Raw genomic sequence first — 144,179 nt, forward strand, 5'->3', positions numbered from 1 at the left:
GGCGATGAGTGGAAGACCGCGTTTAACACCAGGACCGGTCATTATGAATCCTTGGTTATGCCCTTTGGGTTGTGCAATCTTCCAGGAATTCATCAACGATGTTTTCCGTGACCTGTTGCAGCAGTGTGTGGTGGTCTATTTGGATGACATCTTGGTATATTCTGAATCCATGGAGGCCCACATTATGGATGTCAGACGAGTGTTGCAACGGTTACGAGAGAACAGGCTGTTCGGTAAGCTTGAGAAATGCGAATTTCACCGATTCCAGGTAACCTTCTTAGGTTACATCATTTCCGCTGAGGGGTTCTCCATGGATCCTGAGAAGGTTTCGGCTGTCTTACAGTGGCCCCAGCCCAGTGGTCTCCGTGCCCTGCAGCGCTTTTTGGGCTTCGCCAATTATTATCGGAAGTTCATCAGGGACTTTTCTATGCTAGCCAAGCCTCTCACGGATCTGACCAGGAAGGGCAGTTGTAGCGGAGTGCAATATTAGAATCCACGATCTCCGCTGGTATAACAGGTAAATCCACAGTCAGCGCTGAACAGTACGGCAATATTCCCAATCCTCCCAATAACCGGACGAAACACAGTCTGGGAGTCAACTACTCGCTTTATTCACAAGCTTGTATATTTATACAGTTCCCCATGCCATTGTACACAAACTCCCCTCCCCTCTGTCTGTAACACAATACACAAAACCAAATGAGCCTTGTCTGAGACGTAATTACCCAACACAATAAGCATTGTCTGAGACGTAATCCACAAAATACAATTACCAAACGTAATGGACTAACTTGACCCCCAGCATACATAGATACAATGTAACTGAATACATAATAACATACATAGTCTGTAGGACAGCCTGAATGCAATCTGCTACCCAGTCTAAAAGGGGCAGTAGTAGCAATATACAATACCACATTCCCAAATATTGCATTCAAACGTACGGACAACCTTCTTACATTATAGTCCAGAAGTGGCTAGGTTTGCCACAATGCTCCCCCAGAACCAAGCCGGCATACACAGTCTGATCCCAACGGATCGGCTTGGGGATGTCCGGGAGAGTACTCACAGATCACTTTTCCAGTTCCGTTTGTCTGGATAACCCGTCGGCGTTACCGTTTTGTTTCCCTGGGCGGTAGTGGATGGTAAAGTCATACGGCTGCAGCGCCAGACTCCAGCGCAGCAGCCGGGCATTGTCTCCAGCCACACGGTTTAGCCACACCAACGGGTTGTGATCTGTGAGTAAGGAAAAAGGTTGTCCATATAAGTACGGCTGTAACTTTTTGAGGGCCCACACCACGGCCAGGCACTCCTTCTCAATGGCGGCGTAGCTTACTTCTCGTGGCAATAACTTTCGGCTCAAGTAAGCTACGGGGTGTTCTCCGCCATCGGCTCCAACTTGGCTCAGCACTGCTCCCAATCCAAACATTGAAGCGTCTGTGTGAACAAGAAATCTTTTAGTTGGATCAGGAGCAGCAAGTACGGGAGCATTAGTTAGAGCAGTCTTCAGTTGTTGGAATGCCTGCTCACACTCTGGGGCCCAGACAACCTGTCGAGGAAGATTCTTACGCGTCAAGTCAGTCAGGGGTTTGGCCAGGGCGCTATAATTGGGCACAAATTTTCTATAGTACCCTGCGGTACCCAGAAACGCTAGCACTTGGGTTTTTGTCCTAGGAGTGGGCCATTTAGCTACAGCTTCCACTTTAGCTGGTTCCGGTTTCTGTTGCCCGCTCCCCACCCGGTGGCCCAAGTACTGCACTTCGGCCATCCCTATATGACACTTGCTGGGTTTCAGCGTTAATCCTGCCTCTCCAATACGATCTAGGATGGCCCCTATGTGTTGTAGGTGCTCTGCCCAGGTCTGGCTGAATATAGCGATGTCATCTAAGTAGGCACAGGCGTATTCCTGGAATCCGTCCAGTAACCGATCGACCATCCGCTGAAAAGTTGCCGGAGCGTTTTTCATCCCGAATGGCATGACCCGAAATTGATACAGGCCAAACGGGGTGACAAACGCCGACTTGGGGATGGCATCCTCGGCTAGTGGAATCTGCCAGTATCCCTTACATAGATCTATGGTAGTGAGATACTGGCCCCGTGCCATCTTATCCAGCAGCTCGTCTATCCGAGGCATCGGATAGGCATCAGACACCGTTTTGTCATTTAGCCTCCGGTAGTCGACACAGAAACGTGTCGTGCCGTCCTTCTTGGGTACCAGCACTACCGGCGATGCCCAGGGGCTATCGGAAGGTTCGATAACCCCCAGCTGCAACATCTCGTCAATTTCAGTTTTCATATGGGTTCTGACTGCTTCAGGGACGCGATATGGAGTCTGCCGCATAGGTAGCTGTCCCGGGGTTTCGACTCGGTGGGTGGCCAGCGGAGTGTACCCAGGCAAATTGGAGAAGGTAGCCCCTTTAGCTACAATCAGCTCTTGTACCTGGGCACGCTCCTGAGGGCTTAGCCGCTCCCCCAGCCGAACCCCCTTGGAGGGCTCTGTCTGTTCTTCCTGTTCTAATAGGTCAGGTAAGGGCAGATTCTCCTGATCCTCAGAGGCTGAGGCGCATATCGCCGCCACGTCCTCTATCCTCTCATGGTAGGGTTTGAGCATGTTTATATGGAGCATGCGTCTCTTCCCTACCCCTGAGCAGGGGCCAATCACATAGGTGGTGTCACATCTCTGTTCCACCACCTGGTACGGGCCTTGCCAGATGGCCTGCAGCTTGTCTGTGCGGACGGGTTTTAAAATCAAAACCTTCTGCCCCACTTGAAAGCTGCGGTCTCTGGCTCCCCTATCGTACCATCGGCGCTGGCGCTGCTGGGCCGCCCGGAGGTTGGTGCGCACAGTCTGAGTCAGCGCCTCCAGACGGTCCCGGAACTCCAGTACGTAAGATACGATAGGGGTTCCATCTGGGCTACTCTCACCCTCCCAATGCTCCCTAATTAGGTCTAACGGCCCTCGTACCCTCCTTCCAAACAGTAATTCAAAAGGAGAAAACCCTGTCGATTCTTGGGGTACCTCCCTGTATGCGAAGAGCAGGTGGGGTAAAAACCGTTCCCAGTCTTTGTGCGCTTCTCCAAATGTACGGAGCATTTGTTTCAGCGTACCATTAAATCTTTCGCATAGCCCATTGGACTGGGGGTGGTAGGCAGAATTTATTATTGGCTTAATGCCACATATCTTCCACAGTTGTTGGGTGACCTCGGCAGTGAATTGGGTGCCCCTATCGGATATTATTTCTTGGGGAAACCCTACCCGGGAAAATATCTTCATTAAAGCCTCGGCCACCGTTTCAGCATGGATATTAGTGAGGGCTACGGCCTCAGGGTATCGTGTGGCATAGTCCACTACTGTTAAGATAAACCTTTTCCCAGAGGGGCTGGGTTTGGGTAGGGGCCCTACTATGTCGACGGCCACCCTACTGAAAGGTTCTGCAATAATAGGGAGGGGACATAATTTAGCTTTGGGGCGGTCACCTCGCTTGCCTACTCGCTGGCATATATCACAGGATGTGCAGTACTGCCTCACATCTTTAGAAATCCCTGGCCAGAAAAATGCATGGGTTAACCTATATCGGGTACGGGTCATCCCTAGATGCCCAGACAAGGGAATATCGTGCGCAATCCTAAGTAGCTCTTGCCGATATTTCTGGGGAACCACTAACTGTTTGGTGGTCACTGTGACTGACCCCCCCACTCCTCTTTCAGCAATACGGTACAGTAGCCCCTTCTCCCACGTGTACCGCTCCCCCTCTAACCCAGCCTGGTCGGTGAGTACTCTGTCCCTATATATCTGTAGTGTGGGGTCTGACTTTACCTCTGCCTCAAATGTAGTTGGGGTATCCCAGGACATACGTATCGTGTGGGGGTCATGGTCTTTTACCTGAGCCTCAGAGTGTGCTAGTGGAGCCGTGATGCGAGCCTGCTGCCGTGTGGTCACTGGATGAGCTTCCTGGTGTGGAGCCTGGGGTACAAAAGCAGAGGTCATCTGGCCCAAGTCATTCCCCAGTACAACATCTGCTGGTAGATTTTGCATGATGCCCACTTCCACAACCCCCTCTCCCGCACCCCAATCCAAATGTACTTTAGCAGTGGGTAGTCGGTACACTGCTCCCCCTGCCACCCTTACGGCCACTGATCCGCCAGTGTGAGCGGAACCTGGAACCAGGTGAGGTGCGATCAAGGTTAGCGTGGCTCCGGAATCTCGGAGCCCTTGTACTTCCTTCCCTTCCAGGGTCACCAGCTGGCGATGGTGCTGCCTGTTGTCGGTGGCTCGAATGGACATCACCTCGTGTAATACCCCTAGAGGTTCCTCGGCTTGCACACTCCACATCTCTTGGGCAGCTGGCTCCCGCTGATAATGGTGGGCAGCAGCCCTTGGTGCCGGATTCGGTCGAGCTTGGTTCCAGGCGGGTCTGCCTCGATTTTGGGTGCACTCACCGGCCATATGCCCCCACTGTTTGCAGGTGTGGCACTGGATATTGACACGTCCATTATACCTGGAGGGTGGTGGTAGGTTCCCTGGGGACGGGCGAAGAGGAGATGCAGTGGGAGCGTGGGGGGGTGGAATGCTGGGTGACCCCGCGGGTCGCGGGTAACTCTTGGGGAGGGTTACCTGATGCCTTCTCGCATCAAAATGCTGATCGGCTAAGCGTGCCGCTTCTGTTAGGGTGAGAGGCTTCCTGTCCCGCACCCATTCTTGTGTCTCTGGAGACAAACCGTTGAAGAATTGCTCCAACAGCATTAACTGTCGCAATTCTTCCATAGTAGTGGCTTGGCTGGCTTGTATCCACCCTTGTGATGCTTGGTCCAGCTTGTGTGCCCACTCAGCATGAGAATCTTTCTCTGGTTTTCGCAGGTTTCTAAATTTTCGCCGGTATGCTTCTGGGGTAATGGCATACCTCTCTAATATCGCTCGCTTCACTTTTTCATAATCTCTGCTGTCCTCGCTGGGTACAGCGCGATATGCTTCTGCTGCCCGCCCTGCTAGCTTGCCTGCCAGCAAGGGGACCCATACTGCCCGTTCCAAGTCATGTAAATCACACAGCCTTTCAAAATCCTGTAAAAACCCATCAATCTCATCCTTCTCCTCGCAAAATACTTTAAAGGCATGATAGGGAATTTTGGGTTTTACCTGGCTGTAGAGTGACCCAGTCGTGGACTCCGCTCGGGACGGTGCATGCTGTGGGCTGTGTGCCATCACGTACTCCTGCACATTTGCCATTACCATTTGCATCATGGCCTCTGATATAGGCTGTGGCAGAAATTCCAGCCTGGTTCTCATTTCCCTCTGGTAGAGTGTCTCCTCCATGGCTGCTGGGGGTGTAGCGCTGCGGGCTCTGTCTCCCTCCATCAGCTCGGCAATTAGTACAGCCTTGGGTTTGTTGCTGGCTACTTTACCCCTGGCTTCCAATAGCTCTTTCAATGTCTGCCGTTTCAAAGCAGCATAATCAATCTCCATTCACCTCGTTGTTCGTTCCTTTGTTCCATACGAATTGTCCTTCACTTTCCTTGTTCGGTAGTTTCAATTTACACGAACACCGCTTTTCGGCTGTAAGGTTGGATCCCGTCGCTTGCCACCAATTGTAGCGGAGTGCAATATTAGAATCCACGATCTCCGCTGGTATAACAGGTAAATCCACAGTCAGCGCTGAACAGTACGGCAATATTCCCAATCCTCCCAATAACCGGACGAAACACAGTCTGGGAGTCAACTACTCGCTTTATTCACAAGCTTGTATATTTATACAGTTCCCCATGCCATTGTACACAAACTCCCCTCCCCTCTGTCTGTAACACAATACACAAAACCAAATGAGCCTTGTCTGAGACGTAATTACCCAACACAATAAGCATTGTCTGAGACGTAATCCACAAAATACAATTACCAAACGTAATGGACTAACTTGACCCCCAGCATACACAGATACAATGTAACTGAACACATAATAACATACATAGTCTGTAGGACAGCCTGAATGCAATCTGCTACCCAGTCTAAAAGGGGCAGTAGTAGCAATATACAATACCACATTCCCAAATATTGCATTCAAACGTACGGACAACCTTCTTACATTATAGTCCAGAAGTGGCTAGGTTTGCCACAGCAGTAATTTCCAGGTCTGGCCGCTCAAGGCCATCCGAGCTTTTGAGGCTCTAAAGTCCGCCTTTGTGTCGGCTCCGATTCTGTCGCATCCCAACCCTGGGTTGCCCTTTGTCCTCGAGGTGGACGCGTCTGAGACGGGAGTAGGCGCCCTTCTGTCTCAGCGTAGAACACCAGAGGGTCCTCTGCTTCCTTGTGGGTTTTACTCCCGGAAACTGTCTTCCGCGGAGTGCAACTATCAGATTGGTGACAGGGAGTTATTGGCCATCGTGCAGGCCCTTAAAGAATGGAGGCACTTGCTCGAGGGTTCGGTGGTTCCGGTTCTCATCCTGACGGACCACAAGAATCTGACCTACCTTTCTGAGGCCAAGAGATTGACACCACGTCAGGCCAGATGGGCTCTGTTCTTGTCACGTTTTAATTACGTGGTCTCCTACCTACCCGGTTCCAAGAACATCAGAGCGGATGCCTTATCACGGCAGTACTCCGAGCTGTCCGGGGAGGAGTCGATTCCGACTTCGGTCATACCTCCGAATAAGATCCTGGCCGCCATTCGCACCAGCCTGACCTCTCCCCTGGGTGAGCAGATTTTGGCGGCTCAATCTGGTGCTCCCTCTGGGAGACCCAACGGCAGATGTTTTGTGCCTGAGGAGTTGCGCACTCGGTTGTTGCGAACCTACCATAACTCCAAGGCCGCGGGGCATCCTGGATAGAATCAGCTGTCCTGGGCTGTTTCACGTCTGTTCTGGTGGCCTTCTCTACGTTCCGACATCGCCACATATGTAGCGGCATGCTCCGTTTGTGCCCAGAGTAAGTCCCCTCGGGACAGTCCGTTGGGCCTTTTGCAACCCATAGCCACCGGGGAGCGTCCATGGTCACACCTGGGGATGGATTTCATTGTGGACCTCCCTGCATCCCAAGGCCATACGGTCATTCTCATGATTGTGGATCGGTTTTCCAAAATGTGCCACTGTGTTCCTCTCAAGAAGTTACCCTCTGCACAAGAGTTGGCCACGATTTTTGCCAGGGAGGTCTTCCGGTTGCACGGTTTGCCCAAGGAGATTGTGTCGGATCGGGGGAGTCAGTTTGTGTCCAGGTTCTGGCGCTCTTTTTGCTCCCAGTTGGGGATTCATCTCTCTTTCTCCTCGGCCTACCACCCTCAGTCCAATGGGGCCGCAGAACGATCCAATCAGGCCTTGGAGCAATTCCTTCGTTGCTATGTCTCCGATCACCAAGACAATTGGGTTGACCTCCTGCCTTGGGCTGAGTTTGCCAGGAACACGGCGGTGAACTCTTCCTCTGGGACGTCTCCCTTCATGGCCAATTATGGGTTCCAACCTGCCGTGTTACCGGAGGTATTCTCTCCCCAGGATATTCCGGCTGTGGAGGATCACCTTTCCGTCCTACGTGCTTCTTGGGAACAGATCCAGAGGTCCCTTGAGGTCTCTGCGCAGCGCCAGAGACTCCAGGCTGATCGCAGACGAGCGCCCGCTCCTTCCTACCAGGTCGGAGACCGCGTATGGTTGTCCACCCGCAACCTCAACCTTCGAGTGCCCACTCCCAAGCTGGCGCCTCGCTTTGTTGGTCCCTTCCGAGTGCTTCGCAGGGTAAACCCGGTAGCCTATGCCCTTGCGCTTCCTCCTGGCATGCGGATCTCCAACGTGTTTCATGTCTCCCTGTTGAAGCCACTGGTGTGTAATCGTTTCACTTCCTCGGTTCCTCGGCCTCGTCCGGTCCAAGTGGGCAATCGTGAGGAGTATGAGGTGAGCAATATCCTGGACTCACGCCTGGTCCGCGGTCGGGTGCAGTTTTTGGTCCATTGGCGTGGTTATGGTCCAGAGGAGCATTCCTGGGTTCCCTCCGCAGATGTCCATGCTCCTGCCTTGCTCCGAGCCTTCCACGCACGCTTCCCTCAGAAACCGTTCTTCACTCCGCGGAGGAGGGGCCCTTGAGGGGGAGGTACTGTCATGGTCTTACCTTCTTGCCGTCCTCCTTCGTTTGACATGTGCTGGCGGCCATCTTGGTTTCTGGGTTTCTTGTAGCCTCCCACCCTGCGGCTTCTCCTTCCCACTGGGAGGAGCTGGATGCCTAGCTCATATATATAGGAGGTCTGTGGCTTCAGTTCCTTGCTTGGTCCTCCTGTGTTCACATGCTTCTAAGACTGCTGCTGCTTCTGGTTCCTGATCCTGGCCTCGTCTGACTACCCCGCTGGTTCCTGATCCTGGCTTCGTCTGACTACCCTGCTGGTTCCTGATCCAGGCTTCGTCTGACTACCCTTCTGGTTCCTGACCTCTGGCTACGCAAGACCCTGCTTCGGTTTAGCCATCCGTTTGGACTTTTGCTTACAGCTTGATTTCAATAAAGCCTTCTTATTTCCACTTATCTCTTGTTGTACGTCTGGTTCATGGTTCCATGACAATGTGTTGTGTCTGTATCCTGGATTGCTACGTATCTGTCCTGTGTCACAGTCTCCCTTCTGGTCCCCTAGGGGCGTGGCCACCAGATGGGGACCTGCATAAATACAGGCGAGTAGCCCTCAATAAAGAGTTCCTGTTTTATCCTTCATCATGTTGAGGCTGGTGTTTGGGTAACTGATCGACACTGGGGGATTGCTATACGCTGAAGATTTGCTATACTCCCCTGGCATAACTACTAGCTCTTGTAAGAGCTTACTGCAGTAGCGTCCTGGTTGCCATGGTTACCGATCGGAGCCCCAGCGATTAAACTGGGACTCTGATCGGAACTCTCCGCTGCCACCAATGATGGGGGGGGAGAGGGGAGGCTGCACACTGGCCACCAATGATAATACAATAGAGGGAGGGAGGGGGGCCGGGGGGGCCGCACACTGGCCACCAGTGATATTCAAACTGGGGAGGGAGGGGGGTCTGCCCCCTGCTGCCTGGCAGCCCCTGATCTCTTACAGGGGGCTATGATACGCACAATTAACCCCTCAGGTGCGGCACCAGAGGGGTTAATTTTGCGGATCACAGCCCCCTGTATGAGATCGGGTGCTGCCAGGCAGCAGGGGGCAGTCATGTACACAGTTCGTAGTATATTCTAACTTGAAGCGTCCCCATCACCATGGGAATGCCTCTGTGTTAGAATATACTGTCGGATATGAGTTTTCACGATGTAACTCAAATCCAATGGTATATTCTAACATAGAGGCGTTCCCATGGTGATGGGGACGCTTCAAGTTAAAATATACCATCGGATTGGAGTAAACTCAGATCCGATGATATAATAGGGACTCCTGACTTTACACTGAAAGTCAATGTGGGACGGATCCGTTTGCAATTGCACCATATTGTGTCAACGTCAAACGGATCCGTCCCCATTGACTTGCATTGTAAGTCAGGACGGATCCGTTTGGCTCCGCACGGCCAGGCGGACACCAAAAGACTTTTTACTTCATGTCCGTGGATCCTCCAAAAATCAAGGAAAACCCACGGAAGGAAAAACGGACACGGATCACGAAACTACGGAACCCGTTTTTGCGGACCCCCAAAAAAAAAAAGGTCGTGTGCATGAGGCCTAAGACGGATAACGATACCTCATCAAATAGCTATTAATTAACATTCACCATATGTCTACTTTATGTTGGCATCATCTTGTACGTGGCATTTTATTTTTTAGGAGATTGGACAATGCATTGACATTTTTAGGACATTTTAGGACAATACATTGAAACTGTGCATATCCGGAACGGTGTTAACTCTGAACAAGAATGCTCGTCCTAATGCGGGAAGGACTCGCTGTTTAGGACGAGTATTCTCGTCGTTTGCAAGAGGTTAAAGAGAACATATGGTAAAATCTGTGACAGTATATGTACTGATATAAGAAAACATGGGACAGTATTATTATTTTTTACTGACATATATATGTGTAATGTGTGTGAGTACGCCTACAAGATGTAGCTTAGTGGGAGTTCACACCCTTTAGGTTTCCATTCTTCAGAAGAGCAGGAAAAAAAAACGGATCCGTTATTTTGAGTTATCATCAGCTTGCATCACTTTGTGCCAGTTCCGTCAGAGCTCAGTTATTTTTGACGGGATAAAGAGATCCCTGACGGATCAGAAGAACGGAAAGCTAACCGGCGATGTCAACTCAGCCTCAGCACAGATCATGTAGATGGAGATCAGTAGAGGCCCTGCAATAAGGAGACTTGTCGCAGAGTCTTCACATGGCGCTCATTATTACATAGCAGCTGTATCCGCCTTCTGCTGAACGTGTACAAGGGGTCTGAGGTATTATCCATAATGGCCAGCAGCTTATTAAATGCCTGTTTTTTTTTTTTTTTTGCAAAAGCCTCCATAGTGTCCAGTGTGTGATTTGTGGTATAATGTATGCATCTAATGTTACATTTTCTGGGGGCAATCTTAGTTAGGCCTAGTTCACACGAACGTTTTTTTTGCGGGTGTACGGCCCGTTTTTTTGTGTTCCGTATACGGTCCGTATACGGAACCATTCATTTCAATGGTTCCGCAAAAAAAACGGAATGTGTTCCGTATGCATTCCGTTTCCGTATTTCCGTTTTTCCGTTCCGTTGAAAGATAGAGCTTGTCCTATATTTGGCCGTAAATCACGGGTCGTGGCTCCATTCAAGTCAATGGGTCCGCAAAAAAAACTGAACACATACGGAAATGCATCCGTATGTCTTCCGTTTCCGTTCCGTTTTTTCTGAATCATCTATTGAAAATGTTATGCTAAGCCCAATTTTTTCGATGTAATTACTGTATACTGTATATGCCATACGGAAAAACGGAACGGAAAAACGGAAAGGAAACGGAAACACAACGGAACTTAAAAACGGAACAACGGATCCGTGAAAAACGGACCGCAAAAAACAATAAAAGCCATACGGTCGTGTGAACTAGGCCTTAAAGAGGACCTGTCCCCTCTCCTGACATGTCTGGTTTAATAACCACTTGTATTCCACATGTGATAACAATTCTGGAGCATCTATTCTTATGACTCTATGATGTGCCATTCCTTTATTATTCTGCAATCGTCGGGCGCACTACTTGGGGTTTCTTAAACTACATATTTGTTGTGACGCCAGTTGCAGTGAAGCAACAAGGGCACAGGGCCCCTTTTAGTGATACTGTGGTAGATGGTGGTACCCAGGTGAAGGAATGCCAGAGTGGAGTAGGGTGGCCTAAATGTCCCTTAATGGTGTTGAATGTGTCACAGTGCTCCTACCTGGATACACTGGAACCCCAGGTGTTGCCCTCCGAAAGCAGGAAAAAGGGGGGAGTAGTAGTAGTAGGGGATGTTGAAATAAATTGAGTCCAGACCTTGTGATGAGGTTGATAACAGCTTTACTTGAATAAACTTTTCTACAAACGATTTACAGGCTTTGTCTTGGTTTCCAGCAGGTTTTGGCATGAATTGTGGCAGGCAAACCTAACAGGATAGCTGTATAACTTAGCTTTTTCTTTATGCTGCTCTTGACTTTGTAATCTGGGTTGTCTCTAGATTTGTCCAGGGAACACTTTCTTCTCCTGGCTTCTAAAGCTCTTTGCTTTGGCCCCCAGATCTAGCTGAGCTGAAGGTGCTCAAGCTGGTCCAGACAGGTTTCGTCCAACAGGGACAGGCTCCTGCTTCCTTCCCCTAGCAGGGGGTACTCCAGACTCACACTAAACTAAGCTCCTCCCTCCCTGCAGCAAGTGGGAAAACACCCATTACACTACAGGAAGGGGGGGGGGTTAGTATGGAAAGGAAGGTTCCACTCTATGTCCCTGCAGCTCTGTCATGTTTGCCACCATGTGCTGGTGAACCAGGCACATTACATGAAAACACAAACTGTTGCATGGAAATTTTAATGCACATTTTGCAAGACCTATAAATTAATACATATGATGACATTAGGTTAACCATAGGAGATAGTACCAAGGTGCAAAGGTGGTAACGGCACTCTGAGGCGTTACAATTCCTGTTAGAAGTTATGAATGAGGTGCCAGCAGTGTGCAATGAAGGTCGTTGTGGGTGAGTCCCTGCACAGCCTGACACTATCCAATCAGTGTCAGACTGTGCAGGGACACACCCCAACTGGTAGCTCTCAGCCGGACCTTCATTGCAAACTGCTAATAATTCATTTGTAAATTCTAGCAGGAATAATAAAGGTGCAGCAAAACGTAGAGGCATAAGAATAGATGCTCCGGAATAGTTAATACATGGGGGATGCAAGTAGTTACTTAAAGGGAACCTGTCATGTGGATATTTGATTATAGTCTAACTAATTCTATACAATCATTAACTACTAAAAAGTACCTTAGATGTATTCACTTACTGGTGTGACAGATGGTTACCTCATAATATACACACAAAGATACCGCATGCTAATGAGCTGATTCGAGTCCGGCATGATGTCATTGAGTCCAGCGTTTATTTAATTCAGAGCTATAGCCACTCCCCTGCCCACCTGCTGCTGATTGCTATGGAAACAAACTGTCACTCAGCAGCAGGTGGGCGGGGAGAGTTAGGAGCTCATGAATATTCATGACTCATCATTATCAGCTGGAGCTTTTCAATACAAGATGTTGGCAGATTGACTGGGTAAATTAAAGAAAGTGACCCAGCATTTTGCTAAGAGAATCAGTCACTTATTTATGTTGCCCTTAGTTAGGACACCAAAAAAATGGTGCCAGGTTCCCTTTAAATAGACATGTCAGGGGAGGGGACAGCTCCTCTTCAGTTCTTGGAAAGCGTTAGGTAAAAATGCCTTGTCCTGCATTAATTTAAAGGGGTTGTCTCACCTCAGACATTGAGGGCATATCGCTATGATATGCCCCCAATGTCTGATAGGTGTTGGTCCCAGAGGTGTCTTTACAATGGTGCCCGCAAAGTGAAAGAGGGCGCACCATGCATGTGTAGCCACCCTCCATTTATTCCTATGGGAGAGCTCCCATTCCCATATTTTTGTCACTCTTATAGGAATGAATGAAGGGCGGGTGCACCCTTCTTCATTTTGCGGGTTCCAGTCTAAAGATAGGTGTGGGTCTCAGAGGGGATACCCACACCTATCAGATGTTTGGGGCATATCCTAGTGATATGCCTCCGATGTCTGAGGCGAGACAACCCCTTTAACTCATTGTACACAGAAACTCTTGTGTCAAGGAAAGGGAGCTGAGATTTCTATTACAATTAAGCATTCATTTAATCAGCAAGCATAGTCACTAGTGTTGATCGAGCACCGTGGTGCTCAGGCCGAAACACATCGTTATATTCAGGTGCTCGACCGAGCACCCGAGTATACTGGCAGTCAATGGGAGAACCGAGCATTAAACCAGGTACCCCCTGCTCTGAAGAGGGGAGGGTGTCTGGTTCATAAGAAAATGTCAGAAATTGTTGGTAACACCACCGAAATGGTTTTGTAACAGTATGGGGAGGATGTATGGTTGCATCTTGGAATCGCTGGTCGCTGTTCGGAACTATGTTGTCCGAATAGTACTCCACTTTTACATAATGACAATAATACGCACAAAACCAAGGAAAAAAATAAATTTTAGAGAAAAAAATTGATAGAAAACATTCTTTCCTGAATATTTACTTGTATATAAAGTGCAAGTGCTGGCAGAAATTACAAGGAAGAGGCACTCTGATAGACCCTTAGTTACATATTAAGGAGGGCTTCATACACAGTGTCACGGCCATGGTTTTGGCCGTGACTCCTTGGGAGCCGCATACTGTTGCCCGCGGTTTGGGCTGTTGTTTCAACCGCAGCTTGAGGCATTATGTTTCTTGTCTCAGGTGCGGTTGCCGCGGACAACAGGCGTGTGTGCGGTCCCTTTGAAGTCTGTGTGCGTGTATGGATGCACCGATGTTTGTCTGTGTGCACTCTGTGTATTGTGTGGTGTGCACTGACAGCTTTCCTGCACTGTGGTTGCCCGTGGCAACGTTTGGTGATGTGTACATGTGGTGGCAGTGTCCCGGCCTTTGGGCTGACTCCCAGGACACGGTTGCCACCCATGTCATTGCCAGCGGTAACAAAAAAAAAAAAAAAACTTAAAGGAACCGTGTCCAAACACAACAAACACACTGTGGTTGTTACCGCTGGCAATAACATGGGTGGCAACCGTGTCCTGGGAGTCAGCCCAAAGGCCGGGACACTGCCACCACATGTACACATCACCAAACGTTGCCACGGGCAACCACAGTGCAGGAAAGCTGTCAGTGCACACCACACAATACACAGAGTGCACACAGACAAACATCGGTGCATCCATACACGCACACAGACTCCAAAGGGACCGCACACACACCTGTTGTCCGCGGCAACCGCACCTGAGACAAGAAACATAATGCCTCAAGCTGCGGTTGAAACAACAACCCAAACCGCGGGCAATAGTATGCGGCTCCCAAGGAGTCACGGCCAAAACCGTGGCCGTGACACACACCCTTTAACAATAATGATTGATGGCCTGCTGGTGACCCTCAAAAACATTAGGCGTAAGGGCCTGCTTATCTAACCATCTAAAACATTATGGGCGAGGGCCTGCTGCCGCTTTGGTGACTCAAGTTAACCTGGGGGCGATAGCACGTCCCTGTGACAGCGACGATCCATTCGGATGTCTGGCCTATCAACTTTCGATGTAATTGTCAGCTCAAAACTATTGTAAACTATGGGTAACGGGGAATCAGTGTTTGATTCCGGAGAGGGAGCCTGAGAAACGGCTACCACATCCAAGGAAGGCAAGCGGGTGGCGCGCAAATCACACACTCCCGACTTGTGGAGATAGTGATGATAAATAACAATACAGGACTCTTAAGATGCCCTGTTATTGGAATGAATAATAAAAAATTACAGGGAATGTCACTGCGGTATTTTGGATGAGGTTATACAGGAGTGGCCCTGCTGTCGCTTTGTTGACTCTAAATAACTTCTGCCTGACCGCACGTCCCCGTGACGTCCACGATCCATTTGGATATCTTCCCTATCAACTTTCGATGTTCTTTTATGCGCCTAACATGGTGACCACCGGTAACAGGGCATCATTGTTCAATTTCGGAGAGGCAGCCTGATAAACGGCTACGGCTACTACTTCAAAGCAAGGCAGCATGAGTTGTGGGCCTACAGGTGAGATGACCCTGTAAAAGATTTGAGTTGCGGGCCTGCAGGTGAGCTAACCCTGTTAAAGATTTAAGTTATGGGCCTGCTGGTAAGCTGAGGTGGAACCGACAAACCCAACTTGATTTTGATGGCTACATTAATCTGCAGGTGACCGTCATACAGCTCCACAGATTTCTTTCCATCTGCATTTTTCTAAACAATCTGTGGCCTTAGTCTTTTATCCAGACTCAGTCATTGTGCCACAATGTGGCCCCCTCATGCTGCCATCTCCACAGTATGTCACCTTGCCACTCATTTTTATCATCATGCTGCTCCTGATGCTGCTTAAAAGGCCTTAAACTGATCACCAGGTCCACAATCTAATTAAGGTTTTTTGCACGAAACCAAAGTAAAAATCGATTTTATAGGAAAAATTGATTGAAAACATTCTTTCCTGTATATTTTCTTGTGGTCATGGCTACGGCCAAGAGGTATCCGAAGAACCCTAGGGAGAAAACAACGGGAACAACCTAACCCAGCTAGGCGTATCTTAGCTGACCTGACTAAATGGCTTGTTGTGTGCCCTAAGCCATGATCGTGGGTAGGCCTATAAGTGGGCATACCCTGTGGAAATGAGAAGATAAGGGAGGGAGGGTGGGGCACCTGAAAACACACACCTGTGAGTGAGGGTGTGGCTCGTATATGAAGAGCCTCCGCCCCTCCCACAAATGCAGGCTGACTAATCAGCCTTACCAACTTGTGGTCATGGCTACGGCCAAGAGGTATCCGAAGAACCCTAGGGAGAAAACAACGGGAACAACCTAACCCAGCTAGGCGTGTCTTAGCTGACCTGACTAAATGGCTTGTTGTGTGCCCTAAGCCATGATCGTGGGTAGGCCTATAAGTGGGCAAAAACCAAGCCAAGTAGGGTAGAAAAGGAATTTGAATGGCAACTGATCCCCAAGCCAACTGCAAGGCATCCAGGATCTAGAGCGAAAGTTCGGGGTGTGTGAGGCAAGACCAGTAGGAAACCTACAACCCATCTTGTGGATGACAAGGCCAGAGACATGATGCTCAATATTGCGGATACTGCACCAAATCGGAATGGAGGACCGAGAATACGTTGTGAAATGGATCATAAAAACCAACTGAAACTTGTAAAGTTTGGTTCTAGTGCGAGTACTGGCAATGCCCTAGCGTCAGGAGATCGTGGGACCAAAGCCTAACTGCCTAGACTATGCAGGAATGAGGGCCAAAAAGAACCATGTAGATAGGAAGAGAATCCTTGAATAGTTACCCAGACAACAGCTATCCGCGCGTTGTTCTACTGTGCGCCCCTGAGAATTGTTTTTACGCTTGAGATGTGAAGACCGACCTACTATCTGAATCTTCTACCGTGAGAAAATGGTGGACCTTGTCCAAAATCCGATTCAACGTGGTTGTAGGGAGTCGGAGGTTAGTGGGGCAAGAAGCTATGAAGCCATTATATACAAGATTCTGTCTATGCCCTCCCATGAGTGAGGGAATGCAATGCAATGAAGCTACTGGCGAAAATGAATTCCTGGTCGTGGTAAAAAGGCAAAGACTTTGCGCGGGGACCTGGTTGACAAGATATGATCGACTACGATCAGAGACTGAAATGCTAGAGCGAATTGCCCTACTTGTTCTTCCTCTGGCAGGACCTGAACGAAAGCATGAACAATTAAAGAAAGACGAAATATCTGCGTAAGACATGACAATAATGCTGTAGGGCGAACCGGACCAGTTTGCGGTCAAAACATAAAATGAGCGATCAACATGGATTATTAGGAAATTAGGGAAGCAGGTATGTATGCGATACATAGGGGCCAAATCAGCTTAGATGCACAGATGGACAACCAACCAGGCAATCAGCCCAGCAGGTTTGAAAACAGTCGTCGGGCCCCCGAAGCCATGGGGCCGAAGCAGGTCGTCGGGCCCCCAAAGCCATGGGGCCGAAGCAGGTCGTCGGGCCCCCAAAGCCATGGGGCCGAAGCAGGTCGTCGGGCCCCCGAAGCCATGGGGCCGAAGCAGGTCGTCGGGCCCCCGAAGCCATGGGGCCGAAGCAGTCGTCGGGCCCCCGAAGCCATGGGGCCAAAGCAGTCGTCGGTCCTCCGAAGCCATGGATCAACATGGAGCGATCAACATGGATTATTAGGAAATTAGGGAAGCAGGTATGTGTGTGATACATAGGGGCCAAATCAGCTTAGATGCACAGATGGACAACCAACCAGGCAATCAGCCCAGCAGGTTTGAAAACAGTCGTCGGGCCCCCGAAGCCATGGGGCCGAAGCAGGTCGTCGGGCCCCCGAAGCCATGGGGCCGAAGCAGGTCGTCGGGCCCCCGAAGCCATGGGGCCGAAGCAGGTCGTCGGGCCCCCGAAGCCATGGGGCCGAAGCAGTCATCGGGCCCCCGAAGCCATGGGGCCGAAGCAGTCGTCGGGCCCCCGAAGTCATGGGGCCGAAGCAGTTGTCGGGCCCCCGAAGCCATGCATCAACATGGAGCGATCAACATGGATTATTAGGAAATTAGGGAAGCAGGTATGTGTGCGATACATAGGGGCCAAATCAGCCTAGATGCCCAGATGGACAACCAACCAGGCAATCAGCCCAGCAGGTTTGAAAACAGTCGTCGGGCCCCCGAAGCCATGGGGCCGAAGCAGTCGTCGGGCCCCCGAAGCCATGGGGATTTTTTTTAAATTTTTTTTAAAGAATTATAACTATGAAAAGTGACATGAATAAGGTGCACGTGAATTAAACCATGAGCCTGACCGATGTGGCAGGCGATACCCAAGATAAACTACGTGGCCTGAATAACATGCAAGGCGAAATATCGTTAGGAACGAGACCTGATCGACGTGGAAGGTGACCCCAATAGTTCAACTGCATGACCTGAAAAGACGAAGGGAAACGTGACAGAAAATGGAGATAATAACGGACATTAACTAAAATTAATAGCATAAGCTGGCAAGCAGGTAAAGATATGAGTCATTCAAAAGCATAGCTGCACAGGTGGACAGGCAACCATTGGTCAGACCCCTGAAGCCATGGGGCTGAAGCAACCACCAGGGGCCCATGGGGCCGGGCAGCCGCCGGGATTCGAACCTTAGAATTAAGGACGGCTGGGGAAAAGATTGGGCCTTAACCCAACGGGTTTAGTAAGCAACTGGGACTCGATAACCTAGAAAGACAAAGACATGGACTCGCATAACCACCAACAGAAACCTGGGACACTAACCAGCCTACAACCATGTCGTACCCTTAACAAACAAAACATGAAAAGCGGTCAAGGGGCCCCCGAAGCCAGAGGGATGACGTTGCGGTGACGATAAGTAATTAAAACGTAAGCCGGACCTGATGGCATATGAAGCGACTTGAATGATTGGATTGGCTAGAAGGTAGCCTAAGGAACATGACTGCCAACAGGCGTTAAAAATATAGACATTAGTAATCCGAAGCACGTGCATACATAAAACACTAACCACCGCGAACCATAAACGTAAACATGAAATGCCTGGGGCATTGCAAGTTCGCTAAGAGAAGTCTCTTATCGTGACAAACAAATGAACAGCTTGTGAAAACATAGCAGGAAACGTACTCCTATCGGCCCACTGACCTCCGCTGAGGAGCTGTTTGGTGAACTGGGGCAGGAGACCAATCTGAGTGAATACGAACCAGAAGTAAAAGGAGACCAGTCTGAGTGAATACGAACCAGAAGTAACAGGAGACCAGTCTGAGTGATCATGAACCAGGATTAAACAGAAAGTAGGCCTATGGAATGTAACAGACCACCGAGGAAGGGAACGTAAGCCTGGAAAGAACGCAGTTATGTTTGTCAGGAGAGAGGTACCAGAGCGGTGGGTGCAGACTGCCCCGGTGAGATTGAGCAAAACCATGATGTAGCAATAAACAGGAGAATGCAGCTTTGAGTGGGAGCAGAGTACAATACATGATATAACAACAAATGGGTGAATGCAGCTTTGGATGTGAGTGGTACCTAAAAACATGGTATAGGCGCAGTTGTGAGTATGGGTAGCGCATGAAAAGCATGGTATAAAGCAGATGTATAAATGCAACCTGAAAGTGAGCAGAGTATTGACGTGATGCGAAAGCAGACATGTGGACGCAGCTCTAGTAGTGAAAGGAGTATAGGACAAGATGTGAAAAGCAGACATGCGGACACAGCTTTGGATGTGAACGGAATATTAACTTGATGTGACCACAGACATGGAAAGCGGCTTTGGTGAGTGGGGTATACAACCTGGTGTAGCAGTAGAAGTGTGAACACAACTTTGGGTATAAGCAGAGCATGAAAATTGGTATAAACGCAGCTCTGGTTGTGAGTGGAGCAAGGTGGGAATACCTGGGTGGTGCTTCCAGAGCATGAAAACGGAGTAACAGTAGCAGCTATGACTGTAAGCCGAGTATACAACATGTAATAACAGGCATGTAATACGGATCCGGCTGTCAGCTGGGGACGGAATGAGATGTAACAGCCAATAGGTGAGCGCAGCTTGAATGTGAGACCAATCTGAGTGAATACGAACCAAGAGTAGAAAAGTGCAGTACAGTGAAGACGTGCGGATGCAGCATAAGACATGAAATAAAATCCGAAAGTGTAAATGCCGCTCAGGATAACAGCGGAGCATGAAAGTATGAGATTGTGGATAAGCTCTGCCTGTATATTTATGTTTAAATTGTACTGGAGCTGTCATTTGGCATTCCGGCCACTAGAGGCCGCTGTTTTGCAGCACAGTTAGCATGCTTCTGGGTGAACCAGGAAGTAATGATCTGACATGGTGGAAGGATTGTGCTGTGAGGGGCTGAATCCGATTCCATCCTGGCTTGCAGATGTCCGGCAGTGAATGGATACTCAAAGGAACGAGAGTATCTGCTGTCCCCTGTCTGGATCCAGCACTTTGAAAGAGAGGTTGTCCCAGGAAGACCAGTTCCAGTGTATGGACAGAAAACCTTAGCATCAAGCAAGGCCGCACGGTTGCTGAGAGCTTGGTGGCCATCCCGGGTAAGCGGCATCCTAGGGCCCAGAACGGACGCAGGTCAGTACACCTGATTACCAATTGTACTTCACTGGTTGGCGCCTAAAGTAACAGAGACTAGCCTAGGCCTTGTAATAGCTAGTTAGATAGGGTTATAGCTTTGTTAGGCCTTACTGTACTGGACTGCAGCGCAGTAATTGACTTGCAGGCTCTGCTGCGTCTGCCACCCGTTAGGTGTGTCCTCTATAGCGGCACAGTACGACTTGTAGGCTCTGCTGTGTACGCCAGAAAGCTAGGCCTGTCCCTCGGACAGGGACAGTGACTGTGGGCCTGGGGTATTACTTATACTGTTTGTACTTGTGTTAATACTGTTTCCAAAGTAAAGTTTATATTCTTGCATATAAAGCTGGTGTCAGTGTTGCTTCCATGTCTGTGACTTTGCTGTATCCTGGGGAGCCCACCCCGGTACACGGCTTACGAAAGTGAAATACATGAAGTTTAAAGATGGTGGTAGCGGGGGGAGGGGGGGGAGACACATGGCAAGGAACAGCTACAGCAAAAGGCCTAAACAATAAACACTGTGTCCGATCTCCAAACATGACGTCATGTGCAGCCCGGGTAACTCTTACTTCAGCCGGATTGCTGTAAAGAAACTTTTCATACGAGATGAACGAAGCAAAGTGAAACTTGTAAGATTTATAGGAACCAACTCTTATTACCAACAAACAAAAATGAAAAGCAAATGGAAGTATTTAGGCCCAAACGAGCAAACCTGAGGTAGCAGATTCTGAGGCGAAGCCTCCCGTTCGCTAGCAAAGTCGGATCCGACCGGCCTGGAGAGACGGCCCCGGCCCAACCTACTTACGTAGTATGGCGCGTGCATGCTATGGTAGCAGAGAGCAAAATAACAAGCTCCATGCTGCAAAGAAAGAATCCTACCACCAGAGAAGCTAGTGTGCTAATGGCACCTGAAAACACACACCTGTGAGTGAGGGTGTGGCTCGTATATGAAGAGCCTCCGCCCCTCCCACAAATGCAGCCTTACCAACTTGTATATAAAGTGCAAGTGCTGCCAAAAATTACAAGGAAGAGGCACTCTGATACAACCTGTATATCACATAAAGGAGGGCCTGCAGGTGTGCTGACCCTGTAAATGATTTGAGTTGCGGGCCTCCAGGTGAGCTGACCCTGTAAAAGATTTTAGATTTGGGCCTGCAGGTGAGCTGACCCTGTAAAAGATTTGAGTTGCGGGCCTGCTTGTGATCTGACCCTGTAAAAAATTATATGTGAGGATCTGCTGGTGAGCGGACCCTGTAAAAAATTATATGTGAGGGCCTGCTGGTGAGCGGACCCTCTAAAAACTTATATTCGAAGGCCATATATGTGAGGGCATTATATGTGACGAATAAGCAAAGCAAATTGATATGACGGAATCGGAGGAGGAGGATGAGAAAAGGAAGATTCAACCATATACCCTTGTTTGTGGTGGAAGGGGTGCATGGGAATACAGTCGATTAATTACATTAAAAACAACACATATAAAGTGCCTTTATGTTCATCAGCATTACTCTGGTGGAGTCGAGAAGTCATGGTCAATCCAGGCCTTGTTCATTCTATTTGAGTCAACCTGTCAGCATTTTCAGTTGACAGGTGGATACGCTTATTTGTTATAATGCCACCAGCAGCACTAAATACACGCTCAGACAAAACGCTGGAGGCAGGGCAGGCTAGCACCTCCAAGGCGTAGAGCGCCAGTTCGTTCTACGTGTGCAGCTTGGACACCCAGTAGTTGTAAGGCACTGAAGGATCATTGAGGACGCTGACACAGTCTGCTATGTACTCCTTTACCATCTTCCAAAAATGTTCTCTCCTTGTGGCAGTAGGCCGCACATCAGGGTGAGGGTGCTGGCGGGGTATCATAAAACTGTCCCAGGCTTTGGAGAGTGTTGCCCTGCCTCTGTTGGAACTGCTGTGTGCTCCCCTTGTCTCCCCTTCTCAGTTGGCCAAGGAAGTACGGACTCTGCCGCCAGCGTTGTCAGATGGAAATTTTTGGAGCAATTCTTGGATCTTCTGGTATTGCATCATTTTGCTCATCCTCTCCACCAGAGGAATGAGAGATGAGAAGTTCCTTTTGTAGCGGGGGTCGAGAAGGGTGAACATCCAGTAATCTGTGTTGTTTAAAAAGCGTATAACGCGCGGGTCGTGGGAAAGGCAGCCTAACATGAAGTCAGCCATGTGTGCCAGAGTACCAACAGGCGAGACTTCGCTGTCGTCATCAGGAGGATCACTCCCAATCTCCTCATCCTCTTCCTCTTTCTCTGCCCACCCACGCAGAACAGATGGAATTAAACTTCCATGGGTACTACCGTCTGTAGCTGAGGCAACAGTCTCCTGCTCCTCCTTCTCCTCCTCTTCAGCCTCTAATTCGCGCTGAGAAGACGAACTGAGGGTGGTCTGGCTATCATCATTATCAGACATAACCATGCCTGGTTCTAGGTTGAGTAGCGAGAGCCACAGCTCAGTCTGGTGTCTTATCTCCTGCCACAGCTCTGCGGCGGTGTGCTGTTTGTCACCTAAGCAGATCAGCTTTAGCACGGCCTGTTGCCGCTTCCCCACTGCAGTCCTACATTGCTTCCAGCTACCGACTGATGACTGACTGGTGCTGCACGTGGATACTTCGGAGGTGGAAGTGGAGGAGGAGGCGGCGGAGGAGAAGTGGGGGGTTGGAGCCACTAACGTAGGTGGTAGCAGAAAACCATGATGGAATTGGGGCCCGCAATCCTTGGAGTCGGTACCACCTGTGCCATCCCAGGGTAGGAGTCGCTCTCAGCCTCCACAACATTCACCCAGTGTGCTGTCAGGGAAATGTAGCGTCCCTGACCGAAAGCTCTTGTCCATGTGTCTGTGGTTAAGTGGACCTTCCCAGTAAATGAGTTAATCAGGGCACGTGTGATGTTAAGGGACACATGATGGTGTAAGGTTGGCACGGCACACCTTGAAAAATAGTGGCGGCTGGGGACTGCGTAATGAGGGACGGCCACCGACATCAAGCTGCGGAAGGCCTCAGTGTCCACAAGCCTAAATGGCAACATTTCAAGGGCCAGTAATTTTCAAAGTTGCGCATTTAGTGCTATGGCCTGTGGGTAGGTGGGTGGGTATTTGCGCTTGCGTTCAAATGATTGTGTTCTGGACATTTGGACGCTGCGCTGGGACAGGGAAGTGGATGTGGTTGCTGATGGTGCTTGTGAAGGTACAGATGCAGGGCCTGCGTCTTGGACAGGGGATTGGCCAGCACATAACACAGGGGAAGAGGAGGCAGTGGTGTGACCCGCAAACACAAATTGTGGACTCAGGCGTTCGTCCCACCTATTAGGGTGCTTTGATGACATGTAGCAGATCATGCTAGTGGTGGTGAGGTTGCTAGTGTTCACGCCCCGGCTCATTTTGGTGTGGCACAGGTTACAAACGACTATGTCATCCGCACTTTCCTCAAAAAGCGCCATACTGCCGAACACCTACCCCTTGGCAAGGGAGATTAACACAAGGGGGTGCTCCATGGAACGGTTGCGGGCCTGTTTGGTGGTGCCCGCCTTTTACCTTTTGTCACCCCACTGCCTCTTCCAGCCTGTTGCAGTGCTGCAGATCCCTCCCCCTCTCTACTGCTCTCCTCACTCGGCTTGTTGCCACCTTCCCAGGTTGGGTCAGTGACCTCGTCGTCCATCACCTCCTCTTCCACTTCCTCACTCTGATCATCCTCCTGATTTGTTGACCTAACCACCACCTAAGTGATTGACAACTGTGTGTTATCCTTTTCCTCAACCTCTTGAGACAGTAATTGCTGTTGAGTCGGTGGCAACTGTGTCTCATCATCATGCACCTCATTAAACACTAATTGCCGTTCCCAGCGTCATGTTCTTGTGACTCTTGATGCCCAAGAGGTTGGGAATCCTTGCACAAGATCTCAGGTCCTTCTTCAAGGGTGCTTGGCGAGAGGGCCAAGTCAATTAATAGCGATGCAAAAAGGTCCTCGGAATATCCGAGTGTGGGATCACTTGTTTGGCCAGACTGTAAATGGTTAGAGGAAGGAGGATCAGGGTGAGGATTGTGTAGACCAGACTCCTGGCTACTGAGACTGGACTTGGTGGAAGACAGAGTGGTGCTTAACCGACTGGAAGCACTATCTGCTGTAATCCAACCGACCACCTGCTCGCACTGGGCTGACTTCTAGTGTGGTCTCCTGCGCCACCCTGCAAACTGGGACATAAAGCTAGGTATCTCGGATGATTGTGTTTCTTGTGCTCTGGCAGCAGGCACAGTTTCAAAGCACCCAAGGGCCACGGCCTCTGCGTGCACCATCAGCATCACGGCCACTTCCCCGTCCCTTAATGCTCGCCTTCTTCATATTAAATGTTATATGTTATAATGGACCATTTATAGGAAAAATGTGGATAAATTATGGAAAAAATATAATTGTTTTCGCTAATATTTTTCCCAATATCTGGGCCTGACACACACACGCGCTATTACAGCACAGATGTGACAATTCACTGCAGGGACCGTTTATAGGCAAATTATGGATAAATTATGGAAAAAATATATTTGATGTCGCTAATATTTTTCCCAATATCTGGCCCTGACACACAGAAGGTATTGCTGAACAGATGTCACAAGTCACTGCAGAAAAAGAATCGCAAAGTATGAGGAAAAAAAATCGGACTACTTTGCAAAATAAAATTGCTGCCACCACACATAATAGTCCTTAAAAGGACTTTTGGGTCTTTGAAACGTTTTAAAATTGAATAAATTGCGATCACAACCTCCCTACACTATCTGTCCCTTCCTAACCGCAGCTCTCCCTGACTCGCAATGAGCCGAACCCACGTCACCGGGTGTTATATAGCACCCAATGATGCGTTCAGGCCAGCAAATTGCTATAATGCAAGTAGCAAACATGGCTACTGGCATTACAGTGATGGCAGTACTTTCCTGCACGTTAATTAGCTGCTTAGCAGCCGCAAAACATGTGTGGAGAAGACTTGAGCATGGCACTCGAGCATATGCAGTACTCGGCCAAGTACCGCCATGTGCCGAGCATAGCGATGCTTGAGCCGAACAGGTATTCGGCCGAGCATGCTCGCTCAACACTAATAGTCACACTACACAGTGGCCAATTATTACTTTTGGGCCCTTACATATATGAATTTGGCTTTGGCTTTTTTTTTAGCTTGTAATACAACGCCGGAAACTGAGAAAACATTTTTTGGGGGGGAGGGGGGGGGGGGGGGAGAAGATTTATAACATTTGTTAATTTTTAATTTTTTTCAAGAACGTAATATGAATTGAAAGCTGCCCAGTTGTGGTTTACCTCTAGCGCTTTCTTTAGGCCTCCTGCACACGAACTTGTGCGCCCCATGGCAAAATGCGGGCCGCAATGCACGAACACCGTCCGTGGGGCAGCCGCAGCGGATTGCGGACCCATTCACTTTAATTGGTTCGCGATCTGGGCGTTACGCAAAATGATCGGACATGTTCTATCTTTTTGCGAAACGGAAGTACAGGACAAAACCCCACATAGGGTTCCGTTCCGTGCTTCCGTTCTGCACCGTTCCGCATCTTCGGAATTGCGGACCCATTGAAGTGAATAGGCCCCACATCCGTGATGCGGAAGGCACATGGAACAGTGCCCGCGCATTGCAGATCCGCAAATGCGGTCCGCAATACGGCAATGGGACACCTACGGTCGTGTGCAGGAGGCCTTATGCTGTTTTCCCCTACAGAGAAGTATGATGTAATGTCAAAATGCCTCAAAAAAGCACCAAGAAAGACAAAAAGAAATGCCAGAGAACAAACAAAAACACCAGTAGCAAAGAAAACCCTTGTGTATCCTGCATTTCCTATTCCCCATAGACATTTAGTTAACATTTGGCGTTTTTGCAGCAGAAAAACAAGAGTCAATAGTCAATTAGATTTTGGGCTCATTCAGACGAACGTAAGATCTCTGTGCCCATATTGCTGACCCTAAATGGTGGGAACACAATATATGGGCACCGCCTTTGTCCACAATCCGAAAGATATGTCAAAAGATAGAACATATCCTACTTTTCGCGGAGGTACGGATTGGATCCCCAATATTATTTTGGCACCGAATTCACTTGGATGAGAAGGGGGTTAGCAACCAGCAGTTGCAGGGCAGACTCATTTTTGGGGCTCCAAACAATGAATCCATTTATGCATGGGATTTCATAGCTCCCATCTTTGGGCTCATGCACACAAATACGTCCGTGTGGCCTGCGCTGGCGGATGCAGACTCATTCAATTTAATCTATTTGCACCACAAAAAAATTACAGCATGTTCTATTTTTTCGCTACGTGGAAGCACCAACCAAAATGCCACGGAACCACTCCCTAGTGCTTCTGTGGCCTTCCACTCCTCACCTCCACTCTATATCTTCTGGATTGCGGACCCATTCAAGTGAATAGGTCCGCATCCTTGATACGGTGCGCACAAGGCCGGTTCCCTACATTATGAACCTGTTGTTTGCGACACGCAATAGCTGCATGGTTGGCATGAACTTTTTGAAAAAAATGTGAGGAGGGGCAACCACAGCAGTGCTCGGGGCAACAGCTTACAATAAGCCACGCCTCTAACTTCCACCCAATCCCTTTCCAGTACACACCCAATCCTGTCCAGTCTTCTTAGTGCCTCCACACAGTAGGGATACGCCCTATGTGCTCCCCTCACAGTAGTGATGCCCCCTTAGCACAGCAACACAGTAAGAATGTCCCCTTAGTTTCACCCCACAATACTGATGCCCTGGACAGTGCCCCCCATGCAGTATGATTCCCCTGTAGTAACCCTGACACAGTATGATGCTCCTTTAGTGCTCCTGACATAGTATGATGCACCCTTAGTGGCTCCTATAACAGTACGGTGCCCTATAAGTGGCCCTTCACACTACAATGTTCTTAGAAGTACCATCAAAATGCAGACTAAGCCCATGATGTCCCCCACACGTTATAATACCCCCTCATTGTCTCTCCACATATTGTGATGCTGTCTTATTTGACCCTCATACAGTATGTTGTCCCTTGAGTGCCCGCTGCACAGAATAAGGCCCCCTTAGTCCCCCCCACAGTTGAATGCTCCCATAATTACCCCCATAATTGCTGAATGAGCCCTTGGTGCCCTCCACATAGTATGATGCCTTCTTATTTTACTTCTACACAGTGTGATGGCCTCTTACTAACACAGTATGATGTTCCTTAAGTGCCCACCACACAGTGGTAATTCCAAACTGAAATCTCCCCTACCCCGCATTCCCACAATGAACAGGGCAGGTCTGCTCCGGTCTTCGGTCTGTGCTATCTATGGCTGGGCTATGACTGCATCGTGCCTACCTGCAGTGAACCACTGGTGGCAGGAGAATGGTGGCACAGGGAGCTGACGGATGCCTGCTACACCATTGTATTCAACTGTATCAAGATTTTTGCAAAGAAAATATAAAAAGAAAACCTCCTTCCTATATAGTAACATAGTAACACGCAGTAAAAGCCTAAAATTAATAATCAAATCAGACTTTTCAATGATTTTATTTATTGGAATTATTAAAAGCATGAAAAGAATTATTTTTATGGTGAAAGGAAACCGAATTAAAGAGAAATTTGATATTTATAAAGCCAAATTATGAGTTTTGGGAAATCTTAATTTTTCATCCAACAAGATGTACTCCTTTTTCTTGTCTTCCATCATCCTCTTCTTTCTCCTCCATCCTATTTTTTCTCCTCCTACATCTTCCTCTTTCTCTGTCCTCCACTTCTTCTTACTCCTTTCTATCTTTTCTCCGCTCCGCCATCCTCCTCATCTTCACTTTCCTTCCTGATCTTCTCCATGTTTTCATCAGCCTCCTCTGTAAATGAGAAGATTTCTATTAGTAATAAATACATGTCAGGTAATAGATATTGTGTATCTCCCATACCCTGTGTATCATCAGATCCTCCACTGCTATGGGGTGAGATTTTCTTACATCTCCTCTATACCGGCTCTGTGGTCACTATGTACTATGTGTATTGTGTAACTGTTACCTGGCTGATGGATCAGAACTTCATTTAGTTCGTCGTCATCCTTGTTGTATTTTTCCTTTTTCATTCTAAAATAAGAAAATAATAAGAGATCAGTAATAATCCAGTATAGAAGACAATGTGGACCCTCAGCTGCTTCTACCCTCGTGGACAAGGTAGACAATCTGGTGTCTTCTAAGGGAACACAATTCCATCTTCTACCTATGACGGTAAGAGAGACTGAGAAGCGATTTCTGGTACAAAATTGTCTCCTGTGTGGAGGACATCATTCACTTACCTCAGGAAACAACAGACGACTCCAAGGCAGACACCAAAGAAAATAATTGTGATAAATGTCAGCACCACAGCAGGCACCAAACCTACAGAAGATAAATGAGAAGTATTCCATATATAACTATATTTTACAAGAAAATCATCTCCCTCCGCCATCTCTAGGTAAGTTATAGATCTTTACATAGGTCGGGAGACATTGGTTGGCAATGTGGAGGCAGCTGACCTCCTGCCAGGAGGGGATAGATTTATTATGGTAATGGAAAATGATGCAGGATGGGAACTAACTATAAAGAATCAAAAATCTTTTCATTCTATAATTTTAAGGCCAGAAATTAGACTGTCCTTGTACCACATTTCTTCTGGATGTGGAATCATGAGTTACATGTATGATGCACCCAATGAGTGTCTGTACCAAAGAAGGAAAGACAAATCCATGGTGTGGACCAGTGAGGAGACACCGCAACCCACAATCTCTGAAGAACAGACACAGAGAGACAAAGCTGTGAATTCCAGGACTTACCAGCATCCATGTTGCTTCTTCTCCTTTACTCTCTATCAAAGAATCTATTGACGGAACATCCGGTATACAGCCGGCACAGCATTGTGACATCATCACTCCGGCTACAGAATTGTGACATCATCATTAACCATTCAGTAATCCTGTCCCTAATGTGATACACTGAGGAGGAATACTAAGTATAATGCACCAAAACAATATGACATGCTCCAAATTTATTATGTGTATTAGTCAATTTCCCAAAAAGAGGCCAGAAAATCGGAATTGTAAAATGCACTAAAGTCATGAGTCAATATGCAAAACTATGTACGATAGTAATCGGAAGGTAATAAATGAAAAAGCAAATACAGAAATAACAACAAGCGTCTCATAACTAAATCTGGTGGGAATTGAACATTACGGTCAATTTTGGTTTTGCACAATGTATTTAGCTTTCTTCACATTTGTTTCGTGTTTTCTGTATGGAGCTTTAGAGGCAGATGGAATCACTGCGGCACAGGTTGAATTTTTTTCTAAAACTCAGTTTATTAAGAATTAAAAAAAGAAATGGTTCAGCACATACAGTCAGGTCCATAAATATTGGGACATCGACACAATTCTAACATTTTTGGCTCTATACACCACCACAATGGATTTGAAATAAAATGAACAGTATTTACATCCAAATCAGGTGAACGGTGTAGGAATTACAACAGTTTGCATATGTGCCTCTCACTTGTTAAGGGACCAAAAGTAATGGGACAATTGGCTTCTCAGCTGTTCCATGGCCGGGTGTGTTTTATTCCCTCATTATCCTAATTACAATGAGCAGATAAAAGGTCCAGAGTTCATTTCAAGTGTGCTGTTTGCATTTGGAATCTGTTGCTGTCTAATCTCAAGATGAGATCCAAAGAGCTGTCACTATCAGTGAAGCAAGCCATCATTAGGCTGAAAAAAATTAACAAACCCATCAGAGAGATAGCAAAAACATTAGGTCTGGCCAAATCAACAGTTTGGAACATTCTTAAAAAGAAGGAACGCACCGGTGAGCTCAGCAACACCAAAAGTCCCGGAAGACCACGGAAAACAATTATGGTGGATGATTTATTTCCCTGCTGAAGAAAACACCCTTCACAACAGTTAGCCAGATCAAGAACACTCTCCAGGAGGTAGGTGTATGCGTTTCAAAGTCAACAATCAAGAGAAGACTTCATCAGAGTGAATACAGAGGGTTCACCACAAGATGTAAACCATTGGTGGGCCTCAAAAGCAGGAAGGCCAGATTAGAGTTTGCCAAACGAGATCTAAAAAAGCCTTCACAGTTCTGGAACAACATCCTATGGACAGATGAGACCAAGCTCAACTTGTACCAGAGTGATGGGAAGAGAAGAGTATGGAGAAGGAAAGGAACCGCTCATGATGATCCTAAGCATACCACCTCATCAGTGAAGCATGGTGGTGGTAGTGCCATGGCGTGGGCATGTATGGCTGCCAATGGAACTGGTTCTCTTGTATTTATTGATGATGTGACTGCTGACAAAAGCAGCAGGATGAATTCTGAAGTGTTTCGGGCAATATTATCTTCTCATATTCAGCCACATGCTTCAGAACTCATTGGACGGCACTTCACAGTGCAGATAGACAATGACCCAAAGCATACTGCAAAAGCAACCAAAGAGAGAAGTGCAATGGCCAGGTCAATCCCCTGACCTGAATCCAATTGAGCATGCATTTCACTTGCTGAAGACAAAACTGGAGGGAAAATGCCCCAAGAACAAGCAGGAACTGAAGACAGCTGCAGTAGAGGCCTGGCAGAGCATCACCGGGGATGGAACCCAGCGTCTGGTGATGTCTATGCGTTCCAGACTTTAGGCTGTAATTGACTGCAAAGGATTTGCAACCAAGTATTAAAAAGTGAAAAAATGTTTAAAAGTTGTGTTTTTCACTATTTTTGGAGCTTCGGCTGAGGGAGCGGGGGAGGGATGGTTCTAGTTAGGGGGTCTGTCACAGGTAGTTATGGAGCAAAAGGGAATGGGGTTTGGGGAGGGGGGAGGAATATTGGGGTACGCTGCCTGCCCGGGGTGGGGTTCTTTTTTTTTTTTTTTTTTTTCTTGTTGAGTAATGGTTAAGATTTTATCTTTGAATGTCAGGGGCCTTGGAGAGAGAGTTAAAAGACAGGCAGTGACGGACGCAATCCGGAGCTATCTCCCCGCAATAGTCTGCTTGGTTGAAACTCATTTTTCAGGGATGGTGACCTTTCATTTGGGAGGAAGGGGTTGGGCAGCACAGATCTATCATTCAAAATTTAACAGTTACTCTAGAGGGGTATTAGTCCTGATACACCAAGCAGTGGATTTTGTCCTGACCGACTCCTGGATAGATGATCAGGGAAGATTTGTTTTTCTCTATGGTAGACTTGGGGGTCAGCCATATATCCTTGCATTTTTTTTCTATACCTCCTCCATTCTCCTTGCACCCCCTCAATTGCCTGTTGTCCTTTGTGGAACGGTGGCCAGACTGTCGGGTGGTCCTGACAGTTGACTTCAATAATGTGATGGATCCCAGTAGAGACAGGCTGACTGCGAATCCCAGCACCACAATCAGTGGGACTGAGACGCTTCTGTCACGTTTCTGCCGGTTAGACGAACTTTGTGGATGTGTGGGAGTATATGGGGAGGGGAAAGAGTGCCTTCTCATGTGTCAGTAAAGGAGGAAGGTCAATGTCCAGGATTGACCTGGCACTGACCAACAGAAACAATATTAGAAATATTAAATCAGTTAAATACGGGACGAGAACTCTTTCAGATCACTCTCCCCACTCAATAGAAACTCTGGTAGGGTCAGGTCAGGTCAAACCAGACTCGCTATTTAGGTTGAACCCATATTGGTTGGCTATAATGGATGACCCTCAGTCTATCAAAAAACAGATAACCTCTTTTTGGCAGATTAACTACCCCTCAGCTGGCTTTGGCTGTGTATGGGATACAAACCGGATTCCTAAAAAGTTGGGACACTATACAAATCGTGAATAAATACTGAATGCAATGATGTGGAGGTGCCAACTTCTAATATTTTATTCAGAATAGAACATAAATCACGGAACAAAAGTTTAAACTGAGAAAATGTACCATTTTAAGGGAAAAAATATGTTGAATCAGAATTTCATGGTGTCAACAAATCCCCAAAAAGTTGGGACAAGGCCATTTTCACCACTGTGTGGCATTCTCCCCTTCTTCTTACAACACTCAACAGACGTCTGGGGACCGAGGAGATCAGTTTCTCAAGTTTAGAAATAGGAATGCTCTCCCATTCTTGTCTAATACAGGCCTCTAACTGTTCAATCGTCTTGGGCCTTCTTTGTTGCACCTTCCTCTTTATGATGCGCCAAATGTTCTCTATAGGTGAAAGATCTGGACTGCAGACTGGCCATTTCAGTACCCGGATCCTTCTCCTACGCAGCCATGATGTTGTGGTTGATGCAGAATGTGGTCTGGCATTATCTTGTTGAAAAATGCAGGGTCTTCCCTGAAAGAGATGACGTCTGGATGGGAGCATATGTTGTTCTAGAACCTGAATATATTTTTCTGCATCGATGTTGCCTTTCCAGACATGCAAGCTGCCCATGCCACACGCACTCATGCAACCCCATACCATCAGAGATGCAGGCTTCTGAACTGAGCGTTGATAACAACTTGGGTTGTCCTTGTCCTCTTTGGTCCGGATGAAATGGCGTCCCAGATTTCCAAAAAGAACTTTGAATAGTGACTCGTCTGACCACAGAACAGTCTTCCATTTTGCCACACTCCATTTTAAATGATCCCTGGCCCAGTGAAAACGCCTGAGCTTGTGGATCTTGCTTAGAAATGGCTTCTTCTTTGCACTGTAGAGTTTCAGCTGGCAACGGCGGATGGCACGGTGGATTGTGTTCACTGACAATGGTTTCTGGAAGTATTCCTGAGCCCATTCTGTGATTTCCTTTACAGTAGCATTCCTGTTTGTGGTGCAGTGTCGTTTAAGGGCCCGGAGATCACGGGCATCCAGTATGGTTTTACGGCCTTGATGCTTACACACAGAGATTGTTCCAGATTCTCTGAATCTTCAAATGATGTTATGCACAGTTGATGATGATAGATGCAAAGTCTTTGCAACTTTTCGCTGGGTAACACCTTTCTGATATTGCTCCACTATCTTTCTGAGCAACATTGTGGGAATTGGTAATCTTCTACCCATCTTGGCTTCTACACTGCTTCCAGCTACCGACTGATCACTGACTGGTGCTGCACGTGGATACTTCGGAGGTGGAAGTGGAGGAGGAGGCGGAGGAGGAGAAGTGGGGGGGTTGGAGCCACTAACGTAGGTGGTAGCAGAAAACCGTGATGGAATTGGGGCCCGCAATCCTTGGCATCGGTACCACCTGTGCCATCCCAGGGTAGGAGTCGCTCTCAGCCTCCACAACATTCACCCAGTGTGCTGTCAAGGAAACGTAGTGTACCTGACCGAAAGCACTTGTCAATGTGTCCGTGGTTAAGTGGACCTTCCCAGTAACTGCGTTGGTCAGGGCACGTGTGATGTTAAGGGACACATGATGGTGTAAGGTTGGCACGGCACACCTTGAAAAATAGTGGCGGCTGGGGACTGCGTAATGAGGGACGGCCACCGACATCAAGCTGCGGAAGGCCTCAGTGTTCACAAGCCTAAATGGCAACATTTCAAGGGCCAGTAATTTTGAAAGTTGCGCATTTAGTGCTATGGCCTGTGGGTAGGTGGGTGGGTATTTGCGCTTGCGTTCAAATGATTGTGTTCTGGACATTTGGACGCTGCGCTGGGACAGGGAAGTGGATGTGGTCGCTGATGGTGCTTGTGAAGGTACAGGTGCAGGGCCTGCGTCTTGGACAGGGGATTGGCCAGCACATAACACAGGGGAAGAGGAGGCAGTGGTGTGACCCACAAACACAAATTGTGGACTCAGGTGTTCGTCCCACCTATTAGGGTGCTTTGATGACATGTAGCCGATCATGCTGGTGGTGGTGAGGTTGCTAGTGTTAACACCCCGGCTCATTTTGGTGTGGCACAGGTTGCAAACTACTATGTCGTCCGCACTTTCCTCAAAAAAGCGCCATTCTGCCGAACACCTACCCCTTGGCAAGGGAGATTTACGCAAGGGGGTGCTCCATGGAACAGTTGCGGGCCTGTTCGGTGGTGCCCGCCTTTTACCTTTTGCCACCCCACTGCCTCTTCCAGCCTGTTGCAGTGCTGCAGATCCCTCCCCCTCTGTACTGCTCTCCTCACTCGGCTTGTTGCCACCTTCCCAGGTTGGGTCAGTGACCTCGTCGTCTATCACCTCCGCTTCCACTTCCTCACTCTGATCATCCTCCTGATTTGTTGACCTAACCACAACCTAAGTGATTGACAACTGTGTGTCATCCTCTTCCTCAACCTCTTGAGACAGTAATTGCTGTTGAGTCATTGGCAACTGTGTCTCATCATCATCCACCTCATTAAACACTAATTGCCGTTCCCAGCGTCATGTTCTTGTGACTCTGGATGCTCAAGAGGTTGGGAATCGGGGCACAAGATCTCAGGTCCTTCTTCAAGCGTGCTTGGCGAGAGGGCCAAATCAATTAATAGCGCTGCAAAGAGGTCCTCGGAATATCCGAGTGTGGGATCACTTGTTTGGTCAGACTGTAAATGGTTAGAGGAAGGAGGATCAGGGTGAGGATTGTGTAGACCAGACTCCTGGCTACTGAGAATGGACTTGGTAGAATACAGAGTGGTGCTTAACCGACTGGATACACTATCTGCTGCAATCCAACCGACCACCTGCTCGCACTGGGATGACTTCTAGTGTGGTCTCCTGTGCCACCCTGCAAACTGGGACATGAAGCTAGGTATCTTGGATGATTGTTTTTCTTGTGCTCTGGCAGCAGGCACAGTTTCAAAGCGCCCAGGGCCACGGCCTCTGCGTGCACCATCAGCATCACGGCCACTTCCTCGTCCCTTAACCACCTCCGGACCGCCTAACGCAGATGTGCGGTCCGGAGGTGGCAGCGCTGCGCAGAGTCACGCATATACGCGTCATCTCGCAAGACGCGAGATGGCGCGAATATGCGCGCGCGCATGCGCAGTTCGGGCCGGCATTTCGCACAGGAGTATTTCGTCAGCAACCTGCCAGCCGTGATCATTGGCTGGCAGGTTGCTGATTTTTAAAAAATCCAATCAGAAGCCAGATAACAGATCATATTTGTAAATATGATCTGTTATATGGCTGCCTGCTCCTCTGCTGGTTCTTTTCGTCGGTTGGATCCAGCAGAGGAGCAGGCTACACAGTGAGTACACCAAACAGCACACTTTAGCCCCAGATCACCCCCCTGAACCCCAATTAACCCTTTGATCACCCCTTTGATCGCCCCTGTCAATCACAAGTGAAAAGAAAAAAGTGATCAGTGCAAACTGTCACTTTTTTTTTTCACTGGTATTGACCGTTAGGTTTCAGTATAGTTTAGGCCCCTTGGTTAGGTAGTTTAGGGATCGGTTAGCGCCCAGCCCACCGCACCGCAGTCCGTTATTCGCTGATTAGCGTATCGCTAATCAGCATTTGTACTTTTATAGTATCTGGAAGTGATCAAAACTGATCACGATCAGATCTATAATTGTACTAGTGTCACTTTAGTTCTCCCTCCACCCAAAACGCAGTGTTTGCCCAATCAGGCCTGATCGCTCGCCCACACGTGCGTTCGCCCACACCCGCCCCACCGCAGTGACAAAAAAATTTTTTTTTGGGGATCGCTGCACATTCACTTAAAGGGAACCTGTCACCGGGATTTTGTGAATAGAGCTGAGGACATGGGCTGCTAGATGGCCGCTAGCACATCCGCAATACCCAGCTCTGTGTGCTTTTATGGTGTAAAAAAAACTATTTAATACATATGCAAATTAACCTGAGATGAGTCCTGTATGTGAGATAAGTCAGGGTCAGGACTCATCTCAGGTTAATTTGCATATGTATTAAATCGTTTTTTTTTCACAATAAAAGCACACAGAGCTATGGGGACTGGGTATTGCGGATGTGCTAGCGGCCATCTAGCAACCCATGTCCTCAGCTCTATACACAAAATCCCGGTGACAGGTTCCCTTTAACACGCACTGCGGCGATAAAAAAATCAGTTTTGATATTTTTTATCAACCGCAGCGGCCTCCGGTACTTCGCTAGCCTCCCCTTTGTAAGACAGGCTTGCTTTTTTTTTCTTGGGTAGTCTCAGGGAATACCCCTAAATTTAGTTGCCCACATGTCTAACAGGGGGTATTCTTCTGAAAAGGCCTACAGGCTTCTGACCCAGTCGGATGAGGAGTGGGAGCCCTCATCTGATGAATCCAGCGGGTCAGAATACGAACCTGTAGAAAGCAGTGGCTCTCTGACCCAAAGTTCGGACGAGGAGGCTGAGGTCCCTGATAGCACCAGGCGTACCCGGCCCCGTGTCGCTAGACCGCAGGTTGCGCAGTATCCGCTTCAAGAGCAGCAGAGTGGGGCTGGCGCTGTCGGATTACGTGGTGAGGCATACACCAGCAGCCCAGCCCTTCCTGGACCTAGTACCAGCACTGCCGTACAACCTGGTGAAGTAGCGAGCACCAGAAGGGCAGTTGAAGCTGGTACGGTGGCACGTGCAGTAGTGACCCCGTCGCAGCCACCGCAAAGACGTGCCCGTAGAGCCCCTAGAATCCCAGAGGTGCTGGCAAACCCTGATTGGCAGTCCCCAACTTCAGCCGCACCTGTAGTTTTCCCTTTCACCGCCCAGTCTGGAGTTCGGGTTGAGACAGCTCAGATCGGTTCGGCCCTGGGATTTTTTGAGCTGTTCTTGACTGCGGAGCTCTTAGACTTAGTTGTGGCAGAAACAAATCGGTATGCCACACAATTTATAACCGCTAACCCGGGAAGCTATTATGCCCAGCCTTTCCGGTGGAAACCAGTCCAAGTTTCCGAAATTAAAACTTTTCTGGGCCTCCTCCTCAACATGGGCCTGACAAAAAAGCATGAATTGCGGTCATATTGGTCCACGAACCCGATTCATCACATGCCCATGTTGTCTGCTGCTATGTCCAGGACACGATTTGAGGTCATCCTGCGTTTCCTGCACTTTAGTGACAACACCGCCTCCCGTCCCAGGGGCCACCCTGCTTTTGACCGGCTCCACAAAATTCGGCCCCTCATAGACCATTTCAACCTGAAATTTGCAGATATTTATACCCCAGAGCAAAACATCTGCATAGACGAGTCCCTAATACATTTTACCGGGCGCCTTGGCTTCAAACAATACATCCCAAGCAAGCGCGCCCGGTATGGGGTCAAATTGTATAAGCTCTGTGAAAGGGCCACAGGCTATACCCACAAATTTCATGTCTATGAGGGAAAAGATCAGACCCTGGAGCCGGTCGGTTGCCCTGACTACCTGGGGAGCAGTGGGAAGACAGTTTGGGACTTGGTGTCACCCTTATTCGGCAAGGGGTACCATCTTTATGTGGACAATTTTTACACAAGAACGGATTGGCGCCTGTGGTACCGCGCAAACTAGTCGCGCGGGCTTCCCCCAACGGCTCGTTACCACCCGTCTTGCAAGGGGGCAGAGGGCCGCACTGTGTAACGAAGAACTGCTCGCGGTGAAATGGAGAGACAAGCGTGACGTTTACATGCTCTCCTCCATTCACGCAGACGCGACAATACAAATTGAGCTAGGAACCCGTGTCATTGAAAAGCCCCTCTCAGTCCACGACTATAACCTCCACATGGGAGGGGTCGACTTCAATGACCAGATGTTGTCTCCGTATTTAGTTTCCCGCAGAACCAGATGCTGGTATAAGAAGGTGTCTGTATATTTAATTCAATTGGCTCTGTACAATAGTTTTGTTCTCTACAGTAAGGCTGGGAGAACTGGATCCTTCCTCAAATTTCAGGAAGAGATCATCGAGAACCTCCTGTACCCAGGAGGTTCCGTGGCCCCATCCACCAGTGTAGTTAGCCGTCTACACGAGCGACATTTCCCCAATGTCGTTCCTGGTACCTCAACCCAACCGTCACCCCGAAAAAGATGTCGTGTCTGTAGCAGGAGTGGAATAAGGCGTGACACCCGCTATTTCTGTCCTGACTGTCATGACCACCCTGCCCTATGCTTTGGAGAGTGTTTCCGGAAGTACCACTCACAGGTACACTATTAGCATAGGGATCATCTCACCAGGATAGGCACACAGGGCTATTAGGGCCCATTCACTCACACAGCTGCTGCAAACGTCTCCTTTCACCTGGGACAAAGTGCATAACGCACTTCGCCACATCTTTGGGCGATTTGCGCTTTGCACATTGACCCATGGGGAAGGAGAGGTTTGTTCTATAAAGGTAAAAAAAAAAAAAAAACACCAGTAAGCAAAAAAGTTAATGTTCAGTTAAAAAAGTTAAAGTTATATGTTCTGTTGCAAAGTTAATAAAATTATTGCATTGCGGCCTGGTTTTTTCTTTTTTTTTACCTTCCAGGTGGACCAACGGATCGATTAGCTGCAGCACTGATGTGCATTCTGACAGAAGCATTGCGCTGCTGTCAGATTACACGCAAGTCAGTGTATGCGGCGCTGCAAGACGAGATTTCTCCTCTGCAGTAACAGATATGTTTGCCGAGGCATACGAGCTGAGGAGGAGGCGGCGTTCCTATGCTTTGGCAAACACTTTGTATATATATTAAAAAAATATAAAAATCCCGGCAATGATTTATTCATCCACATCGATTGATGTGAATGGAGAAATCTGGTTTGCCAGGGCATACGAGCTACGTGGGTATGGATGTAGGGCGGAGCTCCTATGTCCTGGCAGACGCCTTTCCCCTCCATTTTTTTTTTTTTGGCAGAGATTTTTTCATCCACATTGATCGATGCGAATGAAGAAATCTGTGCCGTTCATTTTTTTCTTTCAGCCCAGAGGCTGAACGGAAAAAATAATCTCATTACCTGTATGCTCAATATAAGGAGAATAGCAGAAACTCCTAATGCTGGCCATACATGTAATGATTGCGGAGACCCTCAAATGCCAGGGCAGTACAAACACCCCACAACTGACCCCATTTTGGAAAGAAGACACCCCAAGGTATTTGCTGAGGGGCATATTGAGTCCATGAAAGATTTAAATTTTGGTCCTAAGTTAGCGGAAAGTGAGACTTTGTGAGAAAAAAATAAAATAAAAATCAATTTCCGCTAACTTATGCTAAAAAAAAAAAAAATTCTATGAACTTGCCAGGCCCCTCATTGGATACCTTGGGGTGTCTTCTTTCCAAAGTGGGGTCACATGTGGGGTATTTATACTGCCCTGGCTTTTTAGGGGCCCTAAAGCGTGAGAAGAAGTCTGGGATCCAAATGTCTAAAAATGCCCTCCTAAAATGAATTTGGGCACTTTTGCAGCCTAGATGCGCAAAAGTGTGACACATCTGGTATCGCCGTACTCAGAAGAAGTTAGGGAATGTGTTTTGGGGTGTCATTTTACATATACCCATGCTGGGTGAGATAAATATCTTGATCAAATGCCAACTTTGTATAAAAAAATTGGAAAAGTTGTCTTTTGCCAGGATATTTCTCTCACCCAGCATGGTTATATGTAAAATGACACCCCAAAACACATTCCCCAACTTCTCCTAAGTACGGCGATACCAGATGTGTGACACTTTTTTGATGCCAAGGTGGGCAAAGGGGCACATATTCCAAAGTGCACCTTTCGGATTTCGCAGGCCATTTTTTACACATTTTGATTGCAAAGTACTTCTCACACATTTGGGCCCCTAAATTGCCAGGGCAGTATAACTACGCCACAAGTGACCCCATTTTGGAAAGAAGACACCCCAAGGTATTCCGTGAGGGGCACTGTGAGTTCCTAGAATTTTTAAATTTTTGTCGCAAGTTAGTGGAATATGAGACATTGTAAGGAAAAAAGAGAAAAAAAAATCATAATTTTCCGCTAACTTGTGACAAAAAATAAAAAATTCTAGGAACTCGCCATGCCCCTCACGACATACCTTGGGGTGTCTTCTTTCCAAAATGGGGTCACTTGTGGCGTAGTTATACTGCCCTGGCAATTTAGGGGCCCAAATGTGTGAGAAGTACTTTGCAATCAAAATGTGTAAAAAATGGACTGCAAAATCCGAAAGGTGCACTTTGGAATATGCGCCCCTTTGCCCACCTTGGCAGCAAAAAAGTGTGACACATCTGGTATCGCCGTACTCAGGAGAAGTTGGGGAATGTGTTTTGGGGTGTCATTTTACATATACCCATGCTGGGTGAGAGAAATATCTTGATCAAATGCCAACTTTGTATAAAAAAATTGGAAAAGTTGTCTTTTGCCAGGATATTTCTCTCACCCAGCATGGTTATATGTAAAATGACACCCCAAAACACATTCCCCAACTTCTCCTGAGTACGGCAATACCAGATGTGTCACACTTTTTTGCAGCCAAGGTGGGCAAAGGGGCACATATTCCAAAGTGCACCTTTCGGATTTCGCAGGCCATTTTTTACACATTTTGATTGCAAAGTACTTCTCACACATTTGGGCCCCTAAATTGCCAGGGCAGTATAACTACGCCACAAGTGACCCCATTTTGGAAAGAAGACACCCCAAGGTATTCCGTGAGGGGCATGGCGAGTTCCTAGAATTTTTTATTTTTTGTCGCAAGTTAGTGGAATATGAGACTTTGTAAGGAAAAAAGAGAAAATAAAAAAAATCATCATTTTCCGCAAACTTGTGACAAAAAAAAAAAAATTCTAGGAACTCGCCATGCCCCTCACGGAATACCTTGGGGTGTCTTCTTTCCAAAATGGGGTCACTTGTGGCGTAGTTATACTGCCCTGGCAATTTAGGGGCCCAAATGTGTGAGGAGTACCTTGCAATCAAAATGTGTAAAAAATGGCCTGCAAAATCCGAAAGGTGCACTTTGGAATATGTGCCCCTTTGCCCACCTTGGCAGCAAAAAAGTGTGACACATCTGGTATCGCCGTACTCAGGAGAAGTTGGGGAATGTGTTTCGGGGTGTCATTTTACATATACCCATGCTGGGTGAGAAAAATATCTTGGTCAAATGCCAACTTTGTATAAAAAAATGGGAAAAGTTGTCTTTTGCCAAGATATTTCTCTCACCCAGCATGGGTATATGTAAAATGACACCCCAAAACACATTCCCCAACTTCTCCTGAGTACGGCGATACCAGATGTGTCACACTTTTTTGCTGCCAAGGTGGGCAAAGGGGCACATATTCCAAAGTGCACCTTTCGGATTTCACCGGTCATTTTTTACACATTTTGATTGCAAAGTTCTTCTCACTCATTTGGGCCCCTAAATTGCCAGGGCAGTATAACTACCCCACAAGTGACCCCATTTTGGAAAGAAGACACTCCAAGGTATTCTGTGAGGGGAATGGCGAGTTCCTAGAATTTTTTATTTTTTGTCGCAAGTTAGTGGAATATGAGACTTTGTAAGAAAAATAAAAAATAAAATCATCATCATTTTCCGCTAACTTGTGACAAAAAATAAAAAGTTCTATGAACTCACTATGCCCATCAGCGAATACCTTAGGGTGTCTACTTTCCGAAATGGGGTCATTTGTGGGGTTTTTCTACTGTTTGGGCATTGTAGAACCTCAGGAATCATGACAGGTGCTCAGAAAGTCAGAGCTGCTTCAAAAAGCGGAAATTCACATTTTTGTACCATAGTGTGTAAACGCTATAACTTTTACCCAAACCATTTTTTTTTTTTGCCCAAACATTTTTTTTTTATCAAAGACATGTAGAACAATAAATTTGGCGAAAAATTTATATATGGATGTCGTTTTTTTTGCAAAATTTTACAGCTGAAAGTGAAAAATTTCATTTTTTTGCAAAAAAATCGTTACATTTTGATCAATAACAAAGAAAAGTAAAAATGTCAGCAGCAATAAAATACCACCAAATGAAAGCTCTATTAGTGAGAAGAAAAGGAGGTAAAATTAATTTGGGTGGTAAGTTGCATGACCGAGCGATAAACGGTGAAAGGAGTGTAGTGCCGAAGTGTAAAAAGTGCTCTGGTCATGAAGGGGGTTTCAGCTAGCGGGGCTGAAGTGGTTAATGCTCGCCTTCTTCATATTAAATGTTATATGTTATAAGGGACCGTTTATAGGAAAAATGTAAATAAATTATGGAAAAAATATAATTGTTTTCGCTAATATTTTTCACAATATCTGGGCCTGACAAACACACACACTATTGCAGCACAGATGTGACAATTTACTGCAGGAACCGTTTATTGGCAAATTATGGAAAAATTATGGAAAAAATATATTTGTTGTCGCTAATATTTTTCCCAATATCTGGGCCTGACACACAGACGCTATTACAGCACAGATGTGACAATTCACTGCAGGGACCGTTTATAGGAAAAATGTGGATAAATTATCGAAAAAAAATAATTGTTTTTGCTAATATTTTTCCCAATATCTGGGCTTGACACACAGAGGGTATTGCTGAACAGATGTCACAAGTCACTGCAGAAAAAGAATCGCAAAGTATGGGAAAAAAAACTGACTACTTTGCAAAATAAAATTGCTGCCACCACACATAATAGTCCTTAAAAGGACTTTTGGGTCTTTGAAAATTGAATAAATTGCGATCACAAACTCCCTACACTATCTGTTCTTTCCTAACCGCAGCTCTCCCTGACTCGCAATGAGCCGAACCCACGTCACCGGGTGTTATATAGCACCCAATGATGCGTTCAGGCTAGCCAATCGCTGTAATGCAAGTAGCAAACATGGCTACTGGCATTACAGTGATGGCAGTACTTTCCTGCACGTTTATTGGCTGCTTAGCAGCCGCAAAACGTGCGGGGAGGAGACTCAAGCATTCACTTTAATTGGTCCACGATCCGTCCGTTACGCAAAATGATCGGACATGTTCTATCTCTTTGCGAAACGGAAGTACAGGACAAAACCCCACGTAGGGTTCCGTTCCGTGCTTCCGTTCTGCACCGTTCCGCATCTCCGGATTTGTGGACCCATTGAAGTGAATAGGCCCCACATCCGTGATGCGGAATGCACATGGAACAATGCCCGCGTATTGCAGATCCGCAAATGGAGTCTGCAATACGGCAATGGGACACCTACGGTCGTGTGCAGGAGGCCTTATGATGTTTTCCCCTACAGAGAAGAATGATGTGATGTCAAAATGCCTTAAAAAGCCCCAAAAAGCCCCAAGAAAGACAAAAAGAAATGCCAGAGAACAAACAAAAACACCAGTAGCAAAGAAAACCCTAGTGTATCCTGCATTTCCTATTCCCCATAGACATTTAGCTAACATTTGGCGATTTTGCATCAGAAAAACAAGAGTCAATAGTCAATTAGATTTTGGGCTCATTCAGATGAACGTAAGAGCTCTGTGCCCATATTGCGGACCCTAAGTGGTGGGAACACAATATATGGGCACCGCCTTTATCCACAATCCGCAAGATATGTCAAAAGATAGAACATATCCTACTTTTCGCGGAGGCACGGATCGGATCCCCAATATTATTTTGGCACCGAATTCACTTGGAGGAGAAGGGGGTTAGCAACCAGCAGTTGCAGGCCAGACTCATTTTTGGGGCTCCAAACAATGAATCCATTTATGCATGGGATTTCATAGCTCCCATCTTTGGGCTCATGCACACAAATACGTCCGTGTGACCTGCGCTGGCGGATGCAGACTCATTCAATTTGATCCATTTGCACCACAAAAAAATTACAGCATGTTCTATTTTTTCACTACGTGGAAGCACCAACCAAAATGCCACAGAAGCACTCCATAGTGCTTCTGTGGCCTTCCACTCCTCACCTCCACTTTATATCTTCTGGATTGCGGACCCATTCAAGTGAATGGGTCTGCATCCGTGATACAGTGCGCACAAGGCCGGTGCCCTACATTATGAACCTGCTGTTTGCGGCACGCAATAGCCGCATGGTCGGCATGAACTTTTTGAAAAAAATGTGAGGAGGGGCAACCACAGCAGTGCCCGGGGCACCAGCTTACAATAAGCCACACCTCTAACTTCCACCCAATCCCTTTCCAGTACACACCCAACCCTGTCCAGTCCTCTTAGTGCCTCCACACAGTAGGGATACGCCCTATGTGCTCCCCTCACAGTAGTGATGCCCCCTTAGCACAGCAACACAGTAAGAATTTCCCCTTAGTTTCACCCCACAATACTGATGCCCTGGACAGTGCCCCCCATGCAGTATGATTCCCCTGTAGTAACCCTGACACAGTATGATGCTCCTTTAGTGCTCCTGACATAGTATGATGCACCCTTAGTGGCTCCTATAACAGTATGGTGCCCTATAAGTGGCCCTTCACACTACAATGTTCTTAGAAGTACCATCAAAATGCAGACTAAGCCCATGATGTCCCCCACGCGTTATAATACCCCCTTATTGTCTCTCCACACATTGTGATGCTGTCTTATTTGACCCTCATACAGTATGTTGTCACTTGAGTGCCCGCTGCACAGAATAAGGCCCCCTTAGTCCCCCCACAGTTGAATGCTCCCATAATTACCCCCATAATTGCTGAATGAGCCCTTGGTGCCCTCCACATAGTATGATGCCCTCTTATTTTACTTCTACACAGTGTGATGGCCTCTTATTAACACAGTATGATGTTCCTTAAGTGCCCGCCACACAGTGGTAATTCCAAACTGAAATCTCCCCTACCCCGCATTCCCACAATGAACAGGGCAGGTCTGCTCCGGTCTTCGGTCTGTGCTATCTATGGCTGGGCTATGACTGTATCGTGCCTACCTGCAGTGAACCACTGGTGGCAGGAGAATGGTGGCACAGGGAGCTGACGGATGCCTGCTACACCGTTGTATTCAACAGTATCAAGATTTTTGCAAAGAAAATATAAAAAGAAAACCTCCTTCCTATATAGTAACATAGTAACACGCAGTAAAAGCCTAAAATTAATAATCAAATCAGACTTTTCAATGATTTTATTTATTGGAATTATTAAAAGCATGAAAAGAATTATTTTTATGGTGAAAGGAAACCGAATTAAAGAGAAATTTGATATTTATAAAGCCGAATTATGAGTTTTGGGAAATCTGAATTTTTAATCCAAGATGTACTCCTTTTCCTTGTCTTCCATCATCCTCTTCTTTCTCCTCCATCCTCTTCTTTCTCCTCCTACATCTTCCTCTTTCTCTGTCCTCCTCTTCTTACTCCTTTCTATCTTTTCTCCGCTCCGCCATCCTCCTCATCTTCACTTTCCTTCCTGATCTTCTCCATGTTGTCATCAGCCTCCTCTGTAAATGAGAAGATTTCTATTAGTAATAAATACATGTCAGGTAATAGATATTGTGTATCTCCCATACCCTGTGTATCATCAGATCCTCCGCTGCTATTGGGTGAGATTTTCTTACATCTCCTCTATTCCGGGCTCTGTGGTCACTATGTACTATGTGTATTGTGTAACTGTTACCTGGCTGATGGATCAGAACTTCATTTAGTTCGTCGTCATCCTCGCTGTATTTTTCCTTTTTCATTCTAAAATAAGAAAATAATAAGAGATCAGTAATAATCCAGTATAGAAGACAATGTGGCCATGTGGGGGAGGTGAGACAGTGGAGAGCTCTCATATAGACCCTCAGCTGCTTCTACCCTCGTGGACAAGGTAGACAACCTGATGTCTTCTAAGGGAACACAATTCCATCTTCTACCTATGACGGTAAGAGAGACTGAGAAGCGATTTCTAGTACAAAATTGTCTCCTGTGTGGAGGACATCATTCACTTACCTCAGGAAACAACAGACGACTCCAAGGCAGACACCAAAGAAAACAATTATGATAAAGGTCAGCACCAGAGCAGGCACCAAACCTACAGAAGATAAATGAGAAGTATTTCATATATAACTATATTTTACAAGAAAATCATCTCCCTCCACCATCTCTAGGTAAGTTATAGATCTTTACATAGGTCGGGAGACATTGGTTGGCAATGTGGAGGCAGCTGACATCCTGCCAGGAGGGGATAGATTTATTATGGTAATAGAAAAAGATGCAGGATGGGAACTAACTATAAAGAATCAAAAATCTTTTCATTCTATCATTTTAAGGCCAGAAATTAGACTGTCCTTGTACCACATTTCTTCTGGATGTGGAATCATGAGTTACATGTATGATGCACCCAATGAGTGTCTGTACCAAAGAAGGAAAGACAAATCCATGGTGTGGACCAGTAAGGAGACACCGCAACCCACAATCTCTGAAGAACAGACGTGGAGAGATAAAGCTGTGAATTCCAGGACTTACCAGCATCCATGTTGCTTCTTCTCCTTTACTCTCTATCAAAGAATGTATTGACGGAACATCCGGTATACAGCCGGCACAGCATTGTGACATCATCACTCCGGCTGCAGAATTGTGACATCATCATTAACCATTCAGTAATCCTGTCCCTAATGTCATACACTGAGGAGGAATACTAAGTATAATGCACCAAAACAATATGACATGCTCCAAATTTATTATGTGTATTAGTCAATTTCCCAAAAAGAGGCCAGAAAATCGGAATTGTAAAATGCACTAAAGTCATGAGTCAATATGCAAAACTATGTACGATAGTAATCGGAAGGTAATAAATGAAAAAGCAAATACAGAAATAACAACAAGCGTCTCATAACTAAATCTGGTGGGAATTGAACATTACGGTCAATTTTGGTTTTGCACAATGTATTTAGCTTTCTTCACATTTGTTTCGTGTTTTCTGTATGGAGCTTTAGAGGCAGATGGAATCACTGCGGCACAGGTTGAATTTTTTTCTAAAACTTAGTTTATTAAGAATTAAAAAAATAAATGGTTCAGCTCATACAGTCAGGTCCATAAATATTGGGACATCGACACAATTCTAACATTTTTGGCTCTATACACCACCACAATGGATTTGAAATAAAATGAACAGTATTTACATCCAAATCAGGGGAACGGTGTAGGAATTAAAACAGTTTGCATATGTGCCTCCCACTTGTTAAGGGACCAAAAGTAATGGGACAATTGGCTTCTCAGCTGTCCCATGGCCAGATGTGTGTTATTCCCTCATTATCCCAATTACAATGAGCAGATAAAAGGTCCAGAGTTCATTTCAAGTGTGCTGTTTGCATTTGGAATCTGTTGCTGTCTAATCTCAAGATTAGATCCAAAGAGCTGTCACTATCAGTGAAGCAAGCCATTATTAGGCTGAAAAAACTTAACAAACCCATCAGAGAGATAGCAAAAACATTAGGTCTGGCCAAATCAACAGTTTGGAACATTCTTAAAAAGAAGGAACGCACCGGTGAGCTTAGCAACACCAAAAGACCTGGAAGACCACGGAAAACAACTGTGGTGGATGACCGAAGAATTATTTCCCTGCTGAAGAAAACACCCTTCACAACAGTTAGCCAGATCAAGAACACTCTCCAGGAGGTAGGTGTATGCGTTTCAAAGTCAACAATCAAGAGAAGACTTCATCAGAGTGAATACAGAGGGTTCACCACAAGATGTAAACCATTGGTGAGCCTCAAAAACAGGAAGGCCAGATTAGAGTTTGCCAAACGACATCTAAAAAAGCCTTCACAGTTCTGGAACAACATCCTATGGACAGATGAGACCAAGCTCAACTTGTACCAGAGTGATGGGAAGAGAAGAGTATGGAGAAGGAAAGGAACTGCTCATGATGATCCTAAGCATACCACCTCATCAGTGAAGCATGGTGGTGGTAGTGTCATGGCGTGGGCATGTATGGCTGCCAATGGAACTGGTTCTCTTGTATTTATTGCGACTGCTGACAAAAGCAGCAGGATGAATTCTGAAGTGTTTCGGGCAATATTATCTTCTCATATTCAGCCACATGCTTCAGAACTCATTGGACGGCGCTTCACAGTGCAGATAGACAATGACCCAAAGCATACTGCAAAAGCAACCAAAGAGAGAAGTGCAATGGCCAGGTCAAAACCCTGACCTGAATCCAATTGTGCATGCATTTCACTTGCTGAAGACAAAACTGGAGGGAAAATGCCCCAAGAACAAGCAGGAACTGAAGACAGTTGCAGTAGAGGCCTGGCAGAGCATCACCGGGGATGGAACCCAGCGTCTGGTGATGTCTATGCGTTCCAGACTTCAGGCTGTAATTGACTGCAAAGGATTTGCAACCAAGTATTAAAAAGTGAAAGTCTGATTTATGATAATTATTCTGTCCTATTACTTTTGACCTTAACAAGTCGGAGGCACACATGCAAACTGTTGTAATTCCTGCACCGTTCACCTGATTTGGGTGTAAATACCCTCAAATTAAAGCTGACAGTCTGCAGGTAAAGCACATCTTGTTTGTTTCATTTCAAATACATTGTGGTGGTGTATAGAGCTAAAAATGTTAGAATTGTATCGATGTCCCAATATTTATGGACCTGACTGTAAGTAGTTACAACAGTTCTAGATGACAACTGTCCATTGAACATGTTCAGCAGTAAGCAATAATACCAAGTAGATCAAGCTCTTTAACTTCTTAAAGAGGTTATCCCATGAATAATGTAAAAAATGAAAATCAGACATCATATAGGACATGACAATCTCTTTCTAACAAAGCTAGAACCAGACCTGTACCTCACATGGGTCCAGAGATCTCCCCATTCATTGCTCTGATAGCTTTATATCAAGCTGACAGCTCAAGGGGAGTGTCTTTTTTGCTGCAAATCAGGGGGCGTGTCCATGCTCTCCCTACCACAGCTCAGGAGGCAGTTGAAGGATGAAACTGTGCATGTGCGACCATCTCAGTGATCAGGTCAAAGAAATGAGAAATAAAGTGGCAATATACAGATACATTTTATTGAATAACTCAGTGGCTATACAAAATTGTAGAATATTTTTCGTGGGACAACCCCTTTAAGGACACAGACAATTTTCACCTTAAGGACCAAGCAAAATTTAGCAAATTTGACATGCCACTTTTTAAGGCAATAACTTTGGAGAGCTTTTACCTCATAAATTAGTTATTAATTAACATTTACTATATGTCTACTTTATGTTGGCATCATTTTGTAAATCATTTTATTTTTTAGAACATTAGAAGGTTTAGAATTTTAGAAGCAATTTTTAAAATTTTCTTAAAAATTTCAAGGACTGATTCAGGTATGAAGTCACTTTGTAGACACCACCCATGAATGACACCATTTTAAAAACTATATCCCTCAAAGTATTTGTGGCGAAACCAACCTCGCCATGGTGTTTTGGAGGGGGCTGTTTGCCAGCCTCCTGCCCCAGGATTACGGCCCTTTAAGATACTTTTACTAACTTTTAAACCCCTGAACCTATTCAAGTGAATTATCTCCTAGACAGAGCGGAGGAATATGCTGGGTGTGTTTCTATTGTCCTATTGTGCCATTGTCCCATTGTGTGTTTAAATGGTGATTCTTTCCTGTTGTCTCCACATGTGTATTGGCGATTTCCCTTTGTCCTGAGAGATAATTGGATTGCTCCTCGTGTGTCTCTAGGGCAGAGAGGAGGAAACCATGATGCATTGTGGGGATGTGTTGTGTCTGTATCCTGAATTGCTACATATCTGTCCTGTGTCACAGTCTCCCTTCTGGTCCCCTAGGGGCGTGGCCACCAGATGGGGACCTGCATAAATACAGTCGAGTAGCCCTCGATAAAGAGTTCCTGTTTTATCCTTCATCATGTTGAGGCTGGTGTTTGGGTAACTGATCAACACTGGGGGATTGCTATACGCTGAAGATTTGCTATACTCCCCTGGCATAACTACTAGCTCTTGTAAGAGCTTACTGCAGTAGCGTCCTGGTTGCCATGGTTACCGATCGGAGCACCAGCGATTAAACTGGGACTCCGATCGGAACTCTCCGCTGCCACCAATGATGGGGGGGGGGGGAGAGGGGAGGCCGCACACTGTGCCACCAATGATATTAATACAATAGAGGGAGGGAGGGGGGGCCGGGGGGCCGCACACTGGCCACCAATGATATTCAAACTGGGGAGGGAGGGGGGTCTGCCCCCTGCTGCCTGGAAGCCCCTGATCTCTTACAGGGGGCTATTATACGCACAATTAACCCCTCAGGTGCGGCATCTGAGGGGTTAATTGTGCGGATCACAGCCCCCTGTAAGAGATCGGGTGCTGCCAGGCAGCAGGGGGTAGTCATGTACACAGTTCGTAGTATATTCTAACTTGAAGCATCCCCATCACCATGGGAACGCCTCTGTGTTAAAATATACTGTCGGATATGAGTTTTCACGATGTAACTCAAATCCGATGGTATATTCTAACATAGAGGCGTTCCCATGGTGATGGGGACGCTTCAAGTTAAAATATACCATCGGTTTGGAGAAAACTCAGATCCGATGGTATATTAGGGACTCCTGACTTTACACTGAAAGTCAATGGGGGACGGATCCGTTTGCAATTGCACCATATTGTGTCAACGTCAAACGGATCCGTCCCCATTGTAAGTCAGGACGGATCCGTTTGGCTCCGCACGGCCAGGCGGACACCAAAACGACTTTTTCCTTCATGTCCGTGGATCCTCCAAAAATCAAGGAAGACCCACGGAAGGAAAAACAGACACGGATCACAGAACTACGGAACCTGTTTTTGCGGACCCCAAAAAAAACCGGTCGTGTGCATGAGTCCTAAGACGGATAGCGATACCTTATCAAATAGCTATTAATTAACATTCACCATATCTCTACTTTATGTTGGCATCATCTTGTACGTGGCATTTTATTTTTTAGGACATTGGACAATGCATTGACATTTTTAGGACATTTTGGGACAATACATTGAAACTGTGCCTTTCCGGAACGGTGTTAACTCTGAACAAGAATGCTCGTCCTAATGCGGGAAGGACTCGCTGTTTAGGACGAGTATTCTCGTCGTTTGCAAGAGGTTACAGAGAACATATGGTAAAATCTGTGACAGTATATGTACTGATATAAGAAGACATGGGACAGTATTATTATTTTTTACTGACATATATATGTGTAATGTGTGTAAGTACGCCTACAAGATGTAGCTTAGTGGGAGTTCACACCCTTTAGGTTTCCATTCTTCAGAAGAGCAGGAAAAAATATGGATCCGTTATTTTGAGTTATCATCAGCTTGCATCACTTTGTGTCAGTTCCGTCAGAGCTCAGTTATTTTTGACGGGAGATAAAGAGCTGCATCCCTGACGGATCAGAAGAATGGAAAGCTAACCGGCGATGTCAACTCAGCCTCAGCACAGATCATGTAGATGGAGATCAGTAGAGGCCCTGCAATAAGGAGACTTGTCGCAGTCTTCACATGGCGCTCATTATTACATAGCAGCTGTATCCGCCTTCTGCGGAATGTGTACAAGGGGTCTGAGGTATTATCCATAATGGCCAGCAGCTTATTAAGTGCCTGTTTTTTTTTGTTTTGCAAAAGCCTCCATAGTGTCCAGTGTGTGATTTGTGGTATAATGTATGCATCTAATGTTACATTCTCTGGGGGCAATCTTAGTTAAAGAGGACCTGTCCCCTCTCCTGACATGTCTGGTTTAATACCCACTTGCATTCCACATGTGATAACAATTCTGGAGCATCTATTCTTATGACTCTATGATGTGCCATTCCTTTATTATTCTGCAATCGTCGGGCGCACTACTTGGGGTTTCTTAAAGTACATATTTGTTGTGACACCAGTTGCAGTGAAGCAACAAGGGCACAGGGCCCCTTTTAGTGATACTGTGGTAGATGGTGGTACCCAGGTGAAGGAATGCCAGAGTGGAGTAGGGTGGCCTAAATGTCCCTTTATGGTGTTGCGCGTGTCACAGTGCTCCTACCTGGATACACTGGATCCCCAGGTGTTGCCCTCTGAAAGCAGGAAAAAGGGGGGAGTAGTAGTAGTAGGGAATGTTGAAATAAATTGAGTCCAGACCTTGTGATGAGGTTGATAACAGCTTTACTTGAATAAACTTTTCTGCAAACGATTTACAGGCTTTGTCTTGGTTTCCAGCAGGCTTTGGCATGAATTGTGGCAGGCAAACCCTTCTCTGCCACATCAGTCGCTCTCTGGCACTGCTGTGCTAACAGGATAGCGGTATAACTTAGCTTTTTCTTTATGCTGCTCTTGACTTTGTAATCTGGGCTGTCTCTAGATTTGTCCAGGGAACACTTTCTCCTCCTGGCTTCTAAAGCTCTTTTCTTTGGCCCCCAGATCTAGCTGAGCTGAAGGTGCTCATGCTGGTCCAGACAGGTTTCGTCCAACAGGGACAGGCTCCTGCTTCCTTCCCCTAGCAGGGGGTACTCCAGACTCACACTAAACTAAGCTCCTCCCTCCCTGCAGCAAGTGGGAAAACACCCATTACACTACAGGAAGGGGGGGGGGGGTTAGTATGGAAAGGAAGGTTCCACTCTATGTCCCTGCATCTCTGCCATGTTTGCCACCATCTGCTGGTGAACCAGGCACATTACATGAAAACACAAACTGTTGCATGGAAATTTTAATGCACATTTTGCAAGACCTATAAATTAATACATATGATGACATTAGGTTAACCATAGGAGATAGTAGCAAGGTGCAAAGGTGGTAGCGGCACTCTGAGGCCTTACAATTCCTGCTAGACGTTATGAATGAGGTGCCAGCAGTGTGCAATGAAGGTCCAGCTGAGTGTTACCAGTTGTGGGTGTGTCCCTGCACAGCCTGACACTATCCAATCAGTGTAGCCAGTGTCAGACTGTGCACACCCCAACTGGTAGCTCTCAGCCGGACCTTCATTGCAAACTGCTAATAATTCATTTGTAAATTCTAGCAGGAATAATAAAGGTGCAGCAAAACGTAGAGAATAGATGCTCCGGAATAGTTAATACATGGTGGATGCAAGTAGTTACTGAAAGGGAACCTGTCATGTGGATATTTGATTATAATCTAACTAATTCTATACAATCATTAACTACTAAAAAGTACCTTAGATGTATTCACTTACTGGTGTGACAGATGGTTACCTCATAATATACACACAAAGATGCCGCATGCTAATGAGCTGATTGGAGTCCGGCGTGATGCCATTGAGTCCAGCGTATATTTAATTCAGAGCTATAGCCACTCCCCGCCCACCTGCTGCTGATTGCTATGGAAACAAACTGTCACTCAGCAGCAGGTGGGCGGGGAGAGTCAGGAGCTCATGAATATTCATGACTAGGGATGAGCGAACTCGAACTGTATAGTTCGGGTTCGTACCGAATTTTGGGGTGTCTGTGACACGGACCCGAACCCGGTAATTTTCGTAAAAGTCCGGGCTCGGGTTCGGTGTTCGTCGATTTCTTGGCGCTTTTTTTTTTACGCTTTCTTGGCACTTTTTGAAAGGCTGCAAAGCAGCCAATCAATAAGCGTAATACTACTTGCCCCAAGAGGCCGTCACAGCCATGCCTACTATTGGCATGGCTGTGATTGGCCAGAGCACCATGTGACCCAGCCTCTATTTAAGCTGGAGTCACATAGCGCCGCCCGTCACTCTGCTCTGATTAGCGTAGGGAGAGGTTGCGGCTGTGACAGTAGGGCGAAATTAGGCAGATTAACTCCTCCAAAGGACTTGATTAATTGATCGATCTGCAGCTGTGCATCATTGAGCTGCTGAAATTCAATTGCTCACTGTTTATAGGCTGCCCAGACCGTTTGTCAGTCACTTTTTTCTGGGGTGATCGGCGGCCATTTTGTGTCTTCTGGTGCGCCAGCACAAGCTGCGACCAAGTGCATTTAACCCTCAATGGTGTGGTTGTTTTTTGGCTAAAGCCTACATCAGGGTGAAGCTGTCACACCAAGTGTATTTAACCAGCAATAGTCTGTTTATTTTTTGGCCATATACTACATCAGGGGCAAGCTGCGCCTGTCACCAAGTGCATTTAACCCTCAATGGTGTGGTTGTTTTTTGGCTAAAGCCTACATCAGGGTGAAGCTGTCACACCAAGTGCATTTAACCAGCAATAGTCTATTTATTTTTTGGCCATATACTACATCAGGGGCAAGCTGCGCCCGTCACCAAGTGCATTTAACCCTCAGTAGTGTGGTTGGTCAAGCTGTCACACCAAGTGCATTTAACCAGCAATAGTCTGTTTATTTTCTGGCCATATACTACATCAGGGGCAAGCTGCGCCCGTCACCAAGTGCATTTAACCAGCAATAGTGTGGTTGGTCAAGCTGTCACACCAAGTGCATTTAACCAGCAATAGTCTGTTCATTTTTTGGCCATATACTACATCAGGGGCAAGCTGCGCCCGTCACCAAGTGCATTTAACCCTCAGTAGTGTGGTTGGTCAAGCTGTCACACCAAGTGCATTTAACCAGCAATAGTGTGGTTATTTTTTGGCCATATCCCAGTCTAATTCTGTCAGTAAATCCATACCGGTCACCCAGCGCCTAAATACTAGGCCTCAAATTTATATCCTGCTAAATCTCTCGTTACCGCTGTCCTGTTCTGGCTGGGCAAGTTATTTAGTGTCCGTCAAAGCACATTTTTTGTTCTGGGTTGAAATACAATTCCCAATTTAGCAATTTCATAATTTAGTGGTTTCTGCTATATCAGAGCTATTTGAAATCTATCCCTAAAAGGGTATATAATATTCAAGGTGCACATATAGGGTCATTCAAAATAACTTCACACAGACGCTACTGTGTATTTCCAAGTCTAATTCTGTCACTAAATCCATACCGGTCACCCAGCGCCTAAATACTAGGCCTCAAATTTATATTCAGCTGAATTTGAATACAATACATTGGGCCAAATAATATTTTTGTTGTTGTGGTGAACGATAACAATGAGGAAAACATCTATTAAGGGACGCGGACGTGGACATGGTCATGGTGGTGTTAGTGGACCCTCTGGTGCTGGGAGAGGACGTGGCCGTTCTGCCACATCCACACGTCCTAGTGTACCAACTACCTCAGGTCCCAGTAGCCGCCAGAATTTACAGCGATATATGGTGGGGCCCAATGCCGTTCTAAGGATGGTAAGGCCTGAGCAGGTACAGGCATTAGTTAATTGGGTGGCCGACAGTGGATCCAGCACGTTCACATTATCTCAGACCCAGTCTTCTGCAGAAAGCGCACAGATGGCGCCTGAAAACCAACCCCATCAGTCTGTCACATCACCCCCATGCATATCAGGGAAACTGTCTGAGCCTCAAGTTATGCAGCAGTCTCTTATGCTGTTTGAAGACTCCGCTGGCAGGGTTTCGCAAGGGCATCCACCTAGCCCTTCCCCAGCGGTGGAAGACATAGACTGCATTGACGCACAACCACTTATGTTTCCTGATGATGAGGACATGGGAATACCACCTCAGCACGTCTCTGATGATCACGAAACACAGGTGCCAACTGCTGCGTCTTTCTGCAGTGTGCAGACTGAACAGGAGGTCAGGGATCAAGACTGGGTGGAAGACGATGCAGGGGACGATGAGGTCCTAGACCCCACATGGAATGAAGGTCGTGCCACTGACTTTCACAGTTCGGAGGAAGAGGCAGTGGTGAGACCGAGCCAACAGCGTAGCAAAAGAGGGAGCAGTGGGCAAAAGCAGAACACCCGCCGCCAAGAGACTCCGCCTGCTACTGACCGCCGCCATCTGGGACCGAGCACCCCAAAGGCAGCTTCAAGGAGTTCCCTGGCATGGCACTTCTTCAAACAATGTGTTGACGACAAGACCCGAGTGGTTTGCACGCTGTGCCATCAGAGCCTGAAGCGAGGCATTAACGTTCTGAACCTGAGCACAACCTGCATGACCAGGCACCTGCATGCAAAGCATGAACTGCAGTGGAGTAAACACCTTAAAGCCAAGGAAGTCACTCAGGCTCCCCCTGCTACCTCTTCTGCTGCTGCCGCCTCGGCCTCTTCTGCTGCTGCCGCCTCGGCCTCTTCCTCCGCCTCTGGAGGAACGTTGGCACCTGCCGCCCAGCAAACAGGGGATGTACCACCAACACCACCACCACCTCCGTCACCAAGCGTCTCAACCATGTCACACGGCAGCGTTCAGCTCTCCATCTCACAAACATTTGAGAGAAAGCGTAAATTCCCACCTAGCCACCCTCGATCCCTGGCCCTGAATGCCAGCATTTCTAAACTACTGGCCTATGAAATGCTGTCATTTAGGCTGGTGGACACAGACAGCTCATGTCGCTTGCTGTCCCACAGTATGTTGTTCCCAGCCGCCACTACTTCTCCAAGAGAGCCGTGCCTTCCCTGCACAACCAAGTATCCGATAAAATCAAGTGTGCACTGCACAACGCCATCTGTAGCAAGGTCCACCTAACCACAGATACGTGGAACATTAAGCACGGTCAGGGACGCTATATCTCCCTAACTGCACACTGGGTAAATGTAGTGGCAGCTGGGCCCCAGGCGGAGAGCTGTTTGGCGCACGTCCTTCCGCCGCCAAGGATCGCAGGGCAACATTCTTTGCCTTCTGTTGCCACCTCGTCCTTCTCGGCTTCCTCCTCCTCTTCTTCCACCTGCTCATCCAGTCAGCCACACACCTTCACCACCAACTTCAGCACAGCCTGGGGTAAACGTCAGCAGGCCATTCTGAAACTCATATGTTTGGGGGACAGGCCCCACACCGCACAGGAGTTGTGGCGGGGTATAGAACAACAGACCGACGAGTGGTTGCTGCCGGTGAGCCTCAAGCCCGGCCTGGTGGTGTGCAATAATGGGCGAAATCTCGTTGCAGCTCTGGGACTAGCCAGTTTGACGCACATCCCTTGCCTGGCGCATGTGCTGAATTTGGTGGAGCAGAAGTTCATTCACAACTACCACGAGAAGTCAGAGCTGCTGCATAAAGTGCGGGCCGTCTGTTCGCGCTTCCGGCGTTCACATCCTGCCGCTGCTCGCCTGTCTGCGCTACAGCGTAACTTCGGCCTTCCCGCTCACCGCCTCATATGCGACGTGCCCACCAGGTGGAACTCCACCTTGCACATGCTGGACAGACTGTGCGAGCAGCAGCAGGCCATAGTGGAGTTTCAGCTGCAGCACGCACAGGTCAGTCGCACTGCGGAACAGCACCACTTCACCACCAATTACTGGGCCTCCATGCGAGACCTGTGTGCCCTGTTGCGCTGTTTCAAGTACTCCACCAACATGGCCAGTGGCGATGACGCCATTATCAGCGTTACAATACCACTTCTATGTCTCCTTGAGAAAACACTTAGGGCGATGATGGAAGAGGAGGTGGCCCAGGAGGAGGAGGAGGAGGAGGAGGAAGAGGGGTCATTTTTAGCACTTTCAGGCCAGTCTCTTCGAAGTGACTCAGAGGGAGGTTTTTTGCAACAGCAGAGGCCAGGTACAAATGTGGCCAGCCAGGGCCCACTACTGGAGGATGAGGAGGACGAGGATGAGGAGGACGAGGATGAGGATGAGGATGAAGCATGGTCACAGCGGGGTGGCACCCAACTCAGCTCGGGCCTATCACTGGTGCGTGGCTGGGGGGAAAGGCAGGACGATGACGATACGCCTCCCACAGAGGACAGCTTGTCCTTACCCCTGGGCAGCCTGGCACACATGAGCGACTACATGCTGCAGTGCCTGCGCAACGACAGCAGAGTTGCCCACATTTTAACGTGTACGGACTACTGGGTTGCCACCCTGCTGGATCCACGCTAGAAAGACAAAGTGCCCACCTTACTTCCTGCACTGGAGCGTGATAGGAAGATGCGCGAGTACAAGCGCACGTTGGTAGACGCGCTACTGAGAGCATTCCCAAATGTCACAGGGGAACAAGTGGAAGGCCAAGGCAGAGGAGGAGCAAGAGGTCGCCAAGGCAGCTGTGTCACGGCCAGCTCCTCTGAGGGCAGGGTTAGCATGGCAGAGATGTGGAAAACTTTTGTCAACACGCCACAGCTAACTGCACCACCACCTGATACGCAACGTTTTAGCAGGAGGCAACATTTCACTAACATGGTGGAACAGTACTTGTGCACACCCCTCCACGTACTGACTGATGGTTCGGCCCCATTCAACTTCTGGGTCTCTAAATTGTCCACGTGGCCAGAGCTAGCCTTTTATGCCTTGGAGGTGCTGGCCTGCCCGGCGGCCACCGTTTTGTCTGAACGTGTATTCAGCACGGCAGGGGGCGTCATTACAGACAAACGCAGCCGCCTGTCTACAGCCAATGTGGACAAGCTGACGTTCATAAAAATGAACCAGGCATGGATCCCACAGGACCTGTCCATCCCTTGTGCAGATTAGACATTAACTACCTCCCCTTAACCATATATTATTGTACTCCAGGGCACTTCCTCATTCAATCCTATTTTTATTTTCATTTTACCATTATATTGCGAGGCTACCCAAAGTTGAATGAACCTCTCCTCTGTCTGGGTGCCGGGGCCTAAATATATGCCAATGGACTGTTCCAATGTTGGGTGACGTGAAGCCTGATTCTCTGCTATGACATGCAGACTAATTCTCTGCTGACATGAAGACAGATTCTCTGTTACGGGACCTCTCTCCTCTGCCTGGGTGCTGGGCCTAAATATCTGACAATGGACTGTTGCAGTGGTGGCTGACGTGAAGCCTGATTTTCTGATATGACATGCAGACTGATTCTCTGCTGACATGAAGCCAGATCCTCTGTTATGGGACCTCTCTCCTCTGCCTGGGTGCTGGGCCTAAATATCTGACAATGGACTGTTGCAGGGGTGGGTGACGTGAAGCCTGATTTTCTGCTATTACATGCAGACTGATTCTCTGCTGACATGAAGCCAGATCCTCTGTTACGGGACCTCTCTCCTCTGCCTGTGTGCTGGGCCTAAATATATGCCAATGGACTGTTGCAGTGGTGGCTGACGTGAAGCCTGATTCTCTGCTATGACATGCAGACTAATTCTCTGCTGAAATGAAGCCAGATTCTCTGTTACGGGACCTCTCTCCTCTGCCTGGGTGCTGGGCCTAAATATATGCCAATGGACTGTTGCACTGGTAGCTGACGTGACGCCTGATTCTCTGCTATGACATGCAGACTAATTCTCTGCTGACATGAAGCCAGATTGTCTGTTACGGGACCTCTCTCCTCTGCCTGGGTGCTGGGCCTAAATATCTGACAATGGACTGTTGCATTGGTGGCTGACGTGAAGCCTGATTCTCTGCTATGATATGAAGACTGATTCTCTGCTGACATGAAGCCAGATTGTCTGTTACGGGACCTCTCTCCTCTGCCTGGGTGCTGGGCCTAAATATATGAAAATGGACTGTTGCAGTGGTGGGTGACGTGAAGCCTGATTCTCTGCTATGACATGAAGACTGATTCTCTGCTGACATGAAGCCAGATTGTCTGTTACGGGACCTCTCTCCTCTGCCTGGGTGCTGGGCCTAAATTTATGAAAATGGACTGTTGCAGTGGTGGGTGACGTGAAGCCTGATTCTCTGCTATGACATGAAGACTGATTCTCTGCTGACATGAAGCCAGATTGTCTGTTACGGGACCTCTCTCCTCTGCCTGGGTGCTGGGCCTAAATATCTGACAATGGACTGTTGCATTGGTGGCTGATGTGAAGCCTGATTCTCTGCTATGATATGAAGACTGATTCTCTGCTGACATGAAGCCGGATTGTCTGTTACGGGACCTCTCTCCTCTGCCTGGGTGCTGGGCCTAAATTTATGAAAATGGACTGTTGCAGTGGTGGGTGACGTGAAGCCTGATTCTCTGCTATGACATGAAGACTGATTCTCTGCTGACATGAAGACTGATTCTCTGCTGACATGAAGCCAGATTCTCTGTTACGGGACCTCTCTCCTCTGCCTGCGTGCCGGGGCCTAAATATCTGAGAATGGACTGTTCCAGTGGTGGGTGACGTGAAGCCAGATTCTCTGCTATGGGACCTCTCTCCAATAGATTTTGGTTAATTTTTATTTATTTAATTTTTATTTTTATTCATTTCCCTATCCACATTTGTTTGCAGGGGATTTACCTACATGTTGCTGCCTTTTGCAGCCCTCTAGCCCTTTCCTGGGCTGTTTTACAGCCTTTTTAGTGCCGAAAAGTTCGGGTCCCCATTGACTTCAATGGAGTTTGGGTTCGGGACGAAGTTCGGATCAGGTTCGGATCCCGAACCTGAACATTTTCGGGAAGTTCGGCCGAACTTCTCGAACCCGAACATCCAGGTGTCCGCTCAACTCTATTCATGACTCATCATTATCAGCTGGAGCTTTTCAACACAAGATGTTGGCAGATTGACTGGGTCAATTAAAGAAAGTGACCCAGCATTTTGCTAAGAGAATCAGTGACTTATTTATTTTGCCCTTAGTTAGTGTCATGGTCTTACCTTCGTTTGACATGTGCCATCTTGGTTTCTGGGTTTCTTGTAGCCTCCCACCCTGCGGCTTCTCCTTCCCACTGGGAGGAGCTGGATGCCTAGCTCATATATATAGAAGGTCTGTGGCTTCAGTTCCTTGCTTGGTCCTCCTGTGTTCACATGCTTCTAAGACTGCTGCTGCTTCTGGTTCCTGATCCTGGCCTCGTCTGACTACCCCGTTGGTTCCTGATCCTGGCTTCGTCTGACTACCCCGTTGGTTCCTGATCCTGGCTTCGTCTGACTACCCCGTTGGTTCCTGATCCTGGCTTCGTCTGACCACCCTCTTGGTTCCTGACCTCTGTCTACGCAAGACCCTGCTTCGGTTTAGCCATCCGTTTGGACTTTTGCTACGGCTTGATTTCCAATAAAGCCTTCTTATTTCCACTCATCTCTGTTGTACGTCTGGTTCATGGTTCCATGACAGTTAGGACACCATAAAACTGGTGACAGGTTCCCTTTAAATAGACATGTCAGGGGAAGGGACAGCTCCTCTTCAGTTCTTGGAAAGCATTAGGTAAAAATGCCTTGTCCTGCATTAATTTAAAGGGGTTGTCTCACCTCAGACATTGAGGGCATATCGCTATGATATGCCCCCAATGTCTGATAGGTGTTGGTCCCAGAGGTGTCTTTACAATGGAGCCCGCAAAGTGAAAGAGGGCGCACCATGCATGTGTAGCCACCCTCCATTTATTCCTATGGGAGAGCTCCCATTCCCATATTTTTGTCACTCTTATAGGAATGAATGAAGGGCGGGTGCACCCTTCTTCATTTTGCGGGTTCCAGTCTAAAGATAGGTGTGGGTCTCAGAGGGGATACCCACACCTATCAGATGTTTGGGGCATATCCTAGTGATATGCCTCCGATGTCTGAGGCGAGACAACCCCTTTAACTCATTGTACACAGAAACTCTGGTGTCAAGGAAAGGGAGCTGAGATTTCTATTACAATTAAGCATTCATTTAATCAGCAAGCAGAGTCACTAGTGTTGATCGAGCACCGTGGTGCTCAGGCCGAAACACAACGTTATATTCAGGTGCTCGACCGAGCACCCGAGTATACTGGCAGTCAATGGGAGAACCGAGCATTAAACCAGGTACCCCCTGCTCTGAAGAGGGGAGGGTGTCTGGTTCATAAGAAAATGTCAGAAATTGTTGGTAACACCACCGAAATGGTTTTGTAACAGTATGGGGAGGATGTATGGTTGCATCTTGGAATCGCTGGTCGCTGTTTGGAACTATGTTGTCCGAATAGTACGCCACTTTTACATAATGACAATAATACGCACAAAACCAAGGAAAAAAAAAATTGAGAAAAAAATTGATAGAAAACATTCTTTCCTGAATATTTACTTGTATATAAAGTGCAAGTGCTGCCAGAAATTACAAGGAAGAGGCACTCCGATACACCCTTAGTTACATATTAAGGAGGGCTTCATACACAGTGTCACAGCCACGGTTTTGGCCGTGACTCCTTGGGAGCTGCATACTGTTGCCCGCGGTTTGGGTTGTTGTTTCAACCGCAGCTTGAGGCATTATGCTTCTTGTCTCAGGTGCGGTTGCCGCGGACAACAGGTGTGTGTGCGGTCCCTTTGGAGTCTGTGTGCGTGTATGGATGCACCGATGTTTGTCTGTGTGCACTCTGTGTATTGTGTGGTGTGCACTGACACCTTTCCTGCACTGTGGTTGCCCGTGGCAGCGTTTGGTGATGTGTACATGTGGTGGCAGTGTCCCGGCAAGGGTGCTTGGCGAGAGGGCCAAGTCAATTAATAGCGATGCAAAGAGGTCCTCGGAATATCCGAGTGTGGGATCACTTGTTTGGCCAGACTGTAAATGGTTAGAGGAAGGAGGATCAGGGTGAGGATTGTGTAGACCAGACTCCTGGCTACTGAGACTGGACTTGGTGGAAGACAGAGTATTGCTTAACCGACTGGAAGCACTATCTGCTGCAATCCAACCGACCACCTGCTCGCACTGGGCTGACTTCTAGTGTGGTCTCCTGCGCCACCCTGCAAACTGGGACATGAAGCTAGGTATCTTGGATGATTGTTTCTTGTGCTCTGGCAGCAGGCACAGTTTCAAAGCGCCCAGGGCCACGGCCTCTGCGTGCACCATCAGCATCACGGCCACTTCCCCGTCCCTTAATGCTCGCCTTCTTCATATTAAATGTTATATGTTATAAGGGACCATTTATAGGAAAATTATGGATAAATTATGGCAAAAATATATTTGTATTGTATATTAATATATTTTAGCAGCCGCAAAACATGCGTGGAGAAGACTTGAACATTGCACTCGAGCATATGCGGTACTCGGCCGAGTACCGCCATGTGCCGAGCATAGCGATGCTTGAGCCGAACAGGTATTCAGCCGAGCATGCTCGCTCAACACTAATAGTCACACTACACAGTGGCCAATTATTACTTTTGGGCCCTTACATATATGAATTTGGCTCTGGCAGTTTTTTTAGCTTGTAATACAACGCCGGAAACTGAGAAAACATTTTTTAGGGGGGAAGATTTATAACATTTTTTTTTTTTTTTTTTCAAGAACGTAATATGAATTGAAAGCTGCCCAGTTGTGTTTTACCTCTAGCGCTTTCTTTAGGCCTCCTGCACACAAACTTGTGCGCCCCATGGCAAAATGCGGGCCGCAATGCACGAACACCGTCCGTGGGGCAGCCGCAGCGGATTGCGGACCCATTCACTTTAATTGGTTCGCGATCCGGCCGTTACGCAAAATGATCGGACATGTTCTATCTTTTTGCGAAACGGAAGTACAGGACAAAACCCCACATAGGGTTCCGTTCCGTGCTTCCGTTCTGCACCGTTCCGCATCTCCGGAATTGCGGACCTATTGAAGTGAATGGGCCCCACATCCGTGATGCGGAATGCACATGGAACAGTGCCCGCGTATTGCAGATCCGCAAATGCGGTCCGCAATACGGCAATGGGACACCTACGGTCGTGTGCAGGAGGCCTTATGCTGTTTTCCCCTACAGAGAAGTATGATGTAATGTCAAAATGCCTCAAAAAAGCATCAAGAAAGACAAAAAGAAATGCCAGAGAACAAACAAAAACACCAGTAGCAAAGAAAACCCTCGTGTATCCTGCATTTCCTATTCCCCATAGACATTTAGCTAACATATGGCGTTTTTGCAGCAGAAAAACAAGAGTCAATAGTCAATTAGATTTTGGGCTCATGTAGACGAACGTAAGAGCTCTGTGCACCGCCTTTGTCCACAATCCGCAAGATATGTCAAAAGATAGAACATATCCTACTTTTCGCTGAGGTACGGCTTGGATCCCCAATATTATTTTGGCATCGAATTCACTTGGAGGTGAAGGGGGTTAGCAACCAGCAGTTGCAGGGCAGACTCATTTTTGGGGCTCCAAACAATGAATCCATTTATGCATGGGATTTCATAGCTCCGTACTTTGGGCTCATGCACACAAATACGTCCGTGTGGCCTGCGCTGGCGGATGCAGACTCATTCAATTTGATCCATTTGCACCACAAAAAAATTACAGCATGTTCTATTTTTTCGCTATGTGGAAGCACCAACCAAAATGCCACGGAAGCACTCCATAGTGCTTCTGTGGCCTTCCTTACCTCCACTCTATATCTTCTGGATTGCGGACCCATTCAAGTGAATGGGTCCGCATCCGTGATACGGTGCGCACAAGGCCGGTGCCCTACATTATGGACCTGCTGTTTGCGGCACGCAATAGCTGCATGGTCGGCATGAACTTTTTGAAAAAAATGTGAGGAGGGGCAACCACAGCAGTGCTCGGGGCAACAGCTTACAATAAGCCACACCTCTAACTTCCACCCAATCCCTTTCCAGTACACACCCAATCCTGTCCAGTCCTCTTAGTGCCTCCACACAGTAGGGATACACCCTATGTGCTCCCCTCACAGTAGTGATGCCCCCTTAGCACAGCAACACAGTAAGAATGTCCCCTTAGTTTCACCCCACAATACTAATGCCCTGGACAGTGCCCCCCATGCAGTATGATTCCCCTGTAGTAACCCTGACACAGTATGATGCTCCTTTAGTGCTCCTGACATAGTATGATGCACCCTTAGTGGCTCCTATAACAGTATGGTGCCTTATAAGTGGCCCTTCACACTACAATGTTCTTAGAAGTACCATCAAAATGCAGACTAAGCCCATGATGTCCCCCACGCGTTATAATACCCCCTTATTGTCTCTCCACACATTGTGATGCTGTCTTATTTGACCCTCATACAGTATGTTGTCCCTTGAGTGCCCGCTGCACAGAATAAGGCCCCCTTAGTCCCCCCCACAGTTGAATGCTCCCATAATTACCCCCATAATTGCTGAATGATCCCTTGGTGCCCTCCACATAGTATGATGCCCTCTTATTTTACTTCTACACAGTGTGATGGCCTCTTATTAACACAGTATGATGTTCCTTAAGTGCCCACCACACAGTGGTAATTCCAAACTGAAATCTCCCCTACCCCGCATTCCCACAATGAACAGGGCAGGTCTGCTCCGGTCTTCGGTCTGTGCTATCTATGGCTGGGCTATGACTGCATCGTGCCTACCTGCAGTGAACCACTGTTGGCAGGAGAATGGTGGCACAGGGAGCTGACGGATGCCTGCTACACCGTTGTATTCAACTGTATCAAGATTTTTGCAAAGAAAATATAAAAAGAAAACCTCCTTCCTATATAGTAACATAGTAACACGCAGTAAAAGCCTAAAATTAATAATCAAATCAGACTTTTCAATGATTTTATTTATTGGAATTATTAAAAGCATGAAAAGAATTATTTTTATGGTGAAAGGAAACCGAATTAAAGAGAAATTTGATATTTATAAAGCCAAATTATGAGTTTTGGGAAATCTGAATTTTTCATCCAACAAGATGCACTCCTTTTCCTTGTCTTCCATCATCCTCTTCTTTCTCCTCCATCCTATTCTTTCTCCTCCTACATCTTCCTCTTTCTCTGTCCTCCTCATCTTCTTACTCCTTTCTATCTTTTCTGCGCTCCGCCATCCTCCTCATCTTCACTTTCCTTCCTGATCTTCTCCATGTTGTCATCAGCCTCCTCTGTAAATGAGAAGATTTCTATTAGTAATAAATACATGTCAGGTAATAGATATTGTGTAGCTCCCATACCCTGTGTATCCTCAGATCCTCCACTGCTATGGGGTGGGATTTCTTACATCTCCTGTATACTGGGCTCTGTGGTCACTATGTACTATGTGTATTGTGTAACTGTTACCTGGCTGATGGATCAGAACTTCTTTTAGTTCGTCATCATCCTCGTATTTTTCCTTTTTCATTCTAAAATAAGAAAATAATAAGAGATCAGTAATAATCCAGTATAGAAGACAATGTGGCCATGTGGGGGAGGTGAGACAGTGGAGAGCTTTCATATAGACCCTCAGCTGCTTCTACCCTCATGGACAAGGTAGACAATCTGGTGTCTTCTAAGGGAACACAATTCCATCTTCTACCTATGACGGTAAGAGAGACTGAGAAGCGATTTCTGGTACAACATTGTCTCCTGTGTGGAGGACATCATTCACTTACCTCAGGAAACAACAGACGACTCCAAGGCAGACACCAAAGAAAACAATTATAATAAAGGTCAGCACCAGAGCAGGCACCAAACCTACAGAAGATAAATGAGAAGTATTCCATATATAACTATATTTTACAAGAAAATCATCTCCCTCCACCATCTCTAGGTAAGTTATAGATCTTTACATAGGTCGGGAGACATTGGTTGGCAATGTGGAGGCAGCTGACCTCCTGCCAGGAGGGGATAGATTTATTATGGTAATGGAAAATGATGCAGGATGGGAACTAACTATAAAGAATCAAAAATCTTTTCATTCTATCATTTTAAGGCCAGAAATTAGACTGTCCTTGTACCACATTTCTTCTGGATGTGGAATCATGAGTTACATGTATGATGCACCCAATGAGTGTCTGTACCAAAGAAGGAAAGACAAATCCATGGTGTGGACCAGTGAGGAGACACCGCAACCCACAATCTCTGAAGAACAGACTAGGAGAGATAAAGCTGTGAATTCCAGGACTTACCAGCATCCATGTTGCTTCTTCTCCTTTACTCTCTATCAAAGAATCTATTGACGGAACATCCGGTATACAGCCGGCACAGCATTGTGACATCATCACTCCGGCTGCAGAATTGTGACATCATCATTAACCATTCAGTAATCCTGTCCCTAATGTGATACACTGAGGAGGAATACTAAGTATAATGCACAAAAACAATATGACATGCTCCAAATTTATTATGTGTATTAGTCAATTTCCCAAAAAGAGGCCAGAAAATCGGAATTGTAAAATGCACTAAAGTCATGAGTCAATATGCAAAACTATGTACGATAGTAATCGGAAGGTAATAAATTAAAAAGCAAATACAGAAATTGAATTTTTTTCTAAAACTTAGTTTATTAAGAATTAAAAAAAGAAATGGTTCAGCACATACAGTCATGTCCATAAATATTGGGACATCGACACAATTCTAACATTTTTGGCTCTATACACCACCACAATGGATTTGGAATGAAACAAACAAGATGTGCTTTATCTGCAGACTGTCAGCTTTAATTTGAGGGTATTTACACCCAAATCAGGTGAACGGTGTAGGAATTACAGCAGTTTGCATATGTGCCTCCCACTTGTTAAGGGACCAAAAGAAATGGGACAATTGGCTTCTCAGCTGTTATTCCCTCATTATCCCAATTACAATGAGCAGATAAAAGGTCCAGAGTTCATTTCAAGTGTGCTGTTTGCATTTGGAATATGTTGCTGTCTAATCTCAAGATTAGATCCAAAGAGCTGTCACTATCAGTGAAGCAAGCCATCATTAGGCTGAAAAAACCTAACAAACCCATCAGAGAGATAGCAAAAACATTAGGCGCGGCCAAATCAACAGTTTGGAACATTCTTAAAAAGAAGAAACGCACCGGTGAGCTCAGCAACACCAAAAGACCCGGAAGACCACGGAAAACAACTGTGGTGGATGACCGAAGAATTATTTCCCTGCTGAAGAAAACACCCTTCACAACAGTTAGCCAGATCAAGAACACTCTCCTGGAGGTAGGTGTATGCGTTTCAAAGTCAACAATCAAGAGAAGACTTCATCAGAGTGAATACAGAGGGTTCACCACAAGATGTAAACCATTGGTGAGCCTCAAAAACAGGAAGGCCAGATTAGAGTTTGCCAAACGACATCTAAAAAAGCCTTCACAGTTCTGGAACAACATCCTATGGACAGATGAGACCAAGCTCAACTTGTACCAGAGTGATGGGAAGAGAAGAGTATGGAGAAGGAAAGGAACTGCTCATGATGATCCTAAGCATACCACCTCATCAGTGAAGCATGGTGGTGGTAGTGTCATGGCGTGGGAATGTATGGCTGCCAATGGAACTGGTTCTCTTGTATTTATTGATGATGTGACTGCTGACAAAAGTAGCAGGATGAATTCTGAAGTGTTTTGGGCAATATTATCTTCTCATATTCAGCCACATGCTTCAGAACTCATTGGACGGCGCTTCACAGTGCAGATAGACAATGACCCAAAGCATACTGCAAAAGCAACCAAAGAGAGAAGTGCAATGGCCAGGTAAATCCCTTGACCTGAATCCAATTGTGCATGCATTTCACTTGCTGAAGACAAAACTGGAGGGAAAATGCCCCAAGAACAAGCAGGAACTGAAGACAGTTGCAGTAGAGGCCTGGCAGAGCATCACCAGGGATGGAACCCAGCGTCTGGTGATGTCTATGCGTTCCAGACTTCAGGCTGTAATTGACTGCAAAGGATTTGCAAGCAAGTATTAAAAAGTGAAAGTTTGATTTATGATTATTATTCTGTCCCATTACTTTTGGCCCTTAACAAGTGGGAGGCACATATGCAAACTGTTGTAATTCCTGCACCGTTTACCTGATTTGGATGTAAATACCCTCAAATTAAAGCTGACAGTCTGCAGGTAAAGCACATCTTGTTTGTTTCATTTTAAATACATTGTGGTGGTGTATAGAGCCAAAAATGTTAGAATTGTATCAATTTCCCAATATTTATTGACCTGGCTGTAAGTAGTTACAATAGTTCTAGGTGACAACTGTCCATTGAACATGTTTAGCAGTAAGCAATAATACCAAGTAGATCAAGCTCTTTAACTTCTTAAAGAGGTTATCCCATGAATAATGTAAAAAATGAAAATCAGACATCATATAGGACATGACAATCTCTTTCTAACAAAGCTAGAACCAGACCTGTACCTCACATGGATCTCCCCATTCATTGCTCTGATAGCTTTATATCAAGCTGACAGCTCAAGGGGAGTGTCTTTTCTGCTGCAGCTCAGGGGGCGTGTCTCAGCTCTCCCTATCACAGCTCAGGAGGCAGTTGAAGGATGAAATTGAGCATGTGCGACCATCTCAGTGAGCAGGTCAAAGAAATGAGAAATAAAGTGGCAATATACAGATACATTTTATTGAATAACTCAGTAGCTATACAAAATTGTAGAATATTTTTCGTGGGACAACCCCTTTAAGGACACAGACAATTTTCACCTTAAGGACCAAGCAAAATTTTGCAAATTTGACATGCCACTTTATAAGGCAATAACTTTGGAGAGCTTTTACTTATCTAAGCGATTCTGAGATTGTTTTCTCGTGACAAATCGTAATTCATGTTAGTGGTAAATTAGAGTCAATATGTTTCACCTTTATTTAAAAAAAAAAAAGTACAGAAAATTTGAAAAATATGCTAATTTCGAAATTTGAATTTCTTTTCTTTTAAGATGGATAGTGATACCTCATAAATTAGTTATTAATTCACATTTACCACATGTCTACTTTATGTTGGCATCATTTTGTAAATCATTTTATTTTTTAGAACATTAGAAGGTTTAGAATTTTAGAAGCAATTTTTAAAATTTTCTTAAAAATTTCAAGGACTGATTCAGGTATGAAGTCACTTTGTAGACACCACCCATGAATAACACCATTTTAAAAACTATACCCCTCAAAGTATTTGTGGCGAAACCAACCTCGCCACTGTGTTTTGGAGGGGGCTGTTTGCCAGCCTCCTGCCCCAGGATTACGGCCTGTGAGACAGTGACAGGTCTCACGGAGGTTGGAGGTAAGGAAGGGGTGGATAGTTCGCTCCACACCCCTATTCCACCACAGGTGAGACCATCTGGAAGTAATCAGGCTGGCACAAAGCACCTCCCAGGGTGTCAGCAAGTGTGTGTTGCCTGTGGACAAAGGCCTGGAGGCTCTGTGTGGTCCAAGCCAGGAGGGCTGAGTGACCACTATTCCCCATGTGTGCTGAGACACTGGACTGGAGACAGTGAGCGTACTGTGCTCTGTACAGCCAGGAGGCTGTGGGACATTGGCTGAGAAAGCCGCTTGTGTTCACAGGGTGTGAACAAGGACTTAGGTGAGTCAGGAAACTCTGTGTTAGTTAGAGCCTAGCCGGGCAAGTGTTTATTATTTTATGTGGATGTCACATGTGTAAGGTGAAGCTGCGACTTCATGATAACCTGTGTTGGTTGGAGTGTGCACAATAAATGCACGGTTTGGACCTGAAACCTGGTGTCTTAAAGTCGTATCTGTGAGAATGACCCCCAAATAAGAGGCGATCCCTTACAATTGGTGTGAGACTGCAGGTGCTGCTAAAAGCAGTTTTTTTCCGTGTGTGGTGTTAAAGGAACGGAAGCATTTTTTTTGTCCAGTGGAGCAGGTGCTGCTCATAAGAGTGTGAACTATTTTGCTGTGGTGCAAGTAAAACTGCAGTGAATTAAAGGGCCAGTAGCCCAGCAAAAGTGGACTTGTGGCTGAAAGCTTTTCCTGCTACCATGGGTCTCGGGGAAGAGTACGTCCGGCAGCGCTGGTGCATACAGCAGGCAGAAGAAATTGCCATAGCAATTGGCTACACTAAAAATGAATTGGCGAAATTTGATGCAGAGCGAGAGGCTTTGGAGGCACAGTTGCAGCTGGCCTTGAGAAATGGGTTCTCAACACTGTATGGACCCTGTACAAAGTCCCAAGAGGTTGGTGGTGTGCCGGGACTATCAGGGGAATAGCAAAGATATGCCGTTGCCAAGGGCAACCGTTGGGAAGACAAAGAGGTGGAGAGCGGTGCGGTTCTCAGGAGTGCATATCTTCCCTGCGACTGTGCCCGGAGTCCTAGAGAGGAAGTGCGGAGGTGCGGTAAAGCTGTTGCTAGGAGCAACCACAACCTTGATGAGTCCGCGGGAGAGAATGTCACTGCTTTACCAGAATGGTTGATTACAAAGGGTAAGACTGTTCCTGTTATTAACCATGTGGCAGAGCCGGTGACAGTGAGCCGGCGGCAGGGGATATCTGCTGGGCCGGTAGGTGATAAGTCACACAGAGAAAAAACTGTGTCTGGACAGGCGGATAAGCCTGCTGTGATGGCTACCTCGCAGAAACCTGCAGGGGAGAAGGTTTCTGTGTTACCTCAGTTGCCCATGACCAAAGCTAGTTTTGGGATGACAAGGATCCGGGATCCCATGCTAGCCCGGGTGAGAGGTAGAACAATATTGAAACCTGAGACTGGTAAAATAATAAAGGTGCTGGACAGTCGTGTGGAGAAGGACTATCCACTGATTTTCACTGAGCGCGAGACTCCAATGAGAACAGAGACTGATGAACTTGATGTTACAGATAAGCTTATGCGTGAGGGAGTGTTGGGGTGTACTTTTCCCTTATGCTGGGAGTTGTGGAGTAATGGAGACACTTCTGCGGAGAGTGCAAAAACTCCTGCAGAACTTGTACCTGTACCTTTAAGTGAGGATCTAAGGGCTGTTTCACACGAGCGGATGCCGTGCGTGATATCCGCTCCGTGAAAGAGTGCCAAGACCCGATGCAGACTGCAGAGGCACGGAGCATTAACATGACTGATAATGCTCCATGCCTCTCTGTGACCTCTTTACTACGGAATCACAGTGAGATAAAGTTGTCACTGTGATTTCGTAGTAAAGAAGTCACAGAGAGGCATGGAGCATTATCAATCATGTTAATGCTCCGTGCTTCTGCTGTCCGCATCGGGTCTTGGCTGTCATTCACGGAGCGGATGTCACGCACGGCATCCGCTTGTGTGAAACAGCCCTAAGGGAGCTGCACTTTGACCTGCATGGGGAAGGAATATTGACCATTGGAAACAATGGTGCTGGTCAAATGCAAAGTGATGGTGAGCAAAAGTGCGGAAATGCATAAGAAAAATGTGATGTCATATGAAATATGTGATAATAATGACATGCCTTTTCCTTTGCAGGCTGTGATTGGGGAAAAGGCTCCCCCTGTTGGTAAACATGTGTCTGATATAAAAGTGTTGATAAATGTTGAAGAAACACCGCTAGGAGACCCCATTGTAGACAATGTGGTGGGGCTAGAGGGTGTACCACATGGACCAGAGGTGGATGTGCAGTCTCCACAGGTTTCTATGATTAATAAAATGTCCCCAGTGGGGATTGACTCAGGGGTGCCCCTAGAGGCCAGGGTTAATAATGACACGAGCAGTATAAGTGGCCTATGTGACTAGAGTTGAGCGAACACCTGGATGTTCGGGTTCGAGAAGTTCGGCCGAACTTCCCGGAAATGTTCGGGTTCGGGATCCGAACCCGATCCGAACTTCGTCCCGAACCCGAACCCCATTGAAGTCAATGGGGACCCGAACTTTTCGGTACTAAAAAGGCTGTAAAACAGCCCAGGAAAGGGCTAGAGGGCTGCAAAAGGCAGCAACATGTAGGTAAATCCCCTGCAAACAAATGTGAATAGGGAAATGAATTAAAATAAAAATTAAATAAATAAAAATTAACCAAAATCAATTGGAGAGAGGTCCCATAGCAGAGAATCTGGCTTCACGTCACCCACCACTGGAGCAGTCCATTCTCAGATATTTAGGCCCCGGCACCCAAGCAGAGGAGAGAGGTCCCGTAACACAGAATCTGGCTTCATGTCAGCAGAGAATCAGTCTTCATGTCATAGCAGAGAATCTGGCTTCACGTCACCCACCACTGGAACAGTCTATTCTCAGATATTTAGGCCCCAGCACCCAGGCAGAGGAGAGAGGTCCCGTAACAGAGAATCTGGCTTCATGTCAGCAGAGAATCAGTCTGCATGTCATAGCAGAGAATCAGGCTTCACGTCAGCCACCACTGCAACAGTCCATTGTCATAAATTTAGGCCCAGCACCCAGGCAGAGGAGAGAGGTCCCGTAACAGAGAATCTGTCTTCATGTCAGCAGAGAATCAGTCTGCATGTCATAGCAGAGAATCAGGCTTCACGTCAGCCACCACTGCAACAGTCCATTGTCATAAATTTAGGCCCCGGCACCCAGGCAGAGGAGAGAGGTCCCGTAACAGACAATCTGGCTTCATGTCAGCAGAGAATTAGTCTGCATGTCATAGCAGAGAATCAGGCTTCACGTCAGCCACCAATGCAACAGTCCATTGTCAGATATTTAGGCCCAGCACCCAGGCAGAGGAGAGAGGTCCCGTAACAGAGGATCTGGCTTCATGTCAGCAGAGAATCAGTCTGCATGTCATAGCAGAAAATCAGGCTTCACGTCAGCCACCACTGCAACAGTCCATTGTCAGATATTTAGGCCCAGCACCCAGGCAGAGGAGAGAGGTCCCGTAACAGACAATCTGGCTTCATGTCAGCAGAGAATCAGTCTTCATATCATAGCAGAGAATCAGGCTTCACGTCACCCACCACTGTAAGAGTCCATTTTCATAAATTTAGGCCCAGCACCCAGGCAGAGGAGAGAGGTCCCGTAACAGACAATCTGGCTTCATGTCAGCAGAGAATCAGTCTGCATGTCATAGCAGAGAATCAGGCTTCACGTCAGCCACCACTGCAACAGTCCATTGGCATATATTTAGGCCCAGCACACAGGCAGAGGAGAGAGGTCCCGTAACAGAGGATCTGGCTTCATGTCAGCAGAGAATCAGTCTGCATGTCATAGCAGAAAATCAGGCTTCACGTCAGCCACCACTGCAACAGTCCATTGTCAGATATTTAGGCCCAGCACCCAGGCAGAGGAGAGAGGTCCCGTAACAGACAATCTGGCTTCATGTCAGCAGAGAATCAGTCTTCATATCATAGCAGAGAATCAGGCTTCACGTCACCCACCACTGTAAGAGTCCATTTTCATAAATTTAGGCCCAGCACCCAGGCAGAGGAGAGAGGTCCCGTAACAGACAATCTGGCTTCATGTCAGCAGAGAATCAGTCTGCATGTCATAGCAGAAAATCAGGCTTCACGTCAGCCACCACTGCAACAGTCCATTGGCATATATTTAGGCCCAGCACACAGGCAGAGGAGAGAGGTCCCGTAACAGAGGATCTGGCTTCATGTCAGCAGAGAATCAGTCTGCATGTAATAGCAGAAAATCAGGCTTCACGTCAGCCACCACTGCAACAGTCCATTGTCAGATATTTAGGCCCAGCACCCAGGCAGAGGAGAGAGGTCCCGTAACAGAGGATCTGGCTTCATGTCAGCAGAGAATCAGTCTGCATGTCATAGCAGAGAATCAGGCTTCACGTCACCCAACATTGGAACAGTCCATTGGCATATATTTAGGCCCCGGCACCCAGACAGAGGAGAGGTTCATTCAACTTTGGGTAGCCTCGCAATATAATGGTAAAATGAAAATAAAAATAGGATTGAATGAGGAAGTGCCCTGGAGTACAATAATATATGGTTAAGGGGAGGTAGTTAATGTCTAATCTGGACAAGGGACGGACAGGTCCTGTGGGATCCATGCCTGGTTCATTTTTATGAACGTCAGCTTGTCCACATTGGCTGTAGACAGGCGGCTGCGTTTGTCTGTAATGACGCCCCCTGCCGTGCTGAATACACGTTCAGACAAAACGCTGGCCGCCGGGCAGGCCAGCACCTCCAAGGCATAAAAGGCTAGCTCTGGCCACGTGGACAATTTAGAGACCCAGAAGTTGAATGGGGCCGAACCATCAGTCAGTACGTGGAGGGGTGTGCACAAGTACTGTTCCACCATGTTAGTGAAATGTTGCCTCCTGCTAACACGTTGCGTATCAGGTGGTGGTGCAGTTAGCTGTGGCGTGTTGACAAAAGTTTTCCACATCTCTGCCATGCTAACCCTGCCCTCAGAGGAGCTGGCCGTGACACAGCTGCCTTGGCGACCACTTGCTCCTCCTTGGCCTTGGGCTTCCACTTGTTCCCCTGTGACATTTGGGAATGCTCTCAGTAGCGCGTCTACCAACGTGCGCTTGTACTCGCGCATCTTCCTATCACGCTCCAGTGCAGGAAGTAAGGTGGGCACATTGTCTTTGTAGCGTGGATCCAGCAGGGTGGCAACCCAGTAGTCCGCACACGTTAAAATGTGGGCAACTCTGCTGTCGTTGTGCAGGCACTGCGGCATGTAGTCGCTCATGTGTGCCAGGCTGCCCAGGGGTAAGGACAAGCTGTCCTCTGTGGGAGGCGTATCGTCATCGTCCTGCCTTTCCCCCCAGCCACGCACCAGTGATGGGCCCGAGCTGCGTTGGGTGCCACCCCGCTGTGACCATGCTTCATCCTCATCCTCCTCCACCTCCTCCTCATCCTCGTCCTCCTCGTCCTCCAGTAGTGGGCCCTGGCTGGCCACATTTGTACCTGGCCTCTGCTGTTGCAAAAAACCTCCCTCTGAGTCACTTCGAAGAGACTGGCCTGAAAGTGCTAAAAATGACCCCTCTTCCTCCTCCTCCTCCTCCTCCTCCTCCTGGGCCACCTCCTCTTCCATCATCACCCTAAGTGTTTTCTCAAGGAGACATAGAAGTGGTATTGTAACGCTGATAACGGCGTCATCGCCACTGGCCATGTTGGTGGAGTACTCGAAACAGCGCAACAGGGCACACAGGTCTCGCATGGAGGCCCAGTCATTGGTGGTGAAGTGGTGCTGTTCCGCAGTGCGACTGACCCGTGCGTGCTGCAGCTGAAACTCCACTATGGCCTGCTGCTGCTCGCACAGTCTGTCCAGCACGTGCAAGGTGGAGTTCCACCTGGTGGGCACGTCGCATATGAGGCGGTGAGCGGGAAGGCCGAAGTTACGCTGTAGCGCAGACAGGCGAGCAGCGGCAGGATGTGAACGCCGGAAGCGCGAACAGACGGCCCGCACTTTATGCAGCAGCTCTGACATGTCGGGGTAGTTGTGAATGAACTTCTGCACCACCAAATTCAGCACATGCGCCAGGCAAGGGATGTGCGTCAAACCGGCTAGTCCCAGAGCTGCAACGAGATTTCGCCCATTATCGCACACCACCAGGCCGGGCTTGAGGCTCACCGGCAGCAACCACTCATCGGTCTGTTGTTCTATACCCCGCCACAACTCCTGTGCGGTGTGGGGCCTGTCCCCCAAACATATGAGTTTCAGAATGGCCTGCTGACGTTTACCCCGGGCTGTGCTGAAGTTGGTGGTGAAGGTGTGTGGCTGACTGGATGAGCAGGTGGAAGAAGAGGAGGAGGAAGCCGAGAAGGAGGAGGTGGCAACAGGAGGCAAAGAATGTTGCCCTGCGATCCTTGGCGGCGGAAGGACGTGCGCCAAACAGCTCTCCGCCTGGGGCCCAGCTGCCACTACATTTACCCAGTGTGCAGTTAGGGAGATATAGCGTCCCTGGCCGTGCTTACTGGTCTACGTATCTGTGGTTAGGTGGACCTTGCTACAGATGGCGTTGCGCAGTGCACACTTGATTTTATCGGATACTTGGTTGTGCAGGGAAGGCACGGCTCTCTTGGAGAAGTAGTGGCGGCTGGGAACAACATACTGTGGGACAGCAAGCGACATGAGCTGTTTGAAGCTGTCTGTGTCCACCAGCCTAAATGACAGCATTTCATAGGCCAGTAGTTTAGAAATGCTGGCATTCAGGGCCAGGGATCGAGGGTGGCTAGGTGGGAATTTACGCTTTCTCTCAAATGTTTGTGAGATGGAGAGCTGAACGCTGCCGTGTGACATGGTTGAGACGCTTGGTGACGGAGGTGGTGGTGGTGTTGGTGGCACATCCCCTGTTTGCTGGGCGGCAGGTGCCAACGTTCCTCCAGAGGCGTAGGAAGAGGCCGAGGCGGCAGCAGCAGAAGAGGCCGAGGCGGCAGCAGCAGAAGAGGTAGCAGGGGGAGCTTGAGTGACTTCCTTGGTTTTAAGGTGTTTACTCCACTGCAGTTCATGCTTTGCATGCAGGTGCCTGGTCATGCAGGTTGTGCTCAGGTTCAGAACGTTAATGCCTCGCTTCAGGCTCTGATGGCACAGCGTGCAAACCACTCGGGTCTTGTCGTCAGCACATTGTTTGAAGAAGTGCCATGCCAGGGAACTCCTTGAAGCTGCCTTTGGGGTGCTCGGTCCCAGATGGCGGCGGTCAGTAGCAGGCGGAGTCTCTTGGCGGCGGGTGTTCTGCTTTTGCCCACTGCTCCCTCTTTTGCTACGCTGTTGGCTCGGTCTCACCACTGCCTCTTCCTCCGAACTGTGAAAGTCAGTGGCACGACCTTCATTCCATGTGGGGTCTAGGACCTCATCGTCCCCTGCATCGTCTTCCACCCAGTCTTGATCCCTGACCTCCTGTTCAGTCTGCACACTGCAGAAAGACGCAGCAGTTGGCACCTGTGTTTCGTCATCATCAGAGACATGCTGAGGTGGTATTCCCATGTCCTCATCATCAGGAAACATAAGTGGTTGTGCGTCAGTGCAGTCTATGTCTTCCACCGCTGGGGAAGGGCTAGGTGGATGCCCTTGGGAAACCCTGCCAGCAGAGTCTTCAAACAGCATAAGAGACTGCTGCATAACTTGAGGCTCAGACAGTTTCCCTGATATGCATGGGGGTGATGTGACAGACTGATGGGGTTGGTTTTCAGGCGCCATCTGTGCGCTTTCTGCAGAAGACTGGGTGGGAGATAATGTGAACGTGCTGGATCCACTGTCGGCCACCCAATTGACTAATGCCTGTACCTGCTCAGGCCTTACCATCCTTAGAACGGCATTGGGCCCCACCATATATCGCTGTAAATTCTGGCAGCTACTGGGACCTGAGGTAGTTGGTACACTAGGACGTGTGGATGTGGCAGAACGGCCACGTCCTCTCCCAGCACCAGAGGGTCCACTAACACCACCACGACCATGTCCACGTCCGCGTCCCTTACTAGATGTTTTCCTCATTGTTATGGTTCACCACAACAACAAAAATATTATTTGGCCCAATGTATTGTATTCAAATTCAGCGGGATATAAATTTGAGGCCTAGTATTTAGGCGCTGGGTGACCGGTATGGATTTAGTGACAGAATTAGACTTGGAAATGCACAGTAGCGTGTGTGTGAAGTTATTCTGAATGACCCTATATGTGCACCTTGAATATTATATACCCTTTTAGGGATAGATTTCAAATAGCTCTGATATAGCAGAAACCATTAAATTATGAAATTGCTAAATTGGGAATTGTATTTCAACCCAGAACAAAAAATGTGCTTTGACGGACACTAAATAACTTGCCCAGCCACAACAGTACAGCGGTAACGACAGATTTAGCGGGATATAAATTTGAGGCCTAGTATTTAGGCGCTGGGTGACCGGTATGGATTTACTGACAGAATTAGACTTGGAAATGCACAGTAGCGTGTGTGTGAAGTTATTCTGAATGACCCTATGTGCACCTTGAATATTATATACCCTTTTAGGGATAGATTTCAAATAGCTCTGATATAGCAGAAACCACTAAATTATGAAATTGCTAAATTGGGAATTGTATTTCAACCCAGAACAAAAAATGTGCTTTGACGGACACTAAATAACTTGCCCAGCCACAACAGGACAGCGGTAACGACAGATTTAGCGGGATATAAATTTGAGGCCTAGTATTTAGGCGCTGGGTGACCGGTATGGATTTACTGACAGAATTAGACTTGGAAATGCACAGTAGCGTGTGTGTGAAGTTATTCTGAATGACCCTATGTGCACCTTGAATATTATATACCCTTTTAGGGATAGATTTCAAATAGCTCTGATACAGAAGAAACCACTAAATTATGAAATTGCTAAATTGGGAATTGTATTTCAACCCAGAACAAAAAATGTGCTTTGACTGACACTAAATAACTTGCCCAGCCACAACAGTACAGCGGTAACGACAGATTTAGCGGGATATAAATTTGAGGCCTAGTATTTAGGCGCTGGGTGACCGGTATGGATTTACTGACAGAATTAGACTGGGATATGGCCAAAAAATAACCACACTATTGCTAGTTAAATGCACTTGGTGTGACAGCTTGACCAACCACACTACTGAGGGTTAAATGCACTTGGTGACAGGCGCAGCTTGCCCCTGATGTAGTATATGGCCAAAAAATGAACAGACTATTGCTGGTTAAATGCACTTGATGTGACAGCTTGACCAACCACACTACTGAGGGTTAAATGCACTTGGTGACGGGCGCAGCTTGCCCCTGATGTAGTATATGGCCAAAAAATGAACAGACTATTGCTGGTTAAATGCACTTGGTGTGACAGCTTGACCAACCACACTACTGAGGGTTAAATGCACTTGGTGACGGGCGCAGCTTGCCCCTGATGTAGTATATGGCCAAAAAATGAACAGACTATTGCTGGTTAAATGCACTTGGTGTGACAGCTTGACCAACCACACTACTGAGGGTTAAATGCACTTGGTGACGGGCGCAGCTTGCCCCTGATGTAGTATATGTAGTATATTGTCTGTGTGCACTCTGTGTATTGTGTGGTGTGCGCTAACACCTTTCCTGCACTGTGGTTGCCCGTGGCAACGTTTGGTGATGTGTACATGTGGTGGCAGTGTCCCGGCCTTTGGACTGACTCCCAGGACACGGTTGCTACCCATGTCGTTGCCAGCGGCAACAGCCACAGTCTGCTCTAGTGTTGGACACTTTCTCTTTAAGTTGGTGTTTCCCTTCCCTGGGTGCTGGAAGGGTTAACTCCCTTCCCAGTGCGTGTGAGTCACTGGGTGTGTCTGACCGGTGGGTGTGGCCTCTTAGGCCTATAAAGCCTCTCACTTTGGCATGGCTCAGTAGGTTGCTTCAGTCATGCTTTGCTTTAGCAGCCTCCTGTGATTTCCATCTTCTTCTAAGGGCCACCCTTCCGGTCATAAGTTCTATTACCGTGATGTGTTGTTGATGTCCTATGTCTTTGCATTTTAGTGCGGCTATGGATGTCCTGGTTCCTGAGTGTTCGTATGTTGTGTGCTGTTTCTCTTATGTTGTGTGGACAGCGTTTTCTGAGCACGGGTTCCAGTCAGCAAGGCTGAGACAGGTTTGCGTGGAACTTTTTGGTTCACCTGTCTTATCCATAGTCCTGTTTATGTTCCCCATCTTCATGCTGCTTGGCCAGTGAGACTCCTGCTCCTCCGTGCCTAGGAGGAGTGGGTTGTCTTACTCTGTTCTCTAGTTCAGGGTCGACTTGAGGGCTTGTAGGGACTATAAGGTTCCTGCGTATGAGCCCTCCTACCACCAAGGTCGGCTCATACAGGCAGGAGACAGGGTCAGCGTTAGGGACGCAATAGCAGGTGACCTGCTCCATAATTCTGTGGTCCTGGCCGAGTAGCGACTGGACATCCTCCAGCACCGCACGGCTGAGGATTTCCCCCATCCTCAGCCGTGACAGCACAGCCTGACACTATCCAATCAGTGTCAGACTGTGCAGGGACACACCCCAACTGGTAGCTCTCAGCTGGACCTTCATTGCAAACTACTAATAATTTGTAAATTCTAGCAGGAATAATAAAGGTACAGCAAAACATAGAGGCATAAGAATAGATGCTCCAGAATTGTTATTACATGGGGGATGCAAGTTGGTACTTAAATAGACATGTCAGGGGAGGGGACAGCTCCTCTTCAGTTCTTGGAAAGCATTAGGTAAAAATGCCTTGTCCTGCATTAATTTAAAGGGGTTGTCTCACCTCAGACATTGAGGGCATATCGCTATGATATGCCCCCAATGTCTGATAGGTGTTGGCCCCAGAGGTGTGTTTACAATGGAGCCCGCAAAGTGAAAGAGGGCGCACCATGCATGCCTAGCCACCCTCCATCCATTCCTATGGGAGAGCTCCCATTCCCATATTTTCGTCACTCTTATAGGAATGAATGAAGGGCGGGTGCACCCTTCTTCATTTTGCGGTCTAAAGATAGGTGTGGGTCTCAGAGGTGAGACCCACACCTATCAGACGTTGGGGGCATATCCATATCCTGCTCGACCGAGCACCCGAGTATACTGGCAGTCAATGGGAGAACCAAGCATTAAACCAGGTACCCCCTGCTCTGAAAAGGGGAGGGTGTCTGGTTCATAAGAAAATGTCAGAAATTGTTGGTAACACCACCAAAATGGTTTTGTAACAGTATGGGGAGGATGTATGGGTGCATCTTGGAATCACTGGTCGCTGTTTGGAACTATGTTGTCCGAATAGTACGCCACTTTTACATAATGATAATAATACGCACAAAACCAAGGAAAAAAATACATTTTAGAGAATTTTTTTTATAGAAAACTGTGGCGAAACCAACCTCGCCACAGTGTTTTTGAGGGGGCTGGTTGAAGGCCTCTTGCCTAAGGATTATGGCCCATAGTAACTTTAAAGGAGAAGACAGACCGGCCGCACAGCTTAAATCTGTCTGTAGAATTGTATTTTATGTTATTATGCGTTCGGTTAAATTGTATGTTATGTGAGGGCACCCAGATAGCTAATATTATTGTATTTGTGTATTCTGAGTGCCATTCCCCTAATGATATGCACTCAGACTTGAGCTATCTGGTGATATGTTAAATGTCTGTGTTTGCTGTGGGGGTGTGCCATTGTGTGTTTAAATGGTGATGTCTGTCCTGTTGTCTCCACATGTGTACTGGTTACCTCCCTTTGTCCTGAGAGATAATTGGATTGCCCTCAGTTATCTCCCAGGCAGAGAGGAGGAAACCATGAAGCATTGTGGGGATGTGTTGTATCTGTTCTGTGTCGCAGTCTCCCTTCTGGGCCTCTAGGGGGCGGGAACGATTGGTTGCTGTACTTGCATTGTGTGTGTTGTAAGATATTGATTGGTTGGATTTCTAAACCCTGTGGGCAGTACTATGTTTGTTTTTATGAATAAAAGAGTCTGTATCTGAAGTACAGTCAGACCACTGCTGACCCTCAACACGGAGCCTTGTCTCGTTATTGGGGGGATTCCCTGTATGCTGTTGGAGACTGATTGCCAGGAGTGTAAGCCGATTGTATGCTTTTCCTGTTCGTCTGCCGGTAGCTATTCGCGAGGTTCCAGTTTGGAGTGCTATTTTGTATCCAGTTCGGGAGGTTGGTGTTCTGCAGTAGCTGTGCCTGTCTCTCAGAAAGGGGCATATCGCCTAAACGGATTTTAACCCCTTGTCTGCTGAAACAGTCCGTTACAAAAACATTCTTTCCTGAATATTTACTTGTATATAAAGTGCAAGTGCTGCCAGAAATGACAAGGAAGAGGCACTCTGATACACCCTTAGTTACATATTAAGGAGGGCTTCATACACACCCTTTAACAATTATGATTGATGGCCTGCTGGTGACCCTCAAAAACATTAGGCGTAAGGGCCTGCTTATCTAACCATCTAAAACATTATGGGCGAGGGCCTGCTGCCCCTTTGGTGACTCTAGTTAACCTGGGGCCGATAGCACGTCCCTGTGACAGCGACGATCCATTCGGATGTCTGGCCTATCAACTTTCGATTTTTTTATTGTCAGCTCAAAACTATTGTAAACTATGGGTAACGGGGAATCAGTGTTTGATTCCGGAGAGGGAGCCTGAGAAACGGCTGCCACATCCAAGGAAGGCAAGCGGGTGGCGCGCAAATCACACACTCCCGACTTGTGGAGATAGTGATGATAAATAACAATACAGGACTCTTAAGATGCCCTGTTATTGGAATGAATAATAAAAAATTACAGGGAATGTCACTGCGGTATTTTGGATGAGGTTATACAGGAGCGGCCCTGCTGCCGCTTTGTTGACTCTAAATAACTTCTGCCTGACCGCACGTCCCCGTGATGTCCACGATCCATTTGGATATCTTCCCTATCAACTTTCGATGTTCTTTTATGCGCCTAACATGGTGACCACCGGTAACGGGGCATCATTGTTCAATTTCGGAGAGAGAGCCTGATAACCGCTACTACTTCAAAGCAAGGCAGCATGAGTTGTGAGCCTATAGGTGAGATGACCCTGTAAAAGATATGAGTTGCAGGCCTGCAGATGAGCTAACCCTATTAAAGATTTAAGTTACGGGCCTGCTGGTAAGCTGAGGTGGAACTGACAAACCCAATCTGCAGGTGACCGTCATACAGCTCCACAGATTTCTTTCCATCTGCATTTTTCTAAACAATCTGTGGCCTTAGTCTTTTATCCAGACTCAGTCATTGTGCCACAATGTGGCCTCCTCATGCTGCCATCTCCACAGTATGTCACCTTGCCACTCATTTTTATCACCATGCTGCTCCTGATGCTACTTAAAAGGCCTTAAACTGATCACCAGGCCCACAATCTAATTAAGGTTTTACGCACGAAACCAAAGTAAAAATCGATTTTATAGGAAAAATTGATTGAAAACATTCTTTCCTGTATATTTACTTGTATATAAAGTGCAAGTGCTGCCAAAAATTACAAGGAAGAGGCACTCTGATACAACCTGTATATCACATAAAGGAGGGCCTCATTTATATTGAGTTGCGGGCCTGCAGGTGAGCTGACCCTGTAAAAGATTTGATTTGCGAGCCTGCAGGTGTGCTGACCCTGTAAAAGATTTGAGTTGCGAGCCTCCAGGTGTGCTGACCCTGTAAAAGATTTGAGTTGCGGGCCTGCAGGTAAGCTGACCCTGTAAAAGATTTGAGTTGCTGGCCTGCTTGTGAGCGGACCCTGTAAAAAATTAGATGTGAGGGTCTGCTCGTGAGCGGACCCTCTAAAAACGTATATTCAAAGGCCATATATGCGAGGGCATTATATGTGACGAATAAGCAAAGCAAATTGATATGACAGAATCGGAGGGGGAGGATGAGAAAAGGAAGATTCAACCATATACCCTTGTTTGTGGTGGAAGGGGTGCATGGGAATACAGTCTATTAACTACATTAAAAACAACACATATAAAGTGCCTTTATGTTCATCAGCATTACTCTGGTGGAGTCGAGAAGTCATGGTCAATCCAGGCCTTGTTCATTCTATATGAGTCAACCTGTCAGCATTTTCAGTTGACAGGTGGATACGCTTATTTGTTATAATGCCACCAGCAGCACTAAATACACGCTCAGACAAAACGCTGGAGGCAGGGCAGGCCAGCACCTCCAAAGCGTAGAGCGCCAGTTCGTTCTACGTGTCCAGCTTGGACATCCAGTAGTTGTAAGGCACTGAAGGATTATTAAGGACGCTGACACGGTCTGCTATGTACTCCTTTACCATCTTCCAAAAATGTTCTCTCCTTGTGGCAGTAGGCCGCACATCAGGGTGAGGGTGCTGGCGGGGTATCATAAAACTGTCCCAGGCTTTGGAGAGTGTTGCCCTGCCTCTGTTGGAACTGCTGTGTGCTCCCCTTGTCTCCCCTCCTCGGTTGGCCAAGGAAGTACGGACTCTGCCGCCAGCGTTGTCAGATGAAAATTTTTGGAGCAATTTTGGATCTTCTGGTATTGCATCATTTTGCTCATCCTCTCCACCAGAGGAATGAGAGATGAGAAGTTCCTTTTGTAGCTGGGGTCGAGAAGGGTGAACATCCAGTAATCTGTGTTGTTTAAAAAGCGTATAACGTGCGGGTCGCGGGAAAGGCAGCCTAACATGAAGTCAGCCATGTGTGTGTCATGGAACCATGAACCTGACGTACAACAAGAGATAAGTGGAAATAAGAAGGCTTTATTGAAAATCAAGCTGTGAGGCAACAGTCCAAACGAATGGCTAAACCGAAGCAGGGTCTTGCGAAGCCAGAGGTCAGGAACCAGAAGGGTAGTCAGACGAAGCCTGGATCAGGAACCAGCAGGGTAGTCAGACGAAGCCAGGATCAGGAACCAGAAGGGTAGTCAGACGAAGCCTGGATCAGGAACCAGCAGGGTAGTCAGATGAAGCCAGGATCAGGAACCAGAAGCAGCAGCAGTCTTAGAAGCATGTGAACACAGGAGGACCAAGCAAGGAACTGAAGCCACAGACCTCCTATATATATGAGCTAGGCATCCAGCTCCTCCCAGTGGGAAGGAGAAGCCGCAGGGTGGGAGGCTACAAGAAACCCAGAAACCAAGATGGCCGCCAGCACATGTCAAACGAAGGAGAACAGCAAGAAGGTAAGACCATGACAGTACCTCCCCCTCAAGGGCCCCTCCTCCGCGGAGTAAAGAACGGTTTCTGAGGGAAGCGTACGTGGAAGGCTCGGAGCAAGGCAGGAGCATGGACATCTGCAGAGGGAACCCAGGAACGCTCCTCTGGACCATAACCACGCCAATGGACCAAAAACTGCACCCGACCGCGGACCAGGCGTGAGTCCAGGATATTGCTCACCTCATACTCCTCACGATTGCCCACTTGGACCGGACGAGGCCGAGGAACCGAGGAAGTGAAACGATTACACACCAGTGGCTTCAACAGGGAGACATGAAACACGTTGGAGATCCGCATGCCAGGAGGAAGCGCAAGGGCATAGGCTACCGGGTTTACCCTGCGAAGCACTCGGAAGGGACCAACAAAGCGAGGCGCCAGCTTGGGAGTGGGCACTCGAAGGTTGAGGTTGCGGGTGAACAACCATACGCGGTCACCGACCTGGTAGGAAGGAGCGGGCGCTCGTCTGCGATCAGCCTGGAGTCTCTGGCGCTGCGCAGAGACCTCAAGGGACCTCTGGATCTGTACCCAAGAAGCACGTAGGACGGAAAGGTGATCCTCCACAGCCGGAATATCCTGGGGAGAGAATACCTCCGGTAACACGGCAGGTTGGAACCCATAATTGGCCATGAAGGGAGACGTCCCAGAGGAAGAGTTCACCGCCGTGTTCCTGGCAAACTCAGCCCAAGGCAGGAGGTCAACCCAATTGTCTTGGTGATCGGAGACATAGCAACGAAGGAATTGCTCCAAGGCCTGATTGGATCGTTCTGCGGCCCCATTGGACTGAGGGTGGTAGGCCGAGGAGAAAGAGAGATGAATCCCCAACTGGGAGCAAAAGGAGCGCCAGAACCTGGACACAAACTGACTCCCCCGATCCGACACAATCTCCTTGGGCAAACCGTGCAACCGGAAGACCTCCCTGGCAAAAATCGTGGCCAACTCTCGTGCAGAGGGTAACTTCTTGAGAGGAACACAGTGGCACATTTTGGAAAACCGATCCACAATCATGAGAATGACCGTATGGCCTCGGGATGCAGGGAGGTCCACAATGAAATCCATCCCCAGGTGTGACCATGGACGCTCCCCGGTGGCTATGGGTTGCAAAAGGCCCAACGGACGGTGCCAAGGGGATTTACTCTGGGCACAAACGGAGCATGCCGCTACATATGCGGCGATGTCGGAACGTAGAGAAGGCCACCAGAACAGACGTGAAACAGCCCATGACAGCTGATTCTTTCCAGGATGCCCCGCGGCCTTGGAGTTATGGTAGGTTCGCAACAACCGAGTGCGCAACTCCTCAGGCACAAAACATCTGCCGTTGGGTCTCCCAGAGGGAGCACCAGATTGAGCCGCCAAAATCTGCTCACCCAGGGGAGAGGTCAGGCTGGTGCGAATGGCGGCCAGGATCTGATTCGGAGGTATGACCGAAGTCGGAATCGACTCCTCCCCGGACAGCTCGGAGTACTGCCGTGATAAGGCATCCGCTCTGATGTTCTTGGAACCGGGTAGGTAGGAGACCACGTAATTAAAACGTGACAAGAACAGAGCCCATCTGGCCTGACGTGGTGTCAATCTCTTGGCCTCAGAGAGGTAGGTCAGATTCTTGTGGTCCGTCAGGATGAGAACCGGAACCACCGAGCCCTCGAGCAAGTGCCTCCATTCTTTAAGGGCCTGCACGATGGCCAATAACTCCCTGTCACCAATCTGATAGTTGCACTCCGCGGAAGACAGTTTCCGGGAGTAAAACCCACAAGGAAGCAGAGGACCCTCTGGTGTTCTACGCTGAGACAGAAGGGCGCCTACTCCCGTCTCAGACGCGTCCACCTCGAGGACAAAAGGCAACCCAGGGTTGGGATGCGACAGAATCGGAGCCGACACAAAGGCGGACTTTAGAGCCTCAAAAGCTCGGATGGCCTCGAGCGGCCAGACCTGGGGATTACTGCCCTTCCTGGTCAGATCCGTGAGAGGCTTGGCTAGCATGGAAAAGTCCCTGATGAACTTCCGATAATAATTGGCGAAGCCCAAAAAGCGCTGCAGGGCACGAAGACTACTGGGCTGGGGCCACTGTAAGACAGCCGAAACCTTCTCAGGATCCATGGAGAACCCCTCAGCGGAAATGATGTAACCTAAGAAGGTTACCTGGGATCGGTGAAATTCGCATTTCTCCAGCTTACCGAACAGCTTGTTCTCTCGTAACCGTTGCAACACTCGTCTGACATCCAGAATGTGGGCCTCCATGGATTCAGAATATACCAAGATGTCATCCAAATAGACCACCACACACTGCTGCAACAGGTCACGGAAAACATCGTTGATGAATTCCTGGAAGACTGCGGGCGCATTGCACAACCCAAAGGGCATAACCAAGGATTCATAATGACCGGTCCTGGTGTTAAACGCGGTCTTCCACTCATCGCCCGCCTTGATCCTTACCAGGTTATATGCCGCCCTCAGGTCGAGTTTGGTAAAGACCGTGGCCCCTTTGAGGCGATCGAACAGCTCGGAAATCAAGGGTATCGGGTAAGCGTTCTTGATCGTGATGCGATTGAGACCCCTGTAATCGATGCAAGGCCTCAACTCACCGCCCTTCTTTTTCACAAAGAAAAATCCAGCCCCTGCCGGGGACGAGGATTTGCGAATGTGTCCGCGTGAAAGCGCCTCCCTCACGTACTCCTCCATGGCCTCATTCTCCGCTACCGACAGTGGATAGACCTTGCCACGAGGAGGAACGGCACCAGATTGTAACTCTATGGCACAATCGTATGGGCGGTGCGGAGGTAGGGCAACCGCACGCACCTTATCGAATACATCCCGGTACTCCTCGTATTCAGGAGGCAACAGAGAGTCCGAGGAAGTACACAGCAACTTGACAGACCCATGGATGCAACTTGCCCCACACTGCGGTGACCACAAGAGGATCTCGGCCGATCTCTAATCGAAAGTCGGATTATGCTTCTGGAGCCAGGGGTACCCCAAGACCACCGAGTAGTGTGGAGACGAAATAACCTGGAGACAGACCGACTCTCTGTGAACGGCACCAATGGCCATCCCCACTGGAAGGGTCTCATGAGTCACGTGTGGCGGCAGAAGGGGTCTGCCGTCTATCGCCTCAAGAGCCAGTGGGGAACCTCGAGGCTGCAGAGGAATGGAATTGGCGGCAGCGAACACACTATCAATGAACAAACCACCAGCACCAGAGTCCACCAACGCCTGGGTCGTCACCGAGCCCCTGACCCAGGAGAGGACAACAGTAATCAGTGGTTTGTCAACACGGGAAACCGGGGACGAGGAGACTCCACCCAAGACCTGCCCCCGACAGGATCTCAGGTGCGAGCGTTTCCCGGACGGTTCGGGCATGCCAACCGAAAATGCCCACGAGACCACAGTACATGCATCGGCCCTCGCGTCTCCGGAGTGCCCTCTCCCCCTCGGACAGGCGAGCAAACCCCAGCTGCATGGGTTCACCCCCAGACAAGTCATCCCCAGGAGGCGTGGGAGGAGAGGGAGGCACGGGTGGGACAGCAAACGTAGGCGCCAATCTGTTAGAAGACCTCCGCAGGCTCTCCTTAAAGGAAGGTCTCTCCCTGAGTCTGGTGTCAATCAAAATCAGGAAAGAAATAAGAGACTCGAGCTCCACTGGTAGGTCCTTAGCTGCAACCTCATCCTTCAAGGCATCCGAGAGACCATGAGAGAAAGCAGCGACCAGAGCCTCATTATTCCAGCCCACCTCTGCTGCCAGGGTACGAAACTCAATGGCGTATTCAGCTACGGATCGTGAACCCTGTCTGATGGACATAAGGAGCTTCGCAGCAGAGGCAGCACGAGCCGGCACATCGAATACCTTCCGAAGAGAAGCAACAAAACCGGAAAACTCGGCAACCACCGGATTGTTGTTCTCCCATAAAGGGCTGGCCCAGGCCAAGGCCTTGTCCGAGAGCAGCGAGATCAAGAAGCCCACCTTTGATCTCTCAGTAGGAAAGGCATGTGGCAGCAACTCGAAATAAATGCCCACCTGGTTAAGGAAACCTCGGCACTGAGTTGGCTCTCCCCCAAAGCGCTGTGGAAGGGGGGCAGAACCGGTCATACCCCGAAACACCGCAGGCGCAGCAACAGGTGTCGGGGTAGACTCTGGCGCAACAACCGGAGCGGCAGTAGGAGCGGGCCCAGGAGCGACAACCGACCCATCGGCAACGGAAGTTAAATGAGCTGTGCGTTCAAGCAGGGTTTGCAACGCCACAGCGAACCGACCCAACAGGTGATCCTGCTGATCAAGTCTGGCAACCAGCGTAGGTAGCGAGGATGGCCCTGTACCGTCAGAATTCAAGGCTTGGTCCTAATGTCATGGAACCATGAACCAGACGTACAACAAGAGATAAGTGGAAATAAGAAGGCTTTATTGAAAATCAAGCTGTGAGGCAAAAGTCCAAACGGATGGCTAAACCGAAGCAGGGTCTTGCGAAGCCAGAGGTCAGGAACCAGAAGGGTAGTCAGACGAAGCCTGGATCAGGAACCAGCAGGGTAGTCAGACGAAGCCAGGATCAGGAACCAGAAGGGTAGTCAGACGAAGCCTGGATCAGGAACCAGCAGGGTAGTCAGACGAAGCCAGGATCAGGAACCAGAAGCAGCAGCAGTCTTAGAAGCATGTGAACACAGGAGGACCAAGCAAGGAACTGAAGCCACAGACCTCCTATATATATGAGCTAGGCATCCAGCTCCTCCCAGTGGGAAGGAGAAGCCGCAGGGTGGGAGGCTACAAGAAACCCAGAAACCAAGATGGCCGCCAGCACATGTCAAACGAAGGAGAACAGCAAGAAGGTAAGACCATGACAGTGTGCCAGAATACCAACAGGCGAGACTTCGCTGTCGTCATCAGGAAGATCACTCCCAATCTCCTCATCTTCTTCCTCCTCTTCTGCCCACCCACACAGAACAGATGGAATTAAACTTCCATGGGTACTACCATCTGTAGCTGAGGCAACTGTCTCCTGCTCCTCCTTCTCCTCCTCTTCAGCCTCCAATTCGCGCTGAGAAGACGAACTGAGTGTGGTCTGGCTATTATCATTATCAGACATAACCATGCCTGGTTCTAGGTTGAGTGGCGAGAGCCACAGCTCAGTCTGGTGTCTTATCCCCTGCCACAGCTCTGCGGCGGTGTGCTGTTTGTCACCTAAGCAGATCAGCTTCAGCACGGCCTGTTGCCGCTTCCCCACTGCAGTGATACACTGCTTCCAGCTACCGACTGATGACTGACTGGTGCTGGAGGTGGAAGTGGAGGAGGAGGCGGAGGAGGAGAAGTGGGGGGTTGGAGCCACTAACGTAGGTGGTAGCAGAAAACCGTGATGGAATTGGGGCCCGCAATCCTTGGCACCGGTTCCATCGGTGCCTTCCCAGGGTAGGAGTCGCTCTCAGCCTCCACAACATTCACCCAGTGTGCTGTCAGGGAAACGTAGCGTACCTGATGAAAGCACTTGTCAATGTGTCCGTGGTTAAGTGGACCTTCCCAGTAACTGCATTGGTCATGGCACGTGTGATGTTAAGGGACACATGATGGTGTAAGGTTGGCATTGCACACCTTGAAAAATAGTGGCGGCTGGGGACTGCGTAATGAGGGACGGCCACCGACATCAAGCTGCGGAAGGCCTCAGTGTTCACAAGCCTAAATGACAACATTTCAAGGGCCAGTAATTTTGAAAGTTGCGCATTTAGTGCTATGGCCTGTGGGTAGGTGGGTGGGTATTTGCGCTTGCGTTCAAATGATTGTGTTCTGGACATTTGGACGCTGCGCTGGGACAGGGAAGTGGATGTGGTCGCTGATGGTGCTTGTGAAGGTACAGGCACAGGGCCTGCCTCTTGGACAGGGGATTGGCCAGCACATAACACAGGGGGAGAGGAGGCAGTGGTGTGACCCGCAAACACAAATTGTGGACTCAGGCGTTCATCCCACCTATTAGGGTGCTTTGATGACATGTAGCAGATCATGCTGGTGGTGGTGAGGTTGCTAGTGTTAACGCCCTGGCTCATTTTGGTGTGGCACAGGTTGCAAACTAATATGTCGTCCGCACTTTCCTCAAAAAAGCGCCATACTGCCGAACACCTACCCCTTGGCAAGGGAGATTTACGCAAGGGGGTGCTCCATGGAACAGTTGCGGGCCTGTTCGGTGGTGCCCGCCTTTTACCTTTTGCCACCCCACTGCCTCTTTCAGCTTGTTGCAGTGCCGCAGATCCCTCCCCCTCTGTACTGCTCTCCTCACTCGGCTTGTTGCCACCTTCCCAGGTTGGGTCAGTGACCTCGTCGTCTATCACCTCCGCTTCCACTTCCTCACTCTGATCATCCTCCTGATTTGTTGACCTAACCACAACCTAAGTGATTGACAACTGTGTGTCATCCTCTTCCTCAACCTCTTGAGACAGTAATTGCTGTTGAGTCATTGGCAACTGTGTCTCATCATCATCCACCATTTATTTAACACTAATTGCCGTTCCCAGCGTCATGTTCTTGTGACTCTGGATGCTCAAGAGGTTTGGAATAGGGGCACAAGATCTCAGGTCCTTCTTCAAGCGTGCTTGGCGAGAGGGCCAAATCAATTAATAGCGATGCAAAGAGGTCCTCGGAATATCCGAGTGTGGGATCACTTGTTTGGCCAGACTGTAAATGGTTAGAGGAAGAAGGATCAGGGTGAGGATTGTGTAGACCGGACTCCTGGCTACTGAGACTGGACTTGGTGGAAGACAGAGTGGTGCTTAACCGACTGGATACACTATCTGCTGCAATCCAACCGATCACCTGCTCACACTGGGCTGACTTTTAGTGTGGTCTCCTGCGCCACCCTGCAAACTGGGACATGAAGCTAGGTATCTTGGATGATTGTTTTTCTTGTGCTCTGGCAGCAGGCACAGTTTTAAAGCGCCAAGGGCCACGGCCTCTGCGTGCACCATCAGCATCACGGCCACTTCCCCGTCCCTTAATGTTCGCCTTCTTCATATTAAATGTTATATGTTATAAGGGACCATTTATAGGAAAAATGTGGATAAATTATGGAAAAAAAATAATTTTTTCGCTAATATTTTTCCCAATATCTGGCCCTGACACACACACGCTATTACAGCACAGATGTGACAATTCACTGCAGGGACCGTTTATAGGAAAATTATGTATAAATTATGGCAAAAATATATTTGTTGTTGCTAATATTTTTCCCAATATCTGGGCCTGGCACACAGACGCTATTGCAGCACAGATGTGACAATTTACTGCAGGGACCGTTTATAGGAAAAATGTGGATAAATTATGGAAAAAATTGAATTGTTTTCACTGATATTTTTCCCAATATCTGGCCCTGACACACAGAAGGTATTGCTGAACAGATGTCACAAGTCACTGCAGAAAGCGAATCGCAAAGTATGGGAAAAAAAAATCGGACTACTTTGCAAAATAAAATTGCTGCCACCACACATAATAGTCCTTAAAAGGACTTTTGGGTCTTTGAAACGTTTTAAAATGGAATAAATTGCGATCACAACCTCCCTACACTATCTGTCCCTTCCTAACCGCAGCTCTCCCTGACTCGCAATGAGCCGAACCCACGTCACCGGGTGTTATATAGCACCCGATGATGCGTTCAGGCCAGCCAATCGCTATAATGCAAGTAGCAAACATGGCTACTGGCATTACAGTGATGGCAGTACTTTCCTGCACGTTTATTGGCTGCTTAGCAGCCGCAAAACGTGCGTGGAGAAGACTTGAGCATGGCACTCGAGCATATGCGGTACTCGGCCAAGTACCGCCATGTGCCGAGCATAGCGATGCTTGAGCCGAACAGGTATTCAGCCAAGCATGCTCGCTCAACACTAATAGTCACACTTCACAGTGGCCAATTATTACTTTTGGGCCCTTACATATATGAATTTGGCTCTTGCTTTTTTTTAGCTTGTAATACAACGCCGGAAACTGAGAAAACATTTTTCTTGGGGGGGGGAAGATTTATAACATTTGTTCATTTTTTTTTCTTCAAGAACGTAATATGAATTGAAAGCTGCAAAGTTGTGTTTTACCTCTAGCGCTTTCTTTAGGCCTCCTGCACACAAACTTGTGCGCCCCATGGCAAGATGCAGGCCGCAATGCACGAACACGTCCGTGGGGCCGCCGCAGCGGATCGCGGACCCGTTCACTTTAATTGGTTCGCGATCCGGCCGTTACGCAAAATGATCGGACATGTTCTATCTTTTTGTGAAACGGAAGTACAGGACAAAACCCCACGTAGGGTTCCGTTCCGTGCTTCCGTTCTGCACCGTTCCGCATCTCCGGAATTGTGGACCCATTGAAGTGAATGGGCCCCACATCCGTGATGCGGAATGCACATGGAACAGTGCCCGCGCATTGCAGATCCACAAATGCGGTCCGCAATACGGCAATGGGACACCTACGGTCATGTGCAGGAGGCCTTATGCTGTTTTCCCCTATAGAAAAGTATGATGTAATGTCAAAATGCCTCAAAAAAGCACCAAGAAAGACAAAAAGAAATGCCAGAGAACAAACAAAAACACCAGTAGCAAAGAAAACCCTCGTGTATCCTGCATTTCCTATTCCCCATAGACATTTAGCTAACATTTGGCGTTTTTGCAGCAGAAAAACAAGAGTCAATAGTCAATTCGATTTTGGGCTCATTCAGACGAACGTAAGAGCTCTGTGCCCATATTGCGGACCCTAAATGGTGGGAACACAATATATGGGCACCGCCTTTGTCCACAATCCGCAAGATATGTCAAAAGATAGAACATATCCTACTTTTCGCGGAGGTACGGATTGGATCCCCAATATTATTTTGGCACCGAATTCACTTGGAGGAGAAGGGGGTTAGCAACCAGCAGTTGCAGGGCAGACTCATTTTTGGGGCTCCAAACAATGAATCCATTTATGCATGGGATTTCATAGCTCCGTACTTTGGGCTCATGCACACAAATACGTCCGTGTGGCCTGCGCTGGCGGATGCAGACTCATTCAATTAGATCCATTTGCACCACCAAAAAATTACAGCATGTTCTATTTTTTCGCTACGTGGAAGCACCAACCAAAATGCCACGGAAGCACTCCATAGTGCTTCTGTGGCCTTCCTCACCTCCACTCTATATCTTCTGGATTGCGGACCCATTCAGGTGAATGGGTCTGCATCCGTGATACGGTGCGCACAAGGCCGGTGCCCTACATTATGAACCTGCTGTTTGCGGCACGCAATAGCTGCATGGTCGGCATGAACTTTTTGAAAAAAATGTGAGATGGGGCAACCACAGCAGTGCTCGGGGCAACCGCTTACAATAAGCCACGCCTCTAACTTCCACCCAATCCCTTTCCAGTACACACCCAATCCTGTCCAGTCCTCTTAGTGCCTCCACACAGTAGGGATACACCCTATGTGCTCCCCTCACAGTAGTGATGCCCCCTTAGCACAGCAACACAGTAAGAATGTCCCCTTAGTTTCACCCCACAATACTGATGCCCTGGACAGTGCCCCCCATGCAGTATGATTCCCTTGTAGTAACCCTGACACAGTATGATGCTCCTTTACTGCTCCTGACATAGTATGATGCACCCTTAGTGGCTCCTATAACAGTATGGTGCCTTATAAGTGGCCCTTCACACTACAATGTTCTTAGAAGTACCATAAAAATGCAGACTAAGCCCATGATGTCCCCACGCGTTATAATACCCCCTTATTGTCTCTCCACACATTGTGATGCTGTCTTATTTGACCCTCATACAGTATGTTGTCCCTTGAGTGCCCGCTGCACAGAATAAGGCCCCCTTAGTCCCCCCCACAGTTGAATGCTCCCATAATTACCCCCATAATTGCTGAATGAGCCCTTGGTGCCCTCCACATAGTATGATGCCCTCTTATTTTACTTCTACACAGTGTGATGGCCTCTTACTAACACAGTATGATGTTCCTTAAGTGCCCGCCACACAGTGGTAATTCCAAACTGAAATCTCACCTACCCCGCATTCCCACAATGAACAGGGCAGGTCTGCTCCGGTCTTCGGTCTGTGCTATCTATGGCTGGGCTATGACTGCATCGTGCCTACCTGCAGTGAACCACTGTTGGCAGTAGAATGGTGGCACAGGGAGCTGACGGATGCCTGCTACACCGTTGTATTCAACTGTATCAAGATTTTTGCAAAGAAAATATAAAAAGAAAACCTCCTTCCTATATAGTAACATAGTAACACGCAGTAAAAGCCTAAAATTAATAATCAAATCAGACTTTTCAATGGTTTTACTTATTGGAATTATTAAAAGCATGAAAAGAATTATTTTTATGGTGAAAGGAAACCGAATTAAAGAGAAATTTGATATTTATAAAGCCAAGTTATGAGTTTTGGGAAATCTGAATTTTTCATCCAACAAGATGTACTCCTTTTCCTTGTCTTCCATCATCCTCTTCTTTCTCCTCCATCCTATTCTTTCTCCTCCTACATCTTCCTCTTTCTCTGTCCTCCTCTTCTTCTTACTCCCTTCTATCTTTTCTCCGCTCCGCCATCCTCCTCATCTTCACTTTCCTTCCTGATCTTCTCCATGTTGTCATCAGCCTCCTCTGTAAATGAGAAGATTTCTATTAGTAATAAATACATGTCAGGTAATAGATATTGTGTATCTCCCATACCCTGTGTATCATCAGATCCTCCACTGCTATGGGGTGGGATTTTCTTACATCTCCTGTATACCAGGCTCTGTGGTCACTATGTACTATGGGTATTGTGCAACTGTTACCTGGCTGTTGGATCAGAACTTCTTTCAGTTCATCGTCATTCTCGGATTTTTCCTTTTTCATTCTAAAATAAGAAAATAAGACATCAGTAATAATCCAGTATAGAAGACAATGTGGCCATGTGGGGGAGGTGAGACAGTGGAGAGCTCTCATATAGACCCTCAGCTGCTTCTACCCTCGTGGACAAGGTAGACAATCTGGTGTCTTCTAAGGGAACACAATTCCATCTTCTACCTATGACGGTAAGAGAGACTGAGAAGCGATTTCTGGTACAAAATTGTCTCCTGTGTGGAGGACATCATTCACTTACCTCAGGAAACAACAGACGACTCCAAGGCAGACACCAAAGAAAAGAATTGTGATAAATGTCAGCACCACAGCAGGCACCAAACCTACAGAAGATAAATGAGAAGTATTCCATATATAACTATACTTTACAAAAAAATCATCTCCTTCCGCATCTCTAGGTGAGTTATAGATCTTTACATAGGTCGGGAGACATTGGTTGGCAATGTGGAGGCAGCTGACCTCCTGCCAGGAGGGGATAGATTTATTATGGTAATGGAAAATGATGCACGATGGGAACTAACTATAAAGAATCAAAAATCTTTTCATTCTATCATTTTAAGGCCAGAAATTAGACTGTCCTTGTACCACATTTCTTCTGGATGTGGAATCATGAGTTACATGTATGATGCACCCAATGAGTGTCTGTACCAAAGAAGGAAAAACAAATCCATGGTGTGGACCAGTAAGGAGCCACCGCAACCCACAATCTCTGAAGAACAGACATGGAGAGATAAAGCTGTGAATTCCAGGACTTACCAGCATCCATGTTGCTTCTTCTCCTTTACTCTCTATCAAAGAATCTATTGACGGAACATCCGGTATACAGCCGGCAAAGCATTGTGACATCATCACTCCGGCTACAGAATTATGACATCATCATTAACCATTCAGTAATCCTGTCCCTAATGTGATACACTGAGGAGGAATACTAAGTATAATGCACCAAAACAATATGACATGCTCCAAATTTATTATGTGTATTAGTCAATTTCCCAAAAGAGGCCAGAAAATCGGAATTGTAAAATGCACTAAAGTCATGAGTCAATATGCAAAACTATGTACGATAGTAATCGGAAGGTAATAAATGAAAAAGCAAATACAGAAATAACAACAGACGTCTCATAACTAAATCTGGTGGGAATTGAACATTACGGTCAATTTTGGTTTTGCACAATGTATTTAGCTTTCTTCACATTTGTTTCGTGTTTTCTGTATGGAGCTTTAGAGGCAGATGGAATCACTGCGGCACAGGTTGAATTTTTTTCTAAAACTTAGTTTATTAAGAATTAAAAAAAGAAATGGTTCAGCACATACAGTCAGGTCCATAAATATTGAGACATCGACACAATTCTAACATTTTTGGCTCTATACACCACCACAAGGGATTTGAAATAAAATGAACAGTATTTACATCCAAATCAGGTGAACGGTGCAGGAATTACAACAGTTTGCATATGTGCCTCCTACTTGTTAAGGGACCAAAAGTAATGGGACAATTGGCTTCTCAGCTGTTCCATGGCCGGGTGTGTTTTATTCCCTCATTATCCCAATTACAATGAGCAGATAAAAGGTCCAGAGTTCATTTCAAGTGTGCTGTTTGCATTTGGAATCTGTTGCTGTCTAATCTCAAGATTAGATCCAAAGAGCTGTCACTATCAGTGAAGCAAGCCATCATTAGGCTGAAAAAACTTAACAAACCCATCAGAGAGCTAGCAAAAGCATTAGGTCTGGCCAAATCAACAGTTTGGAACATTCTTAAAAAGAAGGAACGCACCGGTGAGCTCAGCAACACCAAAAGACACGGAAGACCACGGAAAACAACTGTGGTGGATGACCGAAGAATTATTTCCCTGCTGAAGAAAACACCCTTCACAACAGTTAGCCAGATCAAGAACACTCTCCAGGAGGTAGGTGTATGCGTTTCAAAGTCAACAATCAAGAGAAGACTTCATCAGAGTGAATACAGAGGGTTCACCACAAGATGTAAACCATTGGTGAGCCTCAAAAACAGGAAGGCCAGATTAGAGTTTGCCAAACGAGATCTAAAAAAGCCTTCACAGTTCTGGAACAACATCCTATGGACAGATGAGACCAAGATCAACTTGTACCAGAGTGATGGGAAGAGAAGAGTATGGAGAAGGAAAGGAACTGCTCATGATGATCCTAAGCATACCACCTCATCAGTGAAGCATGGTGGTGGTAGTGTCATGGCGTGGGCATGTATGGCTGCCAATGGAACTGGTTCTCTTGTATTTATTGATGATGTGACTGCTGACAAAAGCAGCAGGATGAATTCTGAAGTGTTTCGGGCAATATTATCTTCTCATATTCAGCCACATGCTTCAGAACTCATTGGACGGCGCTTCACAGTGCAGATAGACAATGACCCAAAGCATACTGCAAAAGCAACCAAAGAGAGAAGTGCAATGGCCAGGTCAATACCCTGACCTGAATCCAATTGAGCATGCATTTCACTTGCTGAAGACAAAACTGGAGGGAAAATGCCCCAAGAACAAGCAGGAACTGAAGACAGTTGCAGTAGAGGCCTGGCAGAGCATCACCAGGGATGGAACCCAGCGTCTGGTGAGGTCTATGCGTTCCAGACTTCAGGCTGTAATTGACTGCAAAGGATTTGCAACCAAGTAGTAAAAAGTGAAAGTCTGATTTATGATTATTATTCTGTCCTATTACTTTTGGCCCTTAACAAGTCGGAGGCACATATGCAAACTGTTGCAATTCCTGCACCGTTCACCTGATTTGGGTGTAAATACCCTCAAATTAAATCTGACAGTCTGCAGGTAAAGAACATCTTGTTTGTTTAATTTCAAATACATTGTGGTGGTGTATAGAGCTAAAAATGTTAGAATTGTATCGATGTCCCAATATTTATGGACGTGGCTGTAAGTAGTTACAACAGTTCTAGATGACAACTGTCCATTGAACATGTTCAGCAGTAAGCAATAATACCAAGTAGATCAAGCTCTTTAACTTCTTAAAGAGGTTATCCCATGAATAATGTAAAAAATTAAAATCAGACATCATATAGAACATGCCAGTCTCTTTCTAACAAAGCTAGAACCAGCCCTGTACCTCACATGGGTCCAGAGATCTCCCCATTCATTGCTCTGATAGCTTTATATCAAGCTGACAGCTCAAGGGGAGTGTCTTATGCTGCAAATAAGGGGGCGTGTCCATGCTCTCCCTACCACAGCTCAGGAAGCAGTTGAAGGATGAAATTTTTAAAATTTTCTTAAAAATTTCAAGGACTGATTCAGGTATGAAGTCACTTTGTAGACACCACCCATGAATGACACCATTTTAAAAACTATACCCCTCAAAGTATTTGTGGCGAAACCAACCTCGCCACAGTGTTTTGGAGGGGGCTGTTTGCCAGCCTCCTGCCCCAGGATTACGGCCCTTTAAGATACTTTTACTAACTTTTAAACCCCTGAACCTATTCAAGTGAATTATCTCCTAGACAGAGCAGAGTAATATGCTGGGTGTGTTTCTATTGTCCCATTGTGCCATTGTCCCATTGTGTGTTTAAATGGTGATTCTGTCCTGTTGTCTCCACATGTGTATTGGCGATTTCCCTTTGTCCTGAGAGATAATTGGATTGCTCCTCGTGTGTCTCTAGGGCAGAGAGGAGGAAACCATGATGCATTGTGGGGATGTGTTGTCTGTATCCTGAATTGCTACATATCTGTCCTGTGTCACAGTCTCCCTTCTGGTCCCCTAGGGGCGTGGCCACCAGATGGGGACCTGCATAAATACGAGCGAGTAGCCCTCGATAAAGAGTTCCTGTTTTATCCTTCATCATGTTGAGGCTGGTGTTTGGGTAACTGATCGACACTGGGGGATTGCTATACGCTGAAGATTTGCTATACTCCCCTGGCATAACTACTAGCTCTTGTAAGAGCTTACTGCAGTAGTGCCCTGGTTGCCATGGTTACCGATCGGAGCACCAGCGATTAATCTGGGACTCCGATCGGAACTCTCCGCTGCCACCAATGATGGGGGGGGGGAGAGGGGAGGCCGCACACTGTGCCACCAATGATATTAATACAATAGAGGGAGGGCCGGGGGGCCGCACACTGGCCACCAATGATATTCAAACTGGGGAGGGAGGGGGGTCTGCCCCCTGCTGCCTGGCAGCCCCTGATCTCTTACAGGGGGCTATGATACGCACAATTAACCCCTCAGGTGCGGCATCTGAGGGGTTAATTGTGCGGATCACAGCCCCCTGTAAGAGATCGGGTGCTGCCAGGCAGCAGGGGGCAATCATGTACACAGCTCGTAGTATATTCTAACTTGAAGCGTCCCCATCACCATGGGAACGCCTCTGTGTTAGAATATACTGTCGGATATGAGTTTTCACGATGTAACTCAAATCCGATGGTATATTCTAACATAGAGGCGTTCCCATGGTGATGGGGACGCTTCAAGTTAAAATATACCATCGGATTGGAGAAAACTCAGATCCGATGGTATAATAGGGACTCCTGACTTTACACTGAAAGTCAATGTGGGACGGATCCGTTTGCAATTGCACCATATTGTGTCAACGTCAAACGGATCCGTCCCCATTGACTTGCATTGTAAGTCAGGACGGATCCGTTTGGCTCCGCACGGCCAGGTGGACACCAAAACGACTTTTTCCTTCATGTCCGTGGATCCTCCAAAAATCAAGGAAGACCCACGGAAGGAAAAACGGACACGGATCACAGAACTACGGAACCTGTTTTTGCGGACCCCCCAAAAAAAACGGTCGTGTGCATGAGTCCTAAGACGGATAACGATACCTCATCAAATAGCTATTAATTAACATTCACCATATGTCTACTTTATGTTGGCATCATCTTGTACATGGCATTTTATTTTTTAGGACATTGGACAATGCATTGACATTTTTAGGACATTTTAGGACAATACATTGAAACTGTGCATATCCGGAACGGTGTTAACTCTGAACGAGAATGCTCGTCCTAATGCGGGAAGGACTCGCTGTTTAGGACGAGTATTCTCGTCGTTTGCAAGAGGTTAAAGAGAACATATGGTAAAATCTGTGACAGTATATGTACTGATATAAGAAGACATGGGACAGTATTATTATTTTTACTGACATATATATGTGTAATGTGTGTGAGTACGCCTGCAAGATGTAGCTTAGTGGGAGTTCACACCCTTTAGGTTTCCATTCTTCAGAAGAGCAGGAAAAAAAAACGGATCCGTTATTTTGAGTTATCATCAGCTTGCATCACTTTGTGTCAGTTCCGTCAGAGCTCAGTTATTTTTGACGAGAGATAAAGAGCTGCATCCCTGACGGATCAGAAGAACAGAAAGCTAACCGGCGATGTCAACTCAGCCTCAGCACAGATCATGTAGATGGAGATCAGTAGAGGCCCTGCAATAAGGAGACTTGTCGCAGAGTCTTCACATGGCGCTCATTATTACATAGCAGCTGTATCCGCCTTCTGCTGAACGTGTACAAGGGGTCTGAGGTATTATCCATAATGGCCAGCAGCTTATTAAGTGCCTGGTTTTTTTTTTTGCAAAAGCCTCCATAGTGTCCAGCGTATGATTTGTGGTATAATGTATGCATCTAATGTTACATTTTCTGGGGGCAATCTTAGTTAAAGAGGACCTGTCCCCTCTCCTGACATGTCGGGTTTAATAACTACTTGCATTTCACATGTGATAACAATTCTGGAGCATCTATTCTTATGACTCTATGATGTGCCATTCCTTTATTATTCTGCAATCGTCGGGCGCACTACTTGGGGTTTCTTAAAGTACATATATGTTGTGACGCCAGTTGCAGTGAAGCAACAAGGGCACAGGGCCCCTTTTAGTGATACTGTGGTAGATGGTGGTACCCAGGTGTAGGAATGCCAGAGTGGAGTAGGGTGGCCTAAATGTCCCTTAATGGTGTTGCACGTGTCACAGTGCTCCTACCTGGATACACTGGAACCCCAGGTGTTGCCCTCCGAAAGGGGGGAGTAGTAGTAGGGGATGATGAAATAAATTGAGTCCAGACCTTGTGATGAGGTTGATAACAGCTTTACTTGAATAAACTTTTCTGCAAACGATTCACAGGCTTTGTCTTGGTTTCCAGCAGGCTTTGGCATGAATTGTGGCAGGCAAACCCTTCTCTGCCTTATCAGTCACTCTCTGGCACTGCTGTGCTAACAGGATAGCTGTATAACTTAGCTTTTTCTTTATGCTGCTCTTGACTTTGTAATCTAGGCTGTCTCTAGATTTGTCCAGGGAACACTTTCTCCTCCTGGCTTCTAAAGCTCTTTGCTTTGGCCCCCAGATCTAGCTGAGCTGAAGGTGCTCAAGCTGGTCCAGACAGGTTTCGGCCAACAGGGACAGGCTCCTGCTTCCTTCCCCTAGCAGGGGGTACTCCAGACTTACACTAATCTAAGCTCCTCCCTCCCTGCAGCAAGTGGGAAAACACCCATTACACTACAGGAGGGGGGGAGGGGGTTAGTATGGAAAGGAAGGTTCCACTCTATGTCCCTGCAGCTCTGCCATGTTTGCCACCATCTGCTGGTGAACCAGGCACATTACATGAAAACACAAACTGTTGCATGGAAATTTTAATGCACATTTTGCAAGACCTATAAATTAATACATATGATGACATTAGGTTAACCATAGGAGATAGTAGCAAGGTGCAAAGGTGGTAACGGCACTCTGAGGCGTTACAATTCCTGCTAGACGTTATGAATGAGGTGCCAGCAGTGTGCAATGAAGGTCGTTGTGGGTGAGTCCCTGCACAGCCTGACACTATCCAATCAGTGTCAGACTGTGCAGGGACACACCCCAACTGGTAGCTCTCAGCCGGACCTTCATTGCAAACTGCTAATAATTCATTTGTAATTTCTAGCAGGAATAATAAAGGTGCAGCAAAACGTAGAGGCATAAGAATAGATGCTCCGGAATAGTTAATACATGGGGGATGCAAGTAGTTACTTAAAGGGAACCTGTCATGTGGATATTTGATTATAATCTAACTAATTCTATACAATCATTAACTACTAAAAAGTACCTTAGATGTATTCACTTACTGGTGTGACAGATGGTTACCTCATAATATACACACAAAGATGCCGCATGCTAATGAGCTGATTCGAGTCCGGCGTGATGCCATTGAGTCCAGCGTATATTTAATTCAGAGCTATAGCCACTCCCCTGCCCACCTGCTGCTGATTCCTATGGAAACAAACTGTCACTCAGCAGCAGGTGGGCGAGGAGAGTCAGGAGCTCATGAATATTCATGACTCATCATTATCAGCTGGAGATTTTCAATACAAGATGTTGGCAGATTGACTGGGTCAATTAAAGAAAGTGACCCAGCATTTTGCTAAGAGAATCAGTCACTTATTTATGTTGCCCTTAGTTAGGACACCATAAAACTGGTGACAGGTTCCCTTTAAATAGACATGTCAGGGGAGGGGACAGCTCCTCTTCAGTTCTTGGAAAGCGTTAGGTAAAAATGCCTTGTCCTGCATTAATTTAAAGGGGTTGTCTCACCTCAGACATTGAGGGCATATCGCTATGATATGCCCCCAATGTCTGATAGGTATTGGTCCCAGAGGTGTCTTTACAATGGTGCCCGCAAAGTGAAAGAGGGCGCACCATGCATGTGTAGCCACCCTCCATCCATTCCTATGGGAGAGCTCCCATTCCCATATTTTTGTCACTCTTATAGGAATGAATGAAGGGTGGGTGCACCCTCCTTCATTTTGCGGGTTCTAGTCTAAAGATAGGTGTGAGTCTCAGAGGGGATACCCACACCTATCAGATGTTTGGGGCATATCCTAGTGATATGCCTCCGATGTCTGAGGCGAGACAACCCCTTTAACTCATTGTACACAGAAACTCTTGTGTCAAGGAAAGGGAGCTGAGATTTCTATTACAATTAAGCATTCATTTAATCAGCAAGAAGAGTCACTAGTGTTGATCGAGCACCGTGGTGCTCAGGCCGAAACACATCGTTATATTCAGGTGCTCGACCGAGCACCCGAGTATACTGGCAGTCAATGGGAGAACCGAGCATTAAACCAGGTACCCCCTGCTCTGAAGAGGGGAGGGTGTCTGGTTCATAAGAAAATGTCAGAAATTGTTGGTAACACCACTGAAATGGTTTTGTAACAGTATGGGGAGGATGTATGGGTGCATCTTGGAATCGCTGGTCGCTGTTTGGAACTATGTTGTCCGAATAGTACGCCACTTTTACATAATGACAATAATACGCACAAAACCAAGGAAAAAAATAAATTTTAGAGAAAAAAATTGATAGAAAACATTCTTTCCTGAATATTTACTTGTATATAAAGTGCAAGTGCTGCCAGAAATTACAAGGAAGAGGCACTCTGATAGACCCTTAGTTACATATTAAGGAGGGCTTCATACACAGTGTCACAGCCACGGTTTTGGCCGTGACTCCTTGGGAGCCGCATACTGTTGCCCGCGGTTTGGGTTGTTGTTTCAACCGCAGCTTGAGGCATTATGTTTCTTGTCTCAGGTGCGGTTGCCGCTGACAACAGGTGTGTGTGCGGTCCCTTTGGAGTCTGTGTGCGTGTATGGATGCACCGATGTTTGTCTGTGTGCACTCTGTGTATTGTGTGGTGTGCACTGACACCTTTCCTGCACTGTGGTTGCCCGTGGCAACGTTTGGTGATGTGTACATGTGGTGGCAGTGTCCCGGCCTTTGGGCTGACTCCCAGGACACGGTTGCCACCCATTTCATTGCCAGCGGTAACAAAAAAAAAAAAAACTTAAAGGAACCGTGTCCAAACACAACAAACATACTGTGGTTGTTACCGCTGGCAATAACATGGGTGGCAACCGTGTCCTGGGAGTCAGCCCAAAGGCCGGGACACTGCCACCACATGTACACATCACCAAACGTTGCCACGGGCAACCACAGTGCAGGAAAGGTGTCAGTGCACACCACACAATACACAGAGTGCACACAGACAAACATTGGTGCATCCATACACGCACACAGACTCCAAAGGGACCGCACACACACCTGTTGTCCGCGGCAACCGCACCTGAGACAAGAAACATAATGCCTCAAGCTGCGGTTGAAACAACAACCCAAACCGCGGGCAACAGTATGCGGCTCCCAAGGAGTCACGGCCAAAACCGTGGCCGTGACACACACCCTTTAACAATAATGATTGATGGCCTGCTGGTGACCCTCAAAAACATTAGGCGTAAGGGCCTGCTTATCTAACCATCTAAAACATTATGGGCGAGGGCCTGCTGCCGCTTTGGTGACTCAAGTTAACCTGGGGCCGATAGCACGTCCCTGTGACAGCGACGATCCATTCGGATGTCTGGCCTATCAACTTTTGATGTAATTGTCAGCTCAAAACTATTGTAAACTATGGGTAACGGGGAATCAGTGTTTGATTCCGGAGAGGGAACCTGAGAAACGGCTACCACATCCAAGGAAGGCAAGCGGGTGGCGCGCAAATCACACACTCCCGACTTGTGGAGATAGTGATGATAAATAACAATACATCTTAAGATGCCCTGTTATTGGAATGAATAATAAAAAATTACAGGGAATGTCACTGCGGTATTTTGGATGAGGTTATACAGGAGCGGCCCTGCTGCCGCTTTGTTGACTCTAAATAACTTCTGCCTGACCGCACGTCCCCGTGACGTCCACGATCCATTTGGATATCTTCCCTATCAACTTTCGATGTTCTTTTATGCGCCTAACATAGTGACCACCGGTAACAGGGCATCATTGTTCAATTTCGGAGAGGCAGCCTGATAAACGGCTACGGCTACTACTTCAAAGCAAGGCAGCATGAGTTGCGGGCCTACAGGTGAGATGACCCTGTAAAAGATTTGAGTTGCGGGCCTGCAGGTGAGCTAACCCTGTTAAAGATTTAAGTTATGGGCCTGCTGGTAAGCTGAGGTGGAACCGACAAACCCAACTTGATTTTGATGGCTACATTAATCTGCAGGTGACTGTCATACAGCTCCACAGATTTCTTTCCATCTGCATTTTTCTAAACAATCTGTGGCCTTAGTCTTTTATCCAGACTCAGTCATTATGCCACAATGTGGCCTCCTCATGCTGCCATCTCCACAGTATGTCACCTTGCCACTCATTTTTATCATCATGCTGCTCCTGATGCTGCTTAAAAGGCCTTAAACTGATCACCAGGTCCACAATCTAATTAAGGTTTTACGCACGAAACCAAAGTAAAAATCGATTTTATAGGAAAAATGTATTGAAAACATTCTTTCCTGTATATTTACTGGTATATAAAGTGCAAGTGCTGCCAAAAATTACAAGGAAGAGGCACTCTGATACAACCTGTATATCACATAAAGGAGGGCCTCATTTATATTGAGTTGCGGGCCTGCAGGTGTGCTGACCCTGTAAATGATTTGAGTTGCGGGCCTCCAGGTGAGCTGACCCTGTAAAAGATTTTAGATTTGGGCCTGCAGGTGAGCTGACCCTGTAAAAGATTTGAGTTACGGGCCTGCTTGTGATCTGACCCTGTAAAAAATTAGATGTGAGGGTCTGCTGGTGAGCGGACTCTGTAAAAAATTATATGTGAGGGCCTGCTGGTGAGCAGACCCTCTAAAAACTTATATTCGAAGGCCATATATGTGAGGGCATTATATGTGACGAATAAGCAAAGCAAATTGATATGACGGAATCGGAGGAGGAGGATGAGAAAAGGAAGATTCAACCATATACCCTTGTTTGTGGTGGAAGGGGTGCATGGGAATACAGTCGATTAATTACATTAAAAACAACACATATAAAGTGCCTTTATGTTCATCAGCATTACTCTGGTGGAGTCGAGAAGTCATGGTCAATCCAGGCCTTGTTCATTCTATTTGAGTCAACCTGTCAGCATTTTCAGTTGACAGGTGGATACGCTTATTTGTTATAATGCCACCAGCAGCACTAAATACACGCTCAGACAAAACGGTGGAGGCAGGGTAGGCTAGCACCTCCAAGGCGTAGAGCGCCAGTTCGTTCTACGTGTGCAGCTTGGACACCCAGTAGTTGTAAGGCACTGAAGGATCATTGAGGACGCTGACACGGTCTGCTATGTACTCCTTTACCATCTTCCAAAAATGTTCTCTCCTTGTGGCAGTAGGCCGCACATCAGGGTGAGGGTGCTGGCGGGGTATCATAAAACTGTCCCAGGCTTTGGAGAGTGTTGCCCTGCCTCTGTTGGAACTGCTGTGTGCTCCCCTTGTCTCCCCTCCTCGGTTGGCCAAGGAAGTACGGACTCTGCCGCAAGCGTTGTCAGATAGAAATTTTTGGAGCAATTTTGGATCTTCTGGTATTGCATAATTTTGCTCATCCTCTCCACCAGAGGAATGAGAGATGAGAAGTTCTTTTGTAGCGGGGGTCGAGAAGGGTGAACATCCAGTAATCTATGTTGTTTAAAAAGCGTATAACGCGCGGGTCGCGGGAAAGGCAGCCTAACATGAAGTCAGCCATGTGTGCCAGAGTACCAACAGGCGAGACTTCGCTGTCGTCATCAGGAGGATCACTCCGAATCTCCTCATCCTCTTCCTCCTTCTCTGCCCACCCACGCAGAACAGATGGAATTAAACTTCCATGGGTACTACCGTCTGTAGCTGAGGCAACAGTCTCCTGCTCCTCCTTCTCCTCCTCTTCAGCCTCTAATTCGCGCTGAGAAGACGAACTGAGGGTGGTCTGGCTATCATCATTATCAGACATAACCATGCCTGGTTCTAGGTTGAGTGGCGAGAGCCACAGCTCAGTCTGGTGTCTTATCTCCTGCCACAGCTCTGCGGCGGTGTGCTGTTTGTCACCTAAGCAGATCAGCTTTAGCACGGCCTGTTGCCGCTTCCCCACTGCAGTGCTACACTGCTTCCAGCTACCGACTGATCACTGACTGGTGCTGCACGTGGATACTTCGGAGGTGGAAGTGGAGGAGGAGGCGGAGGAGGAGAAGTGGGGGGTTGGAGCCACTAACGTAGGTGGTAGCAGAAAACCATGATGGAATTGGGGCCCGCAATCCTTGGAGTCGGTACCACCTGTGCCATCCCAGGGTAGGAGTCGCTCTCAGCCTCCACAACATTCACCCAGTGTGCTGTCAGGGAAATGTAGCGTCCCTGACCGAAAGCTCTTGTCCATGTGTCTGTGGTTAAGTGGACCTTCCCAGTAAATGCGTTGGTCAGGACACGTGTGATGTTAAGGGACACATGATGGTGTAAGGTTGGCACGGCACACCTTGAAAAATAGTGGCGGCTGGGGACTGCGTAATGAGGGACGGCCACCGACATCAAGCTGCGGAAGGCCTCAGTGTCCACAAGCCTGAATGACAACATTTCAAGGGCCAGTCATTTTGAAAGTTGCGCATTTAGTGCTATGGCCTGTGGGTAGGTGGGTGGGTATTTGCGCTTGCGTTCAAATGATTGTGTTCTGGACATTTGGACGCTGCGCTGGGACAGGGAAGTGGATGTGGTCGCTGATGGTGCTTGTGAAGGTACAGATGCAGGGCCTGCGTCTTGGACAGGGGATTGGCCAGCACATAACACAGGGGAAGAGGAGGCAGTGGTGTGACCCGCAAACACAAATTGTGGACTCAGGCGTTCGTCCCACCTATTAGGGTGCTTTGATGACATGTAGCAGATCATGCTAGTGGTGGTGAGGTTGCTAGTGTTCACGCCCCGGCTCATTTTGGTGTGGCACAGGTTACAAACGACTATGTCGTCCGCACTTTCCTCAAAAAGCGCCATACTGCCGAACACCTACCCCTTGGCAAGGGAGATTTACGCAAGGGGGTGCTCCATGGAACAGTTGCGGGCCTGTTCGGTGGTGCCCGCCTTCTACCTTTTGCCACCCCACTGCCTCTTCCAGCCTGTTGCAGTGCTGCAGATTCCTCCCCCTCTGTACTGCTCTCCTCACTCGGCTTGTTGCCACCTTCCCAGGTTGGGTCAGTGACCTCGTCGTCCATCACCTCCTCTTCCACTTCCTCACTCTGATCATCCTCCTGATTTGTTGACCTAACCACCACCTAAGTGATTGACAACTGTGTGTTATCCTTTTCCTCAACCTCTTGAGACAGTAATTGCTGTTGAGTCATTGGCAACTGTGTCTCATCATCATGCACCTCATTAAACACTAATTGCCGTTCCCAGCGTCATGTTCTTGTGACTCTTGATGCCCAAGAGGTTGGGAATCCTTGCACAAGATCTCAGGTCCTTCTTCAAGGGTGCTTGGCGAGAGGGCCAAGTCAATTAATAGCGATGCAAAGAGGTCCTCGGAATATCCGAGTGTGGGATCACTTGTTTGGCCAGACTGTAAATGGTTAGAGGAAGGAGGATCAGGGTGAGGATTGTGTAGACCAGACTCCTGGCTACTGAGACTGGACTTGGTGGAAGACAGAGTGGTGCTTAACCGACTGGAAGCACTATCTGCTGTAATCCAACCGACCACCTGCTCGCACTGGGCTGACTTCTAGTGTGGTCTCCTGCGCCACCCTGCAAACTGGGACATAAAGCTAGGTATCTTGGATGATTGTGTTTCTTGTGCTCTGGCAGCAGGCACAGTTTCAAAGCACCCAAGGGCCACAGCCTCTGCGTGCACCATCAGCATCACGGCCACTTCCCCGTCCCTTAATGCTCGCCTTCTTCATATTAAATGTTATATGTTATAATGGACCATTTATAGGAAAAATGTGGATAAATTATGGAAAAAATATAATTGTTTTCGCTAATATTTTTCCCAATATCTGGCCCTGACACACAGAAGGTATTGCTGAACAGATGTCACAAGTCACTGCAGAAAAAGAATCGCAAAGTATGAGGAAAAAAAATCGGACTACTTTGCAAAATAAAATTGCTGCCACCACACATAATAGTCCTTAAAAGGACTTTTGGGTCTTTGAAACGTTTTAAAATTGAATAAATTGCGATCACAACCTCCCTACACTATCTGTCCCTTCCTAACCGCAGCTCTCCCTGACTCGCAATGAGCCGAACCCACGTCACCGGGTGTTATATAGCACCCGATGATGCGTTCAGGCCAGCCAATCGCTATAATGCAAGTAGCAAACATGGCTACTGGCATTACAGTGATGGCAGTACTTTCCTGCACGTTAATTAGCTGCTTAGCAGCCGCAAAACATGCGTGGAGAAGACTTGAGCATGGCACTCGAGCATATGCAGTACTCGGCCGAGTACCGCCATGTGCCGAGCATAGCGATGCTTGAGCCGAACAGGTATTCGGCCGAGCATGCTCGCTCAACACTAATAGTCACACTACACAGTGGCCAATTATTACTTTTGGGCCCTTACATATATGAATTTGGCTTTTTTTTTAGCTTGTAATACAACGCCGGAAACTGAGAAAACATTTTTTTGGGGGGGGGGGGGGGGGGGGGGAGAAGATTTATAACATTTGTTAATTTTTAATTTTTTTCAAGAACGTAATATGAATTGAAAGCTGCCCAGTTGTGTTTTACCTCTAGCGCTTTCTTTAGGCCTCCTGCACACGAACTTGTGCGCCCCATGGCAAAATGCGGGCCGCAATGCACGAACACCGTCCGTGGGGCAGCCGCAGCGGATTGCGGACCCATTCACTTTAATTGGTTCGCGATCTGGCCGTTACGCAAAATGATCGGACATGTTCTATCTTTTTGCGAAACGGAAGTACAGGACAAAACCCCACATAGGGTTCCGTTCCGTGCTTCCGTTCTGCACCGTTCCGCATCTTCGGAATTGCGGACCCATTGAAGTGAATAGGCCCCACATCCGTGATGCGGAAGGCACATGGAACAGTGCCCGCGCATTGCAGATCCGCAAATGCGGTCCGCAATACGGCAATGGGACACCTACGGTCGTGTGCAGGAGGCCTTATGCTGTTTTCCCCTACAGAGAAGTATGATGTAATGTCAAAATGCCTCAAAAAAGCACAAAAAAGCAGAAAGAAAGACAAAAAGAAATGCCAGAGAACAAACAAAAACACCAGTAGCAAAGAAAACCCTCGTGTATCCTGCATTTCCTATTCCCCATAGACATTTAGTTAACATTTGGCGTTTTTGCAGCAGAAAAACAAGAGTCAATAGTCAATTAGATTTTGGGCTCATTCAGACGAACGTAAGATCTCTGTGCCCATATTGCTGACCCTAAATGGTGGGAATACAATATATGGGCACCGCCTTTGTCCACAATCCGAAAGATATGTCAAAAGATAGAACATATCCTACTTTTCGCGGAGGTACGGATTGGATCCCCAATATTATTTTGGCACCGAATTCACTTGGAGGAGAAGGGGGTTAGCAACCAGCAGTTGCAGGGCAGACTCATTTTTGGGGCTCCAAACAATGAATCCATTTATGCATGGGATTTCATAGCTCCCATCTTTGGGCTCATGCACACAAATACGTCCGTGTGGCCTGCACTGGCGGATGCAGACTCATTCAATTTAATCTATTTGCACCACAAAAAAATTACAGCATGTTCTATTTTTTCGCTACGTGGAAGCACCAACCAAAATGCCACGGAACCACTCCCTAGTGCTTCTGTGGCCTTCCACTCCTCACCTCCACTCTATATCTTCTGGATTGCGGACCCATTCAAGTGAATAGGTCCGCATCCTTGATACGGTGCGCACAAGGCCGGTTCCCTACATTATGAACCTGTTGTTTGCGACACGCAATAGCTGCATGGTTGGCATGAACTTTTTGAAAAAAATGTGAGGAGGGGCAACAACAGCAGTGCTTGGGGCAACAGCTTACAATAAGCCACGCCTCTAACTTCCACCCAATCCCTTTCCAGTACACACCCAATCCTGTCCAGTCCTCTTAGTGCCTCCACACAGTAGGGATACGCCCTATGTGCTCCCCTCACAGTAGTGATGCCCCCTTAGCACAGCAACACAGTAAGAATGTCCCCTTAGTTTCACCCCACAATACTAATGCCCTGGACAGTGCCCCCCATGCAGTATGATTCCCCTGTAGTAACCCTGACACAGTATGATGCTCCTTTAGTGCTCCTGACATAGTATGATGCACCCTTAGTGGCTCCTATAACAGTATGGTGCCCTATAAGTGGCCCTTCACACTACAATGTTCTTAGAAGTACCATCAAAATGCAGACTAAGCCCATGATGTCCCCCACACGTTATAATACCCCCTCATTGTCTCTCCACACATTGTGATGCTGTCTTATTTGACCCTCATACAGTATGTTGTCCTTTGAGTGCCCGCTGCACAGAATAAGGCCCCCTTAGTCCCCCCCCCAGTTGAATGCTCCCATAATTACCCCCATAATTGCTGAATGAGCCCTTGGTGCCCTCCACATAGTATGATGCCTTCTTATTTTACTTCTACACAGTGTGATGGCCTCTTACTAACACAGTATGATGTTCCTTAAGTGCCCACCACACAGTGGTAATTCCAAACTGAAATCTCCCCTACCCCGCATTCCCACAATGAACAGGGCAGGTCTGCTCCGGTCTTCGGTCTGTGCTATCTATGGCTGGGCTATGACTGTATCGTGCCTACCTGCAGTGAACCACTGGTGGCAGGAGAATGGTGGCACAGGGAGCTGACGGATGCCTGCTACACCATTGTATTCAACTGTATCAAGATTTTTGCAAAGAAAATATAAAAAGAAAACCTCCTTCCTATATAGTAACATAGTAACACGCAGTAAAAGCCTAAAATTAATAATCAAATCAGACTTTTCAATGATTTTATTTATTGGAATTATTAAAAGCATGAAAAGAATTATTTTTATGGTGAAAGGAAACCGAATTAAAGAGAAATTTGATATTTATAAAGCCAAATTATGAGTTTTGGGAAATCTTAATTTTTCATCCAACAAGATGTACTCCTTTTTCTTGTCTTCCATCATCCTCTTCTTTCTCCTCCATCCTATTTTTTCTCCTCCTACATCTTCCTCTTTCTCTGTCCTCCACTTCTTCTTACTCCTTTCTATCTTTTCTCCGCTCCGCCATCCTCCTCATCTTCACTTTCCTTCCTGATCTTCTCCATGTTGCCATCAGCCTCCTCTGTAAATGAGAAGATTTCTATTAGTAATAAATAAATGTCAGGTAATAGATATTGTGTATCCCCCATACCCTGTGTATCCTCAGATCCTCCACTGCTATGGGGTGGGATTTTCTTACATCTCCTCTATACCGGCTCTGTGGTCACTATGTACTATGTGTATTGTGTAACTGTTACCTGGCTGATGGATCAGAACTTCATTTAGTTCGTCGTCATCCTTGTTGTATTTTTCCTTTTTCATTCTAAAATAAGAAAATAATAAGAGATCAGTAATAATCCAGTATAGAAGACAATGTGGCCATGTGGGGGAGGTAAAACAGTGGAGAGCTCTCATATAGACCCTCAGCTGCTTCTACCCTCGTGGACAAGGTAGACAATCTGGTGTCTTCTAAGGGAACACAATTCCATCTTCTACCTATGACGGTAAGAGAGACTGAGAAGCGATTTCTAGTACAAAATTGTCTCCTGTGTGGAGGACATCATTCACTTACCTCAGGAAACAACAGACGACTCCAAGGCAGACACCAAAGAAAATAATTGTGATAAATGTCAGCATCAAAGCAGGCACCAAACCTACAGAAGATAAATGAGAAGTATTCCATATATAACTATATTTTACAAGAAAATCATCTCCCTCCGCCATCTCTAGGTAAGTTATAGATCTTTACATAGGTCGGGAGACATTGGTTGGCAATGTGGAGGCAGCTGACCTCCTGCCAGGAGGGGATAGATTTATTATGGTAATGGAAAATGATGCAGGATGGGAACTAACTATAAAGAATCAAAAATCTTTTCATTCTATAATTTTAAGGCCAGAAATTAGACTGTCCTTGTACCACATTTCTTCTGGATGTGGAATCATGAGTTACATGTATGATGCACCCAATGAGTGTCTGTACCAAAGAAGGAAAGACAAATCCATGGTGTGGACCAGTGAGGAGACACCGCAACCCACAATCTCTGAAGAACAGACACGGAGAGATAAAGCTGTGAATTCCAGGACTTACCAGCATCCATGTTGCTTCTTCTCCTTTACTCTCTATCAAAGAATCTATTGACGGAACATCCGGTATACAGCCGGCACAGCATTGTGACATCATCACTCCGGCTACAGAATTGTGACATCATCATTAACCATTCAGTAATCCTGTCCCTAATGTGATACACTGAGGAGGAATACTAAGTATAATGCACCAAAACAATATGACATGCTCCAAATTTATTATGTGTATTAGTCAATTTCCCAAAAAGAGGCCAGAAAATCGGAATTGTAAAATGCACTAAAGTCATGAGTCAATATGCAAAACTATGTACGATAGTAATCGGAAGGTAATAAATGAAAAAGCAAATACAGAAATAACAACAAGCGTCTCATAACTAAATCTGGTGGGAATTGAACATTACGGTCAATTTTGGTTTTGCACAATGTATTTAGCTTTCTTCACATTTGTTTCGTGTTTTCTGTATGGAGCTTTAGAGGCAGATGGAATCACTGCGGCACAGGTTGAATTTTTTTCTAAAACTCAGTTTATTAAGAATTAAAAAAAGAAATGGTTCAGCACATACAGTAAGGTCCATTAAAAATTGGGACATCTACACAATTCTAACATTTTTGGCTCTATACACCACCACAATGGATTTGAAATAAAATGAACAGTATTTACATCCAAATCAGGTGAACGGTGTAGGAATTACAACAGTTTGCATATGTGCCTCTCACTTGTTAAGGGACCAAAAGTAATGGGACAATTGGCTTCTCAGCTGTTCCATGGCCGGGTGTGTTTTATTCCCTCATTATCCTAATTACAATGAGCAGATAAAAGGTCCAGAGTTCATTTCAAGTGTGCTGTTTGCATTTGGAATCTGTTGCTGTCTAATCTCAAGATTAGATCCAAAGAGCTGTCACTATCAGTGAAGCAAGCCATCATTAGGCTGAAAAAAATTAACAAACCCATCAGAGAGATAGCAAAAACATTAGGTCTGGCCAAATCAACAGTTTGGAACATTCTTAAAAAGAAGGAACGCACCGGTGAGCTCAGCAACATCAAAAGTCCCGGAAGACCACGGAAAACAATTATGGTGGATGACCGAAGAATTATTTCTCTGCTGAAGAAAACACCCTTCACAACAGTTAGCCAGATCAAGAACACTCTCCAGGAGGTAGGTGTATGCGTTTCAAAGTCAACAATCAAGAGAAGACTTCATCAGAGTGAATACAGAGGGTTCACCACAAGATGTAAACCATTGGTGGGCCTCAAAAACAGGAAGGCCAGATTAGAGTTTGCCAAACGAGATCTAAAAAAGCCTTCACAGTTCTGGAACAACATCCTATGGACAGATGAGACCAAGCTCAACTTGTACCAGAGTGATGGGAAGAGAAGAGTATGGAGAAGGAAAGGAACCGCTCATGATGATCCTAAGCATACCACCTCATCAGTGAAGCATGGTGGTGGTAGTGCCATGGCGTGGGCATGTATGGCTGCCAATGGAACTGGTTCTCTTGTATTTATTGATGATGTGACTGCTGACAAAAGCAGCAGGATGAATTCTGAAGTGTTTCGGGCAATATTATCTTCTCATATTCAGCCACATGCTTCAGAACTCATTGGACGGCACTTCACAGTGCAGATAGACAATGACCCAAAGCATACTGCAAAAGCAACCAAAGAGAGAAGTGCAATGGCCAGGTCAATCCCCTGACCTGAATCCAATTGAGCATGCATTTCACTTGCTGAAGACAAAACTGGAGGGAAAATGCCCCAAGAACAAGCAGGAACTGAAGACAGCTGCAGTAGAGGCCTGGCAGAGCATCACCGGGGATGGAACCCAGCGTCTGGTGATGTCTATGCGTTCCAGACTTTAGGCTGTAATTGACTGCAAAGGATTTGCAACCAAGTATTAAAAAGTGAAAAAATGTTTAAAAGTTGTGTTTTTCACTATTTTTGGAGGTTCGGCTGAGGGAGCGGGGGAGGGATGGTTCTAGTTAGGGGGTCTGTCACAGGTACTTATGGAGCAAAAGGGAATGGGGTTTGGGGAGGGGGGAGGAATATTGGGGTACGCTGCCTGCCCGGGGTGGGGTTCTTTTTTTTTTTTTTTTTTTTCTTGTTGAGTAATGGTTAAGATTTTATCTTGGAATGTCAGGGGCCTTGGAGAGAGAGTTAAAAGACAGGCAGTGACGGACGCAATCCGGAGCTATCTCCCCGCAATAGTCTGCTTGGTTGAAACTCATTTTTCAGGGATGGTGACCTTTCATTTGGGAGGAAGGGGTTGGGCAGCACAGATCTATCATTCAAAATTTAACAGTTACTCTAGAGGGGTATTAGTCCTGATACACCAAGCAGTGGATTTTGTCCTGACCGACTCCTGGATAGATGATCAGGGAAGATTTGTTTTTCTCTATGGTAGACTTGGGGGTCAGCCATATATCCTTGCATTTTTTTTCTATACCTCCTCCATTCTCCTTGCACCCCCTCAATTGCCTGTTGTCCTTTGTGGAACGGTGGCCAGACTGTCGGGTGGTCCTGACAGTTGACTTCAATAATGTGATGGATCCCAGTAGAGACAGGCTGACTGCGAATCCCAGCACCACAATCAGTGGGACTGAGACGCTTCTGTCACGTTTCTGCCGGTTAGACGAACTTTGTGGATGTGTGGGAGTATATGGGGAGGGGAAAGAGTGCCTTCTCATGTGTCAGTAAAGGAGGAAGGTCAATGTCCAGGATTGACCTGGCACTGACCAACAGAAACAATATTAGAAATATTAAATCAGTTAAATACGGGACGAGAACTCTTTCAGATCACTCTCCCCACTCAATAGAAACTCTGGTAGGGTCAGGTCAGGTCAAACCAGACTCGCTATTTAGGTTGAACCCATATTGGTTGGCTATAATGGATGACCCTCAGTCTATCAAAAAACAGATAACCTCTTTTTGGCAGATTAACTACCCCTCAGCTGGAATTGGCTGTGTATGGGATACAAACCGGATTCCTAAAAAGTTGGGACACTATACAAATCGTGAATAAATACTGAATGCAATGATGTGGAGGTGCCAACTTCTAATATTTTATTCAGAATAGAACATAAATCACGGAACAAAAGTTTAAACTGAGAAAATGTACCATTTTAAGGGAAAAAATATGTTGAATCAGAATTTCATGGTGTCAATGTCAACAAATCCCCAAAAAGTTGGGACAAGGTCATTTTCACCACTGTGTGGCATCTCCCCTTCTTCTTACAACACTCAACAGACGTCTGGGGACCGAGGAGATCAGTTTCTCAAGTTTAGAAATAGGAATGCTCTCCCATTCTTGTCTAATACAGGCCTCTAACTGTTCAATCGTCTTGGGCCTTCTTTGTTGCACCTTCCTCTTTATGATGCGCCAAATGTTCTCTATAGGTGAAAGATCTGGACTGCAGACTGGCCATTTCAGTACCCGGATCCTTCTCCTACGCAGCCATGATGTTGTGATTGATGCAGAATGTGGTCTGGCATTATCTTGTTGACAAATGCAGGGTCTTCCCTGAAAGAGATGACGTCTGGATGGGAGCATATGTTGTTCTAGAACCTGAATATATTTTTCTGCATCGATGTTGCCTTTCCAGACATGCAAGCTGCCCATGCCACACGCACTCATGCAACCCCATACCATCAGAGATGCAGGCTTCTGAACTAAGCGTTGATAACAACTTGGGTTGTCCTTGTCCTCTTTGGTCCGGATGAAATGGCGTCCCAGATTTCCAAAAAGAACTTTGAATAGTGACTCGTCTGACCACAGAACAGTCTTCCATTTTGCCACACTCCATTTTAAATGATCCCTGGCCCAGTGAAAACGCCTGAGCTTGTGGATCTTGCTTAGAAATGGCTTCTTCTTTGCACTGTAGAGTTTCAGCTGGCAACTGCGGATGGCACGGTGGATTGTGTTCACTGACAATGGTTTCTGGAAGTATTCCTGAGCCCATTCTGTGATTTCCTTTACAGTAGCATTCCTGTTTGTGGTGCAGTGTCGTTTAAGGGCCCGGAGATCACGGGCATCCAGTATGGTTTTACGGCCTTGATGCTTACACACAGAGATTGTTCCAGATTCTCTGAATCTTCGGATGATGTTATGCACAGTTGATGATGATAGATGCAAAGTCTTTGCAACTTTTCGCTGGGTAACACCTTTCTGATATTGCTCCACTATCTTTCTGAGCAACATTGTGGGAATTGGTAATCTTCTACCCATCTTGGCTTCTACACTGCTTCCAGCTACCGACTGATCACTGACTGGTGCTGCACGTGGATACTTCGGAGGTGGAAGTGGAGGAGGAGGCGGAGGAGGAGAAGTGGGGGGTTGGAGCCACTAACCTAGGTGGTAGCAGAAAACCGTGATGGAATTGGGGCCCGCAATACTTGGCATCGGTACCACCTGTGCCATCCCAGGGTAGGAGTCGTTCTCAGCCTCCACAACATTCACCCAGTGTGCTGTCAAGGAAACGTAGTGTACCTGACCGAAAGCACTTGTCAATGTGTCTGTGGTTAAGTGGACCTTCCCAGTAACTGCGTTGGTCAGGGCACGTGTGATGTTAAGGGACACATGATGATGTAAGGTTGGCACGGCACACCTTGAAAAATAGTGGCGGCTGGGGACTGCGTAATGAGGGACGGCCACCGACATCAAGCTGCGGAAGGCCTCAGTGTTCACAAGCCTAAATGGCAACATTTCAAGGGCCAGTAATTTTGAAAGTTGCGCATTTAGTGCTATGGCCTGTGGGTAGGTGGGTGGGTATTTGCGCTTGCGTTCAAATGATTGTGTTCTGGACATTTGGACGCTGCGCTGGGACAGGGAAGTGGATGTGGTTGCTGATGGTGCTTGTGAAGGTACAGGTGCAGGGCCTGCGTCTTGGACAGGGGATTGGCCAGCACATAACACAGGGGAAGAGGAGGCAGTGGTGTGACCCACAAACACAAATTGTGGACTCAGGTGTTCGTCCCACCTATTAGGGTGCTTTGATGACATGTAGCCGATCATGCTGGTGGTGGTGAGGTTGCTAGTGTTAACACCCCGGCTCATTTTGGTGTGGCACAGGTTGCAAACTACTATGTCGTCCGCACTTTCCTCAAAAAAGCGCCATTCTGCCGAACACCTACCCCTTGGCAAGGGAGATTTACGCAAGGGGGTGCTCCATGGAACAGTTGCGGGCCTGTTCGGTGGTGCCCGCCTTTTACCTTTTGCCACCCCACTGCCTCTTCCAGCCTGTTGCAGTGCTGCAGATCCCTCCCCCTCTGTACTGCTCTCCTCACTCGGCTTGTTGCCACCTTCCCAGGTTGGGTCAGTGACCTCGTCGTCTATCACCTCCGCTTCCACTTCCTCACTCTGATCATCCTCCTGATTTGTTGACCTAACCACAACCTAAGTGATTGACAACTGTGTGTCATCCTCTTCCTCAACCTCTTGAGACAGTAATTGCTGTTGAGTCATTGGCAACTGTGTCTCATCATCATCCACCTCATTAAACACTAATTGCCGTTCCCAGCGTCATGTTCTTGTGACTCTGGATGCTCAAGAGGTTGGGAATCGGGGCACAAGATCTCAGGTCCTTCTTCAAGCGTGCTTGGCGAGAGGGCCAAATCAATTAATAGCGATGCAAAGAGGTCCTCGGAATATCCGAGTGTGGGATCACTTGTTTGGTCAGACTGTAAATGGTTAGAGGAAGGAGGATCAGGGTGAGGATTGTGTAGACCAGACTCCTGGCTACTGAGAATGGACTTGGTAGAAGACAGAGTGGTGCTTAACCGACTGGATACACTATCTGCTGCAATCCAACCGACCACCTGCTCGCACTGGGATGACTTCTAGTGTGGTCTCCTGTGCCACCCTGCAAACTGGGACATGAAGCTAGGTATCTTGGATGATTGTTTTTCTTGTGCTCTGGCAGCAGGCACAGTTTCAAAGCGCCCAGGGCCACGGCCTCTGCGTGCACCATCAGCATCACGGCCACTTCCTCGTCCCTTAACCACCTCCGGACCGCCTAACGCAGATGTGCGGTCCGGAGGTGGCAGCGCTGCGCAGAGTCACGCATATACGCGTCATCTCGCGAGACGCGAGATGGCGCGAATATGCGCGCGCGCATGCGCAGTTCGGGCCGGCATTTCGCACAGGAGTATTTCGTCAGCAACCTGCCAGCCGTGATCATTGGCTGGCAGGTTGCTGATTTTTAAAAAATCCAATCAGAAGCCAGATAACAGATCATATTTGTAAATATGATCTGTTATATGGCTGCCTGCTCCTCTGCTGGTTCTTTTCGTCGGTTGGATCCAGCAGAGGAGCAGGCTACACAGTGAGTACACCAAACAGCACACTTTAGCCCCAGATCACCCCCCTGAACCCCAATTAACCCTTTGATCACCCCTTTGATCGCCCCTGTCAATCACAAGTGAAAAGAAAAAAGTGATCAGTGCAAACTGTCTCTTTTTTTTTTCACTGGTATTGACCGTTAGGTTTCAGTATAGTTTAGGCCCCTTGGTTAGGTAGTTTAGGGATCGGTTAGCGCCCAACCCACCGCACCGCAGTCCGTTATTCGCTGATTAGCGTATCGCTAATCAGCATTTGTACTTTTATAGTATCTGGAAGTGATCAAAACTGATCACGATCAGATCTATAATTGTACTAGTGTCACTTTAGTTCTCCCTCCACCCAAAACGCAGTGTTTGCCCAATCAGGCCTGATCGCTCGCCCACACGTGCGTTCGCCCACACCCGCCCCACCGCAGTGACAAAAAAAATTTTTTTTGGGGATCGCTGCACATTCACTTAAAGGGAACCTGTCACCGGGATTTTGTGAATAGAGCTGAGGACATGGGCTGCTAGATGGCCGCTAGCACATCCGCAATACCCAGCTCTGTGTGCTTTTATGGTGTAAAAAAAACTATTTAATACATATGCAAATTAACCTGAGATGAGTCCTGTATGTGAGATAAGTCAGGGTCAGGACTCATCTCAGGTTAATTTGCATATGTATTAAATCGTTTTTTTTCACAATAAAAGCACACAGAGCTATGGGGACTGGGTATTGCGGATGTGCTAGCGGCCATCTAGCAACCCATGTCCTCAGCTCTATACACAAAATCCCGGTGACAGGTTCCCTTTAACACGCACTGCGGCGATAAAAAAATCAGTTTTGATATTTTTTATCAACCGCAGCGGCCTCCGGTACTTCGCTAGCCTCCCCTTTGTAAGACAGGCTTGCTTTTTTTTTCTTGGGTAGTCTCAGGGAATACCCCTAAATTTAGTTGCCCACATGTCTAACAGGGGGTATTCTTCTGAAAAGGCCTACAGGCTTCTGACCCAGTCGGATGAGGAGTGGGAACCCTCATCTGATGAATCCAGCGGGTCAGAATACGAACCTGTAGAAAGCAGTGGCTCTCTGACCCAAAGTTCGGACGAGGAGGCTGAGGTCCCTGATAGCACCAGGCGTACCCGGCCCCGTGTCGCTAGACCACAGGTTGCGCAGTATCCGCTTCAAGAGCAGCAGAGTGGGGCTGGTGCTGTCGGATTACGTGGTGAGGCATACACCAGCAGCCCAGCCCTTCCTGGACCTAGTACCAGCACTGCCGTACAACCTGGTGAAGTAGCGAGCACCAGAAGGGCAGTTGAAGCTGGTACGGTGGCACGTGCAGTAGGCTATACCCACAAATTTCATGTCTATGAGGGAAAAGATCAGACCCTGGAGCCGGTCGGTTGCCCTGACTACCTGGGGAGCAGTGGGAAGACAGTTTGGGACTTGGTGTCACCCTTATTCGGCAAGGGGTACCATCTTTATGTGGACAATTTTTACACAAGTGTGGCCCTCTTTAGGCATTTGTTTCTAGAACGGATTGGCGCCTGTGGTACCGCGCAAACTAGTCGCGCGGGCTTCCCCCAACGGCTCGTTACCACCCGTCTTGCAAGGGGGCAGAGGGCCGCACTGTGTAACGAAGAACTGCTCGCGGTGAAATGGAGAGACAAGCGTGACGTTTACATGCTCTCCTCCATTCACGCAGACGCGACAATACAAATTGAGCGAGCAACCCGTGTCATTGAAAAGCCCCTCTCAGTCCACGACTATAACCTCCACATGGGAGGGGTGGACTTCAATGACCAGATGTTGTCTCCGTATTTAGTTTCCCGCAGAACCAGATGCTGGTATAAGAAGGTGTCTGTATATTTAATTCAATTGGCTCTGTACAATAGTTTTGTTCTCTACAGTAAGGCTGGGAGAACTGGATCCTTCCTCAAATTTCAGGAAGAGATCATCGAGAACCTCCTGTACCCAGGAGGTTCCGTGGCCCCATCCACCAGTGTAGTTAGCCGTCTACACGAGCGACATTTCCCCAATGTCGTTCCTGGTACCTCAACCCAACCGTCACCCCGAAAAAGATGTCGTGTCTGTAGCAGGAGTGGAATAAGGCGTGACACCCGCTATTTCTGTCCTGACTGTCATGACCACCCTGCCCTATGCTTTGGAGAGTGTTTCCGGAAGTACCACTCACAGGTACACTATTAGCATAGGGATCATCTCACCAGGATAGGCACACAGGGCTATTAGGGCCCATTCACTCACACAGCTGCTGCAAACGTCTCCTTTCACCTGGGACAAAGTGCATAACGCACTTCGCCACATCTTTGGGCGATTTGCGCTTTGCACATTGACCCATGGGGAAGGAGAGGTTTGTTCTATAAAGGTAAAAAAAAAAAAAAAACACCAGTAAGCAAAAAAGTTAATGTTCAGTTAAAAAAGTTAAAGTTATATGTTCTGTTGCAAAGTTAATAAAATTATTGCGTTGCGGCCTGGTTTTTTCTTTTTTTTTACCTTCCAGGTGGACCAACGGATCGATTAGCTGCAGCACTGATGTGCATTCTGACAGAAGCATTGCGCTGCTGTCAGATTACACGCAAGTCAGTGTATGCGGCGCTGCAAGACGGGATTTTCTCCTCTGCAGTGACAGATACGTTTGCCGAGGCATACGAGCTGAGGAGGAGGCGGCGTTCCTATGCTTTGGCAAACACTTTGTATATATATTAAAAAAATATAAAAATCCCGGCAATGATTTATTCATCCACATCGATTGATGTGAATGGAGAAATCTGGTTTGCCAGGGCATACGAGCTACGTGGGTATGGATGTAGGGCGGAGCTCCTATGTCCTGGCAGACGCCTTTCCCCTCCATTTTTTTTTTTTTGGCAGAGATTTTTTCATCCACATTGATCGATGCGAATGAAGAAATCTGTGCCGTTAATTTTTTTCTTTCAGCCCAGAGGCTGAACGGAAAAAAAAATCTCATTACCTGTATGCTCAATATAAGGAGAATAGCAGAAACTCCTAATGCTGGCCTTACATGTAATGATTGCGGAGACCCTCAAATGCCAGGGCAGTACAAACACCCCACAACTGACCCCATTTTGGAAAGAAGACACCCCAAGGTATTTGCTGAGGGGCATATTGAGTCCATGAAAGATTTAAATTTTGGTCCTAAGTTAGCGGAAAGTGAGACTTTGTGAGAAAAAAATAAAATAAAAATCAATTTCCGCTAACTTATGCAAAAAAAAAAAAAAAATTCTATGAACTTGCCAGGCCCCTCATTGGATACCTTGGGGTGTCTTCTTTCCAAAGTGGGGTCACATGTGGGGTATTTATACTGCCCTGGCTTTTTAGGGGCCCTAAAGCGTGAGAAGAAGTCTGGGATCCAAATGTCTAAAAATGCCCTCCTAAAATGAATTTGGGCACTTTTGCAGCCTAGATGCGCAAAAGTGTGACACATCTGGTATCGCCGTACCCAGGAGAAGCTGGGGAATGTGTTTTGGGGTGTCATTTTACATATACCCATGCTGGGTGATATAAATATCTTGATCAAATGCCAACTTTGTATAAAAAAATTGGAAAAGTTGTCTTTTGCCAGGATATTTCTCTCACCCAGCATGGTTATATGTAAAATGACACCCCAAAACACATTCCCCAACTTCTCCTGAGTACGGCAATACCAGATGTGTGACGCTTTTTTGATGCCAAGGTGGGCAAAGGGGCACATATTCCAAAGTGCACCTTTCGGATTTCGCAGGCCATTTTTTACACATTTTGATTGCAAAGTACTTCTCACACATTTGGGCCCCTAAATTGCCAGGGCAGTATAACTACGCCACAAGTGACCCCATTTTGTAAAGAAGACACCCCAAGGTATTCCGTGAGGGGCATGGCGAGTTCCTAGAATTTTTAAATTTTTGTCGCAAGTTAGTGGAATATGAGACATTGTAAGGAAAAAAGAGAAAAAAAAATCATAATTTTCCGCTAACTTGTGACAAAAAAAAAAAAATTCTAGGAACTCGCTGTGCCCCTCACGACATACCTTGGGGTGTCTTCTTTCCAAAATGGGGTCACTTGTGGCGTAGTTATACTGCCCTGGCAATTTAGGGGCCCAAATGTGTGAGAAGTACTTTGCAATCAAAATGTGTAAAAAATGGACTGCAAAATCCGAAAGGTGCACTTTGGAATATGCGCCCCTTTGCCCACCTTGGCAGCAAAAAAGTGTGACACATCTGGTATCGCCGTACTCAGGAGAAGTTGGGGAATGTGTTTTGGGGTGTCATTTTACATATACCCATGCTGGGTGAGAGAAATATCTTGATCAAATGCCAACTTTGTATAAAAAAATTGGAAAAGTTGTCTTTTGCCAGGATATTTCTCTCACCCAGCATGGTTATATGTAAAATGACACCCCAAAACACATTCCCCAACTTCTCCTGAGTACGGCAATACCAGATGTGTGACGCTTTTTTGATGCCAAGGTGGGCAAAGGGGCACATATTCCAAAGTGCACCTTTCGGATTTCGCAGGCCATTTTTTACACATTTTGATTGCAAAGTACTTCTCACACATTTGGGCCCCTAAATTGCCAGGGCAGTATAACTACGCCACAAGTGACCCCATTTTGGAAAGAAGACACCCCAAGGTATTCCGTGAGGGGCATGGCGAGTTCCTAGAATTTTTTATTTTTTGTCGCAAGTTAGTGGAATATGAGACTTTGTAAGGAAAAAAGAGAAAATAAAAAAAATCATCATTTTCCGCAAACTTGTGACAAAAAATAAAAAATTCTAGGAACTCGCCATGCCCCTCACGGAATACCTTGGGGTGTCTTCTTTCCAAAATGGGGTCACTTGTGGCGTAGTTATACTGCCCTGGCAATTTAGGGGCCCAAATGTGTGAGAAGAACCTTGCAATCAAAATGTGTAAAAAATGGCCTGCAAAATCCGAAAGGTGCACTTTGGAATATGTGCCCCTTTGCCCACCTTGGCAGCAAAAAAGTGTGACACATCTGGTATCGCCGTACTCAGGAGAAGTTGGGGAATGTGTTTCGGGGTGTCATTTTACATATACCCATGCTGGGTGAGAAAAATATCTTGGTCAAATGCCAACTTTGTATAAAAAAATGGGAAAAGTTGTCTTTTGCCAAGATATTTCTCTCACCCAGCATGGGTATATGTAAAATGACACCCCAAAACACATTCCCCAACTTCTCCTGAGTACGGCGATACCAGATGTGTCACACTTTTTTGCTGCCAAGGTGGGCAAAGGGGCACATATTCCAAAGTGCACCTTTCGGATTTCACCGGTCATTTTTTACACATTTTGATTGCAAAGTTCTTCTCACACATTTGGGCCCCTAAATTGCCAGGGCAGTATAACTACCCCACAAGTGACCACATTTTGGAAAGAAGACACCCCAAGGTATTCCGTGAGGGGCATGGCGAGTTCCTAGAATTTTTTATTTTTTGTCGCAAGTTAGTGGAATATGAGACTTTGTAAGAAAGAAAAAAAAAAAAATCATCATCATTTTCCGCTAACTTGTGACAAAAAAAAAAAAAGTTCTATGAACTCACTATGCCCATCAGCGAATACCTTAGGGTGTCTACTTTCCGAAATGGGGTCATTTGTGGGGTTTTCTACTGTTTGGGCATTGTAGAACCTCAGGAATCATGACAGGTGCTCAGAAAGTCAGAGCTGCTTCAAAAAGCGGAAATTCACATTTTTGTACCATAGTTTGTAAACGCTATAACTTTTACCCAAACCATTTTTTTTTTTTGCCCAAACATTTTTTTTTTTATCAAAGACATGTAGAACAATAAATTTGGCGAAAAATTTATATATGGATGTCGTTTTTTTTTGCAAAATTTTACAGCTGAAAGTGAAAAATTTCATTTTTTTGCAAAAAAATCGTTACATTTTGATCAATAACAAAGAAAAGTAAAAATGTCAGCAGCAATAAAATACCACCAAATGAAAGCTCTATTAGTGAGAAGAAAAGGAGGTAAAATTAATTTGGGTGGTAAGTTGCATGACCGAGCGATAAACGGTGAAAGGAGTGTAGTGCAGAAGTGTAAAAAGTGCTCTGGTCATGAAGGGGGTTTCAGCTAGCGGGGCTGAAGTGGTTAATGCTCGCCTTCTTCATATTAAATGTTATATGTTATAAGGGACCGTTTATAGGAAAAATGTAAATAAATTATGGAAAAAATATAATTGTTTTCGCTAATATTTTTCACAATATCTGGGCCTGACAAACACACACACTATTGCAGCACAGATGTGACAATTTACTGCAGGAACCGTTTATTGGCAAATTATGGAAAAATTATGGAAAAAATATATTTGTTGTCGCTAATATTTTTCCCAATATCTGGGCCTGACACACAGACGCTATTACAGCACAGATGTGACAATTCACTGCAGGGACCGTTTATAGGAAAAATGTGGATAAATTATCGAAAAAAAATAATTGTTTTTGCTAATATTTTTCCCAATATCTGGCCCTGACACACAGAAGGTATTGCTGAACAGATGTCACAAGTCACTGCAGAAAAAGAATCGCAAAGTATGGAAAAAAAAACTGACTACTTTGCAAAATAAAATTGCTGCCACCACACATAATAGTCCTTAAAAGGACTTTTGGGTCTTTGAAAATTGAATAAATTGCGATCACAAACTCCCTACACTATCTGTTCTTTCCTAACCGCAGCTCTCCCTGACTCGCAATGAGCCGAACCCACGTCACCGGGTGTTATATAGCACCCGATGATGCGTTCAGGCTAGCCAATCGCTGTAATGCAAGTAGCAAACATGGCTACTGGCATTACAGTGATGGCAGTACTTTCCTGCACGTTTATTGGCTGCTTAGCAGCATTCACTTTAATTGGTCCACGATCCGTCCGTTACGCAAAATGATCGGACATGTTCTATCTCTTTGCGAAACGGAAGTACAGGACAAAACCCCACGTAGGGTTCCGTTCCGTGCTTCCGTTCTGCACCGTTCCGCATCTCCGGATTTGTGGACCCATTGAAGTGAATAGGCCCCACATCCGTGATGCGGAATGCACATGGAACAGTGCCCGCGTATTGCAGATCCGCAAATGGAGTCTGCAATACGGCAATGGGACACCTACGGTCGTGTGCAGGAGGCTTTATGATGTTTTCCCCTACAGAGAAGAATGATGTGATGTCAAAATGCCTTAAAAAGCCCCAAAAAGCCCCAAGAAAGACAAAAAGAAATGCCAGAGAACAAACAAAAACACCAGTAGCAAAGAAAACCCTCGTGTATCCTGCATTTCCTATTCCCCATAGACATTTAGCTAACATTTGGCGATTTTGCATCAGAAAAACAAGAGTCAATAGTCAATTAGATTTTGGGCTCATTCAGATGAACGTAAGAGCTCTGTGCCCATATTGCGGACCCTAAGTGGTGGGAACACAATATATGGGCACCGCCTTTGTCCACAATCCGCAAGATATGTCAAAAGATAGAACATATCCTACTTTTCGCGGAGGTACGGATGGGATCCCCAATATTATTTTGGCACCGAATTCACTTGGAGGAGAAGGGGGTCAGCAACCAGCAGTTGCAGGGCAGACTCATTTTTGGGGCTCCAAACAATGAATCCATTTATGCATGGGATTTCATAGCTCCCATCTTTGGGCTCATGCACACAAATACGTCCGTGTGACCTGCGCTGGCGGATGCAGACTCATTCAATTTGATCCATTTGCACCACAAAAAAATTACAGCATGTTCTATTTTTTCACTACGTGGAAGCACCAACCAAAATGCCACAGAAGCACTCCATAGTGCTTCTGTGGCCTTCCACTCCTCACCTCCACTTTATATCTTCTGGATTGCGGACCCATTCAAGTGAATGGGTCTGCATCCGTGATACGGTGCGCACAAGGCCGGTGCCCTACATTATGAACCTGCTGTTTACGGCACGCAATAGCGGCATGGTCGGCATGAACTTTTTGAAAAAAATGTGAGGAGGGGCAACCACAGCAGTGCCCGGGGCACCAGCTTACAATAAGCCACACCTCTAACTTCCACCCAATCCCTTTCCAGTACACACCCAACCCTGTCCAGTCCTCTTAGTGCCTCCACACAGTAGGGATACGCCCTATGTGCTCCCCTCACAGTAGTGATGCCCCCTTAGCACAGCAACACAGTAAGAATTTCCCCTTAGTTTCACCCCACAATACTGATGCCCTGGACAGTGCCCCCCATGCAGTATGATTCCCCTGTAGTAACCCTGACACAGTATGATGCTCCTTTAGTGCTCCTGACATAGTATGATGCACCCTTAGTGGCTCCTATAACAGTATGGTGCCCTATAAGTGGCCCTTCACACTACAATGTTCTTAGAAGTACCATCAAAATGCAGACTAAGCCCATGATGTCCCCCACGCGTTATAATACCCCCTTATTGTCTCTCCACACATTGTGATGCTGTCTTATTTGACCCTCATACAGTATGTTGTCACTTAAGTGCCCGCTGCACAGAATAAGGCCCCCTTAGTCCCCCCACAGTTGAATGCTCCCATAATTACCCCCATAATTGCTGAATGAGCCCTTGGTGCCCTCCACATAGTATGATGCCCTCTTATTTTACTTCTACACAGTGTGATGGCCTCTTATTAACACAGTATGATGTTCCTTAAGTGCCCGCCACACAGTGGTAATTCCAAACTGAAATCTCCCCTACCCCGCATTCCCACAATGAACAGGGCAGGTCTGCTCCGGTCTTCGGTCTGTGCTATCTATGGCTGGGCTATGACTGCATCGTGCCTACCTGCAGTGAACCACTGGTGGCAGGAGAATGGTGGCACAGGGAGCTGACGGATGCCTGCTACACCGTTGTATTCAACAGTATCAAGATTTTTGCAAAGAAAATATAAAAAGAAAACCTCCCTCCTATATAGTAACATAGTAACACGCAGTAAAAGCCTAAAATTAATAATCAAATCAGACTTTTCAATGATTTTATTTATTGGAATTATTAAAAGCATGAAAAGAATTATTTTTATGGTGAAAGGAAACCGAATTAAAGAGAAATTTGATATTTATAAAGCCGAATTATGAGTTTTGGGAAATCTGAATTTTTCATCCAAGATGTACTCCTTTTCCTTGTCTTCCATCATCCTCTCCTTTCTCCTCCATCCTCTTCTTTCTCCTCCTACATCTTCCTCTTTCTCTGTCCTCCTCTTCTTACTCCTTTCTATCTTTTCTGCGCTCCGCCATCCTCCTCATCTTCACTTTCCTTCCTGATCTTCTCCATGTTCTCATCAGCCTCCTCTGTAAATGAGAAGATTTCTATTAGTAATAAATACATGTCAGGTAATAGATATTGTGTATCCCCCATACCCTGTGTATCATCAGATCCTCCACTGCTATTGGGTGGGATTTTCTTACATCTCCTCTATACCGGGCTCTGTGGTCACTATGTACTATGTGTATTGTGTAACTGTTACCTGGCTGATGGATCAGAACTTCATTTAGTTCGTCGTCATCCTCGCTGTATTTTTCCTTTTTCATTCTAAAATAAGAAAATAATAAGAGATCAGTAATAATCCAGTATAGAAGACAATGTGGCCATGTGGGGGAGGTGAGACAGTGGAGAGCTCTCATATAGACCCTCGGCTGCTTCTACCCTCGTGGACAAGGTAGACAACCTGATGTCTTCTAAGGGAACACAATTCCATCTTCTACCTATGACGGTAAGAAAGACTGAGAAGCGATTTCTAGTACAAAATTGTCTCCTGTGTGGAGGACATCATTCACTTACCTCAGGAAACAACAGACGACTCCAAGGCAGACACCAAAGAAAACAATTATGATAAAGGTCAGCACCAGAGCAGGCAGCAAACCTACAGAAGATAAATGAGAAGTATTTCATATATAACTATATTTTACAAGAAAATCATCTCCCTCCACCATCTCTAGGTAAGTTATAGATCTTTACATAGGTCGGGAGACATTGGTTGGCAATGTGGAGGCAGCTGACCTCCTGCCAGGAGGGGATAGATTTATTATGGTAATAGAAAAAGATGCAGGATGGGAACTAACTATAAAGAATCAAAAATCTTTTCATTCTATCATTTTAAGGCCAGAAATTAGACTGTCCTTGTACCACATTTCTTCTGGATGTGGAATCATGAGTTACATGTATGATGCACCCAATGAGTGTCTGTACCAAAGAAGGAAAGACAAATCCATGGTGTGGACCAGTGAGGAGACACCGCAACCCACAATCTCTGAAGAACAGACTAGGAGAGATAAAGCTGTGAATTCCAGGACTTACCAGCATCCATGTTGCTTCTTCTCCTTTACTCTCTATCAAAGAATCTATTGACGGAACATCCGGTATACAGCCGGCACAGCATTGTGACATCATCACTCCGGCTGCAGAATTGTGACATCATCATTAACCATTCAGTAATCCTGTCCCTAATGTGATACACTGAGGAGGAATACTAAGTATAATGCACAAAAACAATATGACATGCTCCAAATTTATTATGTGTATTAGTCAATTTCCCAAAAAGAGGCCAGAAAATCGGAATTGTAAAATGCACTAAAGTCATGAGTCAATATGCAAAACTATGTACGATAGTAATCGGAAGGTAATAAATTAAAAAGCAAATACAGAAATTGAATTTTTTTCTAAAACTTAGTTTATTAAGAATTAAAAAAAGAAATGGTTCAGCACATACAGTCAGGTCCATAAATATTGGGACATCGACACAATTCTAACATTTTTGGCTCTATACACCACCACAATGGATTTGAAATGAAACAAACAAGATGTGCTTTATCTGCAGACTGTCAGCTTTAATTTGAGGGTATTTACATCCAAATCAGGTGAACGGTGCAGGAATTACAGCAGTTTGCATATGTGCCTCCCACTTGTTAAGGGACCAAAAGAAATGGGACAATTGGCTTCTCAGCTGTTCCATGGCCGGGTGTGTGTTATTCCCTCATTATCCCAATTACAATGAGCAGATAAAAGGTCCAGAGTTCATTTCAAGTGTGCTGTTTGCATTTGGAATCTGTTGCTGTCTAATCTCAAGATTAGATCCAAAGAGCTGTCACTATCAGTGAAGCAAGCCATCATTAGGCTGAAAAAACCTAACAAACCCATCAGAGAGATAGCAAAAACATTAGGCGCGGCCAAATCAACAGTTTGGAACATTCTTAAAAAGAAGGAACGCCCTGGTGAGCTCAGCAACACCAAAAGACCCGGAAGACCACGGAAAACAACTGTGGTGGATGACCGAAGAATTATTTCCCTGCTGAAGAAAACACCCTTCACAACAGTTAGCCAGATCAAGAACACTCTCCTGGAGGTAGGTGTATGCGTTTAAAAGTCAACAATCAAGAGAAGACTTCATCAGAGTGAATACAGAGGCTTCACCACAAGATGTAAACCATTGGTGAGCCTCAAAAACAGGAAGGCCAGATTAGAGTTTGCCAAACGACATCTAAAAAAGCCTTCACAGTTCTGGAACAACATCCTATGGACAGATGAGACCAAGCTCAACTTGTACCAGAGTGATGGGAAGAGAAGAGTATGGAGAAGGAAAGGAACTGCTCATGATGATCCTAAGCATACCACCTCATCAGTGAAGCATGGTGGTGGTAGTGTCATGGCGTGGGAATGTATGGCTGCCAATAGAACTGGTTCTCTTGTATTTATTGATGATGTCACTGCTGACAAAAGTAGCAGGATGAATTCTGAAGTGTTTTGGGCAATATTATCTTCTCATATTCAGCCACATGCTTCAGAACTCATTGGACGGCGCTTCACAGTGCAGATAGACAATGACCCAAAGCATTCTGCAAAAGCAACCAGAGAGAAGTGCAATGGCCAGGTAAATCCCTTGACCTGAATCCAATTGTGCATGCATTTCACTTGCTGAAGACCAAACTGGAGGGAAATGCCCCAAGAACAAGCAGGAACTGAAGACAGTTGCAGTAGAGGCCTGGCAGAGCATCACCAGGGATGGAACCCAGCGTCTGGTGATGTCTATGCGTTCCAGACTACAGGCTGTAATTGACTGCAAAGGATTTGCAACCAAGTATTAAAAAGTGAAAGTCTGATTTATGATTATTATTCTGTCCCATTACTTTTGGCCCTTAAGAAGTGGGAGGCACATATGCAAACTGTTGCAATTCCTGCACCGTTCACCTGATTTGGATGTAAATACCCTCAAATTAAAGCTGACAGTCTGCAGGTAAAGCACATCTTGTTTGTTTCATTTTAAATACATTGTGGTGGTGTATAGAGCCAAAAATGTTAGAATTGTATCAATTTCCCAATATTTATGGACCTGGCTGTAAGTAGTTGCAACAGTTCTAGGTGACAACTGTCCATTGAACATGTTCAGCAGTAAGCAATAATACCAAGTAGATCAAGCTCTTTAACTTCTTAAAGAGGTTATCCCATGAATAATGTAAAAAATGAAAATCAGACATCATATAGGACATGACAATCTCTTTCTAACAAAGCTAGAACCAGACCTGTACCTCACATGGGTCCAGAGATCTCCCCATTCATTGCTCTGATAGCTTTATATCAAGCTGACAGCTCAAGGGGAGTGTCTTTTCTGCTGCAGCTCAGGGGGCGTGTCTCAGCTCTCCCTATCACAGCTCAGGAGGCAGTTGAAGGATGAAATTGAGCATGTGCGACCATCTCAGTGAACAGGTCAAAGAAATGAGAAATAAAGTGGCAATATACAGATACATTTTATTGAATAACTCAGTAGCTATACAAAATTGTAGAATATTTTTCGTGGGACAACCCCTTTAAGGACACAGACAATTTTCACCTTAAGGACCAAGCAAAATTTTGCAAATTTGACATGCCACTTTATAAGGCAATAACTTTGGAGAGCTTTTACTTATCTAAGCGATTCTGAGATTGTTTTCTCGTGACAAATCGTACTTCATGTTAGTGGTAAATTAGAGTCAATATGTTTCACCTTTATTTCAAAAAAAAAAAAAGTACAGAAAATTTGAAAAATATGCTAATTTCGAAATTTGAATTTCTTTTCTTTTAAGATGGATAGTGATACCTCATAAATTAGTTATTAATTCACATTTACCACATGTCTACTTTATGTTGGCATCATTTTGTAAATCATTTTATTTTTTAGAACATTAGAAGGTTTAGAATTTTAGAAGCAATTTTTAAAATTTTCTTAAAAATTTCAAGGACTGATTCAGGTATGAAGTCACTTTGTAGACACCACCCATGAATAACACCATTTTAAAAACTATACCCCTCAAAGTATTTGTGGCGAAACCAACCTCGCAACGGTGTTTTGGAGGGGGCTGTTTGCCAGCCTCCTGCCCCAGGATTACGGCCTGTGAGACAGTGACAGGTCTCACGGAGGTTGGAGGTAAGGAAGGGGTGGATAGTTCGCTCCACACCCCTATTCCACCACAGGTGAGACCATCTGGAAGTAATCAGGCTGGCACAAAGCACCTCCCAGGGTGTCAGCAAGTGTGTGTTGCCTGTGGACAAAGGCCTGGAGGCTCTGTGTGGTCCAAGCCAGGAGGGCTGAGTGACCACTATTCCCCATGTGTGCTGAGACACTGGACTGGAGACAGTGAGCGTACTGTGCTCTGTACAGCCAGGAGGCTGTGGGACATTGGCTGAGAAAGCCTCTTGTGTTCACAGGGTGTGAACAAGGACTTAGGTGAGTCAGGAAACTCTGTGTTAGTTAGAGCCTAGCCGGGCAAGTGTTTATTATTTTATGTGGATGTCACATGTGTAAGGTGAAGCTGCGACTTCATGATAACCTGTGTTGGTTGGAGTGTGCACAATAAATGCACGGTTTGGACCTGAAACCTGGTGTCCTAAAGTCGTATCTGTGAGAATGACCCCCAAATAAGAGGCAATCCCTTACAATTGGTGTCGGATGCGGGCAAGTTGCCCATGAGAGAAGGGCAACGGTCAGTTGCTAGGGGCAACGCTGAGACTGCAGGTGCTGCTAAAAGCTGTTTTTTTCCGTGTGTGGTGTTAAAGAAACGGAAGCATTTTTTTTGTCCAGTGGAGCAGGTGCTGCTCATAAGAGTGTGAACTATTTTGCTGTGGTGCAAGTAAAACTGCAGTGAATTAAAGGGCCAGTAGCCCAGCAAAAGTGGACTTGTGGCTGAAAGCTTTTCCTGCTACCATGGGTCTCGGGGAAGAGTACGTCCGGCAGCGCTGGTGCATACAGCAGGCAGAAGAAATGGCCATAGCAATTGGCTACACTAAAAATGAATTGGCGAAATTTGATGCAGAGCGAGAGGCTTTGGAGGCACAGTTGCAGCTGGCCTTGAGAAATGGGTTCTCAACACTGTATGGACCCTGTACAAAGTCCCAAGAGGTTGGTGGTGTGCCGGGACTATCAGGGGGAAAAGCAAAGATATGCCGTTGCCAAGGGCAACCGTTGGGAAGACAAAGAGGTGGAGAGTGGTGCGGTTCTCAGGAGTGCATATCTTCCCTGCGACTGTGTCCGGAGTCCTAGAGAGGAAGTGCGGAGGTGCGGTAAAGCTGTTGCTAGGAGCAACCACAACCTTGATGAGCCCACGGGAGAGAATGTCACTGCTTTACCAGAATGGTTGATTACAAAGGGTAAGACTGTTCCTGTTATTAACCATGTGGCAGAGCCAGTGACAGTGAGCCGGCGGCAGGGGATACCTGCTGGGCCGGTAGGTGATAAGTCACACAGAGAAAAAACTGTGTCTGGACAGGCGGATAAGCCGGCTGTGATTGCTCCCTCGCAGAAACCTGCAGGGGAGAAGGTTTCTGTGTTACCTCAGTTGCCCATGACCAAAGCTAGTTTTGGGATGACAAGGATCCGGGATCCCATGCTAGCCCGGGTAAGAGGTAGCACAATATTGAAACCTGAGACTGGTAAAATAATAAAGGTGCTGGACAGTCGTGTGGAGAAGGACTATCCACTGATTTTCACTGAGCGCGAGACTCTAATGAGAACAGAGACTGATGAACTTGATGTTACAGATAAGCTTATGCATGAGGGAGTGTTGGGGTGTACTTTTCCCTTATGCTGGGAGTTGTGGAGTAATGGAGACACTTCTGCGGAGAGTGCAAAAACTCCTGCAGAACTTGTACCTGTACCTTTAAGTGAGGATCTAAGGGAGCTGCACTTTGACCTGCATGGGGAAGGAATATTGACCATTGGAAACAATGGTGCTGGTCAAATGCAAAGTGATGGTGACAAAAGTGCGGAAATGCATAAGAAAAATGTGATGTCATATGAAATATGTGATAATAATGACATGCCTTTTCCTTTGCAGGCTGTGATTGGGGAAAAGGCTCCCCCTGTTGGTAAACATGTGTCTGATATAAAAGTGTTGATAAATGTTGAAGAAACACCGCTAGGAGACCCCATTGTAGACAATGTGGTGGGGCTAGAGGGTGTACCACATGGACCAGAGGTGGATGTGCAGTCTCCACAGGTTTCTATGATTAATAAAATGTCCCCAGTGGGGATTGACTCAGGGGTGCCCCTAGAGGCCAGGGTTAATAATGACACGAGCAGTATAAGTGGCCTATGTGACTAGAGTTGAGCGAACACCTGGATGTTCGGGTTCGAGAAGTTCGGCCGAACTTCCCGGAAATGTTCGGGTTCGGGATCCGAACCCGATCCGAACTTCGTCCCGAACCCGAACCCCATTGAAGTCAATGGGGACCCGAACTTTTCGGTACTAAAAAGGCTGTAAAACAGCCCAGGAAAGGGCTAGAGGGCTGCAAAAGGCAGCAACATGTAGGTAAATCCCCTGCAAACAAATGTGAATAGGGAAATGAATTAAAATAAAAATTAAATAAATAAAAATTAACCAAAATCAATTGGAGAGAGGTCCCATAGCAGAGAATCTGGCTTCACGTCACCCACCACTGGAGCAGTCCATTCTCAGATATTTAGGCCCCGGCACCCAAGCAGAGGAGAGAGGTCCCGTAATACAGAATCTGGCTTCATGTCAGCAGAGAATCAGTCTTCATGTCATAGCAGAGAATCTGGCTTCACGTCACCCACCACTGGAACAGTCTATTCTCAGATATTTAGGCCCCAGCACCCAGGCAGAGGAGAGAGGTCCCGTAACAGAGGATCTGGCTTCATGTCAGCAGAGAATCAGTCTGCATGTCATAGCAGAGAATCAGGCTTCACGTCACCCAACATTGGAACAGTCCATTGGCATATATTTAGGCCCCGGCACCCAGACAGAGGAGAGGTTCATTCAACTTTGGGTAGCCTCGCAATATAATGGTAAAATGAAAATAAAAATAGGATTGAATGAGGAAGTGCCCTGGAGTACAATAATATATGGTTAAGGGGAGGTAGTTAATGTCTAATCTGGACAAGGGACGGACAGGCCAGCACCTCCAAGGCATAAAAGGCTAGCTCTGGCCACGTGGACAATTTAGAGACCCAGAAGTTGAATGGGGCCGAACCATCAGTCAGTACGTGGAGGGGTGTGCACAAGTACTGTTCCACCATGTTAGTGAAATGTTGCCTCCTGCTAACACGTTGCGTATCAGGTGGTGGTGCAGTTAGCTGTGGCGTGTTGACAAAAGTTTTCCACATCTCTGCCATGCTAACCCTGCCCTCAGAGGAGCTGGCCGTGACACAGCTGCCTTGGCGACCACTTGCTCCTCCTCTGCCTTGGCCTTGGGCTTCCACTTGTTCCCCTGTGACATTTGGGAATGCTCTCAGTAGCGCGTCTACCAACGTGCGCTTGTACTCGCGCATCTTCCTATCACGCTCCAGTGCAGGAAGTAAGGTGGGCACATTGTCTTTGTAGCGTGGATCCAGCAGGGTGGCAACCCAGTAGTCCGCACACGTTAAAATGTGGGCAACTCTGCTGTCGTTGTGCAGGCACTGCAGCATGTAGTCGCTCATGTGTGCCAGGCTGCCCAGGGGTAAGGACAAGCTGTCCTCTGTGGGAGGCGTATCGTCATCGTCCTGCCTTTCCCCCCAGCCACGCACCAGTGATGGGCCCGAGCTGCATTGGGTGCCACCCCGCTGTGACCATGCTTCATCCTCATCCTCCTCCACCTCCTCCTCATCCTCGTCCTCCTCGTCCTCCAGTAGTGGGCCCTGGCTGGCCACATTTGTACCTGGCCTCTGCTGTTGCAAAAAACCTCCCTCTGAGTCACTTCGAAGAGACTGGCCTGAAAGTGCTAAAAATGACCCCTCTTCCTCCTCCTCCTCCTCCTCCTCCTCCTCCTCCTGGGCCACCTCCTCTTCCATCATCACCCTAAGTGTTTTCTCAAGGAGACATAGAAGTGGTATTGTAACGCTGATAACGGCGTCATCGCCACTGGCCATGTTGGTGGAGTACTCGAAACAGCGCAACAGGGCACACAGGTCTCGCATGGAGGCCCAGTCATTGGTGGTGAAGTGGTGCTGTTCCGCAGTGCGACTGACCCGTGCGTGCTGCAGCTGAAACTCCACTATGGCCTGCTGCTGCTCGCACAGTCTGTCCAGCACGTGCAAGGTGGAGTTCCACCTGGTGGGCACGTCGCATATGAGGCGGTGAGCGGGAAGGCCGAAGTTACGCTGTAGCGCAGACAGGCGAGCAGCGGCAGGATGTGAACGCCGGAAGCGCGAACAGACGGCCCGCACTTTATGCAGCAGCTCTGACATGTCGGGGTAGTTGTGAATGAACTTCTGCACCACCAAATTCAGCACATGCGCCAGGCAAGGGATGTGCGTCAAACCGGCTAGTCCCAGAGCTGCAACGAGATTTCGCCCATTATCGCACACCACCAGGCCGGGCTTGAGGCTCACCGGCAGCAACCACTCATCGGTCTGTTGTTCTATACCTCGCCACAACTCCTGTGCGGTGTGGGGCCTGTCCCCCAAACATATGAGTTTCCGAATGGCCTGCTGACGTTTACCCCGGGCTGTGCTGAAGTTGGTGGTGAAGGTGTGTGGCTGACTGGATGAGCAGGTGGAAGAAGAGGAGGAGGAAGCCGAGAAGGAGGAGGTGGCAACAGGAGGCAAAGAATGTTGCCCTGCGATCCTTGGCGGCGGAAGGACGTGCGCCAAACAGCTCTCCGCCTGGGGCCCAGCTGCCACTACATTTACCCAGTGTGCAGTTAGGGAGTGTAACGGCACCGTTTCAGCAGACAAGGGGTTAAAATCCGTTTAGGCGATATGCCCCTTTCCGAGAGACAGGCACAGCTACTGCAGAACACCAACCTCCCGAACTGGATACAAAATAGCACTCCAAACTGGAACCTCACAACTAGCTGTCAGCAGACGAAACAGGAAAAGGATCCAATCAGCTTACACTCCTGGCAATCAGTCTCTAACAGCATACAGGGAATCCCCCCAATAACGAGACAAGGCTCTGTCTTGAGGGTCAGCAGTGATCTGACTGTACTGGCACACCCAGCCTGGTTTTTATTACAGTTTTGCAAATACAGAACAGATACAACATATCCCCACAATGCATCATGGTTTCCTCCCCTCTGTCCCGGAGACGACCGAAGACAATCCAATTATCTCTCAGGACAAAGGGGAGATCGCCAATACACATGTGGAGACAACAGCACAGACATCACCATTTAAACACACAATGGCACACCCCCACAGCAAACACAGACATTTAACATATCCCCAGATAGCTCAAGTCTGAGTGCATATCATTAGGTGAATGGCACTCAGAATACACGAATACAATAATATTAGCTATCTGGGTGCCCTCACATAACATACAATTTTATAAAACATATCACAGGAACCCCAAAACATGCAATAACCCCATAACCAATATCCTCGGAACCGGGGGATCTGGGTGAACCACATGTCCAAAATTCACCCACATCCGTTCAGTAGTTTGGAAGATACAGTTACACTGAAAATATACAAGTTATACCAAAAATAGTCACTAATAAACGTGTCCCCTGTTTGGTAGTTTGAAACTACTGAATGATGTCTCTGTGCACCAAATACAGGCAAGATAGCACCGTGTGGAAAGTCAGAACAGTGTCTGTGAGGTAAAATGGCCGCTATCTATTGTTCTCACCATGTGCTTCATCCAAGCAAGTAAGGCAAATGATGCAATCCAGGGACAGAGGGCTCCGTCCCAAGTGCCTTAAGACCCAATTACTTATGGGGCCATAATCCCAGGGCAGGAGGCTGGTAAACAGCCCCCTCCAAAACACCGTGGCGAGGTTGGTTTCGCCACAGGGAGATATAGCGTCCCTGGCCGTGCTTACTGGTCCACGTATCTGTGGTTAGGTGGACCTTGCTACAGATGGCGTTGCGCAGTGCACACTTGATTTTATCGGATACTTGGTTGTGCAGGGAAGGCACGGCTCTCTTGGAGAAGTAGTGGCGGCTGGGAACAACATACTGTGGGACAGCAAGCGACATGAGCTGTTTGAAGCTGTCTGTGTCCACCAGCCTAAATGACAGCATTTCATAGGCCAGTAGTTTAGAAATGCTGGCATTCAGGGCCAGGGATCGAGGGTGGCTAGGTGGGAATTTACGCTTTCTATCAAATGTTTGTGAGATGGAGAGCTGAACGCTGGCGTGTGACATGGTTGAGACGCTTGGTGACGGAGGTGGTGGTGGTGGTGTTGGTGGCACATCCCCTGTTTGCTGGGCGGCAGGTGCCAACGTTCCTCCAGAGGCGGAGGAAGAGGCCGAGGCGGCAGCAGCAGAATAGGCCGAGGCGGCAGCAGCAGAAGAGGTAGCAGGGGGAGCCTGAGTGACTTCCTTGGTTTTAAGGTGTTTACTCCACTGCAGTTCATGCTTTGCATGCAGGTGCCTGGTCATGCAGGTTGTGCTCAGGTTCAGAACGTTAATGCCTCGCTTCAGGCTCTGATGGCACAGCGTGCAAACCACTCGGGTCTTGTCGTCAGCACATTGTTTGAAGAAGTGCCATGCCAGGGAACTCCTTGAAGCTGCCTTTGGGTGCTCGGTCCCAGATGGCGGCGGTCAGTAGCAGGCGGAGTCTCTTGGCGGCGGGTGTTCTGCTTTTGCCCACTGCTCCCTCTTTTGCTACGCTGTTGGCTCGGTCTCACCACTGCCTCTTCCTCCGAACTGTGAAAGTCAGTGGCACGACCTTCATTCCATGTGGGGTCTAGGACCTCATCGTCCCCTGCATTGTCTTCCACCCAGTCTTGATCCCTGACCTCCTGTTCAGTCTGCACACTGCAGAAAGACGCAGCAGTTGGCACCTGTGTTTCGTCATCATCAGAGACATGCTGAGGTGGTATTCCCATGTCCTCATCATCAGGAAACATAAGTGGTTGTGCGTCAGTGCTGTCTATGTCTTCCACCGCTGGGGAAGGGCTAGGCGGATGCCCTTGGGAAACCCTGCCAGCAGAGTCTTCAAACAGCATAAGAGACTGCTGCATAACTTGAGGCTCAGACAGTTTCCCTGATATGCATGGGGGTGATGTGACAGACTGATGGGGTTGGTTTTCAGGCGCCATCTGTGCGCTTTCTGCAGAAGACTGGGTGGGAGATAATGTGAACGTGCTGGATCCACTGTCGGCCACCCAATTGACTAATGCCTGTACCTGCTCAGGCCTTACCATCCTTAGAACGGCATTGGGCCCCACCATATATCGCTGTAAATTCTGGCAGCTACTGGGACCTGAGGTAGTTGGTACACTAGGACGTGTGGATGTGGCAGAACGGCCACGTCCTCTCCCAGCACCAGAGGGTCCACTAACACCACCATGTCCACGTCCGCGTCCCTTACTAGATGTTTTCCTCATTGTTATGGTTCACCACAACAACAAAAATATTATTTGGCCCAATGTATTGTATTCAAATTCAGCGGGATATAAATTTGAGGCCTAGTATTTAGGCGCTGGGTGACCGGTATGGATTTAGTGACAGAATTAGACTTGGAAATGCACAGTAGCGTGTGTGTGAAGTTATTCTGAATGACCCTATGTGCACCTTGAATATTATATACCCTTTTAGGGATAGATTTCAAATAGCTCTGATATAGCAGAAACCACTAAATTATGAAATTGCTAAATTGGGAATTGTATTTCAACCCAGAACAAAAAATGTGCTTTGACGGACACTAAATAACTTGCCCAGCCACAACAGTACAGCGGTAACGACAGATTTAGCGGGATATAAATTTGAGGCCTAGTATTTAGGCGCTGGGTGACCGGTATGGATTTACTGACAGAATTAGACTTGGAAATGCACAGTAGCGTGTGTGTGAAGTTATTCTGAATGACCCTTTGTGCACCTTGAATATTATATACCCTTTTAGGGATAGATTTCAAATAGCTCTGATATAGCAGAAACCACTAAATTATGAAATTGCTAAATTGGGAATTGTATTTCAACCCAGAACAAAAAATGTCCTTTGACGGACACTAAATAACTTGCCCAGCCACAACAGTACAGCGGTAACGACAGATTTAGCGGGATATAAATTTGAGGCCTAGTATTTAGGCGCTGGGTGACCGGTATGGATTTACTGACAGAATTAGACTTGGAAATGCACAGTAGCGTGTGTGTGAAGTTATTCGGAATGACCCTATGTGCACCTTGAATATTATATACCCTTTTAGGGATAGATTTCAAATAGCTCTGATACAGAAGAAACCACTAAATTATGAAATTGCTAAATTGGGAATTGTATTTCAACCCAGAACAAAAAATGTGCTTTGACGGACACTAAATAACTTGCCCAGCCACAACAGTACAGCGGTAACGACAGATTTAGCGGGATATAAATTTGAGGCCTAGTATTTAGGCGCTGGGTGACCGGTATGGATTTACTGACAGAATTAGACTGGGATATGGCCAAAAAATAACCACACTATTGCTGGTTAAATGCACTTGGTGTGACAGCTTGACCAACCACACTACTGAGGGTTAAATGCACTTGGTGACAGGCGCAGCTTGCCCCTGATGTAGTATATGGCCAAAAAATGAACAGACTATTGCTGGTTAAATGCACTTGATGTGACAGCTTGACCAACCACACTACTGAGGGTTAAATGCACTTGGTGACGGGCGCAGCTTGCCCCTGATGTAGTATATGGCCAAAAAATGAACAGACTATTGCTGGTTAAATGCACTTGGTGTGACAGCTTGACCAACAACACTACTGAGGGTTAAATGCACTTGGTGACGGGCGCAGCTTGCCCCTGATGTAGTATATGGCCAAAAAATTAACAGACTATTGCTGGTTAAATGCACTTGGTGTGACAGCTTGACCAACCACACTACTGAGGGTTAAATGCACTTGGTGACGGGCGCAGCTTGCCCCTGATGTAGTATATGGCCAAAAAATGAACAGACTATTGCTGGTTAAATGCACTTGGTGTGACAGCTTGACCAACAACACTACTGAGGTTAAATGCACTTGGTGACGGGCGCAGCTTGCCCCTGATGTAGTATATGGCCAAAAAATTAACAGACTATTGCTGGTTAAATGCACTTGGTGTGACAGCTTGACCAACCACACTACTGAGGGTTAAATGCACTTGGTGACGGGCGCAGCTTGCCCCTGATGTAGTATATGGCCAAAAAATGAACAGACTATTGCTGGTTAAATGCACTTGGTGTGACAGCTTGACCAACCACACTACTGAGGGTTAAATGCACTTGGTGACGGGCGCAGCTTGCCCCTGATGTAGTATATGGCCAAAAAATGAACAGACTATTGCTGGTTAAATGCACTTGGTGTGACAGCTTGACCAACCACACTACTGAGGGTTAAATGCACTTGGTGACGGGCGCAGCTTGCCCCTGATGTAGTATATGTAGTATATTGTCTGTGTGCACTCTGTGTATTGTGTGGTGTGCGCTAACACCTTTCCTGCACTGTGGTTGCCCGTGGCAACGTTTGGTGATGTGTACATGTGGTGGCAGTGTCCCGGCCTTTGGGCTGACTCCCAGGACACGGTTACTACCCATGTCGTTGCCAGCGGCAACAGCCACAGTGTGTTCTAGTGTTGGACACTTTCTCTTTAAGTTGGTGTTTCCCTTCCCTGGGTGCTGGAAGGGTTAACTCCCTTCCCAGTGCGTGTGAGTCACTGGGTGTGTCTGACCGGTGGGTGTGGCCTCTTAGGCCTATAAAGCCTCTCACTTTGGCATGGCTCAGTAGGTTGCTTCAGTCATGCTTTGCTTTAGCAGCCTCCTGTGATTTCCATCTTCTTCTAAGGGCCACCCTTCCGGTCATAAGTTCTATTACCGTGATGTGTTGTTGATGTCCTATGTCTTTGCATTTTAGTGCGGCTATGGATGTCCTGGTTCCTGAGTGTTCGTATGTTGTGTGCTGTTTCTCTTATGTTGTGTGGACAGCGTTTTCTGAGCACGGGTTCCAGTCAGCAAGGCTGAGACAGGTTTGCGTGGAACTGTTTGGTTCACCTGTCTTATCCATAGTCCTGTTTATGTTCCCCATCTTCATGCTGCTTGGCCAGTGAGACTCCTGCTCCTCCGTGCCTAGGAGGAGTGGGTTGTCTTACTCTGTTCTCTAGTTCAGGGTCGACTTGAGGGCTTGTAGGGACTATAAGGTTCCAGCGTATGAGCCCTCCTACCACCAAGGTCGGCTCATACAGGCAGGAGACAGGGTCAGCGTTAGGGACGCAATAGCAGGTGACCTGCTCCATAATTCTGTGGTCCTGGCCGAGTAGCGACTGGACATCCTCCAGCACCGCACGGCTGAGGATTTCCCCCATCCTCAGCCGTGACAGCACAGCCTGACACTATCCAATCAGTGTCAGACTGTGCAGGGACACACCCCAACTGGTAGCTCTCAGCTGGACCTTCATTGCAAACTACTAATAATTTGTAAATTCTAGCAGGAATAATAAAGGTACAGCAAAACATAGAGGCATAAGAATAGATGCTCCAGAATTGTTATTACATGGGGGATGCAAGTTGGTACTTAAATAGACATGTCAGGGGAGGGGACAGCTCCTCTTCAGTTCTTGGAAAGCATTAGGTAAAAATGCCTTGTCCTGCATTAATTTAAAGGGGTTGTCTCACCTCAGACATTGAGGGCATATCGCTATGATATGCCCCCAATGTCTGATAGGTGTTGGCCCCAGAGGTGTGTTTACAATGGAGCCCGCAAAGTGAAAGAGGGCGCACCATGCATGCCTAGCCACCCTCCATCCATTCCTATGGGAGAGCTCCCATTCCCATATTTTCGTCACTCTTATAGGAATGAATGAAGGGCGGGTGCACCCTTCTTCATTTTGCGGTCTAAAGATAG

Source organism: Bufo gargarizans, chromosome 8 (assembly GCF_014858855.1).
Source record: "Bufo gargarizans isolate SCDJY-AF-19 chromosome 8, ASM1485885v1, whole genome shotgun sequence".
Taxonomy (NCBI): domain Eukaryota; kingdom Metazoa; phylum Chordata; class Amphibia; order Anura; family Bufonidae; genus Bufo; species Bufo gargarizans.